This window comes from Pelodiscus sinensis, chromosome 28 (assembly GCF_049634645.1).
Source record: "Pelodiscus sinensis isolate JC-2024 chromosome 28, ASM4963464v1, whole genome shotgun sequence".
NCBI classification, from domain to species: domain Eukaryota; kingdom Metazoa; phylum Chordata; order Testudines; family Trionychidae; genus Pelodiscus; species Pelodiscus sinensis.
In genome coordinates this window covers 899,568-1,031,700 of record NC_134738.1, presented here as the reverse complement: position 1 = coordinate 1,031,700, position 132,133 = coordinate 899,568, and the positions used below count along the sequence as shown (strand labels likewise).

At 45.7% G+C, this 132,133-nt stretch overlaps 4 protein-coding genes across 7 annotated transcripts; 2 read left to right on the top strand and 2 right to left on the bottom strand.

Annotated features, from left to right (window-relative positions):
- Positions 1–11,429: 11,429 nt before the first annotated feature.
- Positions 11,430–75,619, top strand: GKN2 (gastrokine 2). 3 transcript variants are annotated; one of them, XM_075910759.1, is made up of 6 exons: positions 11,430–11,524; positions 70,084–70,137; positions 72,937–73,068; positions 73,487–73,597; positions 74,319–74,472; positions 75,306–75,619. In XM_075910759.1, exons 1-6 carry the CDS (start codon positions 11,513–11,515, stop codon positions 75,386–75,388), a joined length of 546 nt encoding a protein of 181 aa, XP_075766874.1. In that variant the 5' UTR covers positions 11,430–11,512; the 3' UTR covers positions 75,389–75,619. The 3 variants fall into 3 exon arrangements, with proteins under 3 accessions (XP_075766874.1, XP_075766873.1, XP_006119172.2); XM_075910758.1 differs by lacking the exon at positions 11,430–11,524 and adding an exon at positions 31,425–31,902; XM_006119110.4 differs by lacking the exon at positions 11,430–11,524 and adding an exon at positions 68,388–68,760 and having other exon boundaries at positions 75,306–75,618.
- Positions 23,109–31,314, bottom strand: LOC106731699 (gastrokine-2-like). The gene is made up of 5 exons (XM_075910760.1): positions 31,076–31,314; positions 29,701–29,838; positions 27,110–27,220; positions 25,067–25,193; positions 23,109–23,245 (listed from the first exon to the last, which is right to left on the bottom strand). Exons 1-5 carry the CDS (start codon positions 31,097–31,099, stop codon positions 23,154–23,156), a joined length of 492 nt encoding a protein of 163 aa, XP_075766875.1. The 5' UTR covers positions 31,100–31,314; the 3' UTR covers positions 23,109–23,153.
- Positions 46,575–54,354, bottom strand: LOC102458678 (gastrokine-1). 2 transcript variants are annotated; one of them, XM_006119109.4, is made up of 6 exons: positions 54,314–54,354; positions 53,628–53,681; positions 52,263–52,400; positions 51,901–52,011; positions 48,583–48,724; positions 46,575–46,863 (listed from the first exon to the last, which is right to left on the bottom strand). In XM_006119109.4, exons 1-6 carry the CDS (start codon positions 54,323–54,325, stop codon positions 46,763–46,765), a joined length of 558 nt encoding a protein of 185 aa, XP_006119171.1. In that variant the 5' UTR covers positions 54,326–54,354; the 3' UTR covers positions 46,575–46,762. The 2 variants fall into 2 exon arrangements, with proteins under 2 accessions (XP_006119171.1, XP_075766925.1); XM_075910810.1 differs by lacking the exons at positions 53,628–53,681; positions 54,314–54,354 and having other exon boundaries at positions 52,263–52,722.
- Positions 75,620–121,249: 45,630 nt separating the features above from the next.
- Positions 121,250–131,560, top strand: BMP10 (bone morphogenetic protein 10). Its single transcript, XM_006110793.4, has 2 exons — positions 121,250–121,863; positions 126,267–131,560. The coding sequence occupies exons 1-2, from the start codon at positions 121,530–121,532 to the stop codon at positions 127,211–127,213; spliced, it is 1,281 nt and encodes a 426-aa protein (XP_006110855.1). The 5' UTR covers positions 121,250–121,529; the 3' UTR covers positions 127,214–131,560.
- The last annotated feature ends 573 nt before the right edge of the window (positions 131,561–132,133 follow it).

Sequence of the window (132,133 nt, the reverse complement as noted above, 5' to 3'; positions counted from 1 at the left end):
TTCCGGGAGGTATCCCAGAAAAACTCCACTGCATCCAGGGAATGCATTTGTTCTTCTGGGGGGTTTTCTGGAGAAAAGCAAACACTCTCTTTCGGCGAGACCTGTATGCCTTGTTCTATGAGGAATAAGGGCTCCTCTGAAAGAGAAGGCTTTTCCACCATTTGGCCGCATCTTGATGGGGCCAAATGGCAGAAAAGCCTCTTCCGGAAAAACAATCAGAAAAAGCCACGCCAATTGCGCTCCACAATTGGCATAGCTTTTTCTGAAAAAAGGCTATAGTATAGACCTAGCCGAGGAGATGGAAAAATTATTCTCCTTAACCTCTGAGGCTAGGACAAGAAGCAATGGGCTTAAATTGCAGCAAAGAAGGTTTAGGTTAGATGTTGTCAGAAGGGAGTGCTGTTGCACGGGTGATTAGGCCATATATATATATGCTAGCTGGACTTACCCGGTGTTGCCCGGGAACCTGGAGGAACAAAATTTAGAAAAACAGAAGCTGGTCCTGACAGCCTCCAGCCACACTGCAGCTGCCAGGGCCTGACATCTGGGCACTATAGCAAACCCCCATGCTATTCTACTGCTGCATAAAACAAAATCTCTGACTCAAAAAAGAGACATTGCAATGTTGAGAATCAGAGCTATTTGACTTGGCAAACTGAGATACAAAAATCACAATAGAAACTAGGTCTCTGTTTTCTTCCCATGTCATGAGACTTGGAGACATGAAAAGCACAGTGGAAGGGAGAGCCCCCACATCATCATGGCTTGCTTCCCCACCATTGCTGGAAGCATACGGAGGCCCCTCTTCAATAGTGCAATGTTTTGCTTCCTATCAGATGGTATTTTTGCTAATTATCCTTGTAGAAGCTAATGTTCTTTTGGTAGGAAAGTAGGGGATAGGCATGCTGGGTCTGCAAATTCTCATCCAAGAGCTGAGTATAGGGATACCTCAATCAATGGGGCTGGCCCTACTGAATCTGAGAGATTTCAAGGTGACACCTCAAACTCTTCTCCCATCTTTTTTGATGAAACTATGAATCGACTGCCTGAGCCTGCAGGCACCTCTATAGTCCCTCCTCCAACACCACCCCCTTGACAAGCTGCCCCTCCCATGGACTGCATTTCTCATCCCCCCCCCCCCCCCCGGATCATCCAGTATCAAACCCAGGACCAGTGCCCAGATTTGAGGGATCCCCCCACTGCCTTGGATTAATTTCTCACCCACCCAACATCATCCAGTGCTGCCCCTTGGGCCAGTGCCCCTCAAAAGAGACCCCTGCCCCATCATGGGCTTCATTTCTCACTCACTCCCTGAAGGATTGTCCAGCCCCACCTCCTTCATCCCCCTACAATCCTGCCCTCACCCACTCGCTCCCAATGGTCCAGCCCCCCTGGATCAGCCCGCCCCCCCAAAGATCCAGCCCCCTCAATCCTGCCCTACCCCCCATTTGCCCGCAACGGTCCAGCCACCCTCCCCCTATTCATTTCCTCCCCCCCACCTCCGGGTCCCCGATGCGCCTCCTTCCAGTCATTTTTTCAAAGTGGCTGCTGAGCACTAACACCAGCCCCGCCCCCTCCACCTAGAGCGAGCCCGGGCAACAATCCACCTGCCCATTGGTCAGCTGCCTTCTCCTGGAGGAAAGGTTCTCCCATGGAAAGTTTGGTTGCGGTAGCTCTTATAGTGTCCAAGTTATTAGAGCACAAACATGCAAACATTCTCCTTTATATATTAGATATATATATAGCCATTAAAAGGCATGTTAAAAGCAGTGTTTAAAATGAATAGTTAACTGTCTAATTCTTAACCCAGTTTAACACATACTCTCATAAGCACATTCACACATACCACTCACCCTCTGGGGCTGGCCACACCCCAGGTAATGTTGGTTGAGGTGGAAGTCACCCCGATATGCCGAATCGATGGACTCTGGCCCGTGTGGCAAATTGGTGTGGTATATATCCCCTTGGCAAGGGACAGTTCAAGTGGAGTTGATGTACAATGATCTCACCACCATCCCGTTGTAAGCAGGATGTTCCAAGATTGGTCGTAAGCACACCAATCTTGTGCAATTGGTGTGCTTACGACCAATCTTGGAACATCCTGCTTACAACACCCAGTTCTGCTTGCCTAGCCACGAGCGATAAGCAACAGAATGTCCTTGGTCGAGTTCTTTCCTTGCTGACTCCTCTTATTTGGGAACTTTGCCTTCTTTGTGCAGTTTTGCTTCTCTCAACACACACAATCTTTTTTCACACAGTCTTTTTCTCAAAGTGATAAACAAGTCTATAATCCACCAGGGCACTGACTCGGACCCTAGTATGGCCTCTCTTCAGCTCACTTACTGTTAATTCACTCATGCCAACCATTCACATGCCCCATGATTCGTAACAATGTTAGGAAAAACTATTTTCAGGCAGAATGCCTCTTGCGCAAGAGAGTGTAGACTGCTCCTTGTGCAAAAACCACTTGCACAAAAATGGCGGCTCATTAGGTATGTGGGTCAGCAGTTGATGGGGAGATGTGAATATTAAGAGAGGGGGAAATTGCCTTTGTAGTGAAATAAACATTCAAAATCCTTATTCATCCTAATTTGATCGTGTTAAGTTTGCATTGTTGAAAACACACCAGGCAGCTGTGTAAGAGGCTGGTGCACATGTATAAGTGCAGTACTGTGTGAGAGGGAAAGGCCTGGCTCATGCATGAACCAGACATTTGATACAGAAAATTATCTGAATACAGGGAGCAAAAATTCCTCTAAGTGGAAAGGGTGAAAAAAATCCCCATGGAGTGCTGCGGGCTGTATTTGATGAGCTTTGGCAAAGGCATGCGGAGCCAGATTCTCTACCTAGCTCCTGACTTGTGCCACCATGTCTGCAGTTGGAATCCAGCCCTCAGCCTGTGTTCCATATTTGAGTAACAGTGAAAAGCAAAACTGGGGGGAAGAAAGACATCTATGTCCAATTGGCCCAGATGAGAAAACGCAGACAATGAAAATCCTGCAAGAGCCTCAGGAAAATAACTTTGGTCAGATGCTCTAAACTAGCAGAGAAAAAGGAGGGGAAAAGCAGGGAATCATATTCCCTACATGCAGCTCTGGATTCAGGCTCACAGACTACTCAATAGGGTTTGGGAACCAGCCAGTGAATAAAGCATCTAAGAAATCTGGGAGCAGTGATTCAGATGAGAGAGCAGCCAATAAGTGCAAATCCATCATTCTGTGTGCCTTGGCTTTGTGTTTTCTTCCTTTTTCTCGTCCATTTGGTCCTTTGTGCAACCCTGCTTTTTGTTTTGTGATCTGATGACAAGGTGATTGTGCCTACAAAAATCAGCAGATTCTGGTAACCACGTGCAAGCTGCAAGGGGGGCAGATTTTAGAATTTCCACCTCACTCCCTTGCTTGCTAAAAATGCCAGGCCCAAAAACCACAGCAGAAGAGGAGCACATGCAGCTTTGTGTTAAAGACCTAGCAATTTTTGGAAAGTGGATTTCACTGGCTGCAGTGTGTATGAGACAGAGACGAAAATTAACAAATCTCAGCAGTTGCATTGCTGTATGTAATTACGATAGCGCTGGTGCTGCTTGTGCGTGAAGATAATTTCTATGTGTAAATAATGGGGGGAAGGGAGATAAGAGAGCCAAACACTGCCTGTCAGCCCTCCCTGGTCTTATTATCTTCCTCATTACACTGGCATTGAGAGTCCTCTGAAATTTAGGGCCCTAACATCATTGGTTTGGCCCATCTCTTATCACAGATGTTTTGTTTTATGAAGTGAGATGTGCAGTGATGATATCGCCCTGTTGTCATGGGAACTGTCACACATAGCGCTGTGGGCAGCTTGCAGCTGCATAGGACACCCTACAATTTGAGAACCGCTGGTCTGAATGTCCACCCAACCCGCTCTTCCTATCCCTGGTCTCTGGCTCTGCTGCCTCCAGAGAGGAGCTAGTTAACTTACAAGTGCAAAATAAGGATGTTAAGTAATGGTTAACTGACTAGTCGAGTAGTTGATGGAATTTCCTTCAACTACTCGACTAGTCGATAGGCACTTCTGCATTCCTTGCACATTTCAAAGAGCCCCCACTGGGGCTCTTGTACATCTCAAAGGAGGAATGCGGAACTCTGAGTGCAGCCTGGGGCCAGCGGGAAGTCCTGCTGACTCCGATCTGCACACGGGCGTGCCAGCTTTGAAATGTACAAGGATCCCCAGGGGGCTCTTGTGCATTTCAAAGAGGCAGCACAGAATGGAGCTCAGGGTCAGCGGGGGACTCAGAGTCCCCCACTGAGCCCGAGCTCCATGCTGCGCTGCCAATTTGAAATTCCACGTGGAGCCAGTATCAGCTGGGGGCTCCCCAGCTGATCTCGGGTTCCGTGGAAATGCTGCGCTGGAGCCCGGGATCAGCTGGGGCGTTTCAAAGGGGCAGTGCTGCACAGCTGATCCTGGGCTCAGGCGTGTGCCGCTGCCACTTTCAAGTACCCCCACTTTCCCCCTTTGCTGCCTCTAGCTGATAGAGGCACCAAGGAGGGGGGAGGAGGAATCGACTAGTCAACTAGTCCTTAACATCCCTGGTGCAAAACCCTGCCAGCCCTATTAGCAGGCCACTGAACCTGTGAACAAGCAATTGAAGTAGTAATGGAGCCATTTAACAGGCATTTGCCAGCCCCAGGTACATACTGTCAGTTTCCAAATTTACAGTCTTAATTGACGGGACCTTAGTTTAAAATTTACTTTAAAATATTTCATTAGTGTGTTGCTAAAGATTATAAAATCACAGCTCTAAAAAATCATCATCTCCCTGCTCTAGGTTGACATTGGGCACAAGAGCACCAGTTTAATAGCCCTGAGGAGGGCTCCATAAATCCTAAGGAAAGCCCTGCCTGCCGACATGCACTACAGTTCTGCCATGCCTCTCGACTAGCTGGCCTGCTGCTGCTATGGAACTTTGAGTGCATGGAAGGAGAGGCCACACAGTCAGTTAGTCCTGGCTGACTACAGAACCATATTTACATCCCAGTTTGCCACACATGAAATTTCCCTCTGGACAAGCCCTTAGACAAGAGACAACAGACAGACTCAGGATAAGGGACCCTCTGAAGGTAAAGGGGGTGGGCTCTAGAGTGGAGTTGCCTGGGGAACACAGAGTGAACATAAGAACATAAGAACGGCCGTACTGGGTCAGACCAAAGGTCCATCTAGCCCAGTAGCCTGTCTGCCGACAGTGGGCAGCACCAGGTGCCCCAGAGAGGGTGGACCGAAGACAATGATCAAGCGATTTGTCTCCTGCCATCCCTCTCCAGCCTCTGACAAACAGAGCCATCCCCTGGCTAATAGCCTTTTATGGACCTAACCTCCATGAAATTATCTAGCTTCTCTTTAAACTCTATTATAGTCCTAGCCTTCACAGCCTCCTCTGGCAAGGAGTTCCACAGGTTGACTACACGCTGTGTGAAGAAGAACTTTCTTTTATTAGTTTTAAACCTGCTCCCCATGAATTTCATTTGGTGTCCTCTAGTTCTTCTATTTAGGGAACTAATAAATAACTTTTCTTTATCGGCCCTCTCCACACCACTCATGATTTTATAAACCTCTATCATATCCCCCTTCAGTCTCCTCTTTTCTAAACTGAAAAGTCCCAGTCGCTTTAACCTCTCCTCATATGGGACCCGTTCCAAACCCTTAATCATTTTAGTTGCCCTTTTCTGAACCCTTTCCAAGGCCAAAATATCTTTTTTTGAGGTGAGGAGACCACATCTGTAAACAGTATTCAAGATGTGGGCGTACCATAGTTTTATACAGGGGCAGTAAGATATTCTGGGTCTTATTTTCTATCCCTTTCCTAATAATTCCTAGCATCCTATTTGCCTTTTTGACCGCCGCTGCACACTGTGTGGAAGTTTTCAGAGAACTGTCCACGATAACTCCAAGATCTCTTTCCTGATTTGTCATAGCCAAATTAGCCCCCATCATACTGTACGTATGTTTGGGGTTATTTTTCCCGATGTGCATTACTTTACACTTATCCACATTAAATTTCATTTGCCATTTTGTTGCCCAATCACTCAGTTTGATGAGATCTTTTTGGAGTCCCTCACAGTCTGCTTCTGTCTTGACTATCCTAAACAGTTTTGTATCATCTGCAAACTTTACTACTTCACTGCTTACCCCTTTCTCCAGATCATTTATGAATAAGTTGAAAAGGATTGGTCCCAGGACTGACCCTTGGGGTACACCACTAGTTACCCCTCTCCACTCTGAAAATTTACCATTTATTCCTACCCTTTGTTTCCTGTCTTTTAACCAGTTCTCAATAAAGGACCTTCCCTCTTATCCCATGGCCATGTAATTTACACAAGAGCCTTTTGTGAGGGACCGTGTCAAAGGCTTTCTGAAAATCTAAGTATACTATATCTACTGGATCCCCCTTGGCCGCATGTTTGTTAACCCCTTCAAAGAACTCTAACAGATTAGTAAAACAGGATTTCCCTTTACAGAAACCATGTTGACTTTTGTCCAACAAATTATGTTCTTCTACATGCTTCACAATTTTATTCTTTACTATTGTTTCGACTAATTTGCCCGGTACTAAAGTTAGACTTATTGGTCTGTAATTGCCAGGATCGCCTCTAGAGCCCTTTTTAAATATTGGTGTCACGTTGGCTACCTTCCAGTCATTAGGTACGGAAGCCGATTTAAAGGATAGGTTACAAACCACAGATATTAGCTCAGCAATTTCCCATTTTTAGTTCTTTTAGAACCCTTGGATGAATGCCATCCGGTCCCGGAGATTTGTTAACATTAAGTTTTTCTATTTGTTCCAAAACCTCCTCTAATGACACTTCAATCCGGGGCAGTTCCTCAGATTCATCACCCACAAAGGATGGTGCAGATTCAGGAATCTCCCCAATGTCCTCAGCAGTGAAGACTGAAGCAAAGAAATCATTAAGTTTCTCAGCAATGGCTTTATCGTCCTTGATTGCTCCTTTTATAGCTCGATCATCTAGGGGACCCACAGGTTTTTTAGCAGGCTTCCTGCTTCTAATGTACTTAAAAAACATTGTTATTTCTTTTTGAGTTTTTGGCTAGCTGTTCCTCAAAATATTTTTTTGCTTTTCTTATCACATTTTTACACTTGATTTGACAGTGTTTATGTTCTTTTCTATTTATCTCACTAGGATTGGACTTCCACTTCTTAAAAGATACCTTTTTGTCCCTCACTGCTTCTTTTACATGGTGGTTAAGCCACGGTGACTCTTTTTTAGGTCTCTTGCTATGCTTTTTAATTTGGGGTATACATTTAAGTTGGGCCACAGGAATATTGAATGTTATATTATGGTCACTATTCCCAAGCGGTCCTGTAACGGTTATATCCTGGACCTGATCCTACACTCCACTCAGGACTAAATCGAGAATTGCCTCTCCCCTTGTGGGTTCCTGTACCAGCTGCTCCAAGAAGCAGTCATTTAAGCCATTGAGAAATTTTATCTCCGCTTCTCTTCCTGAGGTGACATGATCCAGTCAATATGGGGGTAATTAAAATCTCCCATTATTACAGAGTTCTTTATTTTGGTAGCCTCTCTAATCTCCCGTAGCATTTCAATGTCAATCTCCTCATTTAATACGTGGTACTCTAGTTCACCCATCTTATTAGTCAGACTCCTAGCATTTGTGTACAAGCACTTTAAAAATTTGCCACTGCTTATTTGTCTGCCCTTCCCTGATGCATTGGATTCCTTTGGATGCGGTTGTTTGTCTGCTCTGGCCCATGGTTTGTCCTCTCCCCTCCTCTCTTTCTGACTACAGCTTAGAGAATCTCTATCAATGGATTCTCCTCTAAGAGAAGTCTCCCTCCGATTTATGTGCATCTCCGCACCAATCGGCTTTCCCCCATCTCTTAGTTTAAAAACTGCTCTACGGCCTTTTTAATGTTTAGTGCCAGCAGTCTGGTTCCACCCTGGTTTAGGTGGAGCCCATCCTTCCTGTATAGGCTCCCCCTCTCCCAAAAGTGTCCCCAGTTCCTAATAAATCTAAACCCCTCTTCCCTACACCATCGTCTCATCCACGCATTGAGACTCTGAAGCTCCGCCTGCCTACCTGGCCCTGAGCGTGGAACTGGAAGCATTTCTGAGAATGCCACCATAGAGGTCCTGGATTTCAGTCTCTTTCCTAGCAGCCTAAATTTGGCCTCCAGGACATCTCTTCTACCCTTCCCTATGTCATTGGTACCTACATGTACCATGACCACCAGCTCCTCCCCAGCAGTACACATAAGTCTGTCTAGATGCCTCGAGAGATCCGCAACCTTCGCACCAGGCAGGCAAGTGACCATATGGTTCTCCCGGTCATCACAAACCCAACTATCTATAACAAAATACAGGACTATGTAGCACTTTAAAGACTAACAAGATGATGATGAGCGTTCGTGGACCAGACCCACTTCCTCAGATCAAACAGTGGAAGAAAATAGTCACAGCCATATATACCAAAGGATACAATTTAAAAAAATGAACACATATGATCTATGTTTCTAACGATCGAATCACCCACTACTAACACCTGCCTCTTCCTAACTGGCATTCCTTCCCCCCCCCCCCCCCGAGGTATCCTCAGTGCGAGAGGATACCGCAACATCCTCTGGGAGGAGGGTCCCAACTACGGGATGGTTTCCCTCTGCTCCCATTGAATGCTCTGTTCCCTTGAGACTTTCATCCTCCTAAAGAGCACTGGGGCTCTCAGACTGGAGGTGGGACAGTACTACAGTGTCCTGGAAAGTCTCATCAACATAGCTCTCTACCTCCCTTAGCTCCTCCAGTTCAGCCACCCTGGCCTCCAAAGCCCGAACTCGGTCTCTGAGGGTCAGGAGCTCCTTGCAACGGGTGCACACATACGCCACCCGCCCACAGGGCAGGTAATCATACTTGTTACACTCGACGCAATAAACAGGATAACCCCCACTCTGCTGCTGGGCTTCTGTCTCCATTTTTCTACTGAATAAGTTTAAGTGTAAACTGGGATTCTTTTTAAACCTCTGGAATATAGATTATTCTAAGAGTTATGTTTTAAAGAAGGTCAGAAGTCACTAGTGCCCTCTAAACTCCCTCTCCAAACTCTCCTGTTAGCTGTTCCTGGTCGCGAGTGGTGGGTTCAAGTCCTGCCCAGCCTGAGAGCAACCCAACAGCTGCCCCGGGGATGGAGCAGCAGAGCCAAGGCAGCTCCACCCCTGCCCTGGCCCCATCCCTCCCCCAAACACAGCTGGCATATGCAACAATGGCTCCTTGTGCTGAGCACCAACCCCACAGCCTCCACTGGCCACAGTTCTCCATTATTGATCCATGGGAGCTGCAGGAGTGGTGTCTGCAGGCAAGGACAGCATGTGGGGAGCCCCTGCTCTGACCTTCTCAAGGGAAAGCAGGGACATGCCAGCCACCTCCAGGAGCACAACCAACCCCAGGGATAATTACTCCAGACATGACCAGTTTGGCATTTTAGTACTCGAAGAATTAAATTGAAGCGTAAGAGAGAAATGAAAGTTACGAAATGCACAGTCCAGTCAAACACTAAACAGAACCCACTTTGCCAGCAGTAAAAGTAGCAACAACCCCCCGTGTACGTGTGGGGTCAGGGGATGAGAGGGAAGGACAGTGTGTGTTTGTGAGAGTGACAGAGACACACACAGTGCGTGGGCGTGACAGAGATTTGCATTGACAAGCTCCCTCCATCCCCCCTCTCTGTGGAGACAGGGTGCAGGAGTGGGGGGAGGAGGGACACCCTGACATCAGCCCCCCCCTTCTCTCTCCCACACCCTGCACAGCGAGCAGGAGGCTTCCAAGGGGCAGCCCAAGGCAGAAGGCAGAAGCAGCATGACAGTGGGGGAGGGGCAACTGAAGTGCCAGCGCTTGAGAGCTTCCCGGCGAAACCCGTCAGGATCCCCTGTCAGAGGCTCCAAGATCTACGGAAGATCCGGATGTGCTAGTCGGTCAGCACTGAGCCATGTGGATTCGACGGTTCCTCACAAAAGATGTGAGGCTCAGTAGCAGCAAACTTTAACCAAGCTTTAAAGGAACTGAAAACCCATCGGTGAAGAACTGTGTTCAACAGGCTGGACTGAAAGCTTCGGCCTATTCTGCGTGGTTAAATTACTGTTATTCATTGTTATCAATAAAGTACCGAGCACTTGTGGACCTTACAGAGCTCTGATATAGTCCTGCCCCCGTGAGAGCCAGTGGTGAAACGCACATTGACTTCAATGGGGCTTAGATTTCACTCCCGGTGCCTGCCTCAAGGCACGTACGTGAGACACAGACTGCTGCGAACCAGGAAATCACTCGGGCTATGTCTAGACTGCAAGTCTCTTTTGAAAGAGAGCGTCTAGACTGCACGCGGAATTTTCGAAAAAGCAAGCCGCTTTTTCGAAAGAAAGCAGCAAGTGAGTCTGGATGCTCTCTTTCTAAACAGCCCTGTTTGCTTTCAAGAACGCCTGTTTTCGAAAGAGCACTTTCAAAAAAAGGTGTTCTTCCTCGTGGAATTAGGTTTACCGCTGTCGAAAGAAAAGCCGCGTTCTTTCAATTTAACTTCGAAAGAACGCGGCTGCAGTCTAGACGCAGGTGAAGTTTTTTCGAAAAAACCCTGAGTCTGGACACAGCCTCGGTGCCACACTCGTCCGGTGCCTCCCGCCCTCCATGTTAGACCAGGCCTCTGGCAGCACCACGGAAGGGAGAGGAGCCAGCGCCACTCCTGCGTAGAGGACGAGTGGCTGGGGGTTCAGTAGGGACTGAAAGCAGCCTCTGCACGTGCCCCAAAGCCCACAGCCGTCACCCGCCTTCCCCTGCATTCATGCTCCCTAGCCTGCCTGCCCGCAGCGCAGCGCTCACACGCAGTGGTGAGGAGTGGGGCCCAGTAGAAGGGCAAGGGCACGGTACTCGGTCCTTACTGCTGCCCGGAGGGCAGTGCTGGGCTCTCGGAGCCGCGTGGAACAGGGCAGCAGCGCTCCCACCGCTCAGAGGCGCCTGGGGCTCTGGCCAACGCCGCTGCGGCAGTAGAAGCAATGGAGACAGGGAGCTCGGAGCCCCCTTGAAATGTGGGGCCCTTGTGCAATTGGCCCCTTTGTCCGCTTCCCCTCCATCGGCCGGCTGGCTTGCAGCGGCCTCATGTCAGAGCTGAACAACAGTGCAAAGTGCCCTTCTGCAGCCTGCATGAGCATCGGGCCAGATCCTCCCCGGGTGGAAATCAGCATCACTGAGTCCGCATCCGTTTATAGCAGCTGGGGATCGGGGTCATTGGGATGCTAATTTCTTTTAATCATATTAAAATGAAATATGGTTCAAGACTGGCCCCCAGTGGCCAAGTGGATTTATTTCCCTCTGGGTCATTCCCGTGTTCCAAAGGGCGGGACTTCTCTGTCCTCATCTGACTTTGCATCTGCAATATTTGCTCTCTCTGCTACAGTATCTGGGCACCCTGCTGCAGTGTCTTTCTATTGACTAGAGCTTGTCAAAGAAGACCAGGAATTCATGGCATGTACATGCAGGTAGGTACCTCGCTGTGGGATAATCATCCCAGAGGCGGGAAGGGAGCCATGTTGCTTGGGAAATGTAATGCTAGACGGGCCAAAACATTAGAAAATGCACAAGAGGGAACAATCCTGACATGAGCAGGAAACGAACTGAAGTTAATGGTCTCATCTTTTTAACATCTTCTCCACTTCAACAAGGACAAGTGCAGAGTCCTGCACCTAGGGTGGACTAAGCCCATTAACTGCTACAGGCTGGGGACCAACTTGGCTAAGTGTCAGTTCTGCAGTAAAGGGCCTGAGGATGACAACGGATGCAAAGCTGGACATGAGTTAACAGTGTGTCCATGTAGCCAAGAAGGCTAACGGCCATTTGGGGTGCATTAGGAGGAGCATTGCCAGCAGATCTAGAGAAGTGATTATCCCCCTTTATTCGGCTCTGGTGAGGCCACATCTGGAGTATTGTGTCCAGTTCTGGGCCCCGTTACAGAAAGGATGTGGACGCATTGGAGAGGGTCCACAGAGGGCAACAAAAATGATTAGGGGGCTGGAGCACGTGACTTATGACGGGGTGGGCAATAATTTTTTGCTAGGGGCCACTTTGGCAATTTTTGAAGTGGCCCCGGACCACATAGGAAGGGGCAGGGCATCAAGTGGAAGGGGCAGGGCCAAGATACTTCCTGGTTCCCCAACCCCAGACAATGATTGGTCTGCGGATGAGGGAATGCCTTTGCCCTTCCCCCCCCACCTCTCCCCCTTTTCCCCTAGGTCCCTGGTGTGGGAAGAGACTCCTCTGCTCTGCCCCTGCCCTGTGAACAGCATACGGCACTTCAAAGCATCTCATGATCCTGGTAGGGTGGGTGAAGGCTTTGCATGCTCCCCCGCCCCCAGATCCAAATTGGCGTGGGAGTGGGGGAGCAGCAGGGCCTCCGTGGGCCAGATCCACTCGCTTGGCAGGCCGGATCCAACCCACAGAGGCTCTTTTGTCCACCCCTGACTTATAAGGAGAGGCTGAAGGATGTGGTCTTATTTGGTGTAGAGAAGAGAAGAGTGAGGGGGGATTTGATAGCAGCCTTCAACTTCCTGAAGGGAGGTTCCAAAGAGGCTGGAGAGAGGCTGTTCTCAGTGGTGACCGATGGCAGAACAAGGAGCAATGGGCTCAGGTTGCAGTGGGGGAGGTCTAGGTTGGCTATTAGGAAAGACGATTTCCCTAGGAGGGTGGGGAAGCACTGGGATGAGTTCCCTAGGGAGGAGGTGGAATCTCCATTCCTAATTGTTTTTAAGGTTTGAATGATTTACTCAAGTTTAACCAAAAGCGGCGAGGAGTCCTATGGCACCTTATAGACTAACCGAAGTGTTGGAGCAAAGACCCACTTCGTCAGATGCAGAAAAGCATATGCAAATGAGGAAGAATGGCTCTTGCGCAAGAGGGGTTTTTGTGCAAAAAAGGAGCCATCTACATGGCTCATGTTTGCGCAAAACCCTCTTGCGCAAAAATGGCTGCTCGTTACTTATGCAAATGAAGCGCAACGATATTCCACACCACGCTTCATTTGCATGTGCTTTTCCACAGGAAGGCTACAGTATAGACGTAGCCTAGGTGTCCAGTCACCTCTGTCATACTTAAATCCCAGCTTCAATCTAGGAAGAGCGGGATCCAGGTGTGACAGAGCCAAGAGTCTCAGGCTCTCTATTAGCCCCCATTACCCAGGGCGGGGTTCACTGTAGCCTTCAGTAATGCTTTGTTAATTCACGTGGCATTACATATCTCCTGTCTGGTATGTGGAGAGATTGTTGACATAGTTGAGCCCTGCAGAGCTCAAGTCTAACTACACCATTAGCATTTAATTAGGCAATTTACATCTAATTTTGGTGTCTGCAGGAGTATGCAAATAGCACCAGGAAAACACTGTTTATTTGAACGAGCATTAAGTACTTTGAACTGATGTTCCAAAGGATTTAAAGTAAAAGACTCATCACTTGTGCCCAGCAAGAGGGAGCAAACGAGCAGAGGATAAGACGTTCAGATTTACAGACTGCACTGTACATAATCCTGCGGAGATTTAAAACATCCTACTGTGTTTTATTATAACTACAAAAATAAGCTGCAGTATTTGAGGTGGGTCACCAGCTTGTGAGGAGTCGGAGTGCCTGTTAGCAATGTATGACTGAAACCACCTCCACTGTCAGGTGAGAACTAGAAAACACAGCCCCTTTCATTTGAGATGACATTTCAGACTTAATTTCCACTCCTTCTCCTTAACTGTGTTCAAACAATCGTCAGTGTCTGACTCATTCCTTCCAAACGGCACCATAAAAATAGACTTGGAGAAAACCTGACACACATGCTATAAGTCAAGAATTACTCATTACTCTTTCTCACTTCAGCGCTTTGGGATAAGATCTGGCGATTAGAATACAATTGAATGTGCACAGGCAACAGGGCTCTGATCGGATTGTCCTGCTGCTATTGCAGGCTAAATATGAAAGGATGATGGTGAGTGGAGTCCGAAGGGCTATGTCCCGTTTCTGTCACTAACTCTTATGTAACATTTGTAACTTGTAACCGTGTTGCAATATCCCAGTCCCAGGATATTGGCAAAACAAGAGAGGGTGAGGCATTATCTTTTACTGGAGCAACTTCTATTGATGAAACAAAATACAGGACTATGTAGCACTTTAAAGACTAACAAGATGGTTTATTAGGTGATGAGCTTTCGTGGGCCAGACCCACTTCCTCAGATCAAATAGTGGAAGAAAATTGTCACAACCATATATACCAAAGGATACAATTTAAAAAAATGAACACATATGAAAAGGACAAATCAAATTTCAGAACAGAGGGGGAATGGGGGGGGGAGGTAAATATCTGTGAGCTAATGATATTAGAGGTGATAATTAGGGAAACTATCTTTGTAATGGGTATGATAATTAGATTTTTTATTCAGACTCAAGTGTAAAGTGTCGAATTTAAGCATGAATAACAGTTCAGAGGATTCTCTTTCAAGTGCAGTCTTAAAAGGCTTTTGAAGCAGGATGCAGGTAATTAAGTCATTGAGACAATGTCCTTTCTGGTTGAAATGGCAAGAAACTGTTTTTTCTTTGTGATCCTGTCTAATATCTGTTTTGTGGGCATTGATCCTTTGGCGAAGTGTCTGAGACGGACACTTTTGGCACATGATGCATAAATTATATTTCTGGATGAGCAGGAATATGTGTTCTTGATTTTATAACTCACTTGGTTAGGCCCAATAATGGTATCAGCAGAATGAATATGTGGACAAAGCTGGCAACGGGGTTTGTTGCAAGGGAAGGTACCAGGGTTGGTATTAGTGCAGCATGTCCTGTGGTTGTTGGTAAGAATCATCTTGAGGTTAGGTGGTTGTCTATAGGAAACTATGGGTTTGTCTCCCAGAGCCTCTTGGAGTTTAGTATCCTGTTCCAGTATAGGCTGTAGTTTATTGATAATGTGTTAGACAGGTTTAAGTTGGGGGCTGTAGGTGATGACAAGTGGTGTTCTATTGTTGGTTTTCTTTGGTCTGTCTTGTAGTAGATGGTTCCTAGGTATTCGTCTGGCTCTTTCAATTTGCTTTTTTATTTCTCCGGGTGGGTAGTTGAGGTTTATAAATGCTTGGTAGAGATCCTGAAGTTTCTGGTCTCTGTCAGTGGGATTAGAACAGATGCGGTTGTATCAAAGGGCTTGGCTATAGATGATAGATCATATGGTGTGTTGTGAATGGGAGCTTTCTAGCATGTAGGTAACTGTATGAGTCAGTGGGTTTTCTGTAGAGAGTGGTGTCTAATTTTCCATTGCTGATTTGTACTGTGGTGTCCAGGAAATGGATCTCTCGTGTAGAATGGTCCAGGCTGAGGTTGATGGTGGGGTGTAGGTTGTTTGCATCCTGCTTCAAAAAGCCTTTAAGACTGCACTTGAAAGAGAATCCTCTGAACTGTTATTCATGCTTAAATTCGACACTTTACACCTGAGTCTGAATAAAAAATCTAATTATCTTACCCATTACAAAGATAGTTTCCCCAATTATCACCTCTAATATCATTAGCTCACAGATATTTACCTCCCCCCCCCCCATTCCCCCTCTGTTCTGAAATTTGATTTGTCCTTTTCATATGTGTTCATTTTTTTAAATTGTATCCTTTGGTATATATGGTTGTGACAATTTTCTTCCACTATTTGATCTGAGGAAGTGGGTCTGGCCCACAAAAGCTCATCACCTAATAAACCATCTTGTTAGTCTTTAAAGTGCTACATAGTCCTGTATTTGTTTCAGCTAGACCAGACTAACAGGGCTACATTTCTATCACTTTTCTATTGATGAAAGAGACAAAATTTGGAACTACACATAGAGCTCTTCCTGAGACATGAAAAAGTGCTCTGTGTGGCTGTAGCCAGACACAAAACCCCATCTTGTTTTTCCACGAGCCCCATCTTGTTTCCCCCCCCCCCCCCCCCAGAGAGCAAGAGAAAGGCAGTCAGCCTTTGATGCCCTGGGAACACAGGTTTGCTGCCTGTCCCTGACTCTACCATAAACAGAAACCAGACAGTAAATGGGCTAGCTGACGACCCGGGGCCTCCCGTCGCCCTGATGGCTAGTACCAGTAATTGACACGCCTGCACTGTCCCAGGAGAGGAATCTTCGCCCATCACATACCAGAGGTGCCCATTGTCTGCATTTTCCCAGGTGTAAATTATGCTTTGCACCCTTCGTGGGAAACTTGGCGTTCAAAGCCATTTTTCCTAATTGGCCACTTGAGCCCAGGAAGAAGCCTACACGACCCAAGGGGTATAAAAGAGGTTCAGCAGCCCACCCCATTTGAGCTCCAATCATCTATACCTGCTGGCAGGTATTGATTGTCTCCCGAGGTCTGTGGGACGCCCAACCTCGCCCTACTTCTTCCCGAGGGATTGAGAGAAAGACGCTGGCCACGCCAAGTCTGGAACGCAGGGGTGAGAATATATACCTGCTATGTGTCTATTTTGCATGCATTTAATAAGAGCTCAGAGAACCAAAGGGTTTCATGGTACCTGTAAGTAACTTATTAGTGTAATTTCTGTCCTGTCCTTTGTAGTGTCTGTGTTATCTGTAACACAGTAGTAGCATTTAACAGCTAAATTTACCCTGTAACAATAAAATAGTAACTGTTTAAGCTTTAACCTGACTCCTTCAGTTGCTGTAACAGAACCAAGCACAATTTAAAAGAACTTCAGCCGGTCATAAGGGACTCACTGCCCTGACCGTCGGCTGACAGAATTGGCGTAGTCGGCAGGATTGTGCTACTGGTTCACATACAGCAACATGAAGCCTGTCATGATAGACATGGATTTTAGTGGTATAGAGAAAGGGTTTGCCCAGGAAGGTTGGGGCAACCCAAAATTGGATAGAGAAATGTTAGAAAATGATTGGGGAAATCCTGAGGAGTTGTGGGTACAGTTCTGTAAGTATAGAACTGCCTGTAAGCTAAAGAATGGGACAAAGCCTGAGTCTGTGGAAAGGAGCCACTTTTCATTTAGCAAGGAAAACAGGATCAGGCCCAGACAAGCAGGCAGAAATGAAAAACAGGATCAGGCCCAGACAAGCAGGCAGGTAACAGATAAGATTGAAAGCCTTGTGGTAGAACTGAGAAAAAGGCAGTAAGTACTGGAAATCTAAATCCTTAAACATACTTACAAGTGTAATATCTGAAACAAGGCCAGTTTTTATTTTAGAGATAAGAAAGTGTTTTAAGAAAAGAGAAAACACAGAGAATTTAAACTCTGCAGAGAATGGAGAGAATTGAGCAGTTGTGCAAATGCTAAAATGGTGTAGATAGAAAATTGTGGTTTCTTTACAGTCATTCTGAAGGAAAAATGGGCCCTTTTTCCAAAGGAATGTCTGTAAATAACCTAGGCAAATTTGACTCAAATCTGAACATTTGATTACAGAGACTGCTAAAAGAACTCTAAAGGGAGGGGGTTCTATTGGAACTGAACTACCCCAATGAATAAAAAGGGAATGTAATTGTTGTATAGCTATGTAGAAATAGTGTAAGAAAGGTTCAGAGAGAATGTATGTGTATCTGTGTGTAGATATATATATATATAGTGTAAATAATATGAAGTTTTCAAGGTCCAGTAATCTTGTTTGTTTGTAGGTTTAAAACAAATTGGTTTGGTAAGACCATTTTAGTCCAAGTTGTTTAATGAAGGAACAGGAAAACTGTAAGCATAAAGAAAGAGTTACACTATATGCAAAGTTTAATGTGGCTAAGTAGTGTTGTAGACAAAGATTGCACATTTTCCTGTAAACTATAGAATGAGTAAAAACTGCAAACAGACTAAAATGCTGTGAAAGCTCCAGGAGCCACACCAGGTTGTGATTCCCTTTGTGGTGCAAATGCCCTAGCTGGCAGCACAAAGAAGCTTTGCAGGTAATAGGTAAGTTTGATTAGCAAACTAGCTGAGATCAGAAAGTTCAAATTGTAACCCTCCAGAAAGGAAAGAAAAAGGAGGTATTGGTATTGCTGTTTTAGTCCCAATAGGAGGTTGGGTATACTAGAAAAGGTTTAAATGTAAGCAGTCTTTTAAGAAGGCAGAGAGAAGACTGAGACAATTGGCATTTGTAAAGATGTTACCCCTTTTGAACACAATCTTGCAAAGGTTCGGGCATAGCCCTTGGTCTGATCAAGTGTTAATTGCTGTCCATACAATTTCAGACCTACAAGACAAATTGGCTAACTGCTTGTGTATATGTAAACCCTCAACTTCAAAGGAGAGGGAAACAGCTGCAGCTTTTGTCTTCTGTGGAAAACCTGTAAAGAGGTGTTCTTCAAAAATGTAAAAGCCTCGGCTGCAAAAGTGGAGAGGTAGAAATGCATGTCCCTCAGTACCCAGACGAGCTAGATTCCCTTAAGGATGGGTGCTGAGAGTTAAAGAAACTCTCAGATTTATTTTTTTTTCTTCCCTCAGGAATATGTTTAAGAAAAGGACCAGGAGGTATAAGGCTTAGTAAACAAGCTCACCCTCCTTACCAAATTAATAGTAGACAAACCTGTGTCATTGGGAAAAGTCATTTAGCATGTGAAAAGGGGAAGGCAAAAAGTTTGGAGCCCTATATGGACATAGTTGAAGGAATAAGGAAAGTAAAGCAGACATTGAAAGTTACTAGGAATGTCCTTTGAAAGGACAAAGCAAGTGATTCGAGGGAATGTGAAGATAAAAGGTGGACTCTATGGGAGTGTGGAAGGAATTAAGTGATGGTTGTAATATGTGAAGGGAAATCTTGTTTTAAAAGGACACCTTGTTTCTTTGCAGCCTCTTAATGTGCAAACCATCTATGCAAAGAAACAATCAAATGTAAACATTTTGTCTATGGACACCTTTGTTAAATCTGCAAAGGAAAATTAAGGATTCTACTAAAACTTAATTGGTTAACTGCATAAAGGAATAAGCTCTATATATTGTAACTCTATTTTGTGGATTTCAAATGAACTAGTTTTATTTTGTTTTGGATAATGTCCTCTTGCTTAAAATTGCAAACAAACAAGGCACAAATTGGTTAGTGCTTCTGTTGGGCATTCAACTTTTAAGGACATTTAACTTTCTAGAAACCAAATTATTAGTTTAGAAACTCAAGCTTTGAAACTTAACTGTCTCTTTCAAGGCTGAGTTGATAACACTTTTGGCTTGCTTTTAAATTCAACATTATATGTGAATACAGGCTGCCTGGCTATTTCAAAGGAAAGTGGACAGGGAAGGCTGTTGCTGTCTCAGCAGACACATCCACCGCACCCCTGTCCACAAACATAGAAGGAACAGCTCAGCTTGCAGAGCTGGCAGCAATCAATTAACTTGTGAGGCAGGGGCCAGTACCATCTACACTAACTCCTGTGCTATATGGGCTGGAGCCACCCAGTGGATAACTAACTGGGAAATAGGGGGAAAGCCTGTTTGGAGATTGGAATATTGGAAATGGATATACCAGCATGCAACTCCACATGCCTTAAGCATAAGTCATGTGTCCAAAAGAATAATACTCTAGCTGCATAGCTAAATAACCTAGCAAATGCAGCAGTACAAATTTTTGCTGCCCAGGTGGATTGGGAATGCCTGTACATTTGGCTACATAAAACCTTGGGACACACAGAGAGCTGGTGCGGCAGGCACATGCCAGGGGGTGGCCTATCACCCACAAACAAGCCAGAGCTCTGGTACAAGCTTGCACCCTATGTGCTGAACTCAGAAAACATAACAGAAAGGCAATGATTTGCCAGGCTAAGAGATGGAAAAATACTATGGGCAACCTGGCAAGTAAATTATATTGGTACACTACCCACCAGTAAGCAAGGGTGGAAGTATGTTTTAACTGGAATAAAAATTGTTTCAAAAATTGGTTTGCTTACCCAACCCGATGGACAACAGGGTTGTCTACGATCATGGGACTAAACCACTTAATAGCCCTTGTCCCAACACCCCAATTTGGGGACACAAACCCATGTACTGCACTCCTACAAGGGAAAAGGAGTCTGGACCACTGCAGATGCTGGGCTAACACCAATAACCATCACTGAGGCTTGGATTGTATCCAAGACCGGCAAACCTTATGTTTTATTACAGGAAACTGAGGCAATATCCCTGAACAGTGTTCCAGTGGGATGGATCCCTCCCAGTGCTGGTGCGAATCCGGGAAACCACCATGAACTTTTTGTATATATATATACCGCTTGCTGTTGTGATTGCAACCACTGTTGTTAGTTACAGACTATTGAAATGAGACATGGTACTCCAACTCGCCATGGTCTTCTTCCTCATCCCAACTGCTACTGCTGTACCAGAACACCTTACTTGACTCCTCTACTGGACTGGGAATCGAGTTTGTCCCTCTCAGCCCAAATGACTGGTGAAACAAAGTGACATCTTCCGATGGGGACCGGTATGGTTCGATGACAGCGACTACCGCAATCCTCTAAATAACTCTGGGGGGAGGTTAAGGGGGAAGGCAAGGGAAGTGGCAACGAACGGTATGGGTTAGACATGCTGTAACTAAAAATGTAAAGCCTCATGGCTAGATTGTCTAGCCCAACACCTAGGACTTCCGTTAACTCCATTCCTTCACTCTATTGTAAATACTATATTAACCATTTTACTTGTTGTAATTGCTTACTGCATGCTTCTATGTATTGTTAGGCGTTTTGTGTACACTGCTACCTCCTCTGCACAAATCTGGTATATGGCGTTGGGAAGTGATCCTAATCAATCCCTTGATCCAAATTATCTGATCAGACCCTGCTGATAGGGCAATTTTAGTTTCCTCCAAGGAGGGCAAAGGGTGCTGGCATCACCGCCATCTTGCGTTCTGGGACATAGTGAGGCGTGTCAAGGGGGTGGAATGTAGCCAGACACAAAACCCCATCTTGTTTCCCCCCCCCCCCCCCCCCCCCAGAGAGCAAGAGAAAGGCAGTCAGCCTTTGATGCCCTGGGAACACAGGTTTGCTGCCTGTCCCTGACTCTACCATAAACAGAAACCAGACAGTAAATGGGCTAGCTGACGACCCGGGGCCTCCCGTCGCCCTGATGGCTAGTACCAGTAATTGACACGCCTGCACTGTCCCAGGAGAGGAATCTTCGCCCATCACATACCAGAGGTGCCCATTGTCTGCATTTTCCCAGGTGTAAATTATGCTTTGCACCCTTCGTGGGAAACTTGGCGTTCAAAGCCATTTTTCCTAATTGGCCACTTGAGCCCAGGAAGAAGCCTACACGACCCAAGGGGTATAAAAGAGGTTCAGCAGCCCACCCCATTTGAGCTCCAATCATCTATACCTGCTGGCAGGTATTGATTGTCTCCCGAGGTCTGTGGGACGCCCAACCTCGCCCTACTTCTTCCCGAGGGATTGAGAGAAAGACGCTGGCCACGCCAAGTCTGGAACGCAGGGGTGAGAATATATACCTGCTATGTGTCTATTTTGCATGCATTTAATAAGAGCTCAGAGAACCAAAGGGTTTCATGGTACCTGTAAGTAACTTATTAGTGTAATTTCTGTCCTGTCCTTTGTAGTGTCTGTGTTATCTGTAACACAGTAGTAGCATTTAACAGCTAAATTTACCCTGTAACAATAAAATAGTAACTGTTTAAGCTTTAACCTGACTCCTTCAGTTGCTGTAACAGAACCAAGCACAATTTAAAAGAACTTCAGCCGGTCATAAGGGACTCACTGCCCTGACCGTCGGCTGACAGTGGCAGAAAGCGTGTCTCTTTCACAAACAGAAGTTGGTGCAATTACCTCACCTACCTTGTCTGTCTCTCACTGAACAATTCATTTATGTCCTACAGAGCCCTGCCTGTTAGATGTTTGTTGAGCATCTAACAAACGATCATCACCCCAATATAAAAGCACTTCTTCACCTCCTTTGGAAGCATCTGAGAAATATTTTCCTCCTCCAACCCAGGTGGGCTAAAACTAACAACTTTTATATGAACACCCCACTCCAGAAACGGGATGATTATGATAAAATGAGCTCTGGATACTAAGCATTCCTGAGTTTTGGTTTGGTTTCTAAAGTCAAAGCCTAACTGAGGAAGTTTTGCAAAACCCAAAACAAAATATGACTTCTTCACTGCCCTGTCTAAGCAAAATCCAGGCTGGGATTTAATTCCTCCTCTGATGGGTATGTTCAGAGCTAATCTTTAAGTTTCAAGAAGAGTATTCAGTAAGAGCACATACATTTTTTGTTCTTATGGTTTTCAAATAATAGCTTTCATCTGGCTGAAGTCTTTGGTTACTGATGTGGAAATGTGTCATTTTTGGAGCAATTTTCCTGTAACTGTGTTTCCATAGTAACAAGCTTGATGATACAAAACGACAGCACTGGGCAAGCAAAAGAAAAAATGATTTATTTTAATAATGCGAGGTATTAAAGTCCTGCAGTCTTTGCTCAGGCAAAATTCCTATTGATTTCTGTTCAACACGAGTCAGACTACAACTGAATTTAGGCAGATAAGAATTGAGGAAAGAGCTTACATCTCATGCTACTGAGTGCTCTTAAAAGGAATAGATAGATAGATAGATAGATAGATAGATAGATAGATAGATAGATAGATAGATAGATAGATAGATAGATAGGTACTGGCTGGATGACTGCTTGAAAGATCAGGCAAAGGAATCTTTACTGCAAACCACTTATAGAAATTAATACCTAAATTATCAGATTTTTCTTCCTTCCTTTCTAACCCATGTAAACACATGTGTCATTTCAACTAGGGAGAGGCCCCAGTCACAAAATTCAGATCCAGATTCCAAACTCTCCAAAAACCTGGTGCATTCAGATTTGGGGCTGAGGAGAGTGTTAGTTGAGCCCATTACAGAGAAAAGAAGGGAACAGCTGTGAAACGTGGTAACTGTTTGGGTCCTTTGTTAACCGTGAGTATTCACAAGTAAAGCTGTGGATTCCACTTTTCGTTCCAAATATTGATGCTGTCAGAAATGCATTGGCTATGGTCCGTATGCCTTTCCGATCAGTTGGAAAGTTTTCTGTGGCTGCATGTCAGCTCTGGCTTTTGCAGAGAAGAGCCATTCTCTGGAATGAGACGTGTAAAATAAGTGAGAGTCATGAGGCTGAAATACTATATATAGCTTTTGCTGAGTCCTTTGGTTAGAAGAGCATAACACCTCCACACAGGTTCACATCCAGAGTGAGGAGTTTAACACCCATGCAGACAGTACCACTAAGTACTCTTTGTGGTCCTATAAAATAAAGACAGCATAAGTCAGTCCAGCAACAACAAAAAATCCTCAGAAATCTTTACTGCAGTTCTAGTAGAAACCACTAACTAACCTCTTAAAATTAATCTATAATGCCAACCATCTTCATTCCTGATCTTGCGGTGTGTCTACACAGCAGGACTTAGCTCAATTTGCGTAGCTCATTTTGAGTTATGTCAATTGCATAGTTTGTTTCAAAATTGGAGTGTCTACACAGCACTTATTTTGAAATAAAGACCTCTTCCTCCAATTTCCCTTACTCCTCGTACAATGAGGGTTACAGGAGTTGGAGTAAGAAGTCCTCCAGCTTGACAGTATTTTGACATTATTTCGAAATTACTGCCTGCTGGGTAGATGAGGACTAAATTATTTTGAAATAATGTTGCTGTGTAGACGTCCCCTTGAGGAATAACTGGTTGCGCAGCCAGCAAACACTCCTGTCCCTCAAGGTCTCTGCTGAGGCTGTATAAGCTTGAGACTCTTGGCACAAAGAGAATGTTTGGATCGTTACGTCACCGAGGCTACGTCTACACTAGCCAGCTTTTAGTGACACATCTGTGTCACTTCTAGGGATGTTTAAAAGTTAACCAGTCAAATGTTAATTTTGACCAGTTAACTAGGATCCCATGGGCAAGGGGGCCCGGTCAGACCGCAGCAGCATCTACTCACAGTGCTGCTCCAGCCAGGATGAGTTGAGCCTGTTGTGCCACAGGCAGGGACTGCTCCAGCCAGGCCCACTATGCCACACCGTAGTCAGGGAGCTGCACTAGCCTAGATGAGCCCACCATGCCATGCCATAGGCCGGGGGGGCTTCAGCCCAGCACAGTGGGTTAACCCTTTACATCCCCAGTCATTACAGCCATGCCACTAAAAGTTGTGCAGTGTAGCCCCTGTCTGTCGGCTCTCCTGCCGGCATAAAACTTCTAGCCCCAAGGAGCATGGTTAGCTTTGTCAGCAAGAGAGCGCTCCTGCAGACACTTGTCTGGCATTTGTCATTGGCAAAACTTTTGTCTTGCAGGGATTTTTTTTTTAAATGACAAAAGTTTTGTCATTCAGATGCCAGTGTAAACATCTCCTGAGTGTCATTGTGTATGGACTGTAGGATATACAGTGAATCATGTCTGAGCAACCACTGTCCTTACAGGGCTTCTTGCCTTAAGTAACCACGTCAAATGGCCCCATGTGTAAGGACAAATGGCCTCTTCTGGACAATTGAAAAAACAGAAAATCATTACATGAATTTTTCAAGGCTGCTTTCAGTAAATCTGTGTAGAATGCATGCTCTTTGGGGCAGGGTCTGTCTTTTGTCCTGTTTTTCTACGTATTTAGCGCAATAGGTTCATATACCAGTGGTGGGCAGCCTCTGGCATGTAGCCCATCAGGGTTCTACGCATGGCCCATGAAAACATTTGGTTTACCATTGCCCATATGCAGGGTTGTCAGATTCCACTGGTTTCTGTCCACATATTTTTTTCCTGATCAGCATTAATAAGTCACACACACGTAAAGCAAAGGCAGGTGAAGTGAGGTGCGTGCTGACTGCACACAACATTGTGAGATCCAACCAAACACTGCTACGGTTCAGGTGGCACACACTGCAAATCTAGGCACGCAAGTGCAGCTAGCAAAACTACCCTGTCTCGGGAGACCATCTTGGTTACCAGTCTTCAACTGAGATGAAGGAGGGTCACTCATTCAGACCCCTCACTAGCATAGGCTGCCCATCACTGTCCTAGACACTCCTACAATAATCTTCATAATAATTAATACATATATTTCTCATTATACTCGGGCTGAACTCACTGTCATACTCAGTAGCCCAGAAGGTAGAAAGTCCTTTGCATGTTGCCCAGATAGGTGCTCCGAGTCCAGCTACATTTCTGACATAGTTGAGGGATATCCCATAACTTCTGTGGAGGGAATTCAGGCCCTGAAAAAATGATGAAAGAGTAACCACTTGTTTTGGGCAAAACCATGAATCAGACCTGACAACTAGCTGGCTTCCCAGATTCTTTTGTATTGTTAATAATACTTATGATGGTAATAATGTATTTACACAGCATCTGTAACCCTGTTGGGTTCCCTAAACCACTTCCCAGATGGCAGGGCTATTTAGCTCTGCAAATGTGCAGGTCCCAATGACAATTATGGGCATTCACCTGTGAGCATGATGGGACCCTTTATGCCTGGTTCTCCTCTCATGTACACCCGTGGAAATCCATAGAAATTCCTTGGGCTCAGTAGAATTACTTTTCTAAAGCCACAATAACTGAGAGGAAAACCAGACTCTAAACCTTTCACCGGTCCCTAAAATGCAGCCACCTATGTCTTGGAATGTGGCATCTGTTTGGCCTAATGGTGCAATAGTTTGGAACTGGAAGCAAAAAATATCACACCTGATTGAAAGTGCAAGGAAGGATTCAAACAAATTGGAATTTGGTTAGGACATGGGGATTAGCACCCCTGTAATCAGCACCAAAGGTACTTTTAAAATGGAGATTTACCATATCACACAGCTGGAAGGGACCTTGAGAGGTCATAGAGTCCAGTCCCTGCCCTCACAGCAGGACCAAGTACCATCCACAGATTTGCCCCAGATCCCTAAACGGCCCCTGAAGGGCTGAATTCACAACCTTAAGCTTAGCAAGCCAATGCTCAAACCTCTGAGCTATCCCTCCCCCAATGACCAAGAACTCAATTTTACAACTCATTTAAAAAACAGTATTATAGTGCTCTAGTGGCTGCCAGTGGGGTGGAGAGAGGAAGAGAGAGAGAGAGACTCTGTGGCTGCGTCTAGATTGCCAAGTTTTTCTGCAAACGCACTCGCTTTTGCAGAAAAACTTGCCAGTTGTCTACACTGGTGTGATGGCGCGTTGGGGGTCCCCTGTCTCCTGCATCCCGAAATGGCACAAACAGACTGCACCAGCCGGTGTAATAGAGGAAGTTTATTGCCTCTCCAGGATACAGCACAGCACAGATGTAATCTGGTCACAGAGCTGGGCTAGGATGCCTCAGGCCCCCTTGAGATGGGGGGAGACTGGGCCCCTAAACTCCAGCCCCTTTCCCTAGGCTGTCTCCTCCATGCTCCCAGACAGCGACTAACCCACACTCTTCCAGCCCTGCCCCCCCAGCCAGGGCAGCATTCCCCCTTCCTTTGTTCCTCTCCATGGGGGGTATCTGGTTCAACAGGTTTGGCATCACCTTTGCATAGTGAGGTTTTCCCTGCTGGGTCTTGCTCCAGACAGCAGAGGTCACCACAGCCCAGCAAGTACCCCCACTACGTCACAACTGGCCACTTGAATTTCCGCAAGAACACTGACGATCTCATGTAAGATTGTCAGCGTTCTTGCGGAAATGCTATGCTGCTCCCATTTGGGCAAAAGCCCTCTTGCGCAAATGCTTTTGTGTAAGAGGGCCAGTGTAGACAACGTAGTATTGTTTTGCGCAAAAAAGCCCCAATCGCGAAAATGGCAATCGGGGCTTTCTTGCGCAAAACCGCATCTAGATTGGCAAGGACGCTTTTCCGCAAAAAGTGCTTTTGCAGAAAAGCATCTGTGCCAACCTAGACGCTCTTTTCTGCAAATGCTTTTAACGGAAAAACTTTTACGTTAAAAGCATTTGCGGAAAATCATGCCAGTCTAGACGTAGCCTCTGTGTGTGTGTGTGTGTGTGTGTGAGTGTAAATATAATATATACATTTAAAGTGAGATAAATGTGTAAAAAAACAATGTCACAGGATTAAATTCCATTTGTATTGAGTTTTACTTTGACTTCAGTAAATCTAGGATTTAACCTAGAGAGGTGTAGAAGCAAATACCATGTATAACTATTATTTGTCTTAGTTACCCTTTGATTATTGACCATGTCCTCAAGTTGGTTTAAAGTTGGAAAAGTCACCCTGTTCATCTTGGAAACAACACACATCTTCTTGTAGGGCACGTGGTAAGCAACTATACCCTGGAAAACACAACCACAAGTTTCAGCAAATCTTTTCCTTTAATTGCCAGTTCATTTATCCTATTTTAAAGACTCTTGCAAATCAAGATACTTGGGATTTTTACAAGCTGCTTCACACTTGCACTTTGCTTCTTGTTTGACAAGAAGCAGAGTTCAATGCACTGGATTAAATTAATCTCTTGTGTGACTCTATGGATTTCAGTGCAACTATGCCAGAGACATTTGTGCAATGTGCTTGGCTTCTAAAAATACACTTATGCAACCTACAAACCATCTTACGGATTATGCAGCAAACGACAGTCTTCCTAGTTCAAATGACATTCCAGAAAGAGATACAAGACATCTGGGCTAAAATCTATTTACGTTTACACTGATGAAATCTGCAATAATGTCAGAATGTGACTCCATCTGACCTTTGTATGTTTTTACAATCCACTGTCTTTACTGTGAATTAACTTTGAACATATCTCAAATAGATTAATTCCAAAGCAGTGATGGTGGGGAATACCAATTAAATTAGAGATATTTTGGCTTACGCTTCTTGGAATTTAATGTAAAGACCTAAATATTCAGAAATCTGCTTGGAAAATGTAAGTATCTCTAGGGAAAAAGGCATTTAGTATTTAATGTTCCAGGAGATTGCACATCTATTGCACGGGTGTGGAGGAGACTGAAATATGCACTTTACTCAAATGCCTGGCAGCTTTGTTGACCACCAGGGACTACCTTGCCTTCCCCCTGTTCCCTTTGGGATGGCTACTATGGCCAGGATATTACAGAATGCCAGCAGAGAGCACTCCTTGCCCTGAGATAACAACACTCCTTTACGTAAAGGGCACTAAGGCCAAAAGCTCCCAGCCCCACCTTATACCATGTACAGAGGTCAAGCAAAACCCTCTGTGGTCACACTGCATGTTAAGGTTCCAATTAAAAATGATTGATAAAGGGTTAATAAATGACTGGTCAATGCTATAAGCATGTTACACATTTGAGTAGCATGCAGAAGATTGTAAGCACATCATTTGAAGGTGCTATAGATGGTTATAATTCACCTATTGACCCTTTGCATTCTGTAACAATCTATGGCAACTTATTAACCATTTACTAAAACTTCTACTATATTAATCTTTAGCAAACTATTTATAAACTAGCCAATTAGCCCGCCATAAAACAGGATTTTCAGGTCTTCTCTCCTGAGCTCTCTCACTCTGTCTTTCTCTCTTCCTACTGCCTACCCTTCTTTCTCTCAGCTCCCCTCCGCCTCCTGCCTCTCTCTCCGTCTCTTTCTTTCTCTTCTCCCCCTCCTGCCTCTCACTCTCGCTTTCTCTTCTTCTCCTCCTCCTGCCTCTCTCTCCCCCCTTTTCCTTCCCCTTCCCTCCCGCCGTGGCGCTTGGCTGAGGGCTGCCGCGAGGGAGGGGGACGGGGCGGTGATGTACATGGCTGGGGCTGGAGCCATGTACATCACCGCCCTTCCTTCCCCTTCCACCCCGGGGGGAGCCCAAACAGCCCTTTGCGCTGCTGGCTCTCCCAGAGGCCTGGCTGAGGGGCGCAGCACTCAGATGAGTGCCACAGCGGGAGGGGGCACTGAGGTACACGCCCCGCCCCCTGGCTGTGTACGTCACTGCCCTACCCCCTTCCCCTCCCTCCGTGGCGGCTCGGCTGAGTGTTGCACGCTTAGCCGCTCAGCCGGGCCACTGCGGGGGAGCAAGTGGTGGAAGCAGCCGTTTGGGCCCCGCACTCTGCATGCAGCACGGGCTACCCAGAGGGAACAGCCAGCATTTCAGTGTTACAGACTCAGGGTATGTCTACACTACCCTCCTAGTTCGAACTAGGAGGGTAATGTAGGCATACCGCACTTGCTAATGAAGCCCGGGATTTGAATTTCCCGGGCTTCATTAGCATAAGCGGGGAGCCGCCATTTTTAAATCCCCGCTGCTTCGAACCCCGTGTAACGAGGAGTACCGGTAGTTCGGAATAGGCACCCTAGTCCGAACTACCTAGTTCGAGCCCCGTGTAGCCGCGCTACACGGGGTTCGAAGCAGCGGGGATTTAAAAATGGCGGCTCCCCGCTTATGCTAATGAAGCCCGGGAAATTCAAATCCCGGGCTTCATTAGCAAGTGCGGTATGCCTACATTACCCCGCTAGTTCGAACTAGCGGGGTAGTGTAGACATACCCTCATAGACACTGGGCTACTATATATATGATAATATCCACTGTGGGTTTTGACAAAATAATCTTAAGAATTTAACCAGGAGGTAACTTCTTTCTGCATGAGCTACAAAGATGCAATTACTACATCTTTTTATTATGGATGAATGATCCCTTTTGTTTTCAAGTCTAATGCTATTCCTTCCTAATGAAGCGGAGGAATTATGCACATCTTTCCAGATGCTGACGGTCCATAATTTTATTCTTTTTGCAACAAACAGTGTGTAAGATGAACAAAGCAACCAGATCAGCTCCTCTTTTGACACTTACATGGTCGTAGTCAAAGATTGCATTGGAGGAATGTGCTCCAGAATAAACATTAAATGTAACAATGTTCACATCATGGTTGATATTCACTGTCTGATAGACAGTACCTCCATCATTTCCCTTATTTATGAGCTGGACAACCTAAAATCAAAGATTTATTATCAGATATTATTATATCTCAACCTAAGAATGTCTCTCTCAGCAGTTGCATCTAACAGAAACGAATGGTGACATCAGAATAGTAGGGAAGCAAAACTGATACATAAAAGTTCAACTCGGCGTTAGCTCACCCAGCGGTAGGGAAATGTCTGATTCAGTTTTGCCTCCACTTCTAAACAACTGCCCCACTCACCCTTTGAGTGAGGTTAGAATTTGATCTAGGGTTATGATTATAGTCAGGTTTGTATTTACCATTTGGGCCAGGAGTTAGATTAGGTTAGGGTTATTCCTTGCCTGAAGGCTAAGCCTAAAGTTCTGGGTATTGCTTGGTTTAGGGTTAGCGCTCAGATTGACCCAGCTTTTCCCTGGTCTACTGAGTAACTGCTGAAGCCCAAAGGCTTTATTGGTCATATGATGATCAAGCCTTTTCCCTATTTCTATATGACCATTCATGAATTGGGTGGTGGTTTGTGTAATGAAGAAGGGCAGCAGAGGCTGCCACAAACAGACCCCTCCATTAAGATGTGACCAACATTATGAAAAAGCTGGTGAATTGCTGCTTTGACTCCCTCTACCAATGGAACCATTGGTTATGAAAACATAGGAAGTCTGGCCCATTGATAGCAGAACTAGCTTTTCCACTGGGTTCTAAGGAATGGTGCCTTAGATTTCCCAGGCAAGATCATCTCAGGCCATGTAGATTAAAAGGCAAAACTTTGAGGATGAACCCTCCAGATAGCTCACAGCAGGCACCCACCTGTTAGTCTAGCCCTAGTCTCAAGTGTGCATGAGATTTCATCTATTAATGAAGCCATTTATTAATTAACTAAATAGCAGAAACACAGGTAAATACTTTAAAGCAAGCAAGCTCACAGACTATTATGTTCACCGGTGAGCCCAGTTATAATAAAGAAAAGCACTGGGAGAACGCAACTTTAGTTTATATAACTTGACAATGCTACATTTTTCATAAGAACAAATGATTTTTCTGCTTTTGGATGCTGATTTTGACATGCTAAGCAATAGCTGGAGCATGGAGCGTTTAATGAAAACATTGTCATAAATGTGTTACATCAATTCACTGAACATATTAACAGAGAATGCCTCATAAAGAAAAGTCCGTATTTTGGTTTAGTAAAGATAGTAATGTCATAACAATATGGCAAAGCAGATGCATGAAAGAAAGATCATAAAGTGTGACACATGGCACTTTACTTACATTGTTTGCAAATGCCGGATTCATAAAGGTACTCAGAAAGACAAGAAGAATCTGTAATACATCATGGAAACATTAAGAGAGATTTCTATACGCTCTGCAGCTCCTTTTTAATTGTCAAAGACAACTAAAAGCACATGGTAAGATGCTGCTCCCCAGTCTGATTTTCCATAAACACACATACGTTAGTGAGTGGGATTTTATAATTCATTTATTTTATCTTTTGTATTCACAAGAGCTACATAGTACAACTGTATTTAGGATGGTCCTAACACTATAAAGCTAGGTTCTGATCTCTGTCACTGAAGGGAAATTCCAGAGTGATTCTATTGTTACCATTAATTAAGTGTCATGTCCTGTCTCCTAAAATATTTAAAGTATGTTATAATTGCTTGGCATCCCATACAGTGTTCTTGATTATTTACAGAGCTTTAAAAAAAACCCTTGTGTCAAATCCTGCATACCACACACTGGTCATCCCACTGCGCACACTTTAGGCATGTGCTTAAGTTTATTCATATGTTTAGTCCCATGGGCAGTGCCAGATTAAGATTCTGTTGGATGGGAGGAGTGCTGGCCTTTTCTGAACATCCCAGCAACTGGTAACTAAAGGGTTACATTCAGGTAGCTAGAGGATATTGGCAGGGAGCAAGGAGAGCCAATGGGAGAAGGTATTGAGATTTGAATGGAAGATATACCTGCCTGATGATTTTTAATTTGTGTGAGTTTAAGACAGGAGTTGGGGAACAAAATGAATTGAACCAGGCAGAACTTCCATGGCTACAAGGAACACTGGGCATGTTAATGGACTGGACGCTGACGCACAGATTGTGAGTAGATAGGGAAATATCTATTTAGATGTAATCAAGTTATTTTCTTTGTTTTGTAGTTTGATTAAACTTCTCTGTGCTTAGTCCATGTGGCTCGTCCTTCCCTTCCCCCCACCTCCCACAGTACTTTAAGCTGTATCCCAAGGATGGAATTTCTCTGTGTTTTTAAATTGTTCTTTTCTCAGTTGCTTAAAACACCTAGAAACCAAGTATGCTTTATCAAGTATAGCTTTTTGCTTTGTTGATACTAGGGGGCTGTGTCCCCTGCTCGCTCTGCTCACCAACCCCTGTCTCACAGGGGGTAGGCAACCCTGGGTGTCCCCGTGGCCACTGGGGAGGGCCGGGCTGTGGCTTTGCCTAGGGCAATGCCTCTCAACCAGTGGTATATGCACCCCTAGGGGCACTCAAGAGAAGTCTGAGGGGTACATCAACACAACTGAAATTTGGAGAAAACTGAATTTTTGTTTTAAGTTTTACAGCATTTTATTAATTTTGTACGTTTTACACTCAAATATTTCATCACTCACCCGGCTACAATTAAGTTGTTTAAACAAACGTGTTGCAAAGGTTTCAAAAAATTGTGTGAGAAACCTGCAGGTATTGGGGGCACTTATAAATTTTTTCTTTTTTTTTTAAAGAGGTATTTAAAAAAAAAAAAATTGAGAAACACTGGCCATGGGGATAGGGCATTTACCACACACCCAAGACTAGAGCCTGTACCCCTACTCCAGCCTGGTGAAAGTGAATGAAATTCAGAGAGGAAGGGCAACAGAATGAGCAGGGTGAGGCCTCAGAGAAGGGGTGGAGGAGGGGCAGGGCCCCAGAAAAGGAAGGAAGGAAGCCAGGCAAGGGTATTTGGGTTGGAGGTGGATCTTACATTGCACTTAAATTGAGTAAGTGATCTTGTGGTTAAAAAGGTTGGAGACCTCTGCCTTACACAATCAAGGCTGCTGTGGTGACACCCATCAGGCCTGGGTTTGTTTGTTTACTAGACTGGTGTAAAACAAAGGATCAAAGGGTATGTCTACACTAGCCCCCTAGTTCGAACTATGGTGGCTAATGTAGGCATTCGAACTTGCAAATGAAGCCCGGGATTTAAATATCCTGGGCTTCATTTGCATCTTCCCGGGCGCCTCCATTTTTAAATCCCCTTAGTTCGAACTCTGCACCCGCGGCTACATGCAGCAGTCAGAAGTTAATCCGAACTAAGTTCTTAGTTCGGATTAACTGTTACACCTCATTGCAGGAGGAGTAACAGTTAATCCGAACTAAGGCGTGTAGCCGCGGGCAGTCAGTTCGAACTAAAGGGATTTAAAAATGGCACCCACCCAGGAACCCGCAAATAAAGCCCGGGATATTTAAATCCCAGGCTTCATTTGCAAGTTCGAATGCCTACACTAGGGGGCTAGTGTAGACATACCCAAATAGACTTCAGCTCTTGTTTATTTTTTCGTTAGAGTGCTCAGAGTTTAGGTGAGGAAAGTGAATGAGATTCTGTTTATCCAGGTGTGAAAAAGCAGAAGCGACCAAAATCTATTCTTGTGCAAAAATCTGTTCTCCCAGACTCTGGCCTGAAGTCAATAAGGCTACAAAGGCGTAGCTGTCAACAGGAATTTGGCTTTATTCTCATTCCCGTCTCGAATCACACACATTCCATGCTTACCCGACATTTTCTACTTGGGAGATAAGGAAGTTTGAGTTGGGGCAGAAAATTGAGGACTAACATCAGGTTGATTTAGATTTTTTGGAATGAAATGCAAAAGAAATCAAATCAGAGGTACTTCTCTGATGGACTGAATAGCTAGAGATGCAGCAAACTGATACAGCCCTGTCTTGGCATATTCAGCCAGCACAGCCATCACAGCCTGCTAAGAAGTGAATTTAAAATCCTGGAGGGAGAGCCTGGGGAGGGAGAAACCTTCAACATTGTGTGCTGAGCTCCCTGCAGTGCTTTGGCCACCCCTTAGAAGTACAAACATGCGTTGGCCTGAGGAAATAGGCTGAGCATAAGGAAAGAGCTTGATTACCTGTGAACCAGTAAAGAAAAATACCAAGAAAGTGGATTTCTCTGATTTTTAGTACAGAGTTCAGTACTGAACAGAGGGCATCATAAATCTGCACCCCTCGGGGAAGGTACTCCATGAGTAAAAGCACTGGAATGCAGAGTGGCGTGTTTTGTTTTTCCTCACATGGGGAATTCGTTCCTTCCGGGAGGGAGGCAGGGTGGAGGGAATAGTTCTAGCTGGATAGCGTGTGCAGGTTCCGTGTGAGCTTCCCACCCTGGTGCTCTGGTGTGCGCTGCCCCTTTCCTCCAGCGCTCCCTCGCCCTGCCCCCACAGGCACTCACCCCTTGCCCAGAAACGGACCCGGCACACATAGAAATGCTGGCAATGGGCAAAGGAGCCTTGTTCCTCCCTGCCAGCGAAGCACAGCAGCGGTGCAATCAGGGCGAGAGGCGCCGGCGGGGGCACGATGCCTGCTCAGACTAGCCCACAGCTGCCACGGGCTCCCAGATTTTTCATGTCCCGTCACTCCTCTTAACCGGATACCTGACCGTGTATTCCTGCAGCAGCGCAGGAAGAGACACAGACTGGAGGGCACAAAAGCGACAGGCTGCTGCCGAATGCTCCTTCTAAGCCACAGAGGGCTGCTTTGCCTTTCCCGCTGGCTCCAGCAGGGCTATGTGAACATGCTCGCTTCACCTCCCTCACCCGGCCCAGCCCGCCAGGCCTGACCAGTAGGGCCTAAGCAACAGGAGGGCCTAAGGCTATGGCCTTATTAGCCTCAAGGTTAATGCCCTGGGTTCTCAGGATGAGGGCATCAGTCATCACTCAGCAAAGGTAGTAAGGGCTTCAGGATACAGCACAAAATTCAGGTCCTATAGAAGTCAGTGGAAGTTTTGCCAGCGACTACAATAAAGACAGAATTGTACCCTGATACGTCGTTGCCGAATTGGGGCCTTCCCAAAAGGTAGCTAATTCCCATTGACTTTCTATGGAAGTTGGACACCTCTCCGGTTTAGGAGCTTTTATAACATCTATTGAGCGCCCATCTTCATCTCGGGGTCTGGAAATCCCTTTGTAAATCTGGGCGCTGTTGACTCAGCTTGCGAGTGGGTGCTTGGCACCTCTCAGAATCAGGCATTCACGGAATCCAGTTGGTTTCACAAAAGTTGGGGCAGCTCAAAGTAGTGGCCACTGATAGTGAAAAATGAGGCCAAAGAGCCCTGATTTGTAAGGTGCTGAGCCCCTTCCCACACCCATCTCCCATTTTCTTATAGCTTGTCTTATCGATCCCACCAACTTCAATGTGAACTCTCAAAAGGACCCAGAATCGGGACCAACATATACTAAAAATATAAACGGACTTCCCTGGTGCTGCCCGGGTCTGACCCAGGGCCAGTAGAGGGGCTGGCCCAGTGCCTGGCCAGGGACGTTGGGGAGTCCTAGCCCAGGGCTTGGGGAGGGAGGCCATTTACCAGTGGCAGGCAAGACGGTGGAGCCCCAGCCCTGCTGACCAGTCTCTATATATGCAGGGTGACCTCTAGCAGTCACCCTGCATATATAGCTCTCCCCTGCACTCACTGCCCTGAGTGGTGAGTGTGAGGATCTTGTCCCTCCTCTTGCCCCCCTCCCTTTCCATGTTATGGAAACCTATCATCCCGTTTTCCTGGCACAACCAAACCCCGACCTTGCTTTAAGTTAGGAGAAGAGGAAGCTGCATCCCAAAGTTGGTAGCCCTAGTTCTTACCACGTAGGAGGAGTTGGACTCACAGACAAACACACTGTAAAATATATATATATATATAGGGGTCAAAAGTACTTACAAGAGTCTTCATTGTGAATCCAAGTTGGATTTGATGCTGATTTGAAGTAAAATGCTGAAGAAAATGAATTTGTGTATCTTACACTGAGCTTATATATTTTGTCAAGGTTGGATCTGAATATTTGTTTTTCTCACTATTAACAGAAGTGAAACACTGGAGCAAACTAAACGCTTTGTGCTTTATATATTTATCTATGAGGCTGGGTAGCACATATTCCCTGCCACCAGTCTTCATCTAAGCAGGGGCGGATATAGGGCAGGGCGAACTGGGCAGCCGCCCCGGGCCCCATGCTTAAAAAAGCCCCGTGGGGGGCCCCGCGGAGTTATGCTGCCCGGGGCCCCGCAAAACAGTCATCTGCCCCTGCATCTAAGCTTTCCCTTTCAGATGATTAATGATACAGGTATGAGCATTAAATTGACCATGGAGTTTGGTTCAAGGCAATCAAAGGCAAATTTCCCCCTTTTTCAATCCTGGAAACTTTTCTCCATCTGTTTTCATCAGAGTCTTATTTTCAAACCTCTCTTGACTAAGGGTTGTCTCTATAAGGCGGGTCTCCGCAGCAGCGTTATTTCGAAATAACAAAGTGAGCGTCCGCACAGCAAGCCCTCAATGTCTGAGGAATAATGCCTATTTTGGAATAGCTCTTTCAAAATAGTCCATGTGGAGACAGTTATTCCAAAATAAGGGGCCTCGATGGAATCCCATGGTGCCCTGCTGGCTGTGCTGTCGTCTATAGCCCTCCTTCCCCTGCAGTCCGTAAAGCTGCAGGCAGCAGGCTCATGGCTCGGAGCAGGCCCTGCAAGGCCGGTGCCAACCACAGCAGCCCCATCTTCACTCCCTGCTGTCGTGGCTGAACCCAATGCCCCAACCGAGACCCCAGCAACTGCCACCACAGCTCCGGGCAGCTCTCAAGCCCCTGGCCAGGGGCAGAAGAAGAGAGCCCATCCTGGTCTGGTGCAGAGATCCTGGATCTCCTGGAGATCTGGGGGAGGAGAATCAACAGGATCTTCACGCCAGACGATGGAATGCTGACATTTACGGGTGGATGTCCGCACGCCTTGCACAGAGGGGACACATGCACGTGCAGGAGTAAGTGCGCACGAAGATTAAGGAGCTGAGGCAGGCGTACACCAGAGCTAAGGAGGAGCACCCCAAACCTGCCCCTATTTCGAGTAGCCCCATCACATCCTTGGAGGGGAGGTCAGTCTCTTCCCCTCCAGTGTGGATTCAGGACTGAAGACACCCATCGTGGCCCAGTGCTGAGTGCTGGGGGGATATCAAGGCAGAGGAGGAGAAAGGCGCTGGGTGAGGCCAGCACCATCTCAAGGGCTGCCAACCCTGACCTGGAGTGGGTGTCCCCCTCCCAGGATGTCTCCCAGGTGCCACCCAAGGCAGGGCAAGGCTCACCAGGTGAGTGCCCCCCTTTCCCTACACACACACAGGGGGAAATGGCAGCAGCCAGTAGCTGCTGGGTGCTCCTTGCTCAGCCTTCTCAGCCTGCGATTGCACAACGGTCTGCTCCCGGTGCCCCAGAGAGCAGGGGCAGAAGTCCTCTCTCTGGGTGGGAAGGGTATCAAGGCTCCTCCCAGGGACATCGGTGTCCCTGAAGGAAAGGGCCCACTGTACAGGCCTGAGGTGGCCTGGCTCACAGCACATCCCCCGCGTCTGACCCAAGACCTTTCGGTGCCAGCTCAGGGCTGAGGGCCCGGCTTCAGGCACAGTGTCTCCAGGGATGACTGCCCTTCTCTTTGTTCTCCACAGCCGGACCAGCTGCGAGTGGGGAGCTGGCGACACCTCCCATTCCACCCTCCTGACCCCGGGGGACCCGGAGGGGAAGGTGGACCCACGAGGACCTGCCTGCATGCCCTGCAACACTCCCAGGACTGGCAGGACCGCAGGCTCCAGGAGGACCGGGCTGTCTGGCATACCACCTGGCAGGAGCTGCTGCAGCAGGGCCAGTCCCTGGGTGCAGCATTCATGGCCGCTGTTGAGCACCTGGGAGCCACTCCTGCCCCTTCTCCTGAGCCTGCTCCTGCTCCAGTCCCAGCCCCTCCTCCCCATCCCGCCTCCCTCCTCCCCACAAGTTCCTTCTCCAGCCCCTCCTCAGTTACGTTTACCCCGAATAAAAACAGTTCCAGTTGTTGGTTTCAAAGCAACAGGTATGCTTCATTGTCTTTGGAACAGGTAAAGGAGCGGGGAGGAGGAGGAAAGGGGGGAGAGGGGAGGAGGAAAAAAGGGGGGAGAGGGAGGGGAGGAGGAAAGGGGGGGAGAGGGAGGGGAGGAGGAAAGGGGGGAGTGGGAGGGGAGGAGGAAAGGGGGGAGAGGGAGAGGAGGAGGAAAGGGGGGAGAGAGGAGGAGGAGGAAAGCGGGGAAGAGGGAGGGGAGGAGGAAAGGGGGGGAGAGGGAGGGGAGGAGGAAAGGGGGGGAGAGGGAGGGGAGGAGGAAAGGGGGGGAGAGGGGAGGAGGAGGAAAGGGGGGGAGAGGGAGGGGAGGAAAGCCACATTGGGTCTCTGCAGAGGCCCCTTGTGGGGAGGCCCAGGGGAGAGCCTCATAGCTGGCCTTGGCTGAAACTCTCCCTCAGGGCCTCCCAGATCTGCGCAGCCCCCTGATGCGCCCGATGGACCGCAGCCATCCGTTGCTGTTCAAAGGCCCTTGCGAGATGTTCCACCTCTACTCCCCACGCTGGCAGGAACGTCTCCCCCTGACTGTCACAGATGTGGAGGATGCAACCACTGCCTGGGGGACGTGCCACTCACGGTACTCGAGGTGGGGAAGGAACGAACAAAACTTCCCCGAGACGCTCAAAGGCTCCTGCCACAACCATGAGGGCTCTGCTGAGCCTCACATTAAAACGTTCCCTGGTGCGATCCAAGTGTCCTTATACGGGCTTCATAAGCCAGAGGGTAGGGATGTGTCCCCCGCCATGCACATGGGCATGTCCACGTCTCAGACCCCGATGGTGCGCTTGGGAAGAAGGTGTCAGTGTGCAGCTTGTGGAAGAGGCTGGAGTTCCTAAATACACGGGTGTTGTGTGCCTTCCCTGACTAGCCGACGTAGACGTTAGTGAACCTGCCTGGGTGGTCCATGACGGCCTGCAGGTCTAGGGAAAAGCAGCCCTTGCGATGGATGTAATCCAATGCCTGATGGCCAGGGACCTGAATGGGGATGTGGGTGCCATCAATAACCATCCTCCCACACCCCCCACAGTTGGGGAACCCCCTGTTGGCAAAGCCAGCGACAACAGCATCCACGTCGTCCAGAACGATGAGCCGGCGGCAGCAGGATGGTGCTGGTGACCCTCTCCACTTGAAGGAGACAAACAGAGAATCATGGAAGGTCCCCGAGTCCAATCCCCACTTCCTCTCCACCACGCACATCAGGAGCAACCCCAGCTTGCCCCACTCCCCTCATGTGCCTTGGTGAGGGTAGGACTAAAAACCTGTCCAGGAAAGGAGCCTCCTCCACCACCACCAGCCCCAGCCTTTCCCTGGGGAAACCCCATTCCAACAGTTCACCACCCTCCTGGGACAATGGCACAAGGGAGCCAGACCTGCATGACCACAGCGCTGACAGTTGATCTCCCCGCCCTGAACTGGTTCCCAGTGGATCAGTAGCTATCCAGCATGGAGAGCTTCCACAGTGCAATGGCGACCTTCTTCTGGAGGGGGGTGGAGGATTGCATGTGGGTGTCCCATCACCTGAGGGCAGGGGCGAGCCACTCACACAGCTCCAGAATGGTGTCCTTCCGCACAAGGAAGTTCTGGAGCCACTACTGGTCATCCCGCCACTCAAGGATGGTCCGGTTCCACCAAGAGGAACTGGTGTCCCAGCACCAGAAGCGGTAGTGCACAGTGTGCAGGGAAGGGCAGGAGGGGTTGAGCTGCAAGAGCAGCATCTGGAGAGCGGAGAGGAGGTCTCCTGCACTGAGGTGGGGGCCTGTTTCTGCAGGGCCATGAGGGCAGCCTGCAGAAACTGCACCACGAGGTTCAGTACAAGCTGTAAGAGCCATCGACTGCTGAGAGGCAGCTCTGGCTCCGTAGCTGGGAGTGCTGTGGTGTCCAACCAGGCTACCAAAGCTCACAATGAATATGCTTTGCTGTCCTTCAGGGTACGTCTACTCTACAGCACTAATTCAAACTAACTTAATTTGAATTAGTTAATTCAAACTAAGCTAATTCGAACTAGCGCATCTAGACCTAAAAACTAGTTCGAATTAGCATTTTGCTAATTCGAACTAGCATGTCCACACTGAGTGGACCCTGAACCAGGCTTAAGGCTGGCTGGAAGCAGTGCCGGCAGGGCATCAGGTTATGACTTAGAGTGTGGAGCTGCTTCCTCAGGCTAGCCGAGGGCTGTGCTTAAAGGGACCCGACCCCCACCCCGGACAGACAGTTCTCAGGGTTCCCCACTTGCTTGTCTAACTTGATGAGGGACAGCAAAGCAGTCCGGTCTTGGAGTGCCCTGACTGCCCACACTCAGCACATCACAGCACTTGGCCATCAGCCCGGCTGCACTTGCCGCAGGCTGCCATCCGAGGGAATCAATTGGGGGGGCTGTCAGGATCCAGGAGGCCCTGTGGGAGAGCTTCCACCCCGAGGAGCCCGCAGAGCCACCCCAGTCCTCCCCATCAGGGGCTCGTACCCCATTCCTCCCTCACCTCCTTCCACTTGCCCCTCCCTAGCCCCCCTTCCTGATGTACAAAATAAAGGACACGTGTGTTCAAAAATAGAAACTCTCTTTATTTAACAAAACTGGGGGGGCGGGTTACCTGTGGGGAGACTGGGAAAAGGAGGTGGGAGAGGGGAAGAGAGAGGGTGGGAGAGGAGAGGGGGAAACCTGGGAGGAGGGAGCCGGAAGGGGGAAGCCAGGGGAAGAAGGAGGGGGGGAAGTATCAAACTATGGTAGCCATATCTTCAGTACAGTGTACAGATGTGGTCTCCTCACCTCAAAAAAGATATTTTGGCCTTGGAAAGGGTTCAGAAAAGGGCAACTACAATGATTAGGGGTTTGGAACAGGTTCCATATGAGGAGAGGCTAAAGAGACTGAGACTTTTCAGCGTAGAAAAGAGGAGACTGAAGGGGGATATGATAGAGCAGGAGTTCCCAAACTTTTTGACATGGGGACCAGTAAATCCATTCACGAGCTTTCAGAGGCCCGGTAACATTCATTTGCATATTTGCGTATTCATTGAGCAAATTATGAATATGCAAATATGGTGTTTGGGGTCCTCTCAAAGCCCCCAGAGCCAGCTTTAGCAAAGCTTTTGATACGGCCACCCACAATATTCTTACCAGCAAGTTAAGGGAATATGGACTGGAAAAATGGACTGTGATCCAATAAAACCCTGCACCCCCACATCATGTATTAAAAGGGGCTCATTTATTTTCAGAAAGCCGACACCATCTTTAGAATTTTTTATCCATATTCTCATTCCGGATGGTGAATGCGCCAGGCTCTGTCCATTCTGACACACTGCAGGGCCTGTCAGCAGTGGGGATATTAGAAGGCACTGCTTATACATTTTTAGTCAGAATCTGCGTGCGCCCTGAACTGTCCCGCTACCCGCTGGCCGATTCTCCCGATCTCTCCTGGCAAGCCCTGCTGCCCCCGCGAGCTGGTTTCCTGCCTCCTCTCCCCTGGCCAGCCCCACTGCCCACCCCCCCACCAGCCCTGCTTCCACCGGCCAGTTCCCCAGCCAGCTCTGTGGTTTGCCCCAGCCAGCCTCACTTCCCCCACGAGCTGGTTCTCCCCCCCCCCCCCCCCGCATGATCTCCCCTGGCCAGCCCCACCGCTCCCGCCCCCTCCGGCCAGCCCTGCTTCTGTCAGCCAGTCCCCCCTCCCACCCGCGATCTCCCCTGGCCAGCCCCACTCCCCCCCCCCCCCCCCCCCGGCCAACCCTGCCCCGCGATCTCCCCCAGCCAGCTTCACTGCCCCCGCCAGCCGGTTCCCACCCGTGTGATCTCCCCTGGCCAGCCCTGCTTCCCCTCCCTATCTCCCCCGGGCACCTCCACTGCCCCGACCCTGCTTCCCTGTGGCCCTTATCCAACCCCTCCTCCCCCCCTCCACAGCCAGCAGTAAGAGCTCACCTGGTAACCCTCACTATGCCGCTGCTGGAAGCCTGAACCATACGGCTGTATCCGCCCCGCCCGGCTGAGGGCTTGAGGAACCCAGTGCTGAACGGGCAGTCTGGGAACTCGGAACACCCTGGCAGCCATGCTGAGGCCTGGTATTTTCTTCCTGCGGACCAGTACCGGGCCATGGCCCATAGTTTGGGAAACGCTGTGATAGAGGTCTATAAAATCATGAATTGTGTAGAGAGAGTGAATAAAGAAAAGTTCTTCATTAGTTCCCATAATAGAAGGACTAGAGGACACCAAATGAAATGAAAGGGTAGCAGGTTTAAAACTAATAAGTGAAAGTTCTTCTTCACACAGCGTGTAGTCAACCTGTGGAACTCCTTGCCACAGGAGGCTGTGAAGGCTAGAACTATAACAGAGTTTAAAGAGAAGTTAGATAAATTCATGGAGGTTGGGTCCATGGACTGCTATTAGCCAGGGGGTAGAAATGGTGTCCCTGGCCTCTGTTTGTGGAAGGCTGGAGATGGATGGCACGAGACAAATCGCTTGGTCATTTTCTTCGGTCCATCCCCTCCGTAGTACCTGGTGCTGGCTGCTGTCAGCAGACAGGCTACAGGGCTAGATGGACCTTTAGTCTGACCCAGTACGGCCATTCTTATGTTCTAAGCTCAGGGCTCAAGGTCGGGGGTCTCACTGGACCAACTTGATTTTCATGTAAACCTGCTCCTGGGTTCGCCTGTGGCCTTTGGTGGCCAGGCTGGCAGCTATCCTGCCATAGATGGCTGCATTCCTGTGCCTAGTGTGGAGGTCATGGACGTTGGAGGCCTCCCCCCAAACCTCGATGAGGTCCACGATCTCCGCACTAGGCCAGGCAGGCACCCGCCTCTTGCGGCCCCGGGCAGGCTCCTGGGAGCCGCCAGCCTGGTCCTGGGAAGAGGCGGAGGGCTGGGTGGCAGCAGGTGGCTGGCTCATGCCATGCCAGGTGCAGGGTCTGCTGGGTGGGTGCTGGCAGACTTGCAACTGGCACAAGCACCGTAGCCAGACCATGCCCCTTTAAGGGCTCCGGGGCCGGGAGGGGGGCAGAAAAGTTTCCCTGGTTTGGCCCAGAGTGGCCACCAGGGCAACCTGGGAAGGGCTGGCCTCCCACTAGTTGGAATTAAGTAGCTACACAGCCCTTAATTCGAACTACTTAATTCGAACTAGGCATTACTCCTCGTAGAATGAGGTTTACCTAGTTCGAATTAAGCGCTCCGCTAGTTTGATTTAAATTCGAACTAGCGGTTTGTATGTGTAGCCCCTATTAAAGTTAATTTGAACTAACGGCTGTTAGTTCGAATTAACTTTGTAGCGTAGACATACCCACAGAGAGGTAGGTAAGCAGGAGAAGCACTTGAGAAATGGCTGTACAGGGAGGTTCCTTTAAGCATGAGCCACAGAAAGCCTCAAGCAGCAGCTCCAGGAAGCAAGTGCTGTTCTGATGCCCTGCCTGAAGTGCTTCCAGGTGGCTTTAAATGTGAAGTGCATTTAAGTGTTTTAAATGTGATTCTGCCTCCAATCTGTGTGGATGTTCTATTTCAAAATAGCTCAGTGCTATCTTGATGGCTGTTTGTTGGGTAGATGCACTATTTCAAAATAAGCTATTTAGAAATGGTGCAGAGGGCCCTATTCAACCTGGCACATTCTGTCCAACGGTGTTGGAAATGTCAGCTACTCACTAGAGTGGTCATCTTCAGATCAGTGCTGGGACTAGCAAGAAACAACTTTGCATACATGCTAAGGGAGTATGTGCATTGAGGTACACAACATTTGGGAAGGAGCAAAGTGGCATGAGATCTTTGCTGCAAGCATGGAGAGAACATGGAATGAAAGACCTATGGATGGATTCAATTTATGTAAATCCTCTTTCAGGTGGGGTTCCTTGAAATACTTGAGGGATTTGATCCTCATTCTCAGGGAGCTAGATGACAGATGGTGAATGGTTTATTTATTTAATTATGTTTTGTTGTTGCTGATCAACATTACTTTGGAGCTGGGGTTTGATAAGAGACTGAAACCTCCCATTCTTCAGCTTGTGCAAAGCTTGGCTTTAAAACTAAATACTTATTTAAAAAGTTCGTTCTAATTCCTGCTAGTGGAAGAAGTTATGCAAAGAAATACCAGTAAGAGAGCAAAGTAGGTCATGGCATAAATGTGAAGATTCTTAAAGGTGCTGCATAATTCCTCCAAAAATAAATGAAAACCCCTGCTGAACTTTTTGCCTTTTTCCTGTCATTTTTTTGCATCACAGCAAACTGTGTGGATACGTCTACACTGGCCCCTTTTCCGGAAGGGGCATGTTAATTTCACCTATCGTAGTAGGGAAATCCGCGGGGGATTTAAATATCCCCCGCGGCATTTAAATAAAAATGTCCGCCGCTTTTTTCCGGCTTTTAAAAAAGCCGGAAAAGAGCGTCTACACTGGCCCCGATCCTCCGGAAAAAGCACCCTTTTCCGGAGGCTCTTATTCCTACTTCAAAGTAGGAATAAGAGCCTCCGGAAAAGGGTGCTTTTTCCGGAGGATCGGGGCCAGTGTAGACGCTCTTTTCCGGCTTTTTTAAAAGCCGGAAAAAAGCGGCGGACATTTTTATTTAAATGCCGCGGGGGATATTTAAATCCCCCGCGGATTTCCCTACTACGATAGGTGAAATTAACATGCCCCTTCCGGAAAAGGGGCCAGTGTAGACGAGCCCTGTAAGAAGAGAATTGGGGCTGTGTGTAGGAATTAAAAATGAAAGTTAGTGAAACAACCACAAGAACAGAGCTAATAGCAGCTCAAGCAAAAAAAAAGTCTGTCTCCCATGAGAGTTAAGTTGTGATCATCTGGATTGTTTAGTCACTTTTCTTGAAATGAAGGCTGGAGCTAACAGGCGAACATAGTCTGCTCTCAACATGAAAGAAAGGGATCAGTAAAAATCATACCATGTGCTGGGTATGGAGGAATTGAGGGCTTGTCTGTGGATGGTTGTTTTCTCCCAGAATTCATAATTTAATCTTAATACACATTTTAGAAATGTGCATCTGTCTGTCTGTCCGTGAGTTCATTTGTTCAAAAACTCCTAAACAGTACGAGCAGCTCCCTCTTCTCATAACTTACAGCAAGATAAGGATCTGGTTGTGCCAGAACAATGGGATGTGCCTGGAATTTGATTGTTTCTTCTACAATAAAAAAGGAGGGCTCTCATAGGAGGGAGTTGTACTGTAGAAACTTCCCTCAAGAACTATAGACAGAGATGGGGTATGTCAGTATTTATTACTTGAAGATTTCTGTATAGCTCGAAAGCTTGCCTCTCACCAACAGAGGTTGGTCCAGTAACAGAAATTACTTAACCCACCTTGTCTTTCTGTTATTTATCATATCAAGGCTTCTACAAGCAGCAAAGTGCAACCATTTCATGGATGACCTGATTTTGAAAAATTGTCGCATCATGTCTAATTAAACAAAAGAAATAAGATAAATAAGGACAGGTCTGCGCTGGTGATAGGTTGATTCAAGCTATGCAATAGTGTAACTTGAATTGATGTATCTTACATCTAATTATTCCCAGGGTCCACTCTGGGGGGGTCAACAGAAAACACTCTCCTATTGACTCCCCTTATTCCTCTCATTCTGTAGGTGTAACAGAGTTGACAGGAGTGAGATTAGCAGATAGTTTAATGGGTCTTTGCTAGACTTGCTAAGTCAACCAGTAGTGGATCAACTGCAGCAGTGTCAATCCCATAGTGGAAACAAGCCATAAAAATAAGCCTACATCAAGAGCATGGTTTATTCAATACCATGGTTAATTTCTGAAATAGACAAGACTGGGTAGGGGTACATAGCTATCTGAGTGCCTGTTTTGACAGCTGCTGAACCATCCATTGGGCCACTAAGCCAATTATTTCAATGTCTCTGACTTGACTTCCCCCCTTGTTCAGTTTTCAGCAGACATTATTCTCCTCTCTGTCAGGTTTAAACCAGCTATCCACAGATCTTCTCTACTCAGGTACAATGCATTTCATTAGGCATTGTATAAACAATATCACATTTATCATACGAAATAATGATCTAAGCCTGGGCAAAAAATGAATCTCCTTAATATTTCAGATACATTTTTAAAGCTTAGAAAAAAGAAATGGTGTGCTTTAACTTAAATAATTCCACTGCTCAAGAGCTTAATTGTCCACAACAGCCCTTTAACTCAAGAAGCCTAAAATTCCCCAACTTCCTCCAAATTTTGTTCATGCAGTTCAAAGCTTCTCCAGAGATGCCTGAAGAAGTGGGCTGTGCCCATGAAAGCTCATGATACCATTTACGTGTTTTGTTAGTCTTTAAGGTGCTGCTAAACTATTTGCTGTTTAAGTTTTTCCAGTTACAGACTAATTTGGCTATCCCTCTGAATCTCTAGAGACAGTTTGCAGTCCAGCTTTTGATGTTCATATTAGGGGGAGCTCGGAGGAGATCTCATATTTCTATTCTTGCATGGCCTCCTGGGGATACAGTTGTGCCCTGAGGGCAGAAGCACTAAGGACTAAGCGTACCCTAATGCCATGCTTCAGATTTGGTGCAAACCTGACCTGAAAGCGAGCATCACTGTCCTACTGTATAAGTAACCTCATTTCCTGCACCTTGTTGGGCTTCCTTTGAATATTTCCCACCCACATATTGACCCAACCCAGCCTTGACTTGCTTGTGAGATCACATCCTGATTTGTGTGACTAAGGATATAAAAGAAGAGAAACAGAACATAGCTGATTCTAATGCTAACTGTATTTAATTGACAGATACTGTAACAGCCTAGGTTTTTCTACGCACCAGGCATAAAAAGAAAGCTAAGACAAAACATCTGGAAAATGCAGTATGACAAGAAGAATGATACATCTGGTTGTATCCAGTTGGTGGGCACGTTGTCAGATCAGTTCCAAGCAGTGAAGAATTTATTACTTGAATTCAGCTTCACCACAGAAGCCAATGTTAATAACCCACAGGATGCTAGCATCAATACAACTTCCAGAATAGAAGAAGTTTGCTCCTTTTGGTCCTTAATAAAAAAAAAAAGTTTGTCAGGTGATGCCCGATGCAGATACTAGGAGCTCAGTCCATTCACTACAGTACAAGACATAGAACCCTGCACCTTGTCTTGCCACTGACACCTGCGAAAATGATTATAAAGTGGGTGTAAAATGCTACCCACTCAGTGGTAACATTTTATGACCATTTTGCACAAATATAAATAACTGCCAAAAGTGCAAGGCAATGGAGGTCAGACTCAGAGAACGCCCACTGTTCTACAGGATGAATTCATGAATAACAGTGAGTTCCCATAGCAAGGAAAAAACTCCTTTCCTGGAGAACAAAGAACATTGTAACATGAGAGAGTAGTACAAGACATAGCATCTATCAGACAGTGGATGATTTATCTTTGCATGGTTTGTGACCTCATGGTAACAGTTCAACAATATTTTTATACAAGCAGGGGTGAAAACAGGCAGGTGCGCCCTGGTGTGCAGCTCTAGCAAGAGCTGGCAGAACTCGGGTAAAAGCCAGCAGGGAGCGGTTTAAAGAGCTGACAGGGATGTGGGTCATAATAGGACAGTTCCTGTAAGAAATGTTAAGTTACTTTCACCCCCTGTATACAAGTACATATTTCTAATGCTTTAGTCAAGGAATCTTTTTAAATATAAAAGCTTTTGAAGTGTACAAATGAAAGCATAAAAATATCAACAGAAACAATTGGATTTTGCTTAAAAAATGACCAAAATTTTGTACTGGTTAGTATTCTACAAGAAAACTTAGCTAATTAATCCTCTCAGCAAGATGTGTGGTAGCGAAGTAATAGCTAAGTAATATCTCCATGAGGAGCCTGTAAGCTACTAAGGAATATGGTATGATCCTTCAAAGTACTTAAGCCTGTTCAGGCTCACAAGCCATCCCACTGTAGGACTGAATCCTCTGCAGTTCTTCCATGGCGACACAGCAAGTGAGAAGCCAAAAGCACCAAATCCCAGCACCAAGTTAACTCCACTAATAACACTGTCCCTCTTCCTTAGCTGAGGGTATGTCTACACTACACGGCTTTGAGCCATACTGCTTTGTCGACACAAGCCGTCAGGTCAGGCAGCATAAACACTATCAGCACTTTGATAGAAATGTAGCCGTGTTAGTCTGGGGTAGCTGATGCAAAATGCAGGACAATGTAGCACTTTAACAAGATGGTTTATTAGATGATGAGCTTTCGTGGGCCAGACCCACTTCCTCAGATCAGATCTGAGGAAGTGGGTCTGACCCACGAAAGCTCATCATCTAATAAACCATCTTGTTAGTCTTTAAAGTGCTACATTGTCCTGCATTTTGTATCAGCACTTTTGCAGACAAAAAACCTCTACCCCCTATGAGCGGCATTTCCATTGTCAGCAGCAGAACACTCCTGCAGACAAAGCCCTGTTTACACTAGTACTTTCTGCTGCAAAGCTTTTGTTCTGAGGTGGGGGAGCAGGGGAGGGAGATTTTAAGCACCTGTGAATGACAAAAGCTTTGTCGTTCACTTGCCAGACATAGATCCAAGGTAGCAATTTCTGTACCAGGTTTTGCACAACCCCACGTTTGGGAGTGATGAAATCTGACCGACTGACCAACACAAAATTTGATATCCACAGTCTGATATCTTTCTGACGCACCCCACCTCAGGACAGCAGCATGCTTTCCATGCAGAAAATCAGCTCTACATGCTACATGAATAGTCATTTTAACTTAAACTCACTCTGAACTTCATGAGCCACGTAGGTAGGAAGTCCTTTGCACAAAGCTTCGATGTTCTTCCCGTAAGGGGTCAGGTCAGGGACTCTGGTCTTTGAGACAGCGTATCTCAGTTCCTTCGGAGGAGGCCCTTGAGCTACAGTCTTCTAAACATCCAGAAAGAAAACTCAGAACAATGCCATTCAATACACCTGATGACTGGAATCATGTATTACAATTTGTGTGCCTGCAGCTGACATTTCTGACACAGCACACAGTGCATGTCAGCGTGAATAGGGCCCAACGGATCAGGGCAAGCAGGGAATAAGCTTCTCAGTGCAGATCTCACCCCAGAGCATAAGGTGGGAGTGAGAACTAAAGGTGCAACTGCACATGAAGAGAAGAGCAATGGAAATGGTATAAAACTGACTGGCGAAAAGAGGAATACAAGCTGTATTTTACCTCTCTCTAAAATATTCCCTTAATCCTATGGTAAATCCTATACCATAGGGCTGTGTCTACATTGGCAAGATTTTGCGCAAAAGCAGCTACTTTTGCTCAAAAACTTGCTGCCTGTCTACACTGGCCACGAGTTCTTGCGCAAGAACACTAACGTTCTAACGAAAGAAATCAGTGCTTCTTGTGCAAGAACTATGATGCTCCCACTCAGGAATAAGCCTTCTTGTGCAACTGTTCTTGTGCAAGAGGCCAGTGTAGACAGGCAACATGAATTTCTTGCACAAGAAAGCCCAATGGCTAAAATGGCCATAGGAGCTTTCTTGCGCAAGAGAACATCTACACTGACACGGATGCTTTTGCGCAAAAGCACGTGCCAGTGTAGACGCTCTCTTGTGCAAATACTTTAATACAAAAACTCTTGCATTAAAAGTATTTGCACAATATCTTGCCAATGTAGATGTAGCCTAGGTGTAGAAAGAATTGTAGACAGGAAAAGTGAGGGTTGGCTAATATGTTAATTTACTTTCTCATAATCAGAACAAATGAGAAGGCAGGAAGATGTATATTAACCACATTTGCTGAAATGTTTACAGACTGTTCTTGAGAATGCTAATGAATGTATTGATAGCATGGCATACCGTTTGCTTGAATTCAGTGAAAACTGGAAACCTGATATTTCATCATTTGTTTTCATTATGAATTGGAATAAAAGTTGAAAGTTGAAATTCTGATTTTTTTCATGGAACTTATAATTCCAAAATTCTTCAACCAAGTTGGATCTGTTCTTCAAATGGAAACAAACCAAGCTGCTGTCTTTTGAGCCAAGTTCACCAGTCAGCTGTTCTTTCCTGTTCTGGCTTATTGACTCATGGGAGATGTAGATCAGGTTGCTGATGTCCCTAGTCTCTTTGGTGGGCAGTTCCCTTACTTGAGTACATGTCCCATGATGCACTCACAATGATGTAAATCCCATGATACATAATGTTACGCAGAAGAAAAATGCTCTTGCATCATGGGAGACCTAGTCCAACAAGGGGGCCAACCTCATAGAAGAAAGTTCAACTCTTACAAAATGAAGCATTTTAGGTCAAACGGACTCCAGACAAAATATTTAGTTTAGGTTTTCTCAATAAAAAATAAGAAAAAAATCATTAAAACAAAATTCTCCCCTAGAAAATTTCAAATTTGCAACAACTGCATTTTTCATCAGAAAATCATTGTGTTGAAAAATCCCCATATAACTCTACTTTTCAACAGCACTGAAGCTATGATGGGGTATCTTATAAATAGGAATTTTAAAAACACCTCAAATCTTTCACTAGCTTGGTGCGATCTGATCTTCTTCAGGGTGAGAAAATAAGCTGTTCAGTAATGAGGCCCCAGAGTTCCATAGTATTTAGCAGGGAGGACTGAGAATTATCCCTCCAATTTTATGGTGAAATTGTAACAACGGGCTGAGCTCTTTTGAAAAAAAAATCTAGCCCCAGATGTGTGTTCTGAACTACTGAAAATGTGTCTGAGTTCCTTTGAAAAATTGATCCCAAGGGGTTAAAATTAAAGCCTTAGAGAAAACCACAATTTCTTTCACAGCTGGATCATTTGCACACACACACACACACACACACACACACACACACACACACACACCCTCATCCCTCTCTAATTGGAGCTGGACAGAAAATGGATTTCATGTGATGTGAAACATTCTGAATTTTTTATTTTTTTCTTCATCCTTGAATGGGGATGAAAAGCCAATTTATTGAAATTTTTTATGAAATGAAATTCCAAATAAAAAGTTCTTTCATGTCAATATACTCAGTATATTTTGAGATTTTATATATATATATATATATTAAATCAGTAGGATAAAAATACATATGAATTTAAAAGCAAAACCTTAAAAAAAAAAAAAAAAAACACCTTTTGTTCCACTATTATCAGAACAGGAGTATGCTAAATTTTTTCCAGGGTTTTTTTTCCTGAATGTTTTTAACAAAATTTCAATATAATTATGCAAAAAATAAAAGTTTCATCTAAACTAGAATTTCTGACAAAACTGTTTTGATTAACATTTTCCTACTACCTATATGAGGTTTAGCTTTAAACTACTACTAGGTTTGGTGTACATGGGAACACTCAGGAATATTAAGGAGAATTCTTTAAAGGTGTGATGTGAATGTCTATAAACTAAAGTGTGTCATGGATGATTTTTCATGCCTATGTGGATGATTTTAGAAAATTACCCAAGTTTGTTAAGGATTAAGCTAAAGTCAGAATAAGACTTGTGAGGATGTAGACATTTGTCTACAGCAGTGGCTTCCAACCTTTTTGAGCGTACAGACCTCTTTTCAATCTATTACAATTTCATGGACACCCCCACTTTCCTGTGGGAGAAAAGAAAGAAAAGAGAAAAGAGAAAAAAGAAAAAAGGAGAAAAAAGAGAAGAGAGAAAAAGAAAAGAGGGAAAGAGAGCGAGAAAAAGAGAGAGAACAAAAATAGAAAAAGAAAGGATTCCGTCTGCTGTGGTGGGACAAATCCTTATTTTTAAATTTTCCCTGAACCCCCTGGAGTACCATTGAGGATCACTAGGGGTCGGCAGACCACAGGTTGGGAACCATTGTTCTATAGTTACTAGCCCTCCCCCGCCCACTGTCAATCTAATCTGTGAGACACTAGCTACTCAAACAGTGTAGCTGAAGTTGACACAATTATGACGGCATCTTCTGTATGGTAAAGTTGGCAAGGGAGGCTCTCTCCTTGATGCCGATTATGTGGATTACTGGTTTTGATGGGAGAATATGTCGATCCCCAGCATATTGGAGATAAGCTTAGAAAAAAGCAACCTCACTCCTACCCCCACTTCTACCACTCCTTTCCATCTTACCTTCCTTTCTTCAAGCAGTTTGGGAATTTCTACAATGTCAGGCATGACATTTTTGTTCATTTTAGCAATGATGCAAGATTTCTTGGAAAATACCCTGGTTGCCATAAAGCCCTGTGAAATAAAATTACAACGAGCTAGATTTTGTTTGAGCATCTCCACAAAAGATGAGATTCAAATCAGATTTGCTTCATTTTTCAAAGTAAATAATGTTTACTACAGATTCCTCCCTCCCACATTTAGGCAAATTTGCATAAATTATCAATTATTAATCATTTGCATGCATTAATTTATGACTAATCATTTAGTATTACTCAGGCCAGTGACTCCATTACATTTCCTAAAAATGCATGTTTGCTACTTACAGTTTTGTAGTCCAAAACAGAGTTCCATGAGTTCCAGCCATTGTTTGAGTCAATGTTGGCCACGTGCTTATCATTGTTGATGCTCACAGTCTGGTGTGAACTTCCACCAATGTTACCTTGATTGTTTTCACTCACATTCTGGATTTTTAAGAGTGGCAAACATTTAGGTTTTTCTGGTTTCTCACCACCAAGTGTGTCATAACCCCAAGTGCTATGGAAAATGGCTGCTCTTAACATTATATTACAGAGCTGCAATGGAGTATTTCTTCCCTTCTCTCTGCCCCGCCCCCAAAAGCTAATAAAGCTGTCATGCCAAACCCTGAAATCTCTTATTCTGTCTTATACAGCCATCCTTCTGCAAAGTGCCTAATGATATAAATCTAGAGGCTGAGTTTTGACTGAGAGAGAACTCAATAAGAGCTTGTCCAACTGGCTTCAGTTAAAGTATAGACAGACTACTCAAGCACAGATCAACCCTAACAGAGTTTGCCTTCCTGCATGGAAGTAAGAGGTCATCTTATCTGTCCATGAAAGACTGACTCTGACATCTCCAGATCCCACTGATGGTGATTAAAAGTGAGATAATTCAATAATTAATAGAACCTACAAACCCCAGTCATGAATCAGAACAATCATGCTGGAAAGCCAGTTTGGAGATGGGTTTGTTGTTTTCAATTACATTTCTAGCATAATTAATTAAGTTTTGTAATTGACAAAAAGCTATTGTATGGTTACCACTGTGTTATCTACAGTTGTCATCATTCTAATCTATTGTAGTCATGCAGGCAGAAACATACCTAAATATTGCTGAGCTTTGTGAACAAATTTTCAGCATTATTAGTATACTAATTATCTGATCTTTTTACAACAGCCTGGCTTGTAAAAAGGTCATAAATTGGGTGTAAATTAAATATAATTCCTTTGCAAGGACTATTTACACTACTAGAAAAGTATAATGGGAACTCAGGGTAAATGAGAATCAGGTTCATTATATTTACAATGGTATCACATTACAATTATATCCACCTAATGGAAAAATATTCACTTTCCCACTAGGAACTCCCCAATAATCACAATATTTTGACAATGGATAATGGCAAAACAATATTACACAATGTTTTCATTTCATGCGTGATCTGACATGCAGTAAAATTACTTAGCAAAAGCTTCCTTTCAGTAGGTTAGGGTAATAATTATTTTCCTTAGAAGACAAGCCCAGTCTTGTGATACTTCAGTTTTATGTACTAAGGACATTTTAGATTTTTTTCCCAGAGCTCTCTCCCAGAAGTGTGAAAATTAATGAAAAATAAAGTAAACAAATTGAAAACAGGACAATTATATAACATGCTTCATCATTATACTCACATCAGTAGCAAGAGATTGACTTAGGCAGACTCCAAAAAGAACGACAATCACAATCTGAAATAAACATTGAAGGCATATCACTATAAAGGCCCATTTGACTAAAAATATGGTAAGAAGAATTTTGACTCACACCTTTCCTCTAAAGTAAATGATCTGGACTGAATTTGTTCCCACACTGGCTGCACACAACTTCAGTTACTGCTGGACTGACACTAGCATGAAATCAGCTGCAGCTCTTTGCTTTAATTTGTAACATAACAGCTGTTTATGATTATTTAAAGGGGCAGATCTTTCAGTCCTTAGGGTTACCACAGAAGCTTTGGAAAGCCTTGTGCTTGAGTAAGGAGAGCAGAATTAAGCTCACACTATTTAAAAGTTATAGAAAGTGGATTTGATCCCAGTTTTCTGATGGTGTAACTCCATTGACATCCATCACAATAGACCATGTTCAATTCCCTATAATTTCATCTAAATCTTATTCAGCTCTGTTCAGCTTAATGTGCTATCATACACTGCATTTCCTGATGGAGTGAAATCACTAATCACCTCCCTCCAGAGCCCTTCTACCTATGCTGCTCCCATTGAAATGTCTGATATTTCTGTGTGTGTAGAAGCAACTGGTTTGGAATCAACTAGAGTATTTCTGCTATATTATTTTGTAGGAAGCAAATAGTAAATATACTCACAGAGAGCTTCATTTTGACAAGAGAGCTGGTGAAAGAATTGCTGGGAAAAGTGACACAAACCTTCCACTTTATATACACTGGTTCCCCAAATTAGGTGTGGAAAGGTTAGATTCTGAAATAAACTTATCATGCTAGAATGTACCCATTAATATATGATATTGCACATTATCTCCTGGTACAATGACTACACAAACAAAGAGATTTGAAACTGACCTGATAAAGTCAATCACCTGTAGCAGATAAGGGTTGATTTGTACTGGTAAATTCAATACATGTTATGATAACTTTCTGTCATGTAGACTTTAGATATACTTAATCAAGATCAGGCATTCAATCCCTAAAGCCAAACAAGATTCCTAGTGCAAAATAGTGCCTGCACGCCCAGCTAACATTTTTCTCTATATAATTCACTATTGATAAAATGTGTTATCTGTTTGTGCCAGGGACAGAGCTGCCTTTACGGCTCTGTGTCAGCTCCTCTGGCACTGTGAAAGGAAATCTCCATCTGTCCAGGATCTGCACTGAGGGGAAAGGCACATTCAAGGCATGTGGATGCAGGAACAGATGGACAATCCTGAGGAGACCCCATCCTCCTCCTTTCAGCTTGTGGAACATAGACAAAAAATAATATGTCTGCAGACTGTGTTTTCTTTCCCTTGGCCCCCAAGGCCAGGATCCTGGGGTGAAATGTAGCTTGGGAGTATCCCCAGTTACTACTGCACAAGAACTAGCAGACCAGCTGAGGGTCAGAGCCATGGCAAATCCACTAGATTTAGCTCCCGTCCTCCCAGCCCAGTTCCAGGCTCCAGATCCTCTGTCTGCAAAACATTAATTTTAACATTTACTGGTTCCCGTGAAAAGGGCATCAAGAAACGGAAGGAAGCAATGGGAAGCAGCTGACCCTTGTGGTGCAGAGACTAATACGACTTCAATAGCCATAATTATTTCATCTGACACATACAACATGTACCTCTTAGAAATGTGAGTTGCTCTTTCCCTTGAGACTCTGGGTTGCTCATTATGGGTCTGTCTACACTACAGCGCTAATTCGAACTAGCTTAATTCAAATTAGTTCATTCGAACTAAGCTAATTCGAACTAGCGCATCTAGACCTAAAAACTAGTTCGAATTAGCGTTTTGCTCATTCGAACTAGCATGTCCACATTGAGTGGACCCTGAACTGAGGTTAAGGATGGCCGGAAGCAGTGCCGGCAGGGCATCAGATTAGGACTTAGAGCGTGGAGCTGCTGTCTCAGGCTAGCCGAGGGCTGTGCTTAAAGGGACCCGACCCCCACCCCGGACAGACAGTTCTCAGGGGTTCCCCGCTTGCTTGTCTAACTCGATGGAGGACAGCAAAGCAGTCCTGGCTTGGAGTACCCTGAGTGCCCACACTTGGCACATCACAGCACTCGGCCATCAGCCCGGCTACACTTGCCGCAGGCTGCCATCCGGGGGGTGTCAATCGGGGGGCTGCAGGAGAGCTTCCACCCCGAGGAGCCCGCAGAGCCACCCAGTCCTCCCCATTGGGGGCTCGTACCCCATTCCTCTCTCACCTCCTTCCACTTACCCCTCCCTAACCCCCCTTCCTGATGTACAAAATAAAGGACAAGTGTGTTCAAAAATAGAAACTCTTTATTTAACAAAACGGGGGGGGGGGGGGTTAACCTCAGGAGACTGGGAAAAGGAGGTGGGAGAGGGGAAGAGAGAGGGCAGGGCAACTTAAATGATCAGGGATTTGGAACAGGTCCCACAAAGCAAAGAGTCAACCTGTGGAACTCCTTGCTACAGGAGGCTGTGAAGGCTAGATCTAGAACAGAGTTTAAAGGGAAGTTAGATAAAGTCATGGAGGTTGGGTCTATGGAGTGCTATTAGCCAGGGGGTAGAAATGGTGTCCCTGGCCTCTGTTTGTGCAAGGCTGGAGATGGATGGCACGAGACAAATCGCTTGGTCATTGTTTCGGTCCATCCCCTCCAGGGTCCCTAGTGTTGGCCACTGTCGGCAGACAGGCTACTGGGCTAGATGGACCTTTGGTCTGACCCAGTACGGCCATTCTAAGCTCAGGGCTCAGGGTCGGGGGTCTCACTGGACCACCCTGATTTTCATGCAAACCTGCTCCTGGGTGGCCAGGCTGGCAGCTACCCTGCCCTAGACGGCCACTTTCCTGTGTCTAGTGCGGAGGGGTCGTGGATGAGGTCCACGATGTCCGCACTAGACCAGGTGGGCGCCCGCCTCTTATGGACCTGGGCAGGCTCCCGGGAGCCGCTAGCCTGGTCCCGGGAAGAGGGGGAGGGCTGGGTGGCAGCGGGTGGCTGGCTCGAGCCGTGCCAGTTGCAGGGTCTGCTGGCTGGCTGCTGGCAGGCTTGCACCTGGCATGGGCACTGTAGCCAGACCATGCCCCTTTAAGGGCTCCGGGGCCAGGAGGGGGGCAGAGGAGTTTCCCTGGTGGTACCCAGAGTGGCCACCAGGGCAAGCTGGGGAGGGCTGGCCTCCCACTAGTTCGAATTAAATGGCTACACAGCCCTTAATTCGAACTACTTAATTCGAATTAGGCGTTAGTCCTCGTGGAATGAGGTTTACCTAGTTCGAATTAAGTGCTCCGCTAGTTCGAATTAAGTTCAAACTAGCGGTTTGCCTGTGTAGCACCTATCAAAGTTAATTCGAACTAACGTCTGTTAGTTCGAATTAACTTTGTAGTGTGGACATACCCTGTAGGAGTTGCATTGCCAGGACTCCTCAGTCTGGGATAAGCTTTGGAACTAATTAGATTAACAGAAATGAGAAAATACTCTGCTGCACTCTTCCTTCGACTTCCCTTACGACTCATGAAATGAGGTTTACAGGAACTGGAGTAAGAAAATAACGTCAGTTACTCCGAAATAATGCTTCTGTGTCGACGTATCCTTATGGAGTGCAGTGAGTATCTAAGGTCAAATGGACCCTGGTAAGAACAGATTCTTGAAATATAAACCTAGAAGGGACCGTTGTGATAAGTTCATATGGCCTCTTATATAACACAGGCAATAGGAATTCCCTGTATTAATTCCTGCTTGATCTAGAGATCTTGCCCTGAGGCCCAACAGGTCTGTTGGTCCTACTGGTTGCTCCAATTAAAAAATTGCACCTTATTTCTAGCCTAAAACTGTTCAACTTCAACTTCCAGCCATTGGATCATGTTCAACCATTGTTAGCTAGATTGTAAAGCCCTCTATTATCGAATTTATGGTCCGCATGTAGATATTCAGAGACTGTGATCAAATCAGTCCCTTAAACTTCTCTATGATGAGCTATACAAATTGAGTTCCTTGAGTCTTTTGCTATAAGGTGTGTCTTTCAATCTTCTGAACATTCTTATAGCTCTTCTCTTAATCCACTCGTTTCTCAGAATTTGTGAATGTCCAAAACTGGACAGAGTATTCTAGCAATAGTCACACCAGTGCCAAATAGAGAGGGAATAAATATTCTTACTCACCTTTGGTCCGTCATGGGAAAGGGACCCTACCTCTTAAAGAAAAATGGGAGCACAAAGCGTTATGACCCCATATTTCCAAATCAAAATATTTGTGATTTAGATTTGTAGCTAAAAGTAAAAGTTGCCGGAGGGAGGAGGGGAGACAAAAATAACCCTTACCATTTCCCCCTCAGCTCTTTTATTCAGCCCCACACTGTCCCTGACAAGGCCAGAGAGAACATGGCTATAAAACTCATGCAATCCTCAGCTGGCAGATAGCATGATAGGTACCAAAATATTTTAGGACAGTGAGCTAACCCCAGCATCAGGGATTCACAACCTGATCCTTTGGGCCCCCTTTCTCCCACTGTGCTGCACTCCAGTTCCTCCAGTGACTGTGTCCCCAAGTACTGACTGAGAAATACATTTTGTCAGCTACACGTTATTTGCTTGAAGTGGAAGGGAAAGTTCAGTGGAGGCATAGTATCTGAATGCAAAGGTCATGTGTTGTTAGTTTTTCAGGTGGTGGCATACAGCTCTTATCTCTTTTGGGTGAAACCAACATTTATCAGGAACATATCAAGAAATGTACTACAGGCCACTGAATCAGGAAGATGAGGCTTTCTTCGGACAACTGAGAGAAGCTTCCAGATTGCAGGCCCTGGTTCACCCTGATATCTGTTGGGAAACCAATATGGCAGTACACAGGCAATCCAGGAAGTTTTTGGAGAATGTTGGGGATAACTTCTTGACACAGGTGCTGAAGGATCCGACCAGGGGCTGTGCGCACCTTGACCTTCTGCCCACAAACAGGGAGGAACTAATAGGGGAAGTAGAGGTGGGTGACAACCTGGGAAGCAGTGATCATGAGATGGTAGATTTCAGGATCCTGACCAAAGAAAGAAAAGAGAGTAGTAAAATAAACACCTTGGACTTCAGAAAAGCAGATTTTGACTCCCTCAGAGATCTGATGAGTAGAATCCCCTGGCATGCTAACATGAAGGGGAAAGGAGTCCAGGACAGCTGGCAGTAGTTTAACGAAGCCTTATTGAAGGCACAGAAAGATACCATCCCGATGCGTAGCAAGAGAGACAAACATGGTAGGAGACCGAATTGGCTTACGGGGGATATCCTTGGTGAACTTAAGCACAAAAAGGAAGCTTACAAAAAGTGGAAACTTGGACAAATTATCAAGGAGGGGTTTAAATGTATAGCTCAAGAATGCCGGGGGGTTATCAGGAAGGCGAAAGCGCAATTGGAATTGCGACTGGCAAAGGATGTGAAGGATAACAAGAAAGGTTTCTACAGGCATGTTAACAAGAAGAAGGTGATCAGAGAGGGTGTGGAGCCCCTACTGGATGAGAGTCGTGCCCTAGTGACAGATGATGTGGGGAAAGCTGAAGTACTCAATGCTTTCTTTGCCTCTGTATTCACGGACAAGGTCGGCTCCCGGACTAATGCGCTAAGTGACACAAGAAGGGATGAAGATGGACAGCCCGTGGTGGGTGAAGAACAGGTTAGGAACTATTTAGAAAAGCTAAACATACACAAAACCATGGGTCCAGACTTAATGCATCCGAGGGTACTGAGGGAGTTGGTAAATGTCATTGAGGAGCCTTTGGCCATTGTCTTTGAAAAGTCGTGGAGATCGGGAGAGATCCCGGATGATTGGAAAAAGGCAAATGTAGTGCCCATCTTCAAAAAAGGGAAGAAGCACGATCCAGGGAACTATAGGCTTACCTCGGTTCCTGGAAAAATCATGGAAGGGATCCTTAAGGAATCCATTCTGAGGCAGTTGGAAGAGAGGAAAGTGATTAGGAATAGTCAGCATGGATTCACAAAGGGCAAGTCATGCCTGACCAATCTGATTAGCTTCTATGATGAGGTAACTGGCTCGGTGGACATGGGAAAGTCAGTGGATGTGATAGACCTTGACTTTAGCAAGGCTTTTGATACGGTCTCCCACAATATTCTTGCCAGCAAGTTAAGGGAATATGGACTGGATAAATAGACGGTAAGTTGGATAGAAAGCTGGCTAGAAAGCCAGGCCCAGCGGGCACTGATCAATGGCTCTTTGTCAGGATGGAGGTCGGTTTCTAGCGGAGTGCCCCAAGGTTCGGTTCTAGGACCGGTTTTGTTCAATATCTTTATTAATGACCTGGATGAGGGGATGGATTGTGCCCTCGGCAAGTTTGCAGATGACGCTAAGCTAGGGGGAGAGGTAGATACGCTTGAGGGCAGAGATAGGGTCCAGAGTGACTTAGACAAATTGGAGGATTGGGCCACAAGAAATCTGATGAGGTTCAACAAGGACAAGTGTAGAGTCCTGCACTTGGGACGGAAGAATCCCAAGCATTGTTACAGGCTGGGGACCAACCAGCTAAGTAGTAGTTCTGCAGAAAAAGACCTGGGGGTTACAGTGGATGAAAAGCTGGATATGAGTCAACACCATGCCCTTTTAGCCAAGAATGCTAATGGCATATTAGGTTGCATTAAGAGGAGCATTGCCAGCAGATCCAGAGATGTCATTAGTCCCCTTTATCTGGCTCCGCTGAGGCCACATCTGGAGTATTGTGTCCAGTTCTGGGGCCCCCAGTACAAAAAGGATGTGGATGCATTGGAGAGGGTCTAGCGGAGGGCAACCAAAATGATTAGGGGGCTGGAGCATATGACCTATGAGGAGAGGCTGAGGGAGTTAGGTCTGGTTAGTCTGCAGAAGCGAAGAGTGAGGTGGGATTTGATAATAGCCTTCAACTTCCTGAAGGCAGGTTCCAAAGAGGATGGAGAGAGGCTGTTCTCAGTAGTGACAGATGGCAGAACAAGGAGCAATGGTCTCAAGCTGAGGCGGGAGAGGTCCAGGTTGGATATTAGAAAAAACTATTTCACTAGTGAAGCACTGGAATGGATTCCCTAGGGAAGTAGTGGAGTCTATATCCCTAGAGGTGTTTAAGTCTCGGCTTGACAAAGCCCTTGCTGGGATGATTTACCTGGGATTGGTCCTGCCTAGAGCAGAGGGCTGGACTTGATGACCTTCTGAGGTCTTTTCCAGCTCTATGATTCTATGATTCATTCACAAGGGGCAATTTCTAAACATTTTGTTCATTTGAGTTTTTTTAACCTGGTATTTCATGTATTATTAGTCTGCTTCTGCAGGGTTGAAATGAAAGAAATTTGACAATTAGAAAAAAACCTCTATCTACAATTTTAGAAATTTTTCTTTCCAACGAGACCAACCCCATGACCAAAGCAGGACCAACCCCAACTAAACCCCAACTAAATCATCCTAGCCAGAGATTTGTCAAGCAGGGACTTAAAAACCTCTAGGATGAAGATTCCACCACCTCCCTAGGGAACCCATCCCAGTGCTTCACCAGCCTCCTACTGAAATAGTTTTTTCTAATATCCAACCTAGACCTCCACCATTGCAACATGAGACCATTGCTCCTTGTTCTGCCACCTGTTACCACTAAGAACAGCCTCTCTCCTTCCTCTTTGGAACCTCCCTTCAGATAGTTGGGCTGCTATCAAATCCCCCCTCATTCTTCTCTTCTGCAGACTAAATAAGCCCAAATCCCTCAGGGTATGTCTACACTTCCACCCTCTTTTGATAAAGGGATGCAAATGAAGACATTTGAAATTGCAAATGAAGCCGGGATTTAAATATCCCTCACTTCATTTCCATAATCGTGTTATGACATTATTTTGAAATAGCGCTATTTCGAAATAAAACACGCTGTGTAGATGCGTTATTTCAAGAGAAAATCCTTCTCTGAAAATAACCCTTATTCCTCATAAAATGAGGTTTAGCAGTAGCTGTCTACATGCGCCTTTTTGTGCAAAAAAACCCCTCTTGCACAAGAGCCGTTCTGCATTTTTTTCAGGAAGAACAGCTCTTGCACAAGAGGGGGTTTTGCGCAAAAAGGAGCTGTACAGACGACTCCTTTTTTGTGCAAAAGCCTCATGAACAAAAAAGGAGCCTAATTAATTATGCAAATGAGGCATGGCAATATTCCACGCTTTGCTTCATTTGCATATTTCTTGCCCCAAATGGGCACAGTATAGACATAGCATAGGAAATTATTTCGAAATAATAACTCCTGAAATAACTATTTTGAAATAGCATGTCGATATTACAGGGAAGCCTTAAAATTAGTCCAAGGCTTCCTTAATGTGGATGTGCTACCTCAACTTAGAGCCCTGGGATCCACTGGGAAGTAATTACTTTGAATGACTCTGGGGAGTAATTATTTTGAAATAGCAGCAGTGGAGCATCCGCAGTACAGCTGTTTTGAAATAATGATTTCAAAATAAGGGTTATTCCTCGTGGAAAGCAGGAATTATTATTTTGAAATAACCAGTCCCTTATTTTGAAATAATGGGCTCAGTAGTATGGATGCTATGCTTGTTATTTTGAAATAAAGGGTGTAGCCCAGGGCTAAGAATCCAGTAAGCAGTAGAAGTTTTGGTAATGCTATTAGACACTATTGACCTCCTGTGGTTTGGCAAATTCTCTGGTGCAGTAATGGTCAGATCCAGGGGTCCTGGACTAGAGATGAGCAAAAGTTCAGGTTTGCTAAGTGATACTCAGTTTTGCCATCTTTAGTTTATGCTGCTTTCATGTTACACAAGGATTAACATTATAGGAAGCACTGCACATGGACTGGAAGCAATTTTATGGTCTTCGGTGTTTAATCATTTACCTAGCTTTAGTGAACATAGCAAGTAGACAATTAAAAGAGGTTTACATTCTCACTGAAAATCTCCCATTGGTGCTTTCGGGATGCACTGTGCATAGAATAAATGGGGACTATATTCCCCCCAAGTAGCAAGTTATTTGTGCTAGGAGGAATATGCAGAATGAAATGAATTATGGTGCACAGATAGGGTACGTCTACACTACAACGTTAATTCAAACTAAAGGATGTTAGTTCGAATTAACTTTCATAGGCGCTACACTAGCGCTCCACTAGTTCGAACTTAATTCGAACTAGCGGAGCGCTTAGTTCGAACTAGGAAAACCTCATTGTACGAGGATTAAGCCTAGTTCGAACTAGCTAGTTCGAATTAAGGGCTGTGTAGCCCCTTAATTCGAACTAGTGGGAGGCTAGCCCTCCCCAGCTTTCCCTGGTGGCAACTCTGGCCAACACCAGGGAAACTCTTCTGCCCCCCTCCCGGCACCGGACCCCTTAAAGGGGCACGGGCTGGCTACGGTGCCCATGCCAGGTGCAAGCCTGCCAGCACCCAGCCAGCAGACCCTGCACCTGGCACGGATCGAGCCACCCACCCGATGCACCCCAGCCCTCCTCCTCTTCCCGGGACCAGGCTGGCGGCTCCCGGGAGCTTGCCCGGGACCGCAAGAGGCGGGCACCCGCCTGGGCTAGTGCAGACATCGTGGACCTCGCCCACGATCTCCGCACTAGGCACAGGAAAGTGGCCGGCTAGGGCAGGACAGCTGCCAGCCTGGCCACCCAGGAGCAGGTGTGCAAGAGAATCAAGGGGGTCCACTGAGACCCCCGACCCTGAGCCCAGGGCTTACAATGGCCGTCCTGGGTCAGACCAAAGGTCCATCTAGCCCAGTAGCCTGTCTGCCGACAGCGGCCAACCCTAGGGACCCTGGAGGGGATGGACCGAAGACAGTGACCAAGCCATTTGTCTCGTGCCATCCCTCTACAGCCTTCCACAAACCTTGGCCAGGGAAACCATTCCTACCCCCTGGCTAATAGCACTCCATGGACCCAACCTCCATGACTTGATCTCACTTCCCTTTAAACTCTGTTCTAGTTGTAGCCTTCACAGCCTCCTGCAGCAAGGAGTTCCACAGGTTGACTCTTTGCTTTGTGAAGAACAACTTTCTGTTACTAGTTTGAAGCCTGCTACCCATTCCTTTCCTTTGGTGTCCTCTAGTCCTTCTTTATGGGAACTAATGAAGAACTTTTCTGTATGCACCCTCTCCACCCAACTCCTGCTTTTAGAGACCTCTATCCTGTCCCCCTCCGTCTCCTCTTTTCTAAGCTGAAAAGTCCCAGTCTCTTTAGCCTCTCTTCATATGGGACCTGTTCCCAACCCCTGATCCTTTTAGTTGCCCTCCCCTCTCCCAGCCTCTCTCTTCCCCTCTCCCACCTCCTTTTCCCAGTCTCCCCCAGTTTTGTTCAATAAAGACAGATTCCATTTTGGAAGACACGTTATCTTTATTTTGTACATCAAGAAGAGGGGCTAGGGAAGGGTAAGTGGAAGGAGGTGAGGGAGGAATGGGGCACGAGCCCCCGATGGGGAGGACTGGGCTGGCTCTGTGGGCTTCTGGGGGTGGAAGCTCTCCTGCAGCCCCCCAATTGCCTCCTCTCCCCAGATGGCAGCCTGCGGCAAGTGCAGCCGGGCTGATGGCCGAGTGCTGTGATGTGCCCAGTGTGGGTACTCTGGGCACTCCAAGCCAGGACTGGTTTGCAAGCAGGGCACCCCTGAGAACTGTCTGTCCGGGGTGGGGGTCAGGACCCTTTAAGCACAGCGCTCGGCTAGCCTGAGACAGCATCTCCACGCTCTTAGTCCTCCTCTGATGCCCTGCCGGCACTACTTCCGGCCATCCTTAAGCCCGGTTCAGGGTCCACTTAATGTGGACATGCTAGTTCGAATTAGCAAAACGCTAATTCAAACTAGTTTTTTAGTCTGGATGCGTTAGTTTGAATTAGCTTAGTTCGAATTAACTAATTCAAACTAAGTTAGTTCGAATTAACGTTGTAGTGTAGACATACCCATAGTTAGAAACTAGACAGTATGTAGGGGACTGTTGGCCTCTTACTAAAACTCAGTGGGAGTGTTTGGTTAGTTAGCACCCAGTACCTAAAGGAAGGGGAAGTGTCAATGAGAAATCAGGGCCCTGAGACTGAGACAAGGGGAGATGCCAGTGAGCCAGGTCAGCCTGATTGACAGAGTAGGGAGGCCAATGAAGGAGTCAGGAGGCCAGGGGATGTCCCATCCTCTGTGTAAGTTGGATTTGCCAAGGTCATATGGAGTGGGGCAGAGACAAGGTGAGAGCAGGGGCCCAAGCGGAACTGGAAAGCAGAGCCATGCCAGTGAGAGAGAGCCAGAGGCACAGCCCAGAAAGAGAGCCATGCTGAAAAGAGAGCTGCAGCCACAGAGCTTGAGACACGGCCCAGAGAGCAGAGCCTGAGACACGGCCCAGAGAGCAGAGCCTGAGACACGGCCCAGAAAGCAGAGGTATCCCGGAAAATCCAAGGACCACATTTGCGTTTCCGACAAAAAAAATCAGATTTTTTTTTGGAAAAGCAGATGCGTTTTTTTAGCATCCCTGTAAATCTCATTCTATGAGGAAGAAGGGATGTTCCGAGCAGGGGCGGATATAGGGCAGGGTGAACGGGGCGGCCACCCCGGGCCCCGCGCTTCAGAAAGCCCTGCACATGCGCCGTGGCAAAGGGGAGGCCCCGCGGAATTACACTGCCCGGGGCCCCGCAAAACTATCATCTGCCCCTTGTTCCGAAGGAGGGTTTTTTCTAACATTTGGCCCCGTGTAGACAGCCAAACGTCAGAAAAGCCTCTTTCGGAAGAAAAGTGGGAAAAGATATGCAAATTAAGGTTCGAAATTTGCGTATCTTTTTCTGACTTTTCTTTGGAGTGTAGACATAACCACAGCCTAATTATAATTAGTTGGTCAATTTTTTTTTCTGAAATAATTGGAGACACTGCTTTATTTTTCTCTCTCTCTCCCTCATGCAGCTCTGTAAATGAGTAAAGTCCAAAACTCTCACCCTTTTCTTCCCCCACACCCACCCAAACACACACACAGCTCCACCCTTTGTACTAATATGGTATTAGCAATGGCAGAACTGTGTGTTTACATATGGAGTTTTCTTCCACTGCTAGTGCCCAAAGGCAAAGAAAAGGTAATTATGCTATTTTCACCTGTGCTAGCTGATATGGAATCATTAAAAGATCATAGATGGAACTTACCTGTTTTTACAAAGACATTTTTTCACAATAAGGCCACACTGTAAGGGTGGCACAGAGATCTAGCTGAAATAAAGAACAGTCAGAACTGAGAACCAAGAGACCTGGATTCTATTCTCCACTTTTCCAGTGGTTCACTCTTTGACCTTTGGCAATTCACATGTCCTCTATGTGCTTCAGTTTCTGCATCCATTTATCCAATTTGTGCATTTAATGAATCATCAGTATTGTATTATTATTATTACTTCGGTAATTTTAAGGAGGCTGTTTTGGAGACAGTAGACAAAACTGTGAGGTGCAGTATTCGGGAAATTAAGATGCTCCTCTCCAGTCCCACAAGGTGTAGGGGTTTGGTTCACTCAGTCTCCCACTAAATGCCCACTTCCAGTTTACCCAGCTACATCTGGACAAATTGGAGAAATGGTCTGAGGTAAATAGGATGAAGTTTAATAAAGTCAAATGCAAAGTGCTCCACTTAGGAAGGAACAATCAGTTTCATACATACAGAATGGGAAGCGACGGTCTGGGAAGGAATACGGCAGAAAGGGATCTAGGGGTTATAGAGGACCACAAATTGAATATGAGTCAGCAGTGTGATGCTGCTGCAAAGAAAGCAAACATGATTCTGGGATGCATTAACAGGTGTGTTGTGAGCAAGACATGAGAAGTCATTCTTCCGCTCTCCTCTGAGCTGGTTAGGCCTCAATTGGAGTATTGTGTTCAGTTCTGGGCACCGCATTTCAAGAAAGATGTGGAGAAATTGGAGAGGGTCCAGAGAAGAGCAACGAGAATGATCAAAGGTCTAGAGAACATGACCTATGAGGGAAGGCTGAAGGAATTGGATTTGTATAGTTTAGAAAAGAGAAGATTGAGGGAGGACATGATAGCCGTTTTCAGGTATCTAAAAGGGCGTCATAAGGAGGAAGGAGAAAACTTGTTCATCTTGGCCTCTGAGGATAGAACAAGAAGCAATGGGCTTAAACTGCAGCAAGGGAGGTTTAGGTTGGACATTAGGAAAAAGTTCCTAACTGTCAGGGTAGTTAAACACTGGAATAAATTGCCCAGGGAGGTTGTGGAATCTCCATCTGTGGATATTTAAGAGCAGGTTAGATAAATGTCTATCAGGGATGGTCTAGACAGTATTTGGTCCTGCCATGAGGGCAGGGGACTGGACTTGATGACCTCTCGAGGTCCCTTCCAGTCCTAGTATTCTATGATTCTATAATTGATAAATAGGCGGGATAAGGGATGCCCTAAAGTTAAGGTGGTGGGGTGGCTTGTGGCATGGCCTAGGGGATAGGGCAGGGTGTTGGGTTCAAGCCCTGCCCCCCCCCCCCCCCCCGGGAGCAATGGGACTGGACAGGACACAGCCAGCACTGAGGCTGCCCCGTGGAAGGCAGGATAAGGGTGCTGGCCACATAATCCCCTTGGCTATGTCTACACTCGCGGCTTCTGGTGCCAGAAATATGCAAATGCGGCTAAGCGTGGAATATTGCTGAGCCTCATTTGCATACCTAATGAGCCACCATTTTTGTAGAAGAGGCTCTTGCGCCAGAAGGAGCTGTCTACACTGCCCCTTCTTGCGCAAGAAAAACCCTCTTGTGCAATGCTGTTACGCCAATTACTTTTCAGGAAGAACGGCATTGCGCAAGAGGGGTTTTGTTGCACAACAAGGGGCAGTGTAGTCAGCTCCTTCTGGCGCAAGAGCCTCTTCTGCAAAAATGGTGGCTCATTAGGTATGCAAATGAGGCTCTGCGATAGTCCATGCTTAGCCTCATTTGCATATCTCTGGTGCAAGAAGCCGCAAGTGTACTGTTTGCTATAAAACTAATATGAATTAACCATGCCAGTCTGAGGAGCCAGTGGCTTGGGGGAACCTTGACTTTGACCTATAATTGGTATTTAGCCAGTGCTTGTGGGTTGCCATTCTATGGATACTAACAGACTTGCCCAGCATTGCCTGGGTCATTCAGGGCAAAGGGCTGGTGTGTGGGAGAGGCTGGGGGTGGAGGATACAAGAGTGAGGGTTGTGATTGATGAGGAGAGGATCAGGGTAGGGGGTCCCATCTGGGTCTTTTCTCTCCCTCTAACCTCCCCCTGACACCAGGGGCCTCTTCTCTTCCCCCAACTAGCTCCCTCTTCATCAGCTGCCAGGGGCATTTTCTTTCCCCCTGCCCCAGGGCTCTTACTTACTTGGTGTGCTAGCAGACAAGATGGCAGAGCCCTAGGCCTGCTGGCCGCTCCCTTGCTGATGCAGCTGCCCACAGTAGACACTCTGCAGGAAGCTCTCCCTTGGGCTCACTGCCCACAGTGGCCAATCTCAGTATTAAATCCCTCCAAACAACAGCCCCTCCCTTTGCATGTTATGGAAAACAGTCCCTTTTCTGGGGCTTCTGGTTCTCCTGGCACAATCAAACCCCGACCTTGCTTTAAGTTAGGAGAAGAGGAAGCTGCATCCCAAATTTGGTGACCCTAGCTCTCACAGTGTAGTAGGAGTTTTTGCAGACACACACACACAGACAGATACTCTAATATGTGTGTGTGTCTTATATAAATATATATAATAACTGTCCAGGTTCACTATTAAGCTATGTGGATGTCTGCGGATGGAGATACAGACAGGAAAATGTAAAAAGTAGGAAAGAGCAGTAGAGTCATTCCTTATATTCACGTCTGCTAATGAAGAAAACTTTACAAGTTAAACCTTTGTGTATTACAAATGAAAACTAGCATTTGTATACTCTGGAGAGTTAATTAGTAAATAATAGATATTTGCGAAGTGAGCAATTTTAATCTTTTCAGGGTGGACTAAAGCACTTACATCCTATCAGAATCAAGTTATCTGTCCAGGCCCAAAATTCAGATAAAGCCGTTTACCATGGTGTGGCATGCAGATACGGGATTGCTCGAGTCACAACGCATATTTCTGTCAACTGTTTCCCACACCTATAGCAAGATATAAAAGTTAGAGGTCTCGGCAGTTTTTTTCCATTTCATCCACAACTTCTTGTTCTTATCTGAAGGAAAAATGAATACAGTTGTGAGTATCTTTGTCTTTTATTGTAATTGTAATTATTTTTAAAGATACTATTTGTACAAAAATCTTAATTCTTTTTTACTAGAAGTGTGTTCAGTAAAGTTAGCATTGATTTGAGAGGACAAGAAGAATAATTATGTTTCATTATTTGGTCCAGCTTTCTTTGCACTACAAAAATCCCCTTGAAACCACTAGGAATCATGCATTGGAAAAGGATATAGGATTGAGCCCAAACTTAAGCATGTTTTCACTGCAAATTTTTGATATTTTTTTAGAGGAATCAAGAAATACTTTGGCAGCAATTATTGTAATTTCTGACTAACAAGAAAAATGTAACTTCTCCAAAGAAAAAGTATTGCCTGTTACTTTCTGAATGGAATAATTAAGATAACTGAAATTACAAAAAATTTTACACAGGCAAAAGTGTGAGAAATGTTTCAAATTACTAAAAATATTTAGCAAACTTCATTTTTTAAAGTTAGATTTTGGACTGGACTTTGTAATATTTTATCCAGTAAACGTAGGCCTCAACCAAGTATGGGAATCTAGGAAATGCCATATTACATCTGATCTGTGGTCATTGTTTGTACCATGTCTCTGACAGTTATTGACACCAGATTCATCAGAGGCAAGTGCAAGAAATTGTGCAGTGGACAATTAGGGAATCATCAACAACCAGATATAAACATCTCAAATTTTGTGGGGGATCAACATGCTTCTAGTTCCAATGGAAAGGGGAAGGGATTTTTAGTCTAACCACCTAAAAATTGTCCTTGTTTTTGTTAATGGACATTTAATGTCAATGACTAAGACTTTGGAGGAAGAATGTGTTTGTTAAATACCTCATTCTCTTCAGCTGAGGTATGAGAGCTAAGTTGGAGCACCAACAGGCCCTCCAATCAAATTATGGCAGAGTAGGTTTGGGATTCTAAAATTTCTATGGCAAAAACACAAGTATCAAATATATCAGAAAGATGACAGCCAGCTAGCTTTATCTTTATATACAGTAATACAGAAGTAAACAAATCTTAAGCAAGAATTGTTTTAAATTCCTTCTTCTGTTCCCTTTAAGATTAAGTCATCTTTATAAAATTTCACAGTGATTCAAGCGAAACTTATCCAAGAGAAACTTACAATTGGCAAATGTAATCATTTTCAGATAATCTGCATACAATGCAAAATAGATAAATGTTCAAGTCTCAAGAATGAAACAGCTTCCCTCGAGTCATTAATCCTGCAGGCTGAGTTTTGGCCTGAATGCAGTCCATGTGTCTCGATGGTTTTTAGTGTTTCTATTGCATCTGAAAGCTATTATTTCTTTTTCAGGCTATAGTAATTGCTGTGCTGGGAGTCTTCTGGACTCAAGCTTCTTCATATGAAGTAAGTAGACTGCCAGAGCTTTGTATTGTCCAGTGTTCATTTGCAATGCATTAGGTCCCTAGAGAAGTGGTATAACCTGGAAGAAAAGCACTGAAAAAGTTAAGAAAATGTTTATCGCTGAGCACGAAGGAAATGTATTCTTCGCCAAACCAGAAAATCCTATAAATTAAGGAGCCAGTGCTGCAGTCATTGCTCCGAAAAAGCTCCTACTGACACTTGCCTAAGTAAGGACCATTAGAAAAGGCCCCAAAGAAGGAGCAGATCTGTGAAGTCACCTCCTTCCATCCCATCAAATCAGTTCAGGGTTATTCCTCACACAGTTATCTGCGAGTCCACTGCTTCCTAGGCAAGCACAATCCCCCAGAACAGAGGTCTCAAACTCCCAGTCCATGGGCTAGTCCCTGCCAGAAAGATTGCACAATCTGGCCCAGCTGGCTGGGAAAGGCTTCGTTCTGGCCTGCAAGCTCTGCCCTTCCCCCATGCTACCCCATTCCCCGACCAAGCATATAAGAACATAAAAACATGAGAACATAAGAATGGCCATACGGGGTCAGACCAAACGTCCATCTAGCCCAGAATCCTGTCTGCCGACAGTGGCCAGTGCCACATGCCCCAAAGGGGATGGACCAAAGACAATGATCAAGTGATTTGTCTCCTGCCATCCATATCCAGCCTTTGACAAATAGAGGCCAAGGACATCACTCCTTACCACCTGGTTAATAGCTTTTTATGGACCTAAACTCCATAAATTTATCTAGCTCTTTTGTAAACTCTGTTATAGTCCTAGCCTTCACAGTCTCCTCTGGCAAGGAGTTCCACAGGTTGACTATGCGCTGTGTAAAGAAGAACTTTCTTTTATTAGTTTTAAACCTACTAGCCATTAATTTCATTTGGTGTCCTCTAGTTCTTATATTATTGGAACAAGTAAATAACTTTTCTTTATTCACCCTCTCCACACCACTCATGATTTTATATACTTCTATCATATCCCCCCTTTGTCTCCTCTTTTCTAAGCTGAAAAGTCCTAGTCTCTTTAATCTCTCCTCATATGGGACTGGTTCCAAACTCCTAATCATTTTAGTTGCCCTTTTCTGAACCTTTTATAATGCCAGCATATCTTTTTTGAGATGAGTAGACCACATCTGTACGCAGTATTCAAGATGTGGGCGTACCATGGATTTATATAAGGGCAATAAGATATTCTCTGTCTTATTCTCTATCCCTTTTTAAATGATTCCTAACATCCTATTTGCTTTTTTGACTGCCACTGCACACTGCATGGACATCTTCAGAGAACTATCCACAATGACTTCAAGATCTCTTTCCTGATTAGTTGTAGCTAAATTAGCCCCCATCATATTATATGTATAGTTGGGGTTATTTTTTCCAATGTGCATTACTTTACATTTATCCACATTAAATTTCATTTGCCATTTTGTTGCCCAATCACTTAGTTTTGTGAGATCTTTTTGAAGTTCTCCTCAGTCTGCTTTGATCTTAACTACCTTGAGCAGTTTAGTATCGTCTGCAAACTTTGCCACCTCACTATTTACCCCTTTCTCCAGATCATTTATGAATAAGTTGAATAGGAATGGTCCTAGGACTGACCTTTAGAGAGCACCACTAGTTACCCCTCTCCAATCTGAAAATTTACCATTTATTCCTACCCTTTGTTTCTTGTCTTTTAACCGGTTCTCAGTCCATGAAAGGATCTTCCCTCTTCTCCCATGACAATTTAATTTACACAACAGCCTTTGGTGAGGGAACTTGTCAAAGGCTTTCTGGAAATCTAAGTATACTATATCTACTGGATCCCCCTTGTCCACATGTTTGTTGACCCCTTCAAAGAACTCTAAGGGTATGTCTACACTAGCTCCCTAGATCGAAGTAGGGTGGCTAATGTAGGCATTCGAACTTGCAAATGAAGCCCAGGATTTAAATATCCCGGGCTTCATTTGCATGTTCCCGGGCGGGCGCCATTTTTAAATCCCCTTAGTTCGAACTGACTGCCCGCGGCTACACACGGCAGTCAGAAGTTAATCCGAACTAAGTCCTTAGTTTGGATTAACTGTTAAACCTCATTGCAGGAGGAGTAACAGTTAATCCGAACTAAGGACTTAGTTCAGATTAACTTCTGACTGTTGCGTGTAGCCGCGGGCAGTCAGTTCAAACTAAGGGATTTAAAAATGGCGCCCGCCCAGGAACACGCAAATGAAGCCCAGGATATTTAAATCCTGGGCTTCATTTGTAAGTTCGAATGCCTACATTAGCCACCCTAGTTCGAACTAGGGGGCTAGTGTAGACATACCCTAATAGATTAGGAAGACATGATTGCCCTTTACAGAAACTATGTTGATTTTTGCCCAACAAATTATGTTCTTCTATGTGTCTGACAATTTTATTCTTTACTATTGTTTCAACTAATTTGCCTGGTATTGGCGTTAGACTTACCAGTCTGTAATTGCTGGGATCGCCTCTAGAGCCCTTTTTAAATATTGGCGTTACATTAGCTATCTTCCAGTCATTCCACCAAGACCCCACACCTCCCAGCCTGCTCCTGCCCTCTCCCCCCTGGCCAGACACCTACCTCCAGCCTACTCCTGCTCCCTCTCCCTGGCCAGACACCCTGCCCCAGAGAGAGGGCAGTTGGCAAGCCTAGTGAGCAGGGGGCACAGTTCCCTAGTAGTTCTTTAACTTCATTAACCCTGGACTTAACAACAGCGTTTTACCTGTCTTTTATGCACTTCTCAGATGAGTGTAAAAGGTGACTCTATGACATGCTTTGTGTTTTGTACTCAGATCTATAGCCTCCCTGGGAATAACAATGATTACGTCCAACAAACCGTGACTATCAACAGTGAACATAATATTGTCGATATCCATGTGCATGCTGGGATGTGCTCCTCTGACACTATTTTTGACTACAATCGTGTAAGTGAAAACAAGAATCTGTCTTGACTTAAATTATCTCTATGCATTTTTTTCTTTTTAAACAAAGAAATTTAGCTTAATACATCTTTTTCCTCCTCATGAATAACCTTAACAGATGCCTGTTTTAGACACCTATCTCTTTGGTTTGTTCGTATGTCCGTTCTACAGAAATCCATAACGAAGACAGGAAAATATAGAAATTGCCCTTAGAACTGTAGAAGGCTGAAACATGGAGATGTAAATTCTGATCCTAGTTACAGTGGTGTAAATGCAGAGTAACTCCACTGAAGTGCATCAGGTCACTCGGAACTGACACCACTGTATCTGACAGCAGAAACTGGCCCATTGTGCCAAGAGAATTAACAATTGGATGGCAGTAAGTATTTTCAAATTACAAACCTGCTCTTGTGTATCACAGGGATACATTGCAACCAGACTGTTTTCCCGGAGGGCCTGCTTTGTATTAAAAATGGAGAAAGGCTATATCCCAGAGATAGAAGAACTTGGACGTCTTGCGTATGAGAAACAGGTAATTCTCCAGAGTATTATGTACTGTACACAAGCAAATCACATTAGAGAGGTGATGTGATGGAAGTAAAGGGCCGTGCCACGGGAGTACGCACTGTTCTTAGGAGTTTTTCTTTTTAGACTGGTGATAACAAAACAGAGACATGACAAGTTACAATTTCAAGGGAGGCTTATATGAAGGCCAAAAAAAAAGGAGGGCGAGATGTCTTCTTCTTCTTCTTCTTGAGTTAGCTAACGCTGGTTAAAATAGCAGTGAGGACACAGCATCTCAGTTTTTAACTCTGGTTAGCAGCAGGAGTCAAAGCCTATAGCGGGACCTGGGATAGAACTCAAGCTTCTGGCACAGAGTGCAGCTTCCAGGGTACAGAAGAAAATTACAGCTAGAGCATTAAGATCCAACTGATTTCAGTATTCAGCCTCTCAAATAACAGGTGACCAGTAACAAGTTCCTAGCAAAATTACCTGTACAGGCTGGGAGTATAAACAGAGAAAACAAAGAGCAGTTCTGGGGCACCTTAGAGAACTTTAAAAACAAGCAGAAAACAAAGGGAAAGCTGCTCAAGTATAAAACTACATGGCTGTTCTATATTATTATTAATGCTTATTAAGTATTTTAGTAATGCAATTCATTTTGCTGTGTACAGAATTACTCTTTAGTGAACAAGGATGTTACAGAAAAATAAGAAATATTGTAACTGTATTTTATTACTTTCTCCTTTTAGATGATGAAGAAGATATTTTCTGAAAGAAATCTGTGGGTGCAATATGAACCTAGTGATTCTATAATTGCTGAATTCAAGGAGTGGCTTCTCTTTGGTAAACCCATTGAGAAACTCTGCAGAGATGTGCCTATCTACAGGGTTCACAGAGTTGAAGGTGAGTACCAAGAATGAAACTAAAGGGATTGAGTCTTAAAAGAGCTGCTTTTCATAATCCTGTCAATGGCTCTTGTGTGAGCAGTAGTATGTGAGCACCCCACGATCGGTAGGATAGTTTCGTGGGAGATAGGTAAGTGTTATTAATCCCATTTCATCAATGGGTAACTGAGGCAGGGAGAAGCTAAGAGAAGAACACTCAAAAGAAATCAGCATAATTCCTTTTGAGCATTCTATACTAAGTGACTTGCCCAAGGTCACACAGGAAGTTTCTGGCAGAGCAGGGAATTAAACCCAATCTCCCATGTCCAGAGCTAATACACTAATCACTGTATTGTCCCCTCTTTCTTGCCAAATATAAAATGACAGCTTGGGCTCATCTGTGTTAAAGTGACTCTTAATAATGAATTGATTTGCTGGTTTGGTGGCCAGGATCTATCTTGCAAGGTAGACAAAGGCAGCACTTTCTGGGGCCCCTATTGCTGCTCCTACATTACATCGTGCTGCTGGCAAGACTCCCTTGTCCTCCAGTGATCCCTGGATTGTAATGGCTATAGCAGGTCTAACTTATGCCAAAGCACTGGCTTGACACAACTGGCCCAGGACCAGAAATATGGAAAGGCGGCTTAAAGCTGAATTTGCATCCCTCCCTTCCTCCCCCCATTTGAGTTGCACCATAAGAGTCTGGTCTACCTCCTGCACAAATCAACGGGAGTCTCAGATGTGTGTTGGACCGAGCCCTGGCGGGGAGCCAAGTCCCATACTTGTACATTTCTTGCTGGACTTTGGAGAATTGTCACTGACGTTGTGTTTCTCTCCATGTTTCCTGTTTAGGTGCCCTAAGAGCTGGCGGCTGTGCCAAGGCAGGAATCCTCGGCATTTTGGGCATTTCCGTCTGCGGAAATATCAGTATTTAGACATGACTGTGGCAGTGCCATTGCTTGGAATGGGCTTATTATTCCCCACGTGCTTTCATTTGTTGTAAGCCGCAAGGAACATTATTAAATTGGGATCGATTTCATTGTTCCCCATAATCAGCCTCTCCTGATCAGCCTGCAAACTATGATCCACTAATAAAAGAATAAAACATTCCATCTGCCTAGCTTTTCTTTCACAAAACAAGCAGTATACAACTAAATGAATCACCTCCCCTCTTATTTCAGTGCTATTGTGCTTCCCTCCAAAGCAGACTAAAACTGCCCTTGATGCATTCATCCATTCAGTGAGACACACAATGTAGGCTCAGTCTCGCAGGGGGTGTTAGAGACAAAACTCCTCAGTGAAGTTAGCAGCTTGATACTTCAATCACTGTGGCTCCATAAATGTGAAGGCTAGAGAGGCTGAGACAGAAGGGACAGACAGACAGACATGTTCTTAATTCAAATACATTTTGTTTTTCTTCATTTACATCAATGCTCTGGGGTGGGGCTGGGGAGGAGTGGTTCAGTGTGTGGGCTGCTCTGGGGACAGAGGACAACCCCAGACCTCTTCTCACTGCAGCAACTCTGGTGTCTGTTCATGGCTGCTACGGCTGCAATGGACATAGCTGGGGCAGAGGGCGCACACACAGACACACAAATGGGCAAACTCTGAAATATATAGTAGATAGCTGTTGCTTTCTCCACCTCTGCCCCCTATTCGCCCAATGGGGTTATAGCTGTCCAGATCCCCCCTCTGGACCCGTGCTGCTCCCCTGTGGTCATTCTACAGTATAACCGTCCCTTCTACCAGACCCCCTCCCTTTCCATTTTATGAGACACAGTAGAATTCTAGGCACACCCCATTGTCCTGGCACAACCAAACCCTGACCTTGCTTTAAGTTTGGAGATGAGGAAGCTGCCTAGCAAATTTGGTGGCCCTTACCATTTAGGACAGGGGTTTCCAACCTTTTTAACCACAAGATCACTTTTTCAAATTAAGTGCAATGTAAGATCTACCCCCAACCCAAATACCCTTGCCTGGCTTCCTTCCCCCCTTCTCTGGGGCCCTGCCCCTCCTCCACCCCTTCTCCAAGGCCTCACCCTACTTGCTCTGTTGCCCTTCCTCCCCGAATCTCATTCACTTTCACCAGGCTGGGGTAGGGGTACAGGCTCTAGTCTTGGGCATGTGGCAAATGCCCTATCCCCATGGCCAGTGTTTCTCAACTTTTTTTTATAAAATATTCCTTTTTCCAAAAAAAAAAAAAATGATAAGTACCCTCAGTACCTACAGTTTTCACACACAATTTTTTTAACCGTTGCAACACATTTGTTTAAACAACTTAATTGTAGCCAGGTGGGTGAAGAAATATTTGGGTGTAAAAAAGTAAAAAATAATAAAATGCTGTAAAACTTTTTAAAAAAAAACCCAGTTTCCTCCAAATTTCAGTTGAGCTGATATACTCCCCCCAGAATTCTCTTGAGTACCCCCTAAGGGTACTTATACCACTGGTTGAGAAGCACTGCTCTGGGCCACTCCAGGGTCTACCCCCTGTCTTACGAATGCAGGGGGCTGGTCCATCCCTGCAGCGGCCTGTCTAACTGCTCCTATGGCAGCCAAGACTTGAACACATGATCCTGTGCTCTCTAGGGCTATGTCTACACTGGCAGGTTCTTGCGCAAGAACACATCCACACTGCCATGTACGTGATGTGCTTTTGTGCAAGAGTGGTGTGGTCACGTGGCAGAGATTCTTGTGCAAGAGCTATGCTCTTTTCTCACAAGTGCAAGCTCTCTTACATGCTGTACTGTAAATTTTCTCTTGCGTAGGAGTGGTTGGGCAATGTGGATGCTCACGCAAGAGCAGCCATTCTTGTGCAAGAAACTGCCAGTGTAGACATAGCCTAGACGAATGCCCTATCCCCTGAGCCACTCCAGAGCTGAGCCCACCTCCCTACCCTTGGGGGGTTCTGTATCAGCTGTCTGGTTGCTCTTTATATATTATTATTGATCCAGAGAGGAGGTACAGCCTGAGAAAATGTCCCCAGCTGGTTGTGCCAGTGTGCTTCAACACTACTCTGAAAATATTGCTGGCAGGGCAAGAAGGTAATTTGTTCACCACTCACTCCTCAGGTTCTCTGTTGAGGGTGCCACCAGGAGGCACAATTTAATTGGTAGGATTTGTAATGGACACAGCAGTATATTAGAACCTGGCCTGGCATCAGTATTGGGTGGGAATTGATCTTGAAAATTCCAAGATTTTGAAAAATTTTCCTATCCCAAATCAGGACCAAAAAAATAAAAATCTTGGAAAGTAATAGAGATGTAGCCATGTTAGTCTAGTCTAGCTGAAACAAAAAACAAGACTATGTAGCACTTTAAAGACTAATATCTTGTTAGTCTTTAAAGTGCTATATAGTCCTGTTTTTTGTTTCAAAATCTTGAAAATTACCATGAATTGACAAACCAAAAAATACAGTTCAGGTCAATTGAAACATTTTGCGTAGATAAATTCTAAGGCTACGTCTAGACTGGCATGATTTTCCGCAAATGCTTTTAACGGAAAAGTTTTCCGTTAAAAGCATTTGCGGAAAAGAGCATCTAGATTGGCACGGATGCTATTCCGCAAAAGCACTTTTTGCGGAAAAGCGTCTGTGACAATCTAGACGCGCTTTTGCGCAAAAAAGCCCCGATCACCATTTTCACGATCAGGGCTTTTTTGCGCGAAACAAATCTGAGCTGTCTACACTGGCCCTTTTGTGCAAAAGCTTTGCGCAAAAGGACTTTTGCCCGAACGGGAGTAGCACAGTATTTCCTCAAGAAGCACTGATTTCAGACAGTAGGAAGTCAGTGTTCTTGTGGAAATTCAAGCAGCCAGTGTAGACAGCTGGTAAGTTTTCCGCAAAAGCAGAAAAACTTGCCAGTCTAGACACAGCTTAAGTGGGGGGTTTTTTCACTTTGAACTTTTTAAACCCGATTTGAACTACATTTACAACATTTGTAACCAAAAAGTCATTTCAACTCAAACTTTTCATTTTAACTATTTTGAAACTTTTTTTTGCCCCCCAAAAACTCAAATTGGGAAATTCATTGAAACTGTCCCTGTTTTACAAACAGTTTTATTATTGACAAATTGGAAATTTTTATTAAAAAATGTTTCAGTGGAAAATTCTCAACCGTCTCTAACTGAGACCTGTTGCTTGTTTTACACCTGGCATGGAACAGCCTCCAAATGTTAATTATATGTAGTTATCACCACTGACACACATTGTCACTGACCTGAAAATGTAGATATGGAAGTCTGCCTACATATTTCCAGTTCCTTGGGCCACTCAAACACCTAAAGACATAAAAACCGGTTGCCTCTATTAATTCAGACATTATTACACTGGATCTTTGATTTAGACATTCCTGGTTATGTTGCTCATGGCATGCTGGCTTGCAATCTGTTATGCAATGTTAATTTCGGATGCTAAAACAGAAAAAAGCCTGTGTGTGTGTGTGTGTGTGTGTGTGTGTGTGTGTGTGTGTGTGTGTGTGTGTGTGTGTGTGTGTGTGACAAAAGTGTTTTAAAATAATTAATCCGCATGTATTGTTTTAAAATAATTAATCCGCATGTATATGGTCATCTTAATCTGAACTGACTGTATACCTGAGTTTGTACTTTTACTGCCCTTGCACTTCCTTAAAGCTCTCGTGCTGTTATGTAGGCTGCTGCAGTTCTAATAAAGCAAAATCAAACCTGGGTCTCCAGCTGTCCTTGGATTTAGGTCTATATCAATACATAGGTCCTCTTTCATTATTTCTGCAGCGAGGCTGAGAATGAAGAGCAGAATACGGCAGCCGTGGGGTCATGACACAAGCTCAGTGTTTTAACTTTCATCCAATATTCTTTTTTACCAAGCTCTGATGGGGGATGGGGAGGAGTCAGGCACAATCCGTTTATTTAACAGTTGGAGGCCGGAGGAGAAATCAAACCAGGGAAAGCATGAAATGATGCATTTCTAAAAACAAAAGTAAACAGACTGATAAAGAGAACAGTGAATTAAAAACCCAAAGCAACAGGGCTCCTGCCCAGCCAATGGCTAAGCTTAGCAACCTGAGCTGTTGCCACACAGGTAAATGCCAGACGGGCCCAGGATTCCAGTATCAGCACAACCTTGCGATTCAAAACATGGGTCTCCTCCTTCAAGGGAAAAAGTAAAGATGGCTAGAAAAAAAGAAGCCAACATAACGAGATACGTCAGAGATCAGATCATTACCCCGCTACGTGAGAAAATGGCTTCCAGCAGGGCTGGACAATGCCCTAGAAACAGAAGTTTCTGTAGCCCATTCTCAATCCCATCCAGGGATTATTCAGTGCAATAATCTTACTAACTGTGGCCGGCTCTCCTGGGCAGTGGGATGGCCTAGTGGTTAGGTCCCGGTGTTAGCTGGGGGCCCGGGGTGTAGGACTTCTAGACGCTTACCAGAATCTATTCCTTCAACTTGGGGCCTGGCCCCAAGAGTCCAATGTCCCTCTCCTCAGTGGGGATTTCTTTCTGGTTCTCCCCCTTTGCGCCAGGAGGAGGGCCTGGAAGGTTGCGTCCTCCTGCGTACGACCCAGCAAATAGCTCTGGCAGATGGCAGAACCTTCTCCTGCCTCTTTTCTGGTCAGCCCCTAACTGAGCTATGTTCCCTCCTTTTATTCTCCCTCCAGGTCTGGCCTTGGCTGCAGCTAAAACGGGGCGGGGCTAATTGGGCAAAAAGGCCTTGCTTAGCGCCTGCACTGCCAGGCCCTCCTCTCACTCCCTCACACTAACGCTAATGTTTGAAATCAAGTTCACAGTACACGGGTTTAAAGAAAAGGCACTGTACCTCAGGGGTCAAGCTTGCATTATGAAAAACTACAAGTATTAGTTACAACGTTCACAAGCTACTTAGAGCAAATAACAAGCATTGTCCCAGATTAAGGTGTGTACATTTTTAAGTAGTAGAAGATGAGTGTTCTTGAGTGCACCACCACCCACAGAGTGTACAGAGTCAGAGTCAGTGGCAGTAAAGCAGATATGTACATGAGTGGAGTCTGTCCCTAGATCTGTAGGTGTTTGATGGGTCTTCTATAGAAAGCTACAGTCTGTCAGGGAAGAAATTGGGTTATTTCCCTGACTGTGCCCCTTGTCAGAGGTCTCATTCACACACCCTGGTATTGTCAGTATCCTGTGATGTGCTCTGTATATACATCTCTGGACCATCTGATGACATTGGGAACCATGAACTGCCTCCTGAGCCAGGTGTATCACCTACCAACTCTGCACACTGTCAGCATCAGCATGCATCTAAAACCTGACTCTGATCTGACACTGGATTAATGCTGATATAATTCCACTGCCTTCAGGTGCAGTTACCCCAATGTACACAGCTGTATGAGTCTGAACCCTTGTTGATGAGTGGTTTTGGGGAAGTGCTATGACTCATGGTATGGAGAAGCTCAGATTACATCAGTGGTGGGCAACCTGTTTCCTGAGGGCCACAAGCTCTGTGTGTGGCCCACAGGACATTTTGTTACCATTGCCCACGTGCAGGGTTGCCAGATTCCGCTGCTTTCTCTCAGCATAATTTTTCCCGACCAGTATTACTAAGGTGACATGTACATAAAGCAAAGGCACATGAAGTGAGTGTGTGCTGATTACACACACGATTGAGAGAGCCCTGTGTTCCTTCTGCATCCAGTCGAAGTGCTGCTCTGGATCAGTCGGCACCCTGCAAATTCTAGGTACATGAGCGCAGCCAGCAAAACTACCCTATCCCGGGAGACCGTCTCAGTTCTGACAATTTTGCAGCCCCCTGAGATGAAGGAGGCTACTCACACAGCCCACTCACTAGCCTAGGCTGCCCGTCACTGGACTAGATGATCACAATGCTCCCTTCTGACTTGGGAATCGATGATCAATGAACCCATGAGGTCATCAGTGACAAGCTCTGCGCAAATAAAATCAGACACGCTGAGCCTTAGGGGGTAAGGACAGGCATCCATATTGCATGGATCACCACCACAGCTGCTACTACAGGCATCCTTTTTGGAAGTGTCCACATAGCACCTATGGCAGTATTTCTTAAACTTTTTAAGACCAAGGAACGCCAAACTTTTTATGAGGAACACCAAGGATTTTTTTGTTGAGCAAAAAAAAAAAAAGTTGGGAGGAAAGGGATCGGGGGAAAGTTATTGAGCAAAAAAAAAAGGTCACCTGCCCCTTTAAGGGCGGCCATTTTGAACTCTGTTGTTCTCCGCAGCACACCGGTGTGCCACAGAACACAGTTTAAGAAACACTGACCTAAGGAGTGGTCAAGAGGACTGATTCAGAGACACTAGCTACCCTTCTCAGATGAGCATTCCTAAATACAGGAAGGCCCAATTGGGAGGACAATGGAGGGGAAGCTTGCATTACTTCTGAACTGCTCAGGAGATAACCAGATGACTTAGGTCTCTGCTAGTGCTCTCATGGCTACATCTTTAAAATGTGTTACAAATATATTTTAATAAAACAGACTTGCAATCCCCCTGGCTGATTTCAGGAAGATGAGCAGCGTTGTAATGCTGTATAAAAACCATCATAGCGAAGATAGAAAGTACCCAGGAATAACCTAATTTCCATCATACTAAGGCTAGAAAATATACGTACTAGAGTTTTTATTTTGTCCTCTGGGTGATAATCAAAGAAATAGCTAGAAAATGCCTCAAGTTCCCTGCATATAAACGTAAATATACATTTCTCCTATCAGTAACTAGGAGGCTCATGGAGATAGGAAATCTTCAGCACCCTAGAGTGATTAAAGTTCTTTCCTTATCTCACTGAGAATTCCCCATGAACAATCTAAGTCGGCCTTCTTCATCTCTAGCTCAAAAAAAAAGACTCAGCTTAATATACTGAGTACTATTTGCACATGGGGCAGTACTCTAAGCCCTTATTTAGAAAGAACAAGTGGAGCATCTACACTACTAAACCCATTATTTCAAAATAATAACTCCTGCTTTCCATGAAGAATAACACTTATTTCAAATTAGTTATTTCAAAATAGCGGTAGTGTGGATGCTCCACTGCTGCTTTCTCAAAATATCTACTCCCCAGTCATTCAAAGTAATTACTCCCCTGTGCTTCCTGAGCCTGTAAGTCAAGGTTGCACATCCACATTAAGGGAGCCTGCCTCTGACTCATTTCGAGGCTTCTCTTTAATGTGGACACTACCTCAAAATTATTACATTGGGAGTTATTTCAAAATAATTTCCTAGTGTAGACATGCCCTGAGATAGCTACCGTGAATCTCCTCAAAACACAAAAAACTCTGGGAATATGATGGTGCCAAAATTACTCTCATTTTGGTTGCAATTCACATACATGAAGGAAGCTTTTGCAGCACTCTTGATTCCCACTGGGCCAAATCTTGAAGTACTTTGCATAAGATAGTCAGGACTTCGCTTTTTATCTTCAAAAAGCTTCCCAAACAGGGTTGATGGTGATTATAATTGATTACAGCAGCAGTACTGAAGCACCAGTCAAGGCCCATTGGGTAAGGCCTTGCACACCTGGTCCATGCCCCAGAGAGATTACAATGTAAACAGACAAATGGCCAAAGTGAGATAACAATGGGAGTGAACAGGGTGGTGGCAGCAAATCTCATGTGACTTCTAAGGTTTGTGGGGAGTGAGGCCAGGCTTAAACTCAGCCCTCACTGCATATAGGGGATGCAAGAAAGTGCAATGAGGAAACTGAGGCAGGGAGCTGAAGTGATTTCACCAAGTCTTCAGAGGAAGTTGGTGTTAGAGCTGGGATTAAAACTCAGGCATTCCTAGTTCTATTTTCAGTCTCTTTCTCTCTCTCTCTGGCTTAAATGCCTCATCTACTCCCAGGGGCAGATGACCGTTTTGCGGGGCCCCGGGCAGCATAAATTCCGCGGGGCCCCCCCTTTGCCACAGCGCATGCTTTCTGAAGCGCGGGGCCCGGGGTGACCGCCCCATTCACCCTGCCCTATATCCACCCCTGTCTACTCCTAAGAAAAGGGACACATTCCTGGTGGGAGGGAGACAGCCCCGCAGCCCTCACAATAATGAATTTGTTAGTCTTTAAGGTGCCACTTCTTGTTTTTGCTGAACCAGACTAATATGGCTACCTCTGAAACCTAATAGCTTCCAGTAAACCAATGCAGTGCTGTGCAAAGACATGCCGGTGGTGCAAGGCAGCATCGTTCGTATGTACTGCGTCCTGAGATGCTTTGCGGGATGGATCTGCTCTGAGCTGTGCAATGCACTTTTTTGTTTGCAGAGACGGGGGGAAGATTTCTATAGTGCCCAGAAAGAATGTCTAGAGGCTGCATGGTGCTGAAAGCCCTGAGAGCCCTGAGCTGACCTGGGGAATGTCAGGGTGGAAATGGAATGACTGGTAGAGTGTTTCCCTTCTGCGTATCTCTGCTGGATCAGAAGAGAAGTGAAGGAACAAGGTGGGGAGATTGTTAGCCAGTGCCGGAGCGCTACAAGGAGAGAAAAGCCTGACCTCTGCTCCCCAGCTATCTTGCTTATGTCAATTACCCTGCCCCCTCCAAGTGTGGCTTTGTTCATTACACTTTAGATTTCTCTTTTTGGTGTTGCTTTTAAAGGTGCAGAGCCAAATTCGCCACTGGCTACAGGGCTCGCAGCATGACTGAAGCGAGTTGGGCTTGAATCACTGCTGGCCTAGGCAGCCACAGCTCTGATGAATGAAGAGGATCCAAATTTAGTAAGAGGCACAGACCCAGAAAAGTATTTAGGCTCCTCGCTTGCCTGTAAAGCTTGTTCCTCCTGAACCAGGGCTGAATTTGGTTCAATTGAGCTGTAGCTGGTTATCCTATGAGTGCATTTGCCCCACCACAGCTGTTAATTACTGGTCAGACACTAGAGACTGGCTGTGTCTGTGTTTTAAAAGTGCATCCACTTCTGCACCATCTAAATGCCTAGCAGGGTCTTTCACGGAATAGTGGAAATTTCTTCATGTTCTATATGTTGTGTCAGCCAAGACTTGAACCAGGACGCTTCTAAAGGCGGCATCTCTGCCTTTGGATCTCTGGTGCAGGGTCAGGGTTCAAGACAATAAGACCTGTGCTAATCTCACTGCAGCTGACAGCAGCTCTCTGTCCGGCATCTTGAAGGAGACATCCCAAGTAACTGTGGGATTCTGAGGCACAGAGCAAGACACCGAGCCAGTGCAAATCTGTTGTTACAATTGTAACGTGTTTAATAAAATGGCTTTACAGCACAGCTTGTATTGAACGCACAATCACATTGCACATCTGAGTACCGGGCTATAACGCTACGTTGCAAGTCACCAGAGAGCAGATACATCTCCTAAGGGCTTGACCCTGCTTTCCTGTCTCCTCTTAATGCCTGTACAAGAAGTTCAGAAGCAGGGTCTAAATCAGCCCATGGCACTGACAGAGGACCAGGCCTTCTGGTACAACCAACGAACAGAGAAGCTGCAGAGCAAGGATGCAGAGATTCCATAAGAACATAAGAGCGGCCAGACTGGGTCAGACCAAAGGTCCATCTAGCCCAGTGTCCGGTCTGTTGGCAGTGGCCAATGCTAGATGCCCCAGAGGGAGGGAACATAACAATTAATCCTCACATGATCCTTCTCGTCATCCATCTCTAGACAAACAGAGGTTAGAGACACCATTCCTACTCATCCTGGCTAATAGCCACTGATGGACCTAACCTCCATGAATCTATCTAGCTCTTTTTGGAACTCTCTTAAGTCCTAGACTTCACCATATCCTCTGGCAAGGAGTTCCACAGGTTGACTGTGCTCTGAGTGAAGAAAAGCTTCCTTTTGTTTGTTTTAAACCTGCTGCCTATTAATTTCATTTGGTTCTTATTTTGTGGGAATAAATAAATAATTTTCCTTATTCGCTTTTCCCACACCAGTCATGATTTTACATGACTTAGATCACATCAGATTCACCCTTGCACTCCTCTGGTCCTAGGAACTAAAGTAAACAGAAGCAAACACTATCCCCAATATTACAGATGGGGAACATTGCCACCGATTCTCAAAAGTAGTTAAGATCCTTTGAGGATGAAAGCCATGGAAATGGAGCAACTTGCCAGTAACTGATGGTGAGTCTGTGACAGAGCCAAGAACTAAACCTAGATCTGCTGAGCCCTCATCCAGTGCCTTCACCTTCCTACAGGCTGAACCTCTCTAGTCCAGCACCCTGGGGACTTGATGGGTGCCGAAGTAGAGAATTTACTAAGCCACGAGAGATCAATATTGTGGTGAGTGAGTCTTTTTTTATTTTATTTCACTGAGGTGAATAAACGGAACAACTCTTGCAATGCTGCTCAGTAATTACTGCCTGACTGTATTGATACACCCTATATTAGCCTATGCCTAGACAAGTCTGATCACCTCTTTGCACAACAAAGTGTTAGCGCAGTTACACACAATTGTATTGTATCAACACAAGGCAATAAGTAGATAAAGCACAGGATCCATACTTGTGCTTAGCAGCATTACCAGCACTTCCATGCTTACCAGGCTCTTTGAAGATATTTAGGGGTATATTAGAGCTAAATAACAGCACAGAACAGTGAGAAGCAGGACTGGCAGCTATAAACAAACTTTACAGACTGCACGAAACTTGGCCACGTCCATGATAAGTGGACATCCAGCTAACTAAGATCATGCTGGACCAGATCATGCTGCCAGACCAGAGAGTGATGGACCAGAGAGGTCCAACCTGTATAATTAAATGTACTTTTCTTCATACAAATGGCCAACTCAAAAGTAGAGGCTGGGTTGTCCTCAATATTAAATATTAGCAAACCTTAAGAGCACTTTGTCTATTAGCTTAGAAGGCAGTGCTGTGTGTGCAGGAGCTTTGTGACTGGAACTCTTACAAATGGTGAAACGAAGAGCTGCAGTGCAAAGCTCCCAGATATATTATCATGCAACTGTTTGGTTTGGCTTTAGCGGGAGGATAAAGTGTTACGAACATAAGAACGGCCATACTGGGTCAGACCAAAGGTCCATCTAGCCCAGTATCCTGTCTACCGACAGTGGCCAGCACCAGGTGCCCCAGAGAGGGTGGACCGAAGACAATGATCAAGCGATTTGTCTACTGCCATCCCTTTCCAGCCTCTGACAGACAGAGGCCAAGGACACCATTTTATCCCCTGGCTAATAGCTTTTTATGGACCTAACCTCCATGAAATTATCTAGCTTCTCTTTAAACTCTATTATAGTCCTAGCCTTCACAGCCTCCTCTGGCAAGGAGTTCCACAGGTTGACTACACGCTGTGTGAAGAACTTTCTTTTATTAGTTTTAAACCTGCTACCCATTAATTTCATTTGGTGTCCTCTAGTTCTTCCATTCAGGGAACTAATAAATAACTTTTCTTTATCGGCCCTCTCCTCACCACTTATGATTTTATATACTGCAGGTTTGGAAGAAAGGAGGGGGGTGGAGATGAACGAGGGTCGGACACAAAGAATCCTAAGGCATGATGTGCTTTTCTGCCCAGGATAAAGAATCAGATCGTGTGCAGGAGGGCGAGCAGGGAGTGTAATGCAAATGGGTTTATTTGTCTAGTTTATTTTTCCTCTACATGCCAGTGGTTAGAGGATAACTGATTTGAAGCCCTATGTGCAAAGCAAATGCCTGGAACATCGGTTTCATCTGTTTTATTTTCATCTCTGCTATGGCAAGGTGTTTCACTTGGTGAAAATCACTTAATTCCTCTTTGCCTCACCCTTTTATAAAATGGAAATTTTACTTCACAGGGATGTTATTTTAATTAGTTATATTTGTAAAGCACTGTGCGATATCTGAGTAATAAGCCCTGTGTAAGTGCAAAGCTTTACTGCAGGACAATTATTATGTATGACTTATTACAACAAAGAAGTAGAAATTGTCTAGAGGTTGAAAAAGTTTGGGGAATTTACTGAACTGTACACGTTCCACTTTAAAAACATCTGTACTGTATGGAAAAATATAAAAAAATGATATCCTGTATCATGACCAATGTTCCCTGTAGCTTTTTTTCCATCCGTGTGAGGAATAAATTTTGGCATGTGCAGATGTGCAACACCAGTGGAAACACATTCCTTGGGCTGTGGGCACTGTAGGAGCTCTACTAATCAGCTGGGCAACAGCTGAATCTCTCCTGGGTGGTCACCCAAGTGCTCAGCTTACAGGGAACACTGATTCCTGACCTGTCCTGATCTCTCCTTCCCTTCCCTATGTCATTGGTACCTACATGTACCACGACCACCGGCTCCTCCCCAGCACTACACATAAGTATGTCTAGATGCCTCGAGAGATCCGCAACCTTCGTACCAGGCAGGCAAGTGACCATACTGTTCTCCCGGTCATCACAAACCCAACTATCTATGGGTATATCTACACTACAAAGTTAATTCGAACTAACAGCCGTTAGTTCGAATTAACTTTGATAGGCGCTACACTAGCGCTCCGCTAGTTCGAACTTAATTAACTGTGTAGCCCCTTAATTCGAACTAGTGGGAGGCTAGCCTTCCCCAGCTTTCCCTGGTGGCCACTCTGGCCAACACCAGGGAAACTCGTCTGCCCCCCTCTCAGCCCCGGAGCCCTTAAAGGGGCACGGGCTGGCTACGATGCCTGTGCCAGGTGCAAGCCTGCCAACACCCAGCTAGCAGACCCTGCACCTGGCATGGCTCGAGCCAGCCACCCGATGCCCCCCAGCCCTCCCCCTCTTCCCAGGACCAGGCTGGCGGCTCCCGGGAGCTTGCCCGGGACCACACGAGGCAGGCACCCGCCTGGTCTAGTGCAGACAACGTGGACCTCGTCGACGACCTCCGCATTAGGCACAGGAAAGTGGCCGTTTAGGGCAGGAGAGCTGCCAGCCTGGCCACCCAGGAGCAGGTGTGCATGAAAATCAAGGGGGTCCACTGAGACCCCCGACCCTGACCCCTGAGCTTACAATGGCTGTACTGGGTCAGACCAAAGGTCCATCTAGCCCAGTAGCCTGTCTGCCAACAGCGGCCAACCCTAGGGACCCTGGAGGGGATGGACTGAAGACAGTGACCAAGCCATTTGTCTCATGCCATCCCTCTCCAGCCTTCTACAAACTTTGGGCAGGGACACCACTCCTATCCCCTGGCTAATACCACTCCATGGACCCAACCTCCATTACTTTATCTCACTTCTCTTTAAACTCTGTTCTAGTTCAGCCTCTTGCAGCAAGGAGTTCCACAGGTTGACTCTTTGCTTTGTGAAGAACAACTTTCTGTTACCAGTTTGAAGCTTGCTACCTATTCCTTTCCTTTGGTGTCTATTATGGGAACTAATGAAGAACTTTTCTTGATGCACCCTCTCCACCCCACTCATGCTTTTATAGACCTCTATCCTATCCCCCCTCAGTCTCCTCTTTTCTAAACTGAAAAGTCCCAGTCTCTTTAGCCTCTCTTCATATGGGACCTGTTCCAAACCTCTGATCATTGTAGTTGCCCTCCCCTATCCCACCCTCTCTCTTCCCCTCTCCCACCTCCTTTTCCCAGTCTCCCCCAGTTTTGTTCAATAAAGAGAGATTCAATTTTTGACCACATGTTTTCTTTATTTTGTACATCAGGAAGGGGGGCTAGGGAAGGGTAAGTGGAAGGAGGTGAGGGAGGAATGGGGTACGAGCCCCCGATGGGGAGGACTGGGCTGGCTCTGCGGGTTTCTGGGGGTGGAAGCTCTCCTGCAGCCCCCCAATTGCCCTCTCTCCCCAGATGGCAGCCTGCGGCAAGTGCTGCCGGTCTGATGGCCGAGTGCTGTGATGTGCCCAGTGTGGGCACTCAGAGCACTCCAAGACAGGACTGCTTTGCAAGCGGGGCACCCCTAAGAACTGTCTGTCCGGGGTGGGGGTCGGGACCCTTTAAGCACAGCCTTCAGCTAGCTTCACGCTCTAAGTCCTCATCTGATGCCCTGCCGGCACTGCTTCCGGCCATCCTTAACCCCGGTTCAGGGTCCACTTTATGTGGACAAGCTAGTTCGAATTAGCAAAACACTAATTCGAACTAGTTTTTTAGTCTGGATGCGTTAGTTCGAATTAGCTTAGTTCGAATTAACTTATTTGAACTAAGTTAGTTCGAATTAGTGCTGTAGTGTAGACATACCCAAAGTTTCTAATGATCGAATCACCCACTACTAACACCTGCCTCTTCCTAACTGGCATTCCCTCCCCATCAGAGGTATCCTCAGTGCGAAAGGATACCGCAACATCCTCTGGGATGAGGGTCCCAACTACGGGATGGTTTCCCTCTGCTCCCATTGAATGCTCTGTTCCCTTGAGACTTTCATCCTCCTTAAGAGCACTGGGGCTCTCAGACTGGAGGTGGGACAGTACTACAGTGTCCCGGAAAGTCTCATCAATATAGCTCTCTACCTCCCTTAGCTCCTCCAGTTCAGCCACCCTGGCCTCCAAAGCCCGAACTCGGTCTCTGAGGGTCAGGAGCTCCTTGCAACGGGTGCACACATACGCCACCCGCCCACAGGGCAGGTAATCATACTTGTTACACTCGACGCAATAAACAGGATAGCTCCTACTCTGCTGCTGGGCTTCTGTCTCCATTTTTCTAATGAATAAGTTTAAGTATAAACTGGGATTCTTTTTAAACCTCTGGAATATAGATTATTCTAAGAGTTATGTTTTAAAGAAGGTCAGAAGTCACTAGTGCCCTCTAAACTCCCTCTCCAAACTCTCCTGTTAGCTGTTCCTGGTCGCTGAGTCACAGTTTTATATAGCTCTGGTAGCCCCTCCCCCTGACTGAGGCTCAGCCAATTAACAGAGGCTTCTAGATTTCAAACCTTTTAGAAGCTCCTTCAAACAAACAAACAGACCAAACCAAACAGACAAACACAAGCTCAGCACACTGCAAATAACTCCCCCCCACACAAACACACACTCCAGACAGCCACTTACCACAAGGGTCCCGTTTTTACTCCTCTTTTACCTGGAGAACTCCCTCTCCAAACTCTCCTGTTAGCTGTTCCTGTTAGCTGTTTCTGCCCTTTATGTTCTCAAACCCAGAAGGAATTTGATCTAACTTTTCTTCATCTCTTATTTTAAGCTTCAATAACGTCCATTACGCCAGTTGGAAAGGTAGTTGGGTTTGCACTTAAGTGTGGTTATTGTCTGAAAAGTGAATTGCAGAGTAATATTTATCTCTGACCGCCTCTTCCCAATTGAATTTGCTGGGATTGTGAGTCAAACCAGTGCTGCAAATTTCACCAGAAAGCTGAGAGTCAGGTCCTCTGGAGTGGTGTGGTACGGGCAGGGGTGAAAACCAGTGTGGGTCTGTTGAAGTCAGTGGAGTAACACAGATTTATACCCATTTAAGATTCTGGCCTTGAAACTCCAGCTGGGCTGTTTCTGTCTCTTACTCGAGTGACAGTCAGAGAGATTCTGGAAGCAGAACTTACTTGACAATTTGCTTATGATGCATGAGCCAGAACAGGATGAGGCTCGCTCTCCTGTTGCTGAATTGTGACTGGGGCATCAAAGCTCACTTATTACTAGTGAGACATTTGACCTCTTGAGGGCATGGAGATCAAATGCATGCATCTCCCCAGGTACAGTTAAGCCTGTTAGGCATTATTGGAGACAAAGAATGACTCTGAATCCATTTCATCAGCAAATATCCTCAATGGCAGGAGGTTCCGAAACTTTCTCATGCAGGTTCCCTCAAATCCCTCTGCCATAGAGATAGGACCACAGCTAGTAATACAAGCAGAATAGACTGGCCATGATCCCCTACCATGTCTTCCTAAGAACTCCCTGTTAATAGGCAACCCCACCCTACATACAAACTTTGGGCCCAATCCTGTTGCCTATAGCAAAATACCCATTGGCATCAAAGGGAAGTAAGGCCCAAAATGGCTGCAGAGCAAAGCTGGGGAGAAATGATTTCCAATTAGACTAAAATAGTCACAATAGCTAAGACAACACAAGTGCCGAGCCAGCTGCAGTGTGAAACAAAAGCAGACCTGAAAACTATGAAACAACCTTCACTCAGTGAGACCGTTTTGGGAGTGTATCAAGTTGATATTGTTGATTATTGACATTTCCTGCGTAGGAACAGCCTCTAAAATATGTAAATTCCTCTCAGTCCTGTTGTTAGTCTAAAGGGAAACACTTGGGAGAGAAATCAAGAGAACAATAGGCCGCAGCCTAATAGCAGTGATGTTAATAAGGTGAAATTTCTCCCTCTCCTTTGACATATTACTTAACTTAGACATATCCCTTGATATCATGAAATACAGAAAGCATTTGATGTTGCATATCTTATTATGTACCAATAATATCAATGATCTATAGAACCCTTCACATTGCAGGATCCCACCATTTTGCCAGTTATATGTAGAACCTTCACCAGCTCCTCTAAAGTCAACAGAAAGAGACTCGTTGACTTCAGTGGCAGATGGTTTGAATCCCAAGACAATCACCACTGTACAGCTCCCTTTTGGGTAGAGAACAGCTGGCAGCCAGCAAACAGCAGCCTGCGCAGTGGAGAGCGAGGGATGTTTTGGTCAGATTTGACACAGGAGATCCCACGCTCATACCCAAATTTCCAAAGGATTTTCAATGTAAACAATGGGCAGAGCACACAGGACACGAAGGTTTGTCAGTCACAATGAGAAGACCCTCCCCCCAGTGCAAACTGCATGAAAGTCCATGTATCTACATCAGAAGGGATCAAGGTTTGAGTCTGTCCCACCAGTATTTGAACCTGTCAGACTGAAAACGGCAGAAGCCCAAATGCATGTAGGTGGAAACGCTCAGAGGTATTTGGGGAAGGCATCTGAGAGGAAAAGCAAGGATAAGAAGATAGCAGAGCTCTTACTCTTTGTGAGTTATCTTAAAGAACCCACTTGATCCTGCTGGCTGCTGACTCCCATCAAAGTGCTATAGGGAACTGAATTTGGTTTGGCTCTGACTCAGTCGTATACTACATTGAAGCTTTGGAAATGTATTTTATAGTAGAGGAGAGAGAGAGTACGTATGTGAACTCGCCCATCAGGAGTGTTTTCAAACAACTCTATGAGTCTAATTAGTGAGGGTGTTAATCCCAGGCCAAGATATCAGAATAATACTGAGAATGGATTTCTGCCTTGTTAAAACCAGAATGGTGATTAAGAGCTTGTCTGGGCTCCCAGAGCTGGTAACATTCAGTGCACACTGACGAGCAGTTAAAATATGCCAAGCATTCCATGGTGGGAACTAGCACAAATACCAGTCTCATCTCTTAACCTCTGCTACATTTCACCTTTGTCAATCCCCATGCTCATCAGTGGGGCAGTGAAGGCCCACAGCCATCCACTGCCAAGCCCAAGTATTTATCTCGGGGGTCACTGGAGCACTCAAGCCTCTCCACCATTACAAGATCTCTTGAATATATAGTACATATAACACCGTGTTTCCCATATATTTTTTATAAACATAGGAGAAATACATTGAATTTCACATAATGCATGAGAGTTAAATGGAGAGTGGAGTTATGGAAGGGATGGAATGAATACTAAAAAGGTGGATTGCTGCATGGTGTGTCTGTCTGTTTGTTCAAGAACTCCTCCTAACTGGTAAGAGCTAGGACCACCAAATTTGGTGTACAGCTTCTTCTTATCATAACTTAAAGCAAGGTTCTGCCAGGAAAATGAGATGTTCCAGGAATGGGATTGCTTCTCATTAAACCAAACAGAAAAGAATCACCAGGCAGGTGAAAGGGCTGGCTGGAGACATGCCCCCACCCATCCGGCACTGACACAACCCTTTGTCAGGGAGCAAGGGGAAAGTGCAAAGTTTGCTATATTCCTCATTTAGGCACCCAAAGTTTGAATATATCTGCCTCAGAGGAAGCTGAGTTAGGGCTTTGCTAGGTTACATGTTTACTGAAACATCCGCCCTCAAACTTTGCACAGCACATAGTCTGAATAAGAACTACTGGTGTATTTTTATCGGCCACTAGATGGCAAATGATTACAGTAATCAAAGCAGTTATGCTCCTCACTGCTACTTCCATGTTCAGTGTTGCTGTTATAATTCAGCACTAATGTGTTGCTCTTATTGGGTTAGGTGAAAAATTTGGGACACAGTAATCAAGAACTAAAACACAGGTCAGGAATCAGTGTTCCCTGTAAGCTGAGCACTTGGGTGACCACCCAGGAGAGATTCAGCTGTTGCCCAGCTGATTAGTAGAGCTCCTACAGTGCCCACAGCCCAAGGAATGTGTTTCCACTAGTGGTGCACATCTGCACATGCCAAAATTTATTCCTCACATGGATGGAAAAAAAGCTACAGGGAACATTGGTCAGGATGCAGGATATCATTTTTTTATATTTTTCCATACAGTACAGATGTTTTTAAAGTGGAACGTGTACAGTTCAGTAAATTCCCCAAACTTTTTCAACCTCTAGACAATTTCTACTTCTTTGTTGTAATAAGTCATACATAATAATTGTCCTGCAGTAAAGCTTTGCACTTACACAGGGCTTATTACTCAGACACAGTGCTTCACAAATATAACTAATTAAAATAACATCCCTGTGAAGTAAAATTTCCATTTTATAAAAGGGTGAGGCAAAGAGGAATTAAGTGATTTTCACCAAGTGAAACACCTTGCCATAGCAGAGATGAAAATAAAACATGAAACCGATGTTCCAGGCATTTGCTTTGCACATAGGGCTTCAAATCAGTTATCCTCTAACCACTGGCATGTAGAGGAAAAATAAACTAGACAAATAAACCCATTTGCATTACACTCCCTGCTCGCCCTCCTGCACACGATCTGATTCTTTATCCTGGGCAGAAAAGCACATCATGCCTTAGGATTCTTTGTGTCCGACCCTCGTTCATCTCCACCCCCCTCCTTTCTTCCAAACCTGCAGTTTCTTTCCTCCGCCTTTCTTGCAGCTCCGACTGCCACACTTCTAGTAAAATGGCTGCCAGCCTTCAAGCGACTCAGCAACTACAATTTCAGTGGAAAACTTTGTTTCCATACTATAGTTTGCACTCGCAATAGAAGAGAAGTGCTTAGGATTTGTAGATCTGTACGGTGAAATCTCACCTCTGCTCCAGTCACTTTATGTTGGGCAAAATGGTCTAAAAATGGCATAAATGCCAAAAGTCCTGCTTGTGGCCAGAGGATTCCCCCTGTTCCAGGTGTCTGGTATTGACCTGCACAGTCCGGTGTTTGACTCCTGTCCGGTAAAAAATTCAGAAAATACCGGACACCTGAAATGTCCGGTATTTTCTGTTTTTTCTCAGCCAGGAGGCAAAAATACCAGACACCTGGCAACCCTATACACTCGGCAACTGGGCCCAGCCCCTGGCCTTCCCCCCACCTCGGGCCTGGGCCTGGGCGCCCTTGCTTACCTGGTTTCGCAGGGAAGCTCCCTTCCTGCTGGACCAAAAAACCAAGATGGCCACAGGCAAAAAACCTCAAGACCTGATCAAAGGGAAGCAATGCCTTCGCTGGGTCTTAGTGCTCAACCATCTCGTTGAGGGGGGATATGATAGAGGTATATAAAATCATAAGTGGTGAGGAGAGGGCCGAGAAAGAAAAGTTATTTATTAGTTCCCTAAATGGAAGAACTAGAGGACACCAAATGAAATTAATGGGTAGCAGGTTTAAAACTAATAAAAGAAGGTTCTTCACACAGCGTGTAGTCAACCTGTGGAACTCCTTGCCAGAGGAGGCTGTGAAGGCTAGGACTATAATAGAGTTTAAAGAGAAGCTAGATAATTTCATGGAGGTTAGGTCCATAAAAGGCTATTAGCCAGGGGATAAAATGGTGTCCTTGGCCTCTGTTTGTCAGAGGCTGGAAAGGGATGGCAGGAGACAAATCACTTGATCATTGTCTTCGGTCCACCCTCTCTGGGGCATCTGGTGCTGGCCGCTGTCGGTAGACAGGATACTGGGGGCTAGATGGACCTTTGGTCTGACCCAGTACGGCCGTTCTTATGTTCTTATGTTCGTTTCCTATCCCTGGCCTGTTCTGATTCTGCACACATTTAAAGAAGGGGCCATACTGTTTTAATGCTGGTGTTGGTTTTTTTTTTTTTTTTGCTCAACAACTTTTTGGTCCCCTCCTTTTTTTTCCCCCTCAACAGAATTTTTTCCCCATTTTTTGGGGGTGTGTTTTCCATATTTTTGTTGAAACCATCTGGCAACCCTACCAGCCAGGCACCACAGAGACGCGCCTAAGAGGCACTAGCAAAGGTGTGCAGGAGTGAGACTGAGCCAGGAGGGCTATGTTGGGGGTAAGGATGTAGCGCTGTGGAAATTCCAGGTTAAAAACATAATAGGACACACACATATCCACGACTACAAGTTCTGTTTGACTACTGTAATCCACTGGCAAGTGTTACAGGTCCCCAGAGAACCAACGCACAAGGACTGAAGCAGGACTCTCCAGAGCTGAAAGCATAAGCTGCTATATCACAGCCAGGGACTTTGTCATCACGTATCCTTGGTGGCTACTATTATGCTCACAGGTCAGTGACTCTCACCCACTAATTCCTGCATTGACTCCTTTACTCTGCACATCATTTCAGCCCTGCATTTTAGGTTACGTCCAGGACCAGCCCAAGCCATTTTGGTACCCTGGGCCGCAGGCGCGTGGTGCTGCCCCCGGGATGCGTGGCCCCGCCTCTGGGCACACGACGCATGCGTGAGCCCGCCCCTGGGGCGCATGGGTGGACGCACAATGCATGTGCTGCCCAGTCGGCCCAGCCACCGCCGATGGCGTGCAACCCAGGGCCGCCCAGGGCGGGCGGCGCCTGGCCATGCAGGGCCCTGCGGCTGCGTGGGGAAGGGTGCTGCTGGCTGGTGTTGCAGGGGTTAACACGGCCCCCTCCCTGGGTGGCAGCTGCAGCCCGCCGGGAGCCGACGCCCGCCATAGGTAGGCGACCTGGGCAGCTGCCCGGCTAGCCCACCCCTTAGTCTGGTCCTGGATACGTCTAGAACGTGGCGCTATTTCAGGATTCCAGAAGTATCCCAAAATAGGAACGCCATGTCTTTAAACGCTCCAGATATTTCCCAAAATAGCAGGCACGCTATTCCGGCAACCTTGTAACCCTCATACCATGAGGTTTAAGGGATATGTTGCAAAAATGCTTTGTTTTCTGCTCTGTTGAGGCCACATCTGGAGTATTGTGTCCAGTTCTGGGGCCCCCACTACAAAAAGGATGTGGACGCATTGGAGAGGGTCCAGCGGAGGGCAACCAGAATGATTAGGGGGCTGGAGCATATGACCTATGAGGAGAGGCTGAGGGAGTTGGGTCTGTTTAGTCTGCAGAAGCGAAGAGTGAGAGGGGATTTGATAGCAGCCTTCAACTTCCTGAAGGGAGGTTCCAAAGAGGATGGAGAGAGGCTGTTCTCAGTAGTGACAGATGGCAGAACAAGGAGCAATGGTCTCAAGTTGTGGTGGGAGAGGTCCATGTTGGATTTTAGGAAAAACTATTTCACTAGGAGAGTGGTGAAGCTTTGGAATGGGTTACCTAGGGAAGTAGTGGGGTCTCCATCCCTAAAGGGGCGTGTCTAGACTACATGCCTCCTTCGATGGAGGCATGTAGATTAGCCAGATCGGAAGAGGGAAATGAAGCCGCGATTAAAATAATCGCGGCTTCATTTAAATTTAAATGGCTGCCCCGATCTGCCGATCAGCTGTTTGTCGGCAGATCGGGGCAGTCTGGACGCAACGCGCCGACAAAGAAGCCTTTCTTCATCGGCACAGGTAAGCCTCGTGAAACCAGGTTTACCTGTGCCGATGAAGAAAGGCTTCTTTGTCGGCGCATCGCGTCCAGACTGCCCCGATCTGCCGACAAACAGCTGATCGGCAGATCGGGGCAGCCATTTAAATTTAAATGAAGCCGCGATTATTTTAATCGCGGCTTCATTTCCCTCTTCCGATCTGGCTAATCTACATGCCTCCGTCGAAGGAGGCATGTAGTCTAGACACACCCAAGGTGTTTAAGTCTCGGCTTGACAAAGCCCTGGCCGGGTTGATTTAATTGGGATTGGTCCTGCCTAGGGTAGGGGGGCTGGACTTGATGACCTCTTCAGGTCTCTTCCAGCTCTATGGTTCTATGATTCTATGAAATTGGGTGCTGTCTACTCAGTGCCAAATTTCAAAATAAACTCTTTCGACCTAGACTTAGAATAAGCTACGTAATTTGAGTAGCACAAATTGCATAGCTTATTGTGACAGAAGGGTGCTGTCCAGATGCACCCTTAAGTCCATCCCTATTTGGCAAAGTTTTTAGAGATGTGCTGTGTGAAACAGGTGCAGCTTTCCCTAAAAGAAACATCCTTGCTTCAGAAAGTCGCTCAGATCCTGTTTTGAGGTGTTTGACAGTAACACATTAAGTGAGGTCCCTGGGGGCATTACATTAAGAGCTAAGCCAGGGCAGTCTGCCACTAGTTGCAGATAAGTAAAGCCCTTTAACACCACAGACTGCGAGGGGCTTGTTCCATGCTCTCAGTAAGATAAGCTGCCATCCACGCCTCATGAGACACTCCTATTGGCCAAGCAACTCTGAGAAAAATGGGGAGATGTGCAGCCTGATGTAAAGCATGTTACAGATTCACCCAGCCTCTAGACTCCGCCGGTGTCACTTATTAAAAGAGGTAAAGCAGGGAAAGGCCTTCAAATCCAGGTTTCATCAGGTGTATTCTATCATTGCTAATACATGTTGGTTGAAAGGGGGAACAAGTCACACAAAAAATAATTTAAAATTCCCCCAGATTTTTTTTAAAATCGAAATTCTGAAATTCAAGTGACTGGTCAAAAATAGATTGGGGAGCTGGGGAATTATCAACATTTCAATTTATGTTATTCCTGATTTTTTTAATGTCAGTAATTCATGTTTAGAAATGGCATTAGTTGACATTTGAAAATGTGGATTTATTAAAAAGTAATAATAGGTGTATAGAATACCTACAATTCTCTAGGGGTATGTCTAGACTGCATCCCTCTGTCAGCAGAGGGATGCAGATTAGGCAGGTCGACATTGCAAATGAGGCAGGGATTTAAATATCCTGCACTTAATTTGCATAAAAGTGGCCACTGCATTTTGCTGACTCAGCACTTTGTCGACAAAAAGCAGCCGTCTAGAGGGGGATCTGTCAAGAAAGAAAGCCTTTTTCGACAGATCCCTTATGCCTCCTGCCAGGAGGTTTACAGGATCTGTCGAAAAAGGCTTTCTTTCTTGACAGATCCCCCTCTAGACTGCTGCTTTTTCCGGACAAAGTGCTGAGTCGGCAAAACGCGGTGGCCATTTTTATGCGAATCAGGCATGGGATATTTAAATCCCTACCTCATTTGCAATGTTGACCTGCCTAATCTGCATCCCTCTGCCGACAGAGGGATACAGTCTAGACATACCCTAGGTGATAGGACACTACAGTGATAGGCAAGGGATGGGTAGATAGATAGAGAGCTCAAACAGAAAAAGGTCTTTGACCAAGTACATGAAGCACTGCTAAGATGTGGCTGCCTCTCAGATTGAGCTGACAATCAGTCAAATGGTGAACACTGTGCAGCAGTGAGGAATGGGAAGGATACTACTACATGTTACCTTACAGTTATTGCTAAGAAAGCCTCAGTTTCAATCAGCTTTGGTTTTTAAGGCTGTAATTTTTACAGTCATTTTTCAATAGAAACTGACTGAACCAACACTTTGCTTTTAAAGATCTATACAATTTTTCACAAAATGCTAATAAAGATAATGAGGGAAAGTTCAAAGTAACATCTGAATCAACTTCTGTGATTAAAGTCAGAGATAAGAAAATTTTCTAAAACTTTTCTGTCTAAGACAAGAAAGGGGAAATTTTGAAATTAGCCTGCATGAGAGAAGGGTAACTGTGAATTGGCAGTTTATAACCTAATTTTTGTTACTTATAGAACCTTACGTAGCAGTTTCCAGAATCTCAGGGCTTGTCTATGGGTGCGTCTATACTGCACCTTTAGCTCAAAATAAGATATGCAATTTGTACTATGCAAATTTCCTAGTGGCTTCAATCTCCCCCATTTCAAACTGGGACAGATCAAAGTGCATGACAGAATTGTTAGTGTGTGGCACTGCAGTCCACACAGACATGAAGGGTACATCTATACTGTAACCTTCTTGCGGAAAAGCTTATGCAAATGAAGCTCGGCATGGAATATCACCATGATTCATTTGCATAATTAATGAGCAGACATTTTGGTGCAAGAAGCTTTTGCACAAAAAAGAGCAGTATAGACGGCCCCTTTTTGCACAAAAAACCCTCTTGTGCAAGAGCCGTTCTTGCTCAAAAAATGGGGAAGAGGTGGTTGCACAAGAGGTGGTTTTTGCACAGAAAGGAGCCATCTATACGGCTCTTTTTTGCACAAAACCTCTTGCACAAAAATGTCTGCTCATTAATTATACAAATGAAGCGCATTCCACACCAAGCTTCATTTGCATAGTTTATCCACAAGAAGGCTATAGTGTAGATGTAGCCTTAGTGTGTGCAAGCTAGTGCATGGAAGATTTAGCCCCAGCTTATTGTGAAGTAAATATCAATACAGACAAGCCTTAGGTGTGATAAGCTTTATATTTGCAGATCTTAGAGCTTCTTGTAGCTGAACATGCATGGCTACTGTGTATGTTTAATCAGAATATTATACCAGCTCCATATAATTTACTTGCCCTGTGTTTTTTCTTCCCAACTTCAACATCTGTAGCGGCTTCCCGCTCGCCACAGCGCCACCTGCCGTCAAGTTGGGGAATTAGCCCTGCTGGCCGGTGGCCGGATCCCTTTCAGGACACTGCCCTCCGGCAATATCCACAACAGCCTGAGCTTCCCCCTCTTCCGGGGGATGTTTGTGATAGGCCGCAAGGCCTTCAGGAGGCGGCTCCTCCACCTCCAGCACAGGGAGAGACATGCCTGCCTCCCTGCGTTACCGCGCCTTAAACTAGTCCGGGCGGGCGAGTCTCTTCCCGGCCTTCCTTCAGGAATAAGCCCACCACCTGTCCGTCTATTAGGTTCGGCCCTCGAGCAGGGCGGCCCACAAATACCGCCGGCCACACCCAGGCCCTAACTCCGGGCGGGCGGCAAATGGCGGCCAGGCCCTGACGCCAGGCGTGGCCGCACCCAAACCCCAGGTTGTAGAAGCTCCTCCTTCAGGAGCAGGCCCGGGAGGGCACCGGCAGCAGCAGCGGTGAGGGGGAGACTGCCACCCGGTTAAGGAGTGGCGGGGGGGCGCAGGCCCACCCACCTCACTGCGCCCCAGCCCAGTGACCCTGATGGCAGCAGTGCAGCTGCGACTGGCTCAGCAGGGCTCCAGCCCGTAACTTGCTGGCCACGGGCAGCTCTCCGCCCGGACTACCCCCTGGGCCACTCTCGTCTCCCCCTTCCCAGGTACCTGTAGCTCCAGCAGGTTCGTCGGGGAGTCGAGGTCGGTGTCGTCCCATCAGGGTCCGGGTGGCCCAATCCAGGGGTCAAGAGGTTGGAGCTCTGCAGCGTCCCGCGGGCTCGTCCGGCCCCGGCGTTCCAGTCCCCATCGGGGGTCCAGCCAGTCCCCCAGCTTGGGCCAGTCCTCTGGGTCCCTGGGAGTTTCTGCTGGCTGGTTTGGCCCGGCCTCTGTAGCCCTGGCAGGGACGCCTTGGCTAGCCTCCGGGGAGGCCGCTGAGGGCGGCCTAGCCCCGGTCCTAGTCTCCCCAGGCAGGAGCTCTGGACAGGCCTCCATCTCCGTCAGAGGCTGGGCCCTGACTGAGCTCCCTGGCAGCCTTCTTATAGTCCTAGCCCCGCCCTTTGACTTCCAGTCAGGTGAGGGGGCGGGGCTAGGCTGGGCCCAAAATGGCTCCCGGAGGGGTTCCTCCGCCTCCGGTTCAGTGGGGGACCACTCTACCCCACTACACTCTTCCCCCCATAAGTCCAGTTCCCGGCTTCCGGGACTGGGCTTCTGTTCTTTCTCCATGCGGGACAGGGCATCTGCATTTGCGTTGTCCCTCCCCGCTCGGTGTTTTACTGTAAATACATACGGTTGGAGGGACAGGTACCATCTCATGATCCGGCTGTTGGTGTTCCGCATTTGATGGAGCCATTGTAGGGGTGCATGATCTGTAAAAAGGATAAAAGAGTCTCCAAGGAGGTAGTACCGCAGTGCCTCGATGGCCCATTTTATCGCTAGGGCCTCCTTCTCGATTACTGCATAACTGCACTCTCGAGGAAACAATTTCTGGCTAATATACAGCACTGGGTGTTCTTCTCCCTCAACTTCCTGGGACAGCACTGCTCCGAGTCCGTAGTCCGATGCATCTGTCTGGACAATGAATGGTCGGGAGAAGTCGGGGCTAAACAGCACTGGCTCACTACAAAGAGACGCTTTTAGATTCTTAAATGCGGCTTCGCACTCAGCCGTCCACGTGACCCTTTGGGGCCGGTCTTTCGTGAGGAGCGCTGTGAGGGGCGCCGCTAAGGTTGCAAACTGCGGCACAAAGCGGCGATAATACCCTGCCAATCCCAAAAATTGCCTTACTTTTTTCTTAGTGGTAGGCGCTGGGTAGTTTTGGATTGCCTCCACCTTCCCTATTAGCGGCCGGATTAGGCCCCTTCTCAGTTGGTACCCCAGTTAAGTTGTTTCCTGCCAGCCAATTTTACATTTTGTCGGATTGGCTGTCAGGCCTGCATTTCAAAGGGTCCGCATGATGGCTGCTACCCTCTCGAGATGTTCCTCCCAATCTTGGCTATAAATTACCACATCATCTAGATGTGGTATGTGGGGCTGTATGTGGGGCTAGCAAGTGATCCATCATTCTCTGAAAGGTTGCCGGTGCGCCATGAAGTCCAAAGGGCATTCTTGTAAATTGGAACAGTCCGGAGGGGGTTGAAAAAGCAGTTTTTTCTCTTAATTCTGGATCCAAGGGGATCTGCCAATATCCCTTTGTCAGATCAAGGGTGGATATAAACTTGGCAGTCCCTAGGCGGTCTAGCAGTTCATTTGTTCGTGGCATGGGGTAGGCATCAAATTTTGAAATGGCGTTTACCCGTCTAAAATCAATGCAAAAGCGGATACTACCATCTGGCTTTGGTACGAGAACAATTGGACTCCGCCATTCGCTCTTGGAGCGTTCTATCACTCCGAGTTGAAGCATAGCCCGTACCTCCTTCTCGACTACCTCCCGCATCCGGCGAGGGAGAGGACGAGTCCCTTCTCGTATGACTTGGCCTGGAGGGGTCCGAATGTTATGCGTTATCACCATGGTACGTCTAGGTCGGGTTGTAAAAGTTTTCTGGAATGTATCGATGAGACAGCGTGCCTGTTTCACCTGGGTCGCAGAGAGGGTGACTCCAAGCTGTGGTTCCCTTTCCTCTGCCAGTTCGGGGGTTTCAGGCCCTAGGGCAGGTTCTGCCGGGTAGGGGGTAATCATCAGGGCCTCCCATTCTTGCCAATGCTTCAGGAAGTTTATGTGGAATATCTGGGTTTTCTTTTTCCGGTCAGGCTGATAGATTTCATAGTTTACTGACCCGACCTGCCGGGTGATCTCATAAGGCCCTTTCCAACGAGCTAGAAATTTTTGATTGCTCCGTGGGGAGGAGGAGGAGTACCTGATCCCCCGGTTTAAAACTTCTTTCCTGGGCTCGTCGGTTGTAGTTCCGCTCTTGGCTGGCCTTAGCCGCTTGTAGATTTTCCTGTGCCAGGGCTCCGGCTTGTCTTAGTCGCTCCTGGAGCTGAAAAACATACTGCAAGAGGCCCTGTGAGGTCGAAGGGGTCTGCTCCCACGTTTCCCTCATGAGATCCAGGATTCCCTGGGGACGATACCCATATAGAAGTTCGAAGGGGGAAAATTGGGTCGATGCTTGGGGCACCTCCCGGACCACCAGCAGCAGGGGAGGCAGCAGCAGGTCCCACTGTTGCAACTCTGCTGGGGGAAACCGCCGTAGCATCCCCTTTAGAGTCCGGTTAAAGCGTTCCACCAACCCGTCGGTTTGGGGATGGTATACTGAGGTTTGTAATTTACGTATCCCCAGTATGGCACACACCTGTCGGAGTAATTGTGACGTAAAATTAGTCCCTTGGTCCGTGAGGAGCTCTCGGGGAAGCCCGACCCGAGCAAAAATTTTTACCAGCTCCGAGGCGATGGTTCGGGCGTAGGTGTTCCTCAGCGGTATGGCTTTGGGAAATCTGGTGGCATAGTCCATTAAAACCAAAATGTGGCGGAACCCTGCTTTACTTTTTGGCAGTGGGCCCACCAGGTCGATGGCCACCCTTTCAAAAGGAGTCCCCACTACCAGCAGGGGGACTAACGGGGCCCGTGGCACTCCCAGGTCGGAGGCTAGCTGGCAGTTTGGGCAAGATTGGCAATAGTCTCGTACTTCCCGGTGCACCCCGGGCCAAAAGAACCAGGACAGTACTCTCACCAACGTTTTTTCAGTCCCCAGGTGGCCAGCGGCAGGAATATCATGGGCCAATTTCAGTACTGCCCGGCGATGAACCCGGGGAACCAGGATCTGGGTCTTGACCTCTTGAGACCGGGGGTCTTGCCCCACCCGATAGAGGCGGTCGCCTTTCATTTCGAAGTGGGGCCAGTGGGATGGCCTCTGGGGGTCTACCACGGTGCCATCGATCGCGGCTACCTGCTCATATGCTGCCCTCAGGGTGGGATCCTTCCTCTGGTCCCGGGGAAAGTCTGTCAGGACAAGGGCCTGGGCACTGGCCTCCGCCGGTGCCTGGGCATTGTCGGGCAATTCACCTGCCTTTGCCCCCTGGTGCTCCCCATCCTCATTTGACTCCTCGGGCTGGTCCTCGGGTGGCGTTTCCCCCAGAAGGGTTCCCTCCACTTTTCCGTGACCGGCCGGAGCCCTGCAAGTGGCCTCACGCATCAGATCTGCAAATCCGGGCCAGTCTTGGCCTAGAACAATCGGGTAGGGGAGTATCGCCGCTACCCCGATGACCATTTCTGCTGACCTCCCTTGGATGGTGAGTCTGACCTTTGCGCGGGGATAGGCCTTCACGTCGCCATGTACACACCGCAGGTATAGCTCCCCTTCTGGCTTCAGGCCCTCAGGAAGGATGTCCTGTCGAACAAGAGTCTGCGCACAGCCTGAGTCCAGAAGGACGGCTACCTTGTCCGCATCTGTCGGTGCTTGGAGCACAAATTCCACCTGGTTGACCGGCAGGATGTAGATCTGCTCGGGTCCCATCGGACCGCAGTCGCACCCCACTTCCAGACAGCTCCCTTGCCACCCCTTGGGAGGTTCCATCATCCACTGGTCCCAGCCTTTCGTGGGTAACAGTCCCATATAGGGAGCTGCCTGGGCTTGTGACAGGGGAGTAGGTGTGTGACTGAGCGTCCTGGGTGGGGGTGTTGGGGAACAAGCCCTTAGCCTAGTAGCGTCCCTAGGCCCAAGCTCGTCCATTTGCCCCATGCAAGTTTCGGGGGGACTTTCAGTCTCACCCCTCGGGGCCTGAATCCCTCCAGCCGGGTAGGCGGGCCCAGGGGCCAGCCCCAGCACTGACCTGTGGGGCTGGGGCCAGGGGCTGAGCCATTGCTGGAGGTGCTGGTGTTGAAGTGCCTGGAGGTGCTGGAACTGAAGTCCTAGCTGCTGTACCAACTGCCCGTGTTGGGTGACCAATTGCTGAGCCATCTGCCAGTGTCGGGCCACCAGTTGTTGCAGATGTTGGTTCTGGCGCTCCACCACCGCTCTCACCATGCTGTCCAGTTCCATCCTGGCTTTGGGGAACAGAACAAGAAAACTACCCACGCCCAAAAAACCCTAACAACCAAAAAAAAAACCTAAATTATTTTTTTGTTTGAACCACTGAGGCACATGCCCAGCCCCTTACATCAGGGGCGGGGTCGAGGTGCCCACATTCTCCACCATCTTGTAGCGGCTTCCCGCTCGCCACAGCGCCACCTGCCGTCGAGTTGGGGAATTAGCCCTGCTGGCCGGTGGCCGGATCCCTTTCAGGACACTGCCCTCCGGCAATATCCACAACAGCCTGAGCTTCCCCCCCTTCCGGGGGATGTTTGTGATAGGCCGCAAGGCCTTCAGGAGGCGGCTCCTCCACCTCCAGCACAGGGAGAGACGTGCCTGCCTCTCCTTCAGAGGCTGGGCCCTGACTGAGCTCCCTGGCAGCCTTCTTATAGTCCTAGCCCCGCCCTTTAACTTCCGGTCAGGTGAGGGGGGAGGGCTAGGCTGGGCCCAAAATGGCTCCCGGAGGGGTTCCTCCACCTCTGGCTCAGTGGGGGACCACTCTACCCCACTATAACATCAAATAAATATCTACTTTATATTTGAGAGAGTTTGTCTGTCTCTTTGTTTAAGAACTCCACAGTTTCAGAGAGGTAGTCATGTTAGTAACTTTAAAAACAACGAGCAGTCCTGTGGCACCTGAGCCCTGGTCTATACCAGGGCCGGCCTAAGCCCTTTTGGTGCCCTGAGCCTGGGCGTGCGGTGCTGCTTCCGGGTGCAGGGCGCATGCGCAGGCCCACCCCCAGGGTACAAGGTGCATGCGCTGCCCAGTCTGGCCTGGCCAGCACTGCTGGCACGTGCGCCAGGCCAGGCAGGGCCCTGCAGCCGTGGAGGGAAGGGCGCTGCTGGCCGGTGCTGTGGGGCCGGCGCTGTGGGAGCTGGGCACGCGGCGCCTGATGGCAGCTGTAAGGGACGCCGCGCGCCCCTTACAGCTGCCATCTGGAGCCCCTCATCGGTTGGCGCCCTGGGCAGCTGCCGGGCTCACCCATGCCTCCGTCTGACCCTGGTCTATACTAGGAAGTTACTTTGAAATAACCCCATTATTTCAAAATAATAAGTGGAGCCTCCGCACCACCACACCCGTTATTTCAAAGTAACGGCCTGGTTATTTTGAAATCTGTACTCCTGCTTTCCTCGGGGAGTAATGCTTATTTAAAAACAACTATTTTGAAATAACAATAGTGTGGATGCTCCACGGCTGCTATTTCAAAATAATTACTCCCCAGAGTCATTCAAAGTAATTACTCCCCAGTGCTTCCTGGGGCTCTAAGTCAAGGTAATGCATTCCCATTAAGGGAGCCTGCCTTTGACAAATTTTGAGGTTCCCCTATAGTGGGGACATGCAATTTCGATTGTTATTTCAAGAGTTATTATTTCAAATTGAGTTATTTGAGAGAATAACTCATTCCCTGAGAGAAAAATATCATGAGCTTCAGTAGGTAATCCCATTTCATCAGATGATGAGCTAGAAAACTCCACTTCAACTCATCATCTGATGAAGTGGGTTTTACCCACGGAAACTCCTGATACTATATATATATATGTTTTTATTAGTCTCTAAGGTGCCACAGGACTACTCATTGTGCCTCCTAAACAGTAAGAGTTAGGCACCAAATTCGGTATTCAGCTTCCTTTTATCATAAATTAAAGCAAAGTAATGATTTGGTTGTGCAACACCGGGTAAATCAGCTCGTAAGAAATATTAGACATATTTGTCTCCTTTTGCTAATTGTAGTTGAATTGAGTTGTTTGTGAAGTGTTACATTTAAAGTTACTGTTTTATGGCCAAATCCAGGACCACTGATTGATTTCAGAGGGAGCACGATCACACTCAGGGTTATTATCAAAGTCATCAATTAAATAATTTCAGAGAATCATAGAATCCCAGGGCTGGCAGAGACCTCAGGAGTTCAATGAGTCCAGCCCCCTGCCCAAGGCAGGACCAATTCCAACTAAATCATCCCAGCCAGGGCTTTGTAAAATCCAGGACTTAAAAACCTCTCGGGATGGAGATTCCACCCCCTCCCTAGGGAACCCATCCCAGTGCTTCACTAGCCTTCTAGTGAAATAATTTTTTCTAATATTCAACATAGACCTTCCCCTCAAGTTGATCCTACAACTTGAGACCATTGCGCCTTATTCTATGGTCTGTCACCACTGAGAACAACTTCTCTACATCCTCTTTGAAGTCCCCCTTTAGGTAGTTGAAGGCTGCTATCAAATCCCCCCTGAGTCTTCTCTTCTGCAGACTAAACAAGCCCAAATCCCTCAGCCTCTCCTCGTAGGTCATGTGCTTCAGTCCCCTAATCATTTTCATTGCTTCTTCTGGACCCTCTCCAGTACATCCACAGCCCCCAAATCATACCAATACTCCAGATGTGGTCTCACCAGAGCCTAATAAAGGGGAATAATCACTTCTCTAGATCTGCTGGAAATGCTCCTGCTAGTATACCCCAATATACCATTAGCCTTCTTGGCTATAAGGGTACACTGTTGACTCATATCCACCTTCTAATCCCCAGGTTCTTTTCTGCTGAACTGCTGCTTAGCCAGTTGGTCCAGAGCCTACAACAATGCTTGCGATTCTTCCTTCCCAAGTGCAAAACTCTGCAATTGTCTTTGTTGAACCTCATCAGATTTCTTTTGGCCCAATCCTCCCATCTGTCTAGGTCACACTGGACCCTGTCCCTAGCCTCCAACATATCTACCTCTCCTCCTAGCTAAGTGTCATCCGCAAACTTGCTGAGGGTGCAATCCATCCCCTCATCCAGGTCATTAATAAAGATATTGAACAAAACCGGTCCTAGAACCGAACCTTGGGGCACTCCGCTAGGAATGGACTCCCAACCAGACATTGAGCCATTGATCACTACCCATTTGACCTGACAATCTAGCCAGCTTTCTATCCATCTTACAATCCATGTATCCAACCCATACTTCCTTAACTTGCTGGCAAGAATACTGTGGGAGACCGTATCAAAAGCTTTGCTAAAGTCACATCCACTGACTTTCCCATGTCCATAGAGCCAGTTACCTTGTCATAGAAGGCAGTCAGGTTGCTCAGGCATGACTTGCCTTTGGTGAATCCATATTTACTGTTCCTGATCACTTTTCCCTCTTCCACGTGTTTCAAAATGGATTCCTTGAGGATCCCTTCCATGATTTTCCGGGGACTGAGGTGAGGCTGACCAGTCTGTAGTTCCCTGGATTGTCCTTCTTCCCTTGTCTTTTTCTAGTTGTCTGGGACCTACCCTGATTGCTGCGAGTTTCAAAGATAAAGGCCAAAGGCTCTGCAATGACACCTGCCAATCCCTCAGCACCATTGGATGCATTAGATCTGGCCCCATGCATTTGTGTATGTCAAAGTTTTCTAAATAGTTCTCTTTCTCCACCGAGGGCTGCCCATCTCCTTCCCATGCTGTGTTGCCTAGTGCAGTAGTCTGGGAGCTGACTTTGTCTGTACAGAGAGAGGCAACAAAAGCATTGAGGGTATGTCTACACTACCCCGCTAGTTCGAACTAGGAGGGTAATGTAGGCATACCGCACTTGCAAATGAAGCCCGGGATTTGAATTTCCCGGGCTTCATTTGCATAAGCCGGGCACCGCCATTTTTAAATCCCGGCTAGTTCGAACCCCGTGCCACGCGGCTACACACAACACGGAGTAGCTAGTTTGGATTAGGCTTCTAATCCGAACTAGCTGTACTCCTCAAGCCTAATCCGAACTAGCTACTCCGTGCCGCATGTAGCCGCGCGGCACGGGGTTCGAACTAGCTGGGATTAAAAAATGGCGGCACCCGGCTTATGCAAATGAAGCCCAGGAAATTCAAATCCCGGGCTTCATTTGCAAGTGCGGTATGCCTACATTACCCCGCTAGTTCGAACGAGCGGGGTAGTGTAGACATACCCTGAGTTCTTCAGCTATTCCCACATCATCTGTCACTAGGTTTCCTCCCTCATCCAGAAAGAGTCCCACACCCTCCCATTGCTAACATGCCTATAGAAATCTTTCTTGTCACCCTTCAAGCCCCTTGCTAGCTGCAATTCCAATTGTGCTTTCGCCTTCCTGATTACTCCCCTGAATGCTCGAGCAATATATTTATACTCTCCCTGGTCATCTGTTCACGTTTCCACTTCTTGGCATCATCCTTTTTGTGTTTAAGCTCACCAAGGATTTCCCTGGTAAGCCAACCTGATTGCCTGCAATATTTGCTTTGCTTACTGCGCATCAGGATGGTTTGTTCCTGCACCTTCAATAAGGCTGCTTTAAAATACTGCTAGCTCTCCTGGACTCCTTTCCCCTTCATGTTAGCATCCCAGGGGATCCTTCCCATCCGTTCTCTAAGGGAGTCAAAGTCTGCTTTTCTGAAGTCCAGGGTGTATATTTTGCTGCTCTCCTTTCTTCCTTTGGTCAGGATCCTGAACTCGACCATCTCATGATCACTGCTGCCCAGGTTGACACCCACAGCTACTTCCCCTGCTAATTTCTCCCTGTTTGTGAGCAGCAGGTCAAGCTGTGCATGGCCCCTAGTCAGTTCCTTTAGCACTGGTACCCGGAAGTTATCCCCAACATTCTCCAAAAACTTCCTGGAGTGTCTGTGTACTAGGGATGTTTAATATTGGTTAATTGAATAGTCGATTAATCTCATGAATTCTTATCAGTTACTTGACTATTCTATAGTCCCCAGGGTGGGGCTGGCAGCCAGTTCATTCTGGCCCCACTGCTGAGAAGCCCTCTGCCACTCCATGTTGCTGCCTCCGTATCAGAGACGGCAGCAGTGCAGGATGCCAGGAGGGAGCTGGTCCCTGTGAGTAACTAGTTTAAAAACTGCCTTTAGCGCGCTGCCTGTTGCCCCCTATTGCTGCCTCAGATACAGAGGCAGCGGGGGAGGTGGGGGTAGCAGCCCCTGTCTGGGGGAAGGGGCTGAGCTCCCAGACCTGGCACGAGCTGGAACTAGGCTAGGTGCCTACCCGCCCGGCTCCTAATGCACTTTAGATGCAGAGCCGCAGCCGGGGTAGGTCCCAGACCCCGCACAAGCTGGGATGAGCTGGGCTACTGGCCAGACTGCTAAAAAAAGTCCTGGCAGGGGGTGGGAGATGCGTGGAGTCCATAGCATTAACCTATACGCTTTTGCTTAACTGTTAATTGACTACACTGTTACATCCCTACTGTGCATTGCTGTATTGGTCTCCCAGCAGACGTCAGGTGATTCAAGTCCCCCAGGAGAACCAGGGCCTGTGATCTGGAAGCTTCTGTTAGTTGTCTGAAGAAAGCCTCGTCTGCCTCATCCACCTGATCTAGTCTCTAGCAGACACCGATCACGACATCACCCCAGTTGCTCCCACCTCTAACCTTAACCCAAAGACTCTCCACAGGCTTTTCTCCCTCTATATACTGGAGCTCTGAGCAATCCTACTGCTCTCTTACATACAGTGCAACTCCTCCTCCTTTTCTCCCCCCACCCCCGCCCTTCCTGAACAGCTTATACCCTTCCCTGACAGCGCTCCAGTCATGAGCCGTTCCACCAAGTCTCCAATATTCCAGTCTAATCGCAGTTCTGTGACTGTGCCTGGACTTCTCGTTCTTCCTGCTTGTTTCCCATGCTATTTGCGTTTGTGTACAGACCCTTAGATGACTCTCTACGATCATTGCTACTGTGGAAGTGGAAGCAGTTGGAGCCTGGGGTCCCTTTTGAATTGCTGCTGGAGTGCTGGAGTGCTGCTCTGTGCTTCTCTGTGAAGCACTGGGGGTGGTGCACTGCAGTACGGGCAGCACCAAGGGCTGACTGCCAGCAGCCCTGCCTCCTCCACTCATGGCCCAAGGCTCCCGCACCTTGCCCCAGGGCCTGTGGTGGCTGTCAGCCCTGTTGCCTGTGATAAGAAGAGGGCAGAGCCATTGCAACCTGATGTGAAACTAACTCTGTCCTTGGGAAAGGAACTAGATTGAGAAGGGATACTGGTACACTGCCCACCAGACCATATGTCTAGGGCCATCCTTAGGATTTATGGTGCCTTATGCAATACTGTTACTTTGATGTCTCTATGCCCGGTGGCAACTGGGAGGAGGGGGGGCAATGTTTTAGAGATGTGGTTTCATAATCTTCATCAATACGGAAATGAACTATATTTTTAAAGCAAGTGTTAAACTAGGGTATGTCTAGACTACATGGCTCCGTCAATGGAGCCATGTAAAATAGTTTACTTGGCATAGTCAAAGAAGCAGGGATTTAAAAATAATAATTTAAATAATCCCCGCTTCATTAAAATAAAAATGGCCGCCACGCTGTGCTGACGATCAGCTGATCTGGCACAGCGCGGCAGTCTAGACACGGCGCGATTGACAAGGGAAGCTTTTGTCGACTGCTCCGGTAAACCTCGTTTCACAAGGCATAAAGGATCTGCTGACGAAAGGTTCTGGGGTAGGCAGATCCCCGTCTAGACTGCCGTGCTGTGCCGACAATCAGCTGATCGGCAAAGCGTGGCGGCCATTTTGATTTAAATGAAGCGGCAATTATTTAAATCGCCGCTTCATTTCCCTTTGCCATCCTGCCTAATCTACATGTCTCCATTGACGGAGCCATGTAGTCTAGACACTCCCGCAGTGAGCGACATTCCCTTCTTAGTCTGCACAGGGACATGGGATGGGTTGGCCACGGTCATGCAGCCAAGTGGGAGGGGATGGAAAAGAACCCAGCGGAAATAAGGCCGGGCGAGAGCCTTCCCACATCAAGCTAGCGATGGACATGTCACTGTTCTCTCCAGAGGGACACAAGACCAGGTTATACAGCACGCTGCATGAATCTCTCTGCCAATACGGCCACACAGCAGCTTTCCCACTTCCCGCTGGGTTGCAAGATGGCCTTCCTTTCTCTTTCATAGAGTCACAGAGTTTAAAGAGCCATCAGATCATCTTGTCCGAAATCCTGCATAACACAGACCATAGAATTTCACCTAGTCACTCTGCACTGACCCCAAGGACTGGCATATGGCTAATGCATATCTTTAATGTCAAAGACATTGTCATATTCTCTTCCTCTGGACTTCTTTTCTTTTAATACCATCTGACACATTTCCAGTGACCTCAGCAATCAGAACAGAGCGCAGCTGAGATCGGTCCATTTACGGAAAGAGACCCACGAGCAGCCATGAACCATGACAGGTGGGAATAAGGACTTAGTGAAATGTGGGATTGGAAACTAATTTTAGTTATTCCATTGCAAGCTCATCACACTGTCAGTGTCACACTCTCTTTTATCTCCCCTATCACATCCAACAGTTACCTCATGCCGCAGCCATCTTCCGATGGAGACCATTGTAGGGAATTTTCCTAATAATTTCCTGCCCATGTTTTGGAAAATGTCCTACCACGTATCACTGCGGTCACTAGACTAGCATGGGTCACATTGCTCCATTGCTTCCCCGAATGGCACGTGAACGAGCGTTGTCATTCCGATTAGAGAGAGATCTGGAACCAAAATCCTTGCATTTGAGCACCCTCCGATTTATGGAAATGGGCAAAATCTGCCAGATCTCTGAATTTTTGTTATGGCCCTTATCTTGATATTAGCTGGACCCCAGGATATTGGGACGGGATTTTGCAATCTGACCCAAACACTTATAGAATGTTATTGTAGCAGTTTCTATTGACTTTTATCCCACTGTGGATGAAATGTGGGTCATTTTCACAAAGAGATTTATCAGTGGGTTCTAAGCACAAGCAATGTGTGGCACCCAGAGCTTTGAAATATTGCAAGGGGCTATCCCAGGAAAATATTCACTTTTCACCTTCATGAATCTTACATGGCTTGAGTGGAAAAGGCCCAGTGTGTCTGGCTGAAAAGCCACTCATTCCTGAAAGGAGAGAAACGAGAGGGAGGGGGGTTAAAGAGCTGTGACATCCTAATGCACAACCAAAACTTGCAAGCACATAAACTGCAAAACTGGGACCAGAGGGCATATCTGCTAGTGATTAAACCAGGCAAGTCATTTAATCTCTCTATGCCACAGTTCCCCACTTGTACAATGGGGGGAGTATTATTTCCTTTCTCTTGTCCTTTATCATGTTTATTTAGATCATAACTCCTTCAGGGCAAGGACTGTGTACAGCACCTAGCACAATGTAGTGCTTTCAAATGGGGACCCTGAGAACTACTATCCTATAAATAGTCTAATATAAAATATTTGTTCACGTGGTGAATGCTTACAAATAATAGATACACTAGTATCTCCTGCTCAAATTCAAGCAGAACAAAAGGAGGCGCTTTCAAATTAATTCTATGCATGATGAATATTATTTGCAATGAAAAAATTGAGTGGCTGTAACAATTACATAGAAAAATATGAGGGTTAATTAACTGATATGTAGACAGTTCTGTGAGATCTTTGGATTAGAGATGGGGCTGCACCACATACTTCTTGGATTTGGAGGAAGTTTGGGATTTGGAACTAGAATGTGCATCTTTACCTCTACAACAAGAAAGGTTCTAAAAAGAACACAGTGGAGCCAATCCCTGTCCTACTCTGGGGAAGTTTAGAGCTGGATTGGGTGTAAACATATCTCATCCTTAGCTGGGATGAAAGGTACTATGGGATATATTAGAGGTGATCTGAAATGTTCCATTGAAATGTTATTTTGATGTTGGTTTTGGGGGTGGGGAGTTGTTATTATTTTTTCCAATAAATGCCATTTTGATTAAATTGAAAATTTTGCATTTTTTGAAATATTTCATACTGTTGTCAGAAAACTGAAAATTTTACTTTTCAGTAACTATTTTGGTTTTGAACCAAAGCAATTCCATTTTCAGTTGCTGAAAACCAAATAACTTCTGGTTTTCTGGTTTTCAGTGTTTTGATGATAACCAAAAAAGAAAGATTTCAACAACAAAAAATTTTAAAAAAATCTTTTAAAGAAAATAATAATTTTCCAACCAATTCTGCATATAGGTGCAAACATTTATTAGGATTCTCTAAAGGATATAAGTACTTTATATCTATAATCTACCTTATTGGATTCTTATGATGAGACATACACAAGATATTATTTTGCCTAACTACCAAACTTGTAAAATCTTAAAAAACAATGAATAGTCCAGCAGCACCTTAAAGACTAACAAAACATGCAGATGGCATCATGAGCTTTCGTGGGTACAATCCACTTCTTCAGACAACACCAGACTTTAACAAGAATCCCCTACTAGTTCAAATCCAAAAGTCAACAGCACACATACAGTATCACACATTTTCTCCGGGGGAGGTTCCATTCTAGACAGGGTAATGAGAACAGGTGATAGTTGCTTAGAAAATAATCGTACTAAAGAAAGGTGAGACCCCATTAAAAACCACATTCTTCTTGCCCAGTTCCTCTTGCACAAATAAGGATCCCACCTTTTCCATCATAGCGTATCATTGATCTTGACACTTCCTAAAAGCCCTGCTGCTTTTTCTAGCCTTTCAGCACCACGCATGCTTCACACATTCCTTCAGAGACCACTGCAATTGCACTGCCTCTTGGGAGGGGAAACCCAGGGGGCAGAAGGTGTGGGCAACCAGGGATCAGATTCCATTTCAGAGCCACTTCCATGAGGGAATGATCCTCTGAAAAAGCAGAGCTGCTCCTGGGAGCCAGGCACCTTCCATTCCCACTGATGTCAACAGCAGTTAAGGGTGCTCAGTATTTCCTTTCTGTGGTCTATGGATTCTCATAGGCACATTGGAACTGTGATGTCAGATTGGACTGGGGCTCATCCCACCTCCGGCAAAGGTCAATATTCCCAAGGGAAGGTCAGAATTATCATTTAAATACTGTTCAATGAGCCGGGCAACATATGCTGAGGAGACATTGTTCCCTGTTCCCGTTGTGATCTTAAGCCTAGAAAGACGCTTGAGCTGTCATTAGCTCTACTTTACTACGCATCGCTATAATTCTGTGCTTTTTGGCTTGTCACATAACACATCTCTGGCAAGCACTCTGGAAGGGAATTTACAGTATCATTAATAATAAAAAATTTCGTTTGCACTATACATTACATGGCATTTTTACAGCCACTCAGGATAGATTCAAATGCCACCCAGCCAATTAGCAGAGCCCCCACAGATAGGTTTTTGTGCCTGCTGGTGATGCACATCCACACATGCCTCAGTGCACATAAAATGTATTACACACAGAGATGGACAAAATCCATACATGGACGGAAAAGATTAGAAGGAACATTGTAAGCAACCCCATGGCTCTGATGCAAGTCCCCTTGAGGCCAATGGGTTTCTTTCTGTGGATTTCAGTGGGAGTGGGGTAAGGCCCTATGTTCACAGCTGATTTGCTTTAATCCCGAAATAACTACCTGTTAAATAAACATGGCCGAAGAGCGGTGCTTTTTTGAGCGCTCTTGAGTGCTAATTGAAATGATCTTTCTGTTTTTATGCTACTCCCTCACCTGAATCTGCCTAAGGGGCCTTACTGTGTTTTGGGCAGGTTATCAGGTTAGCTACCAATAATAAAAAAGGTACCACCAGCCACTGGGCCAGGCTGCTACCAGTCCATCCCAGGTTTGTCTGCATCTAAGACTGGCATGCCCAGTAAAGAGTTCTTTCCTGCAAAACTGCCTACCTGCCACATCACTTATTGTTCCAACAAGCACACTGTTTATGCAATAAAGTTAATAAAATTCTTCACACAACACATCGTCAACCCATGGAACTCCTTGCCAGAGGTTGTGAAGTCCAAGGCTATAACAGGGTTAAAAAAAAAGCTAGATAAATTAATGAAGGACAGATCCATCAATGGCCATTAGCCGGAATGGACAGGAATGGTGTCTCTAGCCTCTGTTTGCCAGAAGCAGAGAATGGGTGACAGTGGGTGGATCACTTTTTCTGTTTATTCTAGGGATGGGGAACTTAAGGCCTGGGGGCTGAATGAGGCCCCCGGTTTGTCTGGATCTGGCTGCTGCAACTCAGGGCTCCCCCCCCCCAGCATTGGGGAGACCTCGCTGTGGCTCCAGTCCTCTGCTGTCTCCCTGCAGGGCTGGAGCACACAAAGTCTACTGGGCTGCTCCCCCTAGGCTCTGGTATGTGCGGGGAACGTAGGGAGCGTCTTTCTCCTCAGCCGGGGGCCACATCACTGAGGTTTGGTTGGGTTTGGTTTTTTGTTTTTCTTTTAAACTGGACAGGTTACTGGGCTTGATGGACCTTTGGTCTGGCCCTATATGGCTGTTCTTCTGTTCTAATAACAATAGGAAGGATCAGGAATATTGCCTCTCCAGCTAGCATAGGTTTCTGCGTTTTGTTCAAAGGAAAAAAACCATGTCATTCTTGTAAATGAATTTTAGAGGAAAAATTAACTAACATTTCTAGGTCTACAATTCAGCCTTTTAATTCGGCAAGAAGGCTGCATGGTTTAAATTCTTCATCCTCCAAAGCAAAGGAAACAGGAAACTGCTTTTACACCAGATGTCATCTAGTGGTACTGTACATCTGGCAACCCACCAACAGCTGTACAGAGGCTAAGCCATGTGAGCTAAGACATTCAGCAGTAGGCTGTGTTGCTTACATGAGGTGTTCAACAAGTTCTCAAACAAGAAAGGAAACACGAAGAAATTTACAATGGTTGAGCTGTAATTCTGCTTGTAACAAGGTACTGGCACATTTGTAGCTTTCAGAGACATGTGTCAGATTCCCACATGTGCTCCAGCCTTTACTTAGGCAACGGTGTCTGCTGGCTGCAGAATGTGCCAGTCATTGTAAAGCTTTGTGATTTTATAGCCAAACTAGCAGACTTACCCAGTGTCGCCCAGGCCCTTGAAGGTAGGGCTTTGGTGATGTGGAGGGGAGGGTGTGCAGGATGCAGTAGACAGAGGGGGGCAATAGTGAGGGTTGTTCCTTCCCCCCAGTCTGCCCTAGCCTACCAGGGGCTGTTCTCTCCCTGCCAAGGCTCTCCCATCTGCCTCCAGGGGGCCTGTTCTCCAACTTCACATGCAAGAATGATAGAAACGTGTCCCTGGTCTCTGTCTGTCAGAGGCTGGAGAGGGATGGCAGGAGACAAATCGCTTGATCATTGTCTTCGGTCCACCCTCTCTGGGGCACCTGGTGCTGGCCACTGTCGGCAGACAGGCTACTGGGCTAGATGGACCTTTGGTCTGACCCAGTACAGCCATTCTCATGTTCTTATGATAAATGCACAAAAATAGTATATAAACATTCAGCAGACTGTCTATTAAAACTGATAGATTATATGAGGCATATATATATGTCTAAAGCATCTTCATAATATGCATATTCATATTCATAAGCCAATATTCATTAAGTTTGGGAGGGGCACGACAGCACTAATTTGTAACTTTCTTAATCTCCGTTTCATTATGGATGTAAGGTCACCTCCCCAGTGCTGCATGGCCAAGAGATGAATCATTCAAAAAAGGAAGGTTGCGAGTCCACTTTTTTGAATAAATAGCAATCAGTGGGATTCAGATCCAAAATCTCACAAAGTTTTTGGCTGTTCAGCGTCACAAAACCACAAGCTCATAGACTCATAGATAGCCATGCAATTCAGATCCTGCTCTGAATGCTCCTTCAAGGTTCAGGATCAGCTGCTTCTGAGTGGACCTATGTGTAACAATAAAAATGAGGAAAAACTTAAAAAACAACAAATAGTCTGGTAGCACTTTAAAGACTAACAAAATATGTAGATGGTATCATGAGCTTTTGTGGTCATGTCCCATTCCTTCAGATGACCAGAGCATTGGATGTCAATTAGGGTATGTCTAGACTACATGGCTCCGTTGACGGAGCCATGTAGATTTGTTTTTTTGGCAAAGGCAAATGAAGCCGCGATTTAAATAATCGTGGCTTCATTTAAATTTACATGGCTGCCACGCTGAGACGACAAACAGCTGATCAGCTGTTTGTCCGCTCAGCGCGCTAGTCTGGACGCTCCCCTGCCGACATCAAAGCCCTTTGTCGGCAGCCCCGGTAAACCTCATCCCACGAGGAATAACGGGGCTGCCGACAAAGGGCTTTGATGTCGGCAGGGCAGCGTCCAGACTAGCGCACTGAGCGGACAAACAGCTGATTAGCTGTTTGTCGGCTCAGCGCGGCAGCCATGTAAATTTAAATGAAGCCGCGATCATTTAAATCAAGGCTTCATTTGCCTTTGCCTACAACCCTAATCTACATGGCTCCATCGATGGAGCCATGTAGTCTAGACACAGCCTTAGGTTGGTCATTTAGGCCTGGTCTACATTAAAGGAGAAAGTCAACTTCAGATATGCAACTCCAGCTATGTTAATTATGTAGCAGGAATCAAAATATCTTAAATTGCATTTTGGCACCATTCACACGCAGGAGGTCAACAGCAGCACATGCTCCCTTCGACTTCCCTTACTCCTCGTAGGAGCAGGACTACCGGCACCGATGGGAGTGCCCTCTCAGTTCGAATTAGCAGATCTTCACTACACTCGCTAATTCAAACCCCGGAAGATCGACTGAGGCAGCCACAGTCTTCTCTGTAGTGTAGACAAGCCCTTACTGTGTTAAACTGCCGTGGTAAAAAGGCAAGCTGTTTGAGAGGAGAGTTTCTGAATGAAGCAAAATAGCAAAGGGACACACAAATATATGGCTCGGTGCTCTTAATGAACAGTGCTCTCTGTGAATATAATCTGAATAAATACAATTATCCTTGTTCAAAATTGCATCGTGAAGTGAGCTAGAGTTGTTTCCCTTGTGCCAAGATGGCAGTTGACCTATTTGAGAAGAAACAGCATCTGGACAGTCACAATAAATAGATGTACCAAATGGACAGGATGTGCTCAGTCCTAACTGAGGAGTGGAATTGTCCAAGGCATGTCTACACAGAAGCATTATTTCTGAATAACTGATGTTATTTCGAAATAAGAAAATGAGTGTCTATACAGCAAGCCGTTATTTCGAAATAATGTCAAGCTGGAGGGCTTCTTACTACAACTCCTGTAACTCTCATTTCACGAGGAGTAAGGGAAGCGGAAGGAAGAGTGCTCTTCCTTCGACTTCCTGCTTTATAGACAGTGCGTAAAGCCGAATTAAGCTATTTTGGTTTCAGCTACACAATTGACATAGCTGAAGTTACGTATCTTAATTTGACTTTTGCCCTGCTGTGTAGACGTGCCCCAACAGAGCTTTGCTATTTCAGTCAAACCATGCGCTCTTTAGTTCTTGCAGATATACCTCACAATGAAGTCAGACACCTTCTGCTACTAACAAAGAGATTCTCCTTTGCATCAAAGGGTGGAAGGCTGGGTGTTTGGCTCAAAAGGCATGCGTTCTAATTTTCCTGTCACAGGGAAGTTCCCTGTGAACACTGGGCCAGAACAGAGACAGATATGGTCACAATTTTCAACTTACATGGTTGCTTTGGTTTTACTCATTTGTCTGCAGTCCTCAAACTTTTTGGAAATTTCAAAAATCTGACCATCCCCACACCCCAGCCCAGAATTTGTTTTTTCCGGAAACACACTGAACATTTTCCATGAAAACTGTGCTGTGGTTTTCAACCCGATCTGCTCATAACATCCTGCCCCTGAGCCACGGCGCGTTGATGTGGCCAGAAGTAATGCTGGTGTCTCTGCAGCAGACTAGAGGTCCCTTGAAGTTTAGTTTCATGCCAGTTACAGCAAAGCTCTCTGGCGGGGGATGGTATGACGGCAGCATATGGAACAGAGCTTGAGTGAATGTAACCTGCCATGCCAGACACATAAGAGGCGTGGGAGAAAGGCGGCATTTTAGGAGCCAGTTGCAATTGTTTCAGTGCTCCCTGCTGAGTTTGTTTCTACACATTTCTGTGGAGCCCGTCCCCAGAACAGCAGGTGTTCAATGGGAACCTGTGGTTTCTAGAGAGAATAACTAGCTAAAATATCTGATATTAGGAAATCTGATATTAGAAATGGCAATATACAAAATTATCACAAATCTGATATTAGGAATGGCAACATACAAAAACCTGTAGGGGAACACTTCAATCTTTCTGGACACACAATTGCAGATCTAAAAGTAGCCATCCTGCAGCAAAAAAACTTCAGGACCAGACTTCAAAGAGAAAAACTGCTGAGCTACAGTTCATCTTTAAGTTTGACACAATCAACTCTGGATTAAACAAAGACTGTGAATGGCTTGCTAACTACAAAAGCAGCTTCTGCTCTCTTGGAATTCACACCTCCAGATCAGCTGCTAGAAGTGGGCCTCATCCTCCTTGATTGGATCCACCTGGTCATCTCCAGCCTGATCCTGGCCTGCATATTTATTCCTGCCTCTGGAAATTTCCACTACATGCATCTGATGAAGTGGGTCTTTGCCCACGAAAGCTTATGCTCCTACACTTCAGTTAGTCTATAAGGTGCCACAGGACTCCTCGTCGCTTTTGCAGATTCAGACTAACACGGCTACCCCTCTGATACTTAGCTAAAATAAACACCACTAAAAACATTTGCTAATTGCCTTCTATTTGTACAGGACAAGCTGGTGGTGGCAGCCCAGGGGCAAAATGGAGAACCAGGAACAGCTCTGTTGGCCATGCCCAACCTCATCCCTGCCTGCGTTTCTCCTGTTCCCAAAGCCCCTTTCCACAAGGAAGCCCTGCATGACACACCAGCCCAGATGCAAGGAGCGCAAACTCTCTGCTTCCTACTGCTTGATAGAATCACACCAGTTTCACTGCATTTAGCACCTCCCGTGGTGTTTAGATTGTTTGTTATTTATATTATCAGGGTGCCTAGGAGCCACAGGCATGACTCCCATTGTGCAGGTGCGTACAAACAGAACAAAAGGATGGGCCCTGCCTCAAAGCGCTTTTCAGCCAAGTAAAGACTTTCCTTGGGCTGGAGAGTTTACTAACTCTTAATATTGAAGGAGGCTTTTGTTTACTGTTGGTACAGAATACAAAATCCTAGACGTAGGCTCTGTGTCATTTGCATGTTTGCCTGAAAGCATAACAAAGTTGCATGGATAAAACTTGGCCATACATGCCAAAGAAAGTCAGCTCCAAGGGAGAAAGAAAGGGCAGATCCTGTCCAAGGAGAAAATTGTCGTATCTCAATATGTCCAAGTGCAGAATGTTTACAAAATGCTCATTAAGGGAAAGGGGGTTTGTGAGATAGCAACAGAAAATCTGGTGGACAGCTTACACTGCAAGAGATAAGAGAGGCAAGGCTACCATAGGCGAGCGTGTGTTATATCCAATTACTGAGACCTGGTTTTGGAGGGTGTGTGGGGAGGCGGGAGAGAGAGTGAGGACTGATCACAAGTTTCAGGCAAGGGCTTCCAAACTTGTCAAGTCTGTGACACAAGCTGCGCACAAACCAGGGGATAAAATAGCCACTTAGCGCACACAAGAGCTAAACCTTGGTGAGTGCGGCTGGACGCTAACGCGAAGGAATGGATACTGTTGCCATTCAGTTGTGGGCAACCCTCTCTCTGCTGGTGCACCTTGCTGCTTGCAGCCCCATCATGAGCCTGGAGCAGTCGTCCCTGGAAGAAGATGTGCCCCTCTTTGATGAACTCCTTTCAGAGCAGGAAGGTGTCGATTTCAACACGCTGCTTCAGAACATGAAAAATGAGTTCCTGAAGACGCTGAACCTTTCTGACATTCCCCTGCATGAAAAGTCTAAGGTGGAGCCCCCAGAGTACATGTTAGAGCTGTACAACAGGTTTGCCACTGACAGGACCTCAATGCCATCGGCAAATATTGTTAGAAGCTTCAAAAATGAAGGTAAGATCCATGCTCCTCTGTGAACGAAGAATAACTGGGCATTGCTCAGAACCGACAAGGCACTTCTTCCCAATGTGTGGAGCAAGACGACTTAATTGGGGAGAAAAGGAGTTGACAGTGATTAGATAGAGATGCAACTGGAGCTAGGGAACTAGCATGGCCTGTGTCTATAATGAACAGCTCACATTGCTTGTCTGATGTAATCTCGCCCTCCTTATTTTATATCCTTGAGCCAGTGAGCGTTCTGGGGCAGGAGCAATGTCTTCCTTTGTGTTTGTGTATTGTGGGTGTATTTATTTATAAATAAATTGTCATAGTTCCAGGAAGCATATGCATCATTTATATGTTACCTTCATACGCATCCGATTTTTAAATGGAGATGGCAACTTATCTTCCTTATTTGATTAATGAGAAAAGGCCTCTTTCACCACCCATGCAATAGTACAAATTCTCATTTGGAAAGCCAAATTTCTTCATGGATTCCCAACCAAACAACAAATGGCTTTCTGGAAATATTTTCCCAATTTAGTTCCTCAATTATTGTGTAAAATAAGGTCAGTAGAATATATAGAAATGTGTGCGGCTAGCATCTCTCTATAACAACTTTTGCCTCACCATTTATTTTTGAGAGAATAAAATTTGTAGTGATTAGACAGGGATGCATGCCTTTTTTCAAAAAAGGTAACTAAAATTTTATAGAATTATGAGTTTAGACTGTTACGAATATTGCGCAATTCAACATTTTCCTGAAATTTCTACACAATTCGGGGAATAAAAAGCTCTCATGCTATTACTGATTCTTCATGCATGAGTACCAATATGGAATATGGGTTGAAAAGGCTTTTCAGAAAATCATTATGTCCCAAAGTAGCAGTCTCAATTTTACTGATGAAGTTCACAACTACAAGATAACAGAGCAAAGACTGAGCCTATGTAACCTAAATTTGACAACTCAGTTTTAGATTCTATAACTGCTTGTGGGCTAATCTATACCTTGCTCAGACGCATGCATTCTTATCAAGCTACATGTTTCTGGTTTTAAAAGGCTCCGCTTTACAGTTCAAATCCACTTTAACTTTGCATTTCTTCTACATATAGACAGCATTTAATTCATTGAGGGCTGCACTGAAAGTGACTTATGCATACTGAAGACCTCAGGGCAATTTGTGTGTAGAGAAGGGATTCACAATCTGGCCCTGAAGGAATATGGAATAATGATTCTGACACTTACAATTTTAAGATGAAAAGTAATAGGAAAACTAATGGACTGTAATTGGGAAAGCAGAGTATACTGAGTGGAGAATGCTATGTGTTTTACTAGTGTACATATGCAGTAATTCCATTAGTTACAATAGAATCATTCCAGATTTATATTGCTACTTAGAGGATTTGCCCACTGTTGCTCAAGTCCTTAACTGAAATAATTTTAAAAACAACAAGCAGTCCTATGGCACCTTAGAGACTAACAAATATAGAATATTATGAGCTTTTGTGGGTAAAACCCACGTCATCAGATGAACTAATTTTTCTTCATTTGATTCATTGCTCTCGGGAGGGGGGGGGGGTCAGTGTGCAGGCTGCCCTGGGGAGAGAGGATAACCCCAGCCCTCTGTCACCACAGCAGCTTGGGGCCAGGGAGAAGTGCCTGTTCATGGAAACTGCTGGGGGAGGGGTGCATATCTCCCAGCTGGGCAACACACAGACAGACAGACACACACACAAACTCTCTCAAATATATAATAGATACTATCCTTTTCTCCACCCCGTGCACTGCTGCCCCAATAGGATTATAACTGTCCCATTCCCCATCTCTGGCCCCTTGCTGTCCCCCTGTGGTCATTATACACTATAACTGTCCCTCTTAGCAGACCCCTCCCTTTCTGTTTTGTGGGAAACACTCACATTCCAGGCACATCCCATTGTCTTGGCACAACCAAACCCTGACCTTGCTTTAAGTTTTGATAAGAGGAAGCTGCCTACCAAATTTGGTGTTCCTAGCTCTTACTGTTTAGGAGGAGTTCTTGAACAAACAGACTCACAGATGGACAGAGAAACACAGACACACAAACTCTCTCAAATATATAGTAGATTGATGACATCAGAATCCATCCTTCATTTTTAGTAAATGGAACAATGCAAAGATCCATTAATTTTCATAAACACAACAGTTTCCAAGCAGCGTGTTCATCACCACAAAGTCTGCAATGGCAATGTCAAATGCAGAGTAACTTACTACCTTCTCAGAAGGTTCCTGTCCTTTCTTCTAGTCCACAACTTCAGAAATAAATTCAGATACTTGTATTCTAATGCAAATGCTCTCCATAGGCACATGTATACCACAGAGGGTCTATTTCAATTGTCTCTGCTTTGTATGTCTAAAAAGTCATTAACAATTAGGGAACCTGGATTATATGGCACATGAGTAAACTAAAGTGCTTGCATTTATTACTGATAAAAGAGATGGAACAGATCACACCGTGCAATGTTTATACTCATCAGCTTGTGGTAGTAGATGATGATAATGGAAATTGCATGGTTGAAAGCAGTAGAACTTGATGACAGTTGTTCATTAGCGGTTTTAGCTCATGGAGTTGTCTGGCTCTGTTGCAGCTTGGATTGTAATGTGGTCGTTGCTTAAAAACTGAAATAAAGCTTTCTGGGCTAATTTGTCCTCCTTCAGACACCAGTGTGTCCTCATTGACACCAATGAGGATGTACAGGAAATAGTGAAGAGTATTTGACCCTTTGAGTTTTCTTGCTCAGTCTGTCTTGTGGGCAGTTGCCAGTTCTGATTTATTTTTCTCCCTAATCAGGAAGCGAGACACCCAGTTTCCCACAAGAGTGTGTCTCTATCCCTTCCAATGATTGATTCATGTCCATTTTCTGTGACTTTTCCCCACCCCAAGACCATATGTATCATCATAACAGTGGACTTGTTCTCCAGCAGCCTGGGGGTGGAGGTGGGCGATAGGGCTGAGGGGCTGTAGATCACTGAGTTCTGGTGCCACTTCCAGTTGTGAAGTGGGACACATTCACTAGACAGACAGCCTATGGATTTACAAACATCAACAAATTCCAAAGACCGATTAAAGTCAATTATTCATGTGCTGATGTGCTTCGCTAGCTCAGGGCCAATATTTGTAGCTTCGTCAACCAAATGTTTCCATAAATGTATCAATCCCAGAGTCATAGAAATCTGAGATGGGAAAATGTACAGGATCCATGCAGTCCATCCCCTCAGCTCCTGTCAGCATGTCCGCTAAGTCTCTATTTCCCAACCTGGTTTCAGAGTCATTATTGAATGAAATGTAGCAATAAATACAAAGCATTTTGTTAAATTGCCCATATGTATGAAGAAATGCAGATGGGGCATGTATAAACATGATGGATAAATAGATAGATGATCATTTGTTTGTTATACATCTGATTCATTAATACTCTCAAAAGCTAAGTATGTACAGTAGTTTTCTTTTGCTCTTTTCAAGACAGATCCAAACACCACTGATGTCAATGGGAATATTTCCATGGCTTTATTGGGTCTTGGCCCAAGACCCGAGTTCCCATTCCTCCTAGTTACAAGCCTTTGCATCACCCTAAACAATTTGTCTCTTTCCTTGAGGGTCACACTCTTCAGTCACTGGTGGAAGTTTATGGTAGCATTTGTTGCCACTGGGAGATCTGTGCACTCTGCATCCAAGACAGCAGATCAGCACTAGGGATTTTAATGTGTTGTATCAACTCACCAGTGAAGATACAAATTCACCTGAGGAGTATGGGACTGTGCACTGGGGATGAACTGAGGGAAAAGGAGATCATACTATTTATGAGGGGAATCTATTGGATACTCTATAGAAAGTTAGGTCCCCTCTTAATAGATAAAAAGATAAACAGATCCGAATGCAGCCTTCCTTCACTGCAGGAACAGTTTGTGTCCCCCTCTGCCCCATCTCCAATCCCCTATGTCCCTTCGGTTGGAATAGAATTCCTCTTCCCTTCCTGCCCTAAACTTTCTGTAATGTCAATAGTCACATGTTAAACAGCTGCTGTATTTGCACTCCAGAGATGGCTTCATTTCGGTGCTGGGCAAAGCAGTTCCTCTACACAATAAACATAATGTGTACGATCAGAAAGGATGTTGTATAAAGCACTTTGATAACCACATTAAAGAGAGCTATAAATCCCCCTTCATTGCCATTACCATAATCTGACCTAGTTTTCCTTCAAGATCCAATATAAACCTTCTACCTCACTGACAATCAATTATTCCTATTTATCCTCATTTTCCTGTTCCTGGAAAGCAAGGAATATCAGGCATGCAAGGCTAGGGTCCATGCATGCACATTTCTGTTGGAAATATTTGCAGTTCTTAAGTGTTTATTTATACTGATCTTTGTCATTTCCAGATCTGACTACCCACCCTATTAGTGTTACAGCAATCCGGAAATACCCTCTTCTCTTCAATGTCTCCATCCCTCACCATGAAGAAATCACCACGGCAGAGCTGAGACTCTACACACTAGTGGAGCGGGACAGAATACTCTATGATGGGATGGATAGGAAAGTCACCATTTTTGAAATCCTGGAGAACAACCATGCAAGGAGAGAAGGAGAGGAGAGAAAAATGGTGGCACTTGCATCCAGGCAGATCTACGGCACCAACAGTGAATGGGAGACCTTTGATATCACAGATGCCATGAGGCGGTGGCACAGATCAGAGTCGACCACCCACAGGCTAGAGGTGCAGATAGAGAGTGAAGAAGGGGAGGAGCCAAACAGAGAGGGGAAACTTGATATTGACATCAGTCCCGAGGCCAAACATGTGCCTCTGTTGATTGTGTTCTCAGATGACCTGAGCAATGACAAAAAAGAGGAGAAGCAAGAACTGGACGAAATGATAGACCATGAGCAGCTGCTGGATTTGGAGAACCTGGGTATGAGCAGCGTCCACAACGGGCCAGGTGAAGAAGCTCTGCTCCAGATGCGCTCCAACATCATTTATGACTCCACAGCCCGGATCCGAAGGAACGCCAAGGGCAACTACTGCAAAAGGACTCCTCTCTATATCGACTTCACAGAGATTGGCTGGGATTCCTGGATCATCGCCCCAAAGGGATATGAAGCCTACGAGTGCCGTGGAGTGTGTTCCTACCCATTAACTGAACACGTCACACCAACTAAACACGCCATTGTCCAGACTTTGGTTCATCTGAAGAATTCCCAGAAAGCTTCCAAAGCCTGCTGTGTGCCTACCAAGCTTGATCCCATCTCCATCCTCTATTTAGACGCAGGGGTGGTAACTTACAAGTTCAAATATGAGGGGATGGCAGTTGCAGAGTGTGGTTGCCGATAGTGGAAAGGAATGCATGCACCACGCGTGCGCTAAGGGAGTATTTAATAATTCAACCTGTAAATGTGTACATTTCGCATTTCCTATTTAATAAGGTTATTTAATGAGGTGTGTACAGACAATTATATGTTTCATGTGATAGGGAACAGGTAGATCATATGATTGTAAGGAATGTATATTTTATTTTGCACTTGCTTCTTGCTGTTTCGCTTCTTATCAGAGAGGCTTCCTTCATAAACAAAAGAAGGAAAACCAAATCATTGGGTTGTTAGGGGTTTTGGCCCCAAAATAGACAACCTTCATGCCATGGAATAACATTCATGGATTTTATTTCTTAAAAAATATGTTTAGGTGTTGCAGTCAAGGACATGGTTTGAAATGCACGCCCCACTGCAGGGGTTAAAACATGGACTGAATGAACATAATGATGTGATATGTTACATACTTAATATTATGAAGTGTTTTGATAGGTTTCCATCCCTCCATTCCCCCTACCACTCCATGTTAGCATTTTAGTCTCAGGAAAGATCCTGTGTATTTATGCCCTAACTTTTCATTACATTTCAATAGAAAACAATTCCTTGCTGGTGTGTTTGGAGTAAATTAAAACAGTTTTGAAGTTACTGTGTTCATATTAAAATTTGCAGTGAACCAAACTGTGAACCTGGTGAAACCCAACTTAGGTTGAAAAATTGTCTGAGATCAGGAGAGAAAATCTTCTGTAAAATTACCCAGTGAAAAACATCTGACATCCACAATGTCAGGCTGCGACTGTGCTCTGGCTCACTGCCCCCTTGGATACTCCACAAAGCAAGAAATGCTTCTACCATTTTGTTTATTATCAAATCCCTTGCATATAGTAGTGATGCTGACTTGAGATGTAAATCTCCACATTTGATGCATGTTGCATATCAATAGCAAGGACTTTAACTGGGAGAAATCTGCATAATAGCTCTGTTGAAATCCTCAAAGATTCAGCAATTTATTTCAACTAGGAGCCTGCCCCAATGTGTCTAATATGTTTAATAAAACTATATACTGCAACTGAAATGGCAAAGTAACACCATTCTTAATCCATGTAAAGCTAGGCAGAAAAGGAAATCCCTCCACCCCAGCTACCCAGGGAGGATCTTTCCTTTCTGTACGTGTTGAAGTTGTCAATTCATAAAGACGTTGCTCTTGCACACACACACACTTGAACTATATATGATGGAATCACATGCCATGTTTCCGCCACTCTTCTGCAACAAATCATGGTGATAAGAAGGTGTCAGAGCTGAGAAACAATAGGCCCGTCACTTTATTTATATTAAGCTGCAAATTTGTCAGATTCTTGGGAAAGTGTAAGTGACGTTGAATCTCCTAGCCACCGCCAGAGCCTACTGTACTGTCCTGCATCTGTCCTACACTTTTAAGGCAAAGTTATCTTCAGTGGAAATGATAAGAGACTTGTCTTTGAAAGAACTGACTCTGACACTTCATGGGAATGAACACAAAAGACTTTATCAAGCACCAACGGAAACCAGTTTCACCTCCATCCATGCAAACCCTTCTGTGCTTCCCATTATTTATTGATCTATTTATTGACTGTCTGCCTTTGTAATATAATGTAGAATACAAAATGTTTTATTTTTGTGCTCCTATGTATTCCACACCGATAAAACCTTGTACTGAACAATTTATATTCTGAGGCCTTCTGTTGAACATTGCTCCAAAGTGGTTTTTGCTTATAGATCTTTGTAAATATAATATATTGTTATTATCTTTCCTGCCTTCAGACTATCAACCACAGGGACTTAAGAAAGCACCTCGAAGAATGCAGTGTTGTCTGATAAAAATAAGCTCTTTTAAGGACATCCTTGCTTTAAATTCTCTGATTCCATAATCTATTGTAAAATAGTGCAGAGTAGGTAATGTGTTTCCAACTACAGAGCTTGATCAATGGCGCTATATTGAATTAGACTAGCTGAGAAGCTGGCCCTTCCAAGTGAGGGAATGACTGTCATTGATTCATGAATGACTTTGCAACTTCATAATCTTAACCTTGGATAAATGGCAGGTTAAAAAACATGTAATCAGTGTGAAATCTTAATCCACTAGCATGAATCATTTTAAGTGAGACCTCCCAACTGAAATTCCTTTTTTATGTCATGCTCAAACTATCTGCATTTCATGTGTAATTAATACAAAACATTCACCATGTCATTGTTATAACAATTATAGTTTGCAATTATCCATTATTTATTTTATCATCTTTTTTCTGCAACAGGCTTATGTATATTTGTACCCTTTTTTCTCTACTGGATAGCACCAAAAATGCTCAACTATATATCATACAACCTATACTATTTACAGCCAGTGAAGAATCTCCTTTTGCTTGAATTCCAGTGGTAGGAGATTGCAAAAGGACATGTGTTCCGTTCCCACACACTCACCATAAAACATATGAAATGTCCCAAACAGACATAGATTTGTTACATTACTGCAAAAAGGCTAAGAATAGCCCTCATTGCTTATGCTATACATGCAGGATAAGGTCCATAGTGTGAGACAAAAAAAAGTAGAACATAGGGTTCAATTTTGCAAACATTAATGCACAGGAGTAATTTGATCTTTGAGCAAAGTTCCATGTATAAGCATTTACAGGATCAATACATAGGAACCAAGCCAAATTAGCACAATGGTTCATGAAGTCTAATTAATTAATCTTTTTACTGCAGTACACCAAACCATTAAGGTACCAGTAGAGTGCCAAGCTACCCATGATCCAGATGCAAATTTTGAAAGCTCTTTGGCCGGTAGACTTTGTAGACACTAGCCCTGGCTAGTAGTTGTCTCTGATTGCAGCCAGTATCTAAGTGTCAGAGGAATGTGCAAGAAACCCCCTAATGGCAAATAGTAAGAAAATAAAAAACACCTTATTATGATGTTCTTTGGGAAAACATTGTTAAACCACAATTTTAATCTCTCATAAAGAATGCATTTGTGCATGCTCTATATTGTTCAGACCCTTAGATTTAAACTAATCAGATTATTCCAGCGCATTGTAAGTTTTCTATTTTAAAAAAGGACATTTGCTTTAATGGAATGGCTTCAACCCAGTGCAAAAGATAACTGGGTAACTGCAATTTGGTGGCTTTTCCATGGATTCAGACTACAATATTGTTTATATTATCAACATGCACGATGGAGTGGGAGCATGTGGTCTAATTTATGTTAAAATAAAATAAGAGTTTTTCTTTGTGCCATTTTAAAATTAATAAACTAAGCCTGATCCTGCAAACATATATATGTTTAACGTAAAATGTACAGTGTCCCACTAAATTCATGCTCTCTATTGAACCATTTAGCAATGACTTTGGAGGTTCGGGGCCTTGGTTGCTAAAAACAATACAATATAAAACATCATGTTTCACATTCTGTTAACAGTAAATCAATGATATATCTCTGGAAGCATTTTCTAGGACTGGCTGAATTATATTAATGAAAAAAAATAATTTATTATTTCTGTTTTACTTCTTTTACACACTCATTTTTCACTTAATTAGTAGCCTAAATTGATTTTCTTTCCTCTCCTGACCTGCTTGATGCCAATGTTAATGGATTTTTTACTCTTATTTTTTTAAAAGCCAAATAAAAAAGAAAACAAAGGAAATAGCTTCAGTTTTGGAGGGGGTCTTTTAATAAATTTTGCAAAATATATCTAAAATGTAGCACATAACAAAAATATATTTTGTTTGTAAACTGCCTATCACAAAAACCCTTGCTTGCATAAACCATGAAATTTAATGGGATTCTACTTCTGTCTGTTTATTATTTATATAAGATTAGCATGTGCAGTCTGGTCTACACTTAAAATTTAAATTGCGATAGCTACTGCTCTCATTAGTGGGAATAATTCACACCTCTGAGCACCATAGCTAGGTGGTGCTAATCTAATCTCTGGTATAGATGCAGCAAGGTTAACATCACTAGGGTATGTCTAGACTGCAGAGATTTTCCAGGATACCAGAGTATCCCAGAAAAGCTCTGCCACGTCCAAGGAATGCATCTGTTTTTCAAAAAAAAAAATTGGGAAAGATGCTTTTTTCGGCATCCCTGTAAACCTCATTCTACAAGGAAGAAGGGTTGTTCCAAAAGAGACTTTTTTCCAACATTTGTCACAGTGTAGACGGGCCAATTGTCAGAAAAGCCTCTTTTGGAAGAAAAGCGGAAAAAGATATACAAATTGTAATTCTCAATATGCATATCTTTTTCCAGTAGAACTTCGTAGTCTAAACACAGCCCAGATTCCATCACTCAGGGAAGTAGTGTTCCTACGGCAACAGAAACTTCCCTTCCATTCTATCATTCCAGGACAATGGTGGGCAATCTGAGGCCCATAAACTGTGTGAGGTCCATTGGGGTTTTATGAGTGTCCTGTGACACATTTTGTTTACTGTTGCCTACACACAAGGTTGCCAGATTCCCCTGGTTTCCAGCTGGTAGTTTATTTCCTACCAGTATTACTAAAGAGACACACACACAAAGTAGGAGAACACGCATAAAGTGAGGTACGGGCTGATTGCATATGACACTGACTATGAGAGACGTGAGTGTCCAATCAAAGTGCTGCTACAGATCAATCAGCACACCTGCAAATTCTAGGTACTCGTGTGCAGTTAGCAAAACTAGCCTACCTAAAAGCCATCTTGGTTACGACAATATTTCAGCCCACTGAGATGAAGGAGGCCACTCATGCAGCCCACTCACTGGCCTAAGTTGCCCAGCACTAGAGCCCTCCAAATCTGTGAATATCTGCTTTATATCCTCAGGCATCTGCAACCACAGATATGCATGCGGATATGCACAGCTCATTTTTGCGGCTATGGATGCAGATGCAAATTTTATATCAAGAATCCTGCAAATCCATGGATATCCACT

Bases quoted from the DNA above. Each gene is read 5' to 3' on its own strand.
- LOC106731699 (XM_075910760.1), bottom strand. From the start codon at position 31,099: ATGAATCCGGCATTTGCAAACAAT. The intron at 25,194-27,109 runs GTAACTAAGACA...TCATTTTTTCAG, and splicing joins ACATGGTCAATAATCAAAGG to GGCCTGAATTCCCTCCACAG. The intron at 23,246-25,066 runs GTGAGTTCAGCC...TTTATTTTATAG, and splicing joins CTGGGCTACTGAGTATGACA to GACCACAAAGAGTACTTAGT.
- GKN2 (XM_075910758.1), top strand. From the start codon at position 31,849: ATGGCTACAAGGAACACTGGGCATGTTAATGGACTGGACGCTGACGCA. The intron at 70,138-72,936 runs GTAAGTAGACTG...TTTTGTACTCAG, and splicing joins CTCAAGCTTCTTCATATGAA to ATCTATAGCCTCCCTGGGAA. The intron at 73,069-73,486 runs GTAAGTGAAAAC...TGTGTATCACAG, and splicing joins CTATTTTTGACTACAATCGT to GGATACATTGCAACCAGACT.
- LOC102458678 (XM_075910810.1), bottom strand. From the start codon at position 52,499: ATGTTAAGAGCAGCCATTTTCCATAGCACTTGGGGTTATGACACACTT. The intron at 48,725-51,900 runs GTAAGATGGAAA...CTGGATGTTTAG, and splicing joins AACTGCTTGAAGAAAGGAAG to AAGACTGTAGCTCAAGGGCC. The intron at 46,864-48,582 runs GTGAGTTTAAGT...TTTTTTATTAAG, and splicing joins CGTGGCTCATGAAGTTCAGA to GACCAAAAGGAGCAAACTTC.
- BMP10 (XM_006110793.4), top strand. From the start codon at position 121,530: ATGGATACTGTTGCCATTCAGTTGTGGGCAACCCTCTCTCTGCTGGTG. The intron at 121,864-126,266 runs GTAAGATCCATG...TGTCATTTCCAG, and splicing joins TAGAAGCTTCAAAAATGAAG to ATCTGACTACCCACCCTATT.